The sequence below is a fragment of the Polypterus senegalus genome, chromosome 1 (assembly GCF_016835505.1).
Source record: "Polypterus senegalus isolate Bchr_013 chromosome 1, ASM1683550v1, whole genome shotgun sequence".
NCBI classification, from domain to species: Eukaryota; Metazoa; Chordata; class Cladistia; order Polypteriformes; family Polypteridae; genus Polypterus; species Polypterus senegalus.
This window is the reverse complement of record NC_053154.1, coordinates 75,435,008-75,548,043: the sequence shown is the minus strand read 5'-3', so window position 1 is coordinate 75,548,043 and position 113,036 is coordinate 75,435,008. Positions and strand designations below refer to the sequence as shown.

The window sequence follows — 113,036 nt, the reverse complement described above, 5'->3', positions numbered from 1 at the left end:
TAGGAGCAGATCTGATGGTAATGGGCAAAAAAACTACATATTCCCCACATAAAAATCTACCAGACTTAGTTTGTAATTTCTACATTGACTCCAAAACACGGGCGGCACGGTGGCGCAGTGGTAGCGCTGCTGCCTCACAGTAAGGAGACCCGGGTTCGCTTCCAAGGTCCTCCCTGTGTGGAGTTTGCATGTTCTCCCTGTGTCTGTGTGGGTTTCCTCCGGGCACTCTGGTTTCCTCCCACAGTCCAAAGACATGCAGGTTAGTTGGATTGGCGATTCTAAATTGGCCCTAGTGTGTGTTTGGTGTGTGAGTGTGTTTGTGTGTGTCCTGCGGTGGGTTGGCACCCTGCCCAGAATTGGTTCCTGCCTTGTTGGCTGGGATTGGCTCCAGCAGACCCCCTGACCCTGTGTTCCGATTCAGCGGGTTGGAAAATGGATGGATGGACTCCAAAACACAGAAACTGGGAAATAATGACTCACTTAATTAGGCTAAGGTTCCAATGAGAAACAGAAGTTGGTTGGAATAAAAACCTGCAGCCACAGTGTGTCCCCAGGATTGAGTCTGGGAACCACTGGTCTAATACATTTAGTTTTAATTGACCTAAAGTGTTTACCATCTCGCACAAGTGATGATATGGGTGAACTGGGTCCATGGGGATCATTTTGACGTGATTTATGATGCCAGATCCATACAGGTCCGCAACACATGGATGAGCACAGCCAATTATTTTCTCAGCAGACCTCACAACACACTGTAATTTATTTTTGGAGTGGACCGTTGCTGAACGAAACCAGACAACAATGGAGAATATGGTCGCACTTTCAACTAAGTCTTTGTGGAATTGTACTACAACGGGGTGGGAAATGTTTAATTTCTTTAGTTTGCAGATAGCCCAGAAATGTGAAGGATTCTACCATATTAACTTTAGAATCATTATCTAGAGTGGAAGGTAGTTGTCATTTCTATTGTTGGGGTGGCATTGAGTACGAGGTTATTTTTAGCACAGCAAAATAAGCAAGACACCTCCTTTCTGTATGCAGTTTCCATTACTAATTAGTCCAGTGATGGTCTATTATTATTGCCAAACTTTATGATTTTTACTGATCAGTATATTCTTGAAAAATGCAAGGAGAGCAGAAATCAAAGAGTCTAAACTCTATGAAAGTGCATCCATAAGGCAACATAATTCATATGAAACAATTCATGCCTCATTTTATGCAAGCTACATAACCCTGTTAAGGATAATGGTGAGCTGGAGCTTATCCCATCAGCTTTGTTCAGAAGGCAGGCACCATCCCTAGATGGGGTATCAGTTTACTCAGATTTTATGCAAATGAAGCAATCTCAGCATCACTTCAATTTTATGAGTAGCACCCCATATCTCAGGTTTTAGGCAACTTCTAGCTAATCATAATTGAGCAGACACGATATATTTGCTGTACCAGTGCTTCTTCATTTTCCTCAGAATAAGAAGCAATAATTTAATAACCACAGGAATAACAGCCAACAAAAACTAATATGAATTATTCTTACTCTCAACACCAGGTAAGCATTCATCTCCTCAATTTGTGGAGGACCATTGAGTAGCTCTGGACTAATATTGGTTAAAGCCAATAGGTTCTTGAATGATAAGGTCTTGTGTTACCTTATATATTAATAAGCACAAATATGTGAGTTTCCACTGAATAGCTTTATGGAAATAAAAACATTGAATAGGATCTTGAATAACATTAACGCAAAAATGAAGCCCATTATTGTACCATCTCCAGTTTCAGTTGCCAGTATACGGTTTTAAACACGTAGTTCTATGGTCTCATAATGGATTCCATTTCTATGACTCCCACACCTTCTTCATATGGCCTTCTCAAAACACCCGTGAGTCCTCATTTGAAATATTGCTTTAGTTTTGGTCTCCAGGTTAACTGTAGGAACACTCAAGAAAGTTGATAGAAGCGAAACTAGACTAGAATAACTGTGATATGAACTATGAATGAAGACTGAAGGAGCTGAATCTTGTCATTTGAAGCTAAGAGCTGGCATGAATTAAGTTTTGAAAAATATGAGGAAAGGATAGAAGCCATCTGTTACTTTGAAGTGAGGTCTTCAGTTACAACACAAGGGTACAATACTGAATTTGCATACATGTTATCAAGATTGTTCTCACACAAAAATCCCAGAACATGTGGATCTTACCAAGTACAGTAGTATGTTAAATGATTGGAATTTGGCTCCATCATATTTTCACTTGATAATATTTTACAAAATTGTGCTGAATGGAGACTGACAAGGTTGGACTGAATAGCCTGTTCCTGTCAAAACATTTGCTAATTTCTCTTCTAGAAAGACTCTCTTTCTGTCATGCATCTTAGAAAACCAAAAGTAATGTCCCCACAACACTCACATAAAATTGGTTTATGACCCTTCAGGAACCTTCAACATAATAATAATTTGCATCATTTTAAAGTTTTTAAGCATGTAAATTCTGTTATTAAAGGCTTTTTTGTAATCAGAATGGCTGTCTGAACAGTTCAAGATCATGCAGGTAGCTAGCTCTCCAGGACCCTGCAATTTGGGTCTCCTTACTGGTCAACACTCCGCACTCCACAATCTGCAGTCCCTCATCACCTATTTTTAAAAATATAAAGTACCTACATATTTCAATATTTTAATAAAGAGAAACACAAAACTTTTATGAAATAACAAAAAAGTGGGAGAGCAGATGCATTATTCAAACCTGGAGTCTTATCCGTTGTACACTAACTACTGTATATCATCCGTTTCAAGTTAAAAGTTATTCCAAAATGTGTCACAACTAAAGAAACTTTGAAAAAAAGTTAACAAGAGGAAAAATGGGGAGCACAAGTGGGGATAGAGACAAATTTTAACAGTAGGTGTGAGAAAAAAAATGGAAGCAGAAAAAGGATGATGCAAATGTGATTCTGAAAGGGTCTTTTGAAAGGTTTGTTGTGAAAACCATGAGCAAAGAAAAAAAGGACATTGGTAGTGACCACGGAGGATGCTGGTAAGACACCAGAAGGTACCAACAGCATTAGCAACAGCTGCACATGCTTCTTACCGCCACAACTCCACATGAGAGTTCTGCCACAGATGTCCCATGCCATCACCCCTAACCTGGGACACCAATCCTGGACTGGGCCCGGCTCATCCTTTGAGGCATCACTGGTCAGTTATGTTGGTGTAGTTCCTCCCAATGGCCTCAAGAGATCGAATTGTGGTGGAGGAGATGGTACATCCCCCTAGATAATACCTGAACAATCTGGAAGTTTAAAAAGGTTCTTGTTAATAAATATTTGCAAAAAATGCCTCATGGTCACTTATGAAGGCTAGATGGAAAATGAGAAGAAAAAAGATCCAAAATAGCATCAACTGTCAAAGAAGCTTTGGGCCTGCAGGCACAAACAGTTTTAAATGCATACCTCCTTTTTGCTTATCATAAAGCCACAACTTTTGATTTGAAAGGGCAATGAAGTGGGATGCCAACCCCTAGCTCCCCATTAACTTTTAATAAACTGTGCCCTGGTCTCACATTATGTAAAATCTACCTCAAATAAATCTGATGTTGTTGGAAGGAAATAACGGCGAAACTCTGCTGAAAAGCTTAAAATAATATGATAGTCTTGAAACCGTGAAAGAACGCATGATGTAATCTGTGCTGTGCCATGCCATATGCTGCTCTTTTAATCTCCGATTCCCTCAATCAAGCTTCCAGCTCTGACTTCAGAATGATATATAATTAATGGCATGGTGTAGAATTCTCAGCCGAGAAATTCTGCTGACTTTCCCCACTAAGATGCAGCAAAGTGCCAAGCGTCTAATAACAAAAGTACTGTGTGGAGAAGAGAAAAGAGGCTTCAGCACACAGACGCTATGCAACACCCCCCTGCCTTTAGGCTTTGCCAGTGCCGCGCGACAGACTGGATTACACAGTTCTCATGCTCATGCTTGCTTGCTTTCTCTCACTCGCTCTCACTGAATGCAAAGACATTGCTGACTGCAGTGCTGATTTACCACCAGGCCCCCCCACCCCCACCCCCACCAATCAATGCCTTAGAGTTTAAACTGTACTTGCATTGTTTGCTGGATCCTCTAAGGCAGCTATTAAAGCTACAGACACTTTTATTGTACAAACCAGACATGTGAGTCTAATTTAGCGTTGAGTATAAAGGTGTGACAGCACTCAGCTGTATTCAGAATCTTACTTGTGGATGGCTGCTTTTGGCAAAGTGAGTGTTTCTTCAGCACAGGAAATGTCCCAGCTAGTAAAGTGAAAAGAGATTACTTTAGAGTATTGTCTCTAGTAATAAACTCCCTGCAGATTTCATACACATCTCAGAGAAGAATGCAAGTTTATGTTTTTTTTATTATTCTGTCACAATGAAACTCAGATCAGATGAACAATATTCAAAAATGGCAGCACTAAAGTGAAAAAAATCATTAGATGATCTTATTTCCTCTATTACTTTCTGCTCTGTAAATTCAACATTAAACCTTCACCCATTCATTGTATTTCTTGAACTTAACTTTTCCATTAGAGGGTGAGGAGAAGCAAGAGGACCATTAATGACAAGGTCGTAGAATCCCTCACTGGACAGGACCCTAATAAGTCAAAAGGCAATTGTTATTATTATCTTCTTATATAATACGCTACCGTGGTTGTCTGTTTGTCTGTCCAGGATTTTAAATCACCTGTAGCTCGCAAACCGTTTCACCTATTGACCTGATATTTGGTACACATATACTAAGTGACGTCTACTATACGCTTTCAGGGTGATTATTTTTATTACTCTTTTTATTTTTATTTTATTTTATTGTAGAATCAACTCTCAGCAGTGCACAGCAGGGCGGGCGTGTGGCACATGCGTACGTGCATCGTTCTCATTCCCTACCACCTTTGCCATCACTTCCCCTACCTCTTCATATCTAATCATTCTTGAGGCAGATTGAAGACTTAAGTGCCAGCTTAAGTGAAAAATTAAGAAAAACGTACTAAGTAATTGCAACACAAAAACGAACTTAATCAGTTTTAATGCGAAAAGATGCCAACAAAAGAAGAGAAGCAGCAGGCCGCTAGGGTGGAGAAAAGAAGAACTGCTCAGGAAGCAGCAAGCGCAGGAACCTCTGAGCAAATGAATGATAAACATACAGAGAGAGAGTATGAAAACTAGGAATGCTCAAGTCAAGTGTATTCACTGCACGTTATCGTGCAGTACGCCGTTACTGGTCTTATATAATACGCTACCGTGGCTGTCCGTTTGTCTGTCCAGGATTTCAAATCACCTGTAGCTCGCAAACTGTTTGACTTATTGACCTGAAATTTGGCACGCATATACTAAGTAACCTCTAGTGTACGCTTTTGGGGTGATTATTTTTATTACTTTTTATTTTTATTTTATTTTATTAAAGAATCAACTCTCGAGACAGGCCATGCGGTGCATGCATACGGGCGCAATTCTCATCCCTAGCACCTTTGCCGCTACTTCCCCTACCTCTTCATATCTTAAATCATTCTTGAGGCAGATTGAAGACTTAAGTGCCAGCTTAAGTGAAAAATTAAAGAAATTTAAGTAATTTAAGTAATTGCAACACAAAAACTAACTTAATCAATTTTAATGCATAAAGATGCCAAAATGATGAAAGAAAAGAAGAAGCAGCGGGCCACTAGGGTGGAGAAAAGAAGAGCTACTCACGAAGCAGCAAGCGCATCAACCTCTGAGCAAACGAATGCTAAATGTACAGAGAAAGAGTATGAAAACTATGAATGCTCAAGTCAAGTGTATTTACTTGATGTGTATTTACTTTAGTGTGCCATTACTGGTATATGATAAATACAGATAGGCTAATGAAATAATAGAAACATCAGTTACGTATATTAATATCAGGCATGTGATCTGGTGTAGCACCACGCTTTGCCTTCAGAATAGCTTCAGTCCTAGAGTGGGGAAAAGAAGTATTGAACGTGTCAACGTTTTTCTCAGTAAATATATTTCTAATGGGGTTATTGACATGAAATTTTCACCAGATGTCGGTAACAACCCAAATGATCCACACATGCAAAAAAATCAAAACAAGTAAGTCCATAAATTAAGTTATGTGTAATAAAGTGGAATGACATAGGGAAAAAGTATTGAACACATGAAGAAAAGGAGGTGCAAAAAGAAATGGAAAGCCAAGACTGCTAGAGGTCAACTTTTAACTGGCCTTCAGAATAGAGAGAACTTCATTAATGCTGAGTTGATAGACCAGAGACCAGAGTGCTTAAATTTGTGTATTTAAGTGATGACAGTTTGTTTCCAATTTATATACATTTTTGGATGGAAGATATCTGTGTTTGTGGGTGTTAATTGTTTTTATTATGGTGTTTGTGCATCATTTTTCACTTTTTGTTGTTGATTATTCTTCTGACTACGTCTGCGAAACAAGGAGGAAGAAAAGTTTTTTTGCTTATCTTGGATTTTCTCATCACTTTTTGCTTTGAAAACAATGTAGTTATTGTATGTAGCATCTGCACCTGTTTTATTTGTTTTTGTTAATGTTCTTGCATTGAACTGTGTATATACTTGCAAGACATTACTGTAAAATAGTTATTGGTACCCCTGGAATAAAACAGAAATCTGTTTTTTTAACATTCATCATTGCCTGTGTCTCAATTGTACCATCCCCTCATCTTTTGGTTATGGTTCCAGGTGCTGGGAGTCTGAAATTGTGCAACGGTCGCCATTGCATGGGGCACCACACTCAGTGGCCTGGGTCAACCCATGATGTCATTTATTTTGAGGCAAAGTTGCCTTGGCTTGAGATAGATAGATAGATAGATAGATAGATAGATAGATAGATAGATAGATAGATAGATAGATAGATAGATAGATAGATAGATAGATGCACACACTTACACAGTTATGAAAACTAAAAAGAAAAAACTTCTGACTTGGCTTTTCCAAAGACAGTGAGGTATTATGCAGATGTATTTCTGTTGGCATAAAGGAGCCCAGTAGCCTTTCTTGATATATGTTGGCTGAAAGTCCACAGTGTTAGTGTTTCAAAGAGAGAGAATGCACAGTATTGTTCATAATGACACTTAGTTTTGTTTTAATTCTCTCTTTTGATATGACCTCCAAGGGGTCCTCAGTGTGTTTTATAACTGAACCTGCCCTTTTAATTAACTTGTTGATTCAGTGGACCTCTCTTGAAGTGATGTTACCAGCTCAGCATGCAACAGCGTAGAAAGTTGTTCAGGCCATCAAAGAGTTGTAGAAGATGTGAAGGATGTCACTACCCACATTAAAGGGATGCAGTCTCCTAAGGAAGAAGAGACTGCTTTGTCCTTTCTTGTGTAGTTCATCTGTGATCCAAAGCAAGTCCAACTTGTCATTGACATGGACCCCCAAGTTCTAGTAGGAGTGTACTACCTCTATAGTGACCTGACACAGAGGCTCTTTGGTGCGGTGAAAGTCAATAACCATTTGCTTGGTTTTGCTGATGTTAAGATGCAGACAATTAACTTTACACCAAGAAGCAAACTCATCCCCTTTATCAATACACTCCATAAAGGGCAGAGTCATCTGACAATTTCTGCAAGTGACATGACCTACTGTTATATTTATAATCTGAGGTGTACAAAGTAAAGAGAAAAGGAGACAGGACTGTTCCTTGTGTTGCTCCAGTGTTGCTCACATTTGTACCAGAAACACAGTCCTGGATGCCTGAAGTTTTCTTGACCCAAAAAAGCTGCCTTTTTATTTTTCATTGAGCATTACTAAGGTTTCCCCTTTTTACTTTCTTGTATACCAAGTACAGTATAGGGAAAGTATTGCAATCGTCCAAACATTTGATGTTGAGATTTTCATGAATGTCGACATTTTAGACCTCTCCCAGTCTGAAAATACCATTATTGGAATTACGTCTGTGTGTGTGTGTGTATGTAAACACGATAACTCAAATACGCTTTCACTTAGGTCAACCTGATTTTGCATACAAGTATTAGGTACAAAACACAGATTTCTATCAACTTTTGGGCTATTTCCACTAACAGGAAGTGATACTCTATCTGAACACATACTCGATTTTTTTTTTTTACTCATATGGCTGTAGAGTCCAATTTAACTTTACTTTTATAATAATTGTTCAATATACTATTAACTTGATTTGATTTGTTGCTGATGGTTCTTTAATGTACATAATATAAAAATATTATCATTGTCTTGCGGTTTTTCTCCTCAAATATCCATCCCCATATCTGAGTATACGAGAAAGTCTAGGATAGACCACTTCCGATTTTTAGGTAATAATAATAATAACAATAATACATTTTATTTATAGGCCTTTCAAACACTCAAGGACACCGTACATTATACACAGCAACCGACAAACAATACAGTACAATGTTTACATAGAGAAGGCATGATTAAAAAGATGAGTTTTAACTGAAGACTTAAACAGAGAAAGTGAATTAATGTTTCTAATCTCAGGAGGCAGTGCATTCCAAAGTCGGGGGGCAGAACGACTGAAAGCTCTGTTCCCCATTGTGGAAAGACGAGCAGAAGGAACAGTCAATTTAATTGAGGATGATGATCTAAGAGTACGGGAAGGGGTGACAATGTGGAGAAGGTCAGACAGATATGGAGGGGCTAAATCATGAATAGCTTTAAAGGTTAGCAGAAGGATTTTAAACTCAATGCAGAACTTGACAGGGAGCCAGTGAAGTTGATGCAGAACAGGAGTGATGTGGTGAGTGGAAGGAGATCGCGTAATAATACGGGCAGCTGAGTTCTGGACTAGTTGAAGTTTGTGAAGAGTTTTTTGAGGGAGACCAAAAGAAGAGAGTTACAATAGTCCAAGCGAGAGGTGACAAGGCTATGAACAAGAACTGCAGCAGAGTGTGGGGTGAGAGAGGAACGGAGACGGTTGATATTGCATAGGTGGAAGTAAGCAGATCGTGTAATAGTATTGATGTGTGAAAGAAAGGAGAGATTATTATCCAAGATGACACCAAGACTTTTGGCCTGAGAGGATGGAGATAGCGTACAGTTATCAATTATAAAGGGGAAGTTGTGGAATTTGGATAATGTGGATTTTGTACCAATGAGAAGGATCTCTGTTTTATCAGTGTTGAGTTTAAGAAAATTAAATGTAAACCAGTTTTTGATTTCGGCCAAACAGTCAGTAAGGGCGGTAGGTGGGAGGGTAATTGTAGATGAAGTTGAAAAGTAAAGCTGGATGTCATCTGCATAACAGTGAAAATGAATATTATATTTCCTGAAGATATTGCCCAGAGGAAGGAGATAGATAGTGAACAGAAGGGGGCCCAGGACAGAGCCTTGAGGCACGCCTGTAGTAACAGATACAGAGTGAGATGAAAATGATTTGAGCTGTATGAATTGAGAGCGGCCAGAAAAGTAGGATACGAACCAATTATAGACATTATGGGTGACACCAATGGAAGATAGTCTATTGAGAAGAATGGAATGAGAAATGGAGTCAAAAGCTGCACTCAAATCAAGTAAAATGAGAATAGAGAGTAAGCCGCAGTCTGCTGCCATTAGAAGATCATTAGTTATTTTGATTAATGCAGTTTCAGTACTATGGAGGGGGCGGAAACCAGACTGGAATTGTTCATACAGGTTGTTCAGAGATAAGTGAGAGTGGAGCTGTTTGGCTACCACTTTTTCTAGAATTTTGGATAAGAAAGGTAGGTTAGAGATCGGACGCAAGTTGTTAAAATTAGCAGGATCGGCGCCGATTTTTTTTTAAGATTGGGGTTATTATAGCAGTTTTGAGTGAAGTAGGAACAATTCCAGTTGAAAGAGAAGAATGGATAATAACAGATATAATATGGAGTAAAGATGGAAGACAGGCTTTAACAAGTGATGTAGGTAAGGGGTCAAGCAGACAGGTGGATGATTTAGAATGAAGAATTATATCTGATATTTCTAAGGTGGAGGGAAATTGAAAGAAAGAAAAAGGGTGAGTAGATGGGAAGAATTCAGAATGAATAGTGTCAGTGGATTGCAAAGCAAGGTAGTGGTGGATACTCTCAATTTTGTTCATAAAAAATGACATCAGGGAATTACAAAAGGTGTGTTTGCAGACAATGTGAGAAGTACTTACTGCGATAGCCATGTCACTCTGTCTACATGAAACAACTCAGCCCCCTGTGGATGATTTTGTCGGAAATTGGCACTTTTATTCTTTGTCAAGACAGTTCAATGTTCATTGAGAACTCTTAAACAGATCATGCAGTACAAATTTTTGAAATTTCAAAATCTCATATTGAAAAGCATTGGTGTATCTGTGCAAACATCTACCTTAAAACAGAAACATTCTGTGTGACTTCAACTACAAACTAGTTCACTGTTTCAATTTTACCTTCAGAGGGATTCATTGAACTTGTATATTTTAATTTTTTTTTCTCTATTACTTGTCCTCCTGCTTTTCAGATCCCCAATACAACAGCAGGAAAAAGGCAAAATGTGCTCAAGTAGCTCATCCAGTAGCACCCCTGTCCTGCTGCCTTTGGTAAGTTGTCTATAAAAATTACAAAAAAAGAAAAAAAAAATCACTTTTCAAGAAATGAATGGAAGAGAAAGGCAATTATGTAAGCATATATAAATTGACAAATCTAATACCTGCAGGTTACTATACAGAACCAGTGTTATCAACCTTCTGCTACACAGTGTTTTGAACTAACTAATTGGATGAGAAAGGTGCAGCTCTCCTAACTGATATAAACAATACAATGGGACATGTGTTCTGGAAGATGATTGGGAGCACAGGAATAGCTGTGGCTAGTTTTAGTATTTGTTATTTTACAAGGTGTTTTCCGTGGCCATAATAGCGGAAAGTTGATTTTTGTGAAAGAACATCTGTGAATCATTTACTGTTAAATAAACACGGTTTATCAGGCATAACTGTCATTTCCGTCCTGGAGGTCATTACAGTAAAACAGACTGAGCTAAGGTTACCGTTGGTCCATACCTGAAGAACTGCTTGTGCTTCATGTATCCTCAAACTTTAATTAAAATCTTTAACACAACTTTTACCTTTGGTATTCCCTTCATACAAAAAATCAGTTCCTTTTCAGGTTCTTTCTTATTTATACTGATTAGTCATAACATTAAAATCATCTTCCTGATATTGTGTAGGTTCCCCTTCTGCTGCCAAAACAGCCCTGACTCATTAAGGCATGGGACTTCTCAAGACCTCTGAAGGTACCCTGTGGTCCTTAAAGTCCTGTACTTTGTGAGATGGAGACTCCGTGGATCTGACTTTTTTTCCAGCACATCCCGCAGACGTTTGATTGGGTTGAGATCTAAGAAATTTGTAGGTCAAGTCAATGCGCTGAACTCTTTGTTCCTCAAACCATTCCAGAAATACCAGAAACATTTTTAAATGCTGAAAAAGGCATTTGCAATCAGGGAATACCATTGTCATAAAGGGGCATACATGGTCTGCAACAATTTTTAGTTTGGTGGAACTTGTCAAAGTAACATGAATACCAGGATCTAAGGTTCCCTAGCACAACATTGCCTAGACGCCTAGAGCTTCACACTGCCTCGTCTGACTTTCCTTCTTTCCAAAATGAATCCTGCTGCCACCTTCCCCAGGTAAGTGATTCACACATGGTCAGTCATCCTCATGAAATGAAAGAAAAGACTATTCATTTGACAAGGACATCTTCTTCTATTGCTTCATGGTCCAGTTCTGACACTGCTCCATGTAAGTGCTTTCTGGGTGGACAGGAGTCAGCATGGGCACCCTGACTAGCCTGCAACTATGCAGCCCCATACACAATAAGCAGCAATGAACTGTGTGTTCTGACACTTTCCTTTCATCGAAAGAACATGAGTTTTTCAGTAATTTGTGCTACAGTAGCTCTTGTTTGGGATTAGACCACACAGGCTAGCCTTTGCTCCCCACCTGCACCAAAGAACCGTGGGTGCCTGTGAACCTGTCCCCAGTTCACCAGAAGTCCTTCCTTGGACCACTTCTGATAGGGACTAACTACTACATACCAGGAACAGCACACAAGACCTGGCATTTTGGAGATGCTCTGACCCAGTCATCTAATCATCATAGTTCGGCGCTTGTCAAAGACGCTCAGATCCTTAACGCTTGTCTATTTTTCCTGCTCCCAACAAATTACCTTCAGGAAGTGACTGTTCACTTGCTGCAAAATATATCTCACCCCTTGACAGGTGCCACTGTAACGAGATAATCAGTGTTATTCACTTTACCTGACAGTGGATTTAATGCTGTGGTTGATTGGTGTATACAATTTAAATCAATTTACTGGGTTTTAACTACGAGGGGGAGTCAAGCTAAAGTTAGAAAATGGGAATTATTAGAAAATGGAACGAACCATAATAAAACTGATAATGTTATTTCTTAATGTAGTTTCCATCTTTCTCAATGCATTTGTGCCACCTGAATGGAAGTGTCTGGAGTCCAACAGAATAAAAGGTTTTGTCTTGCCCACAAAACCACAAGTATTTAGAGAGAGTGACACAATGTTCATAATTTTGGCTCTGTATGCCACAACAATGGATTTTAAATTAAGAAAGCATTATGTGATTGAAGTGTAGATTTTCACTTTAAGGGATTTACCAAAAACATTGTATGAGCTGTTTAGGAGTGACAGCCATCTTTCTGTGTAGTCCCCATATTCCCAGGGGTTCAAAAGTATTTGGACATATGACTGAAAAACTGTTCCATAGCCAGGTGGGAGCAGGTCCCTCATTATTATATTAATTATTAAGCAGGTAAAAGGGGTCTGGAATTGGTTCTAAGTGTGGAATTTGCACTTGGAAGCTATCATTGTGAGCTCTCAATATGAGGTCCACACATCATCACAATCACATAATGATTACTTTGTGGTGGTGTACAGAGCCCAAATTATGAAACCTGTGTCACTGTGCAAATATTTAGGGACCTGACTGTAAGTCTAAGAATGTTACAATTAGACTATATAATGCACTAGAGAGACTGCACCTGGAGTGTGCGTCTGGGTGCAGTTCTGGTTGCCACATTATGAAGACACAGCAGCACTTGAAGCTGCGCACAGGAAAGCAGTCAGGTGCAGCTTAGGTCTTAAGGACATGTCTTACCATGTCAGACTTAAGAGAATTAAACCTGTTTAGTCTCGAGCTGAGGAGACTGTGTGGGGACCTTATCCAGGTGTTCAGATCCTCAAAGGCATTGATGAAGTAGGTCCAGCAGAATTCTTTCAGCTTAAGGGTTGAATTGTGTAACCAATGTGTTATACTATTTGAAATTGGAAAAATCAAATACACAGAGGATCCGTACAACTTTTTTCAAAATGGCATGGCAGGATCTAATCAGTAATATTTTAAAGTAAGCTCATAAAGCACAGAGAATTTATTAATTTAGGTATGTTTACAAGCCTTAAATTTCACGCCGTTTGCCTTGCTCTCTCTCTCAGGGGTGGGGATCGAATTGTCCTTAACTCAATTTTTCTTTTTGTAAAAACTTGATTGATTTGTATGGATTGCAATAAAATTAATAAAAATAAAAAAAAGGGTTGAATTGTGTACTTGAGGACAGCAGTGGTGATTAAAGGGAGGTTCATTTAAGACTGGAGCCAGGAAGCACTTCTTTACATAAAGATTTGTGTGAACCTGAAACAAAATACCAATACATTAGTTGAAGCTGAAACCTTTAAGAAGAATCTGGATGAGATATTCGGGCAACTTAGCAATTAGCTTAGCTAACTTTTGCCATCATCATTAAGTTGCAGGTTTTTCCATACCCAGAGTTAACTTAGGAGCGATCTTTAAGTGAAGCAGATTATTGTCAGTATCTATGAAATGTTATAGTGAAGTAAAAGCTGTCAAAAGGGCGGTGCGGTGGCGCAGTGGGTAGTGCTGCTGCCGCACAGTTAGGAGACCCGGGTTCATTTCCCGGGTCCTCCCTGCATGGAGTTTGCATATTCTCCCCGTGTCTGCATGGGTTTCCTCTGGTTTCCTCCCACAGTCCAAAGACATGCAGGTTAGGTGCATTGGTTATTCTAAATTGTCCCGTGTGTGCGCGCCCTGTGGTGGGCTGGCGCCCTGCCCAGGGTTTGTTTCCTGCCTTGCTCCCTGTGTTGGCTCCAACAGACCCCCATAACCCTGTAATTAGGGTATAGCAGGTTAGATAATGGATGGATGGAAAAGCTGTCAAATGCTACATATTCTATTTATCGACAAATGAAAACAATGGAACAGGTGACAGTTTTAAGTAAATTAATACTTAATACCTGACATTCTCAAAACTTACAAAGAGTTGATTTAACTGATATGACAGTTGCCAGACTACTGATGAAATGAAGCAGTGGCAAAAGAGTAAAGTAACTGGTAACACCTGAAATTGTGGATTAGATGACCTCAAACACCACTCAAGGAGTTTGGATAGGGTTTCATATATTCAAATTAAAAGGTTTATGGGGACAAAGGTGAGGATTTTATGAGCAAGGATAACTGGTACAAGGTTGGACGTGTGCACAAAACCTAGGAAAACATCAGCACTTGAAGTGACTGAAGACAGGATTAAATACAACACACTAAAGGTCTGCAAATACCAATGCAGACATTGAGAAAATATTATTGCATTGTTGTGTTACTTTCATGGAGCTGGTTAAATAGCAGTGGAGACGAAGCTGCTTATGTGTATTGGTTCCAGATTTTGGATAGATGTAAAATGCCCCCATAATTTCATGATCTGAAATATGACAATAAACTTGAACTGGAATATGTGGTCTTCTTTCCTTTTTATTACATTATTTTTGTTTGATTGATAGCAGACATTTTATTATCTTGGAATTGTAACCAGCTTGTATTTTTTGTCCAGAGCTCTTCACTAGTGATGATCAACTATGTACCCTTGTCCTGTAGCATGTTATCAAGCAGTCCCCCAGGCAGAGGTTTACTTGATTATATTGACCACTTTTGTAAGTCACTAAGCACATAAATGTAAATGTACTTGAAAGAGTTCACCTCGTCCACAGCATTGCTGTGCACAAAGGAAAGAACTCAGTCCAATTATTTTATGCAACTTACTCTTGTTGCCCTTACAGTAACCATCTCCTTGCCACCAAAAATAAGTAATAAATGCCAGGTATGAGTGTCTGTATGCTATGTGTGTAACACATGTAGCTGTTCAGCAGGCTTCTGGGGGATGTTTATCATTGTTGCTTCTCAGTAAATGGCATTTTACGCTTTTGAGAGTGTGATTAAATAATTAGGAAACGCTCTGACTGATGTTTGCAATGTTCTTTATGAGAGTATAATTCTTAACCTTTTTGGCCTATAGACCTCAATTTATCAGTTTCTGGTCAATGGCAACCTCAAGCAACATTTAATATACAGAGATGCAGTTGTTAGATTGGGATGGGAGGAATCCCTCTCTGAGTTTTCAGCATGGTGATAATCTTAGAAAATATCAAAGCACTTCCAACTTGGTATAACTAGCGTGATGCAAAACACAATATAATAATAAAAAGTGAGCAGTCCTGAGTGCAATGCAAAATGAATACAATAGCAAAGAGAAGGATTGTGGCCCCCTTGGTGTAACACGTGCGATGATAAACATATTATGGTGGTTGGAATGTGCAGATACAAACAAAGGGTGGAATGTGTGAGCCACTCGGCCACTGAAACAGCTTTTTTTTTATATTTGAGCAGGAAACCCATCAACAGCAACTCGTCATATCCAGCAGTTTAGCATTCGGATATTGAAATCTCTTGCACCTAGAGACCTATTCCACAGTAACAGTTTCTACAGTAACGTGAAAAAAAAAAGCAGAACCAACACTGTTTTTCAACATTCGCTGAGTTTTCAGATATTCCAATTCACAAATTAATGTTACATGTCCCAAATGGTCCATTATATTTTGTACTAAAGTCCCAGTCATCTTTTTTAATGAGCTGGAATTAAGCAAAACAATCACGATTATGCAAAACAAAAGGATGAATGCAAAAATTAGCAAAAAAGATTACTATAATATGTAATACTACTAATACTAGTACTATAATATGTGGATTAAGTGAGCACAAAGCCATACAAAAAACAGCCATTTTTCATTCATTTTTAAAGTTGCAACTATGTGTCACCTTGGAACTTAGCAGTGATGTTGTTTTGTCAGATTATACGAAGTAAAAAAACATGCCATCACATATTATTTGTGTGCAAAATACTTCCTTTATAAGGCAAGTGTAAAGATGAATGTATGTAGAAAATGGAGATAATGAACTGTAATACCAACATTAAGAAGCACTTCATTTTCCACAAACTCTGGTGTATTACTTTATTTCCTTTTCTTTACTGTATGTTTTAAACACACCGAATCCGCTGAGATTTGTTTTTTTTTGGTTGAAAGGTGCAGCTGCAAACATGACTTCAATTACAAACAAAATATAATATTACTTTAAAAAGTTACCAGATAGTGGTGTCAACCATATTAGAAAAAAAATGTACTCTTTACCAATCTGTTTTAACTCGGCAATCAATCTGATACTAAAACAAAAACTAAAAACATTTCATTTACACGTAAATGTCTGTTAATCAGAATTGTTAGAAGATGACATATTCTAATAACTGCTTGTTAGCAGCCTACATTCAAAACATTTATCTAAAATAAGGTATTAGACAAAAACTGCAAAATAAAAAAAGAACAATTATTCATTATAAATAAGAATTTTAACTGCAATTATGGACAAAATATTTCTGAGGTAAATGAAAACAATGAATTAAGGCTACATAATTTAAAGCATTTCTGTAGACTTTTACAGATTTAACACAAATTACGGATAATACTTCTCTTTGTTGACATGCTTGGGCATATTTTTTATACTAAGCTAGAGATTAATCTGAAAAACAGCTTACAAACAGGATTTGCCTTTATTTCTTAGAACAAAAACTAATGCTATTTGTGGTGCTTCGTGAGCATGAGTTAACCTGTAGTTAAAAACACTTTAAAAACTGTTCTCGTCAAAATTGTTATTATGTTCCATTGGAGGAATTAGGTTGACAGGACTGGAGAGCTTTGTTGAATGACCTGTTCTTGTCAAAAATTTTCTAATGTTCTAATCTAAAGATCTCATATTATCTGTAATTTACATGCATCTATATGTCCATTGCACACTTTGCTTCAAAAGTGTTGCTGTTATATGGCATTTTCTATAAGATATTTTACTATTTTCAAATGTAATTTGAATTATTTAAAGCTACTGTAGACAACATAATTCTAAATAAAAACTCAGTAAATGGCATAAACAGATGAAAAACATGATTGAAGATATTCTAATGTTTCAAAGCGTGTAAAATAACAATCTATTACTCTTAACCCTTCCTTGAATGTAACAGTAAGATTCAACGAAATAGCTTGAGGTTTTGAATAATCTATTTGCCAGAGCAAATACAACAACTCTATGAAAGTAATGTTCAAAGAAAAGTCAGTTATTCATCTTGACTTATTTTGAACATTACAGAATAAGAACGTTTTAAAAATCATGTGAAAGGAATAATTTACTTAATATGCAAAATTTGATACTGTAATAGATATAGGGTTCACAATTTTTGCTTAGTAAATACAATTACTATAGAAACAGTACTTGTTAATCAGAATGTGCAATACTGTTAAACTGTTGCAGTATTTTAACGTTGCCTATTTTCACCTTGGAAACAAATTTTTGTTTAACCACAATTAAAATGCTTCTCAACACACACATCCTTTAAAAACATGTAATGCAATTTACAAAACCAAGAAAAAAAGAAAGAACAGGTTTCAATTTTTGCTGAATACTTTCCAAGATCACCAACATATTTTCATTGATATATCTGAAAAAAATAGAAATCAAGAAAGCAACACAAGAACAAAACCTTGAACAAATAATAACATGAACTTTAAAGGGAAAAATCACTAGAACATTAAATGCACTCTTCTTGATAAATATGGTTCTGAACATGTATAAAAGTTTTTCAGATGAATTGTAGAGTTAAACTGTATTTTAAAAATTAAACTTTTGAGATGAACACCAGCAGATAATCCTTTCTGAGAGTTGTACAAATCCTTCTTGGCAAATGATGCTAAATTCTAAACTGATACTGTACATTGAACAGCTGGGCTTGAAGCCAGAATTCGCTCCCATTCCAGCTCAACAATTTTATACAGATCCATAGTAGCCTTAGCATCTTCCACAGAACTGTGTCCACTTTCTCCAACCTGTAAATAAGAAAAATGCATTGTTTGGTTTCATAAAACTTTGATATTTTTAAGTAGCTGCTTCCCTTTAGCATTCTTTGTAATTTGCACCTGCATCTGCACTGTCCATCACTGTGAGTATATAAATATATTGAAAGAATCAAACTCCTTTTAAAAAGGTACATTTAGGAAAATATATTTTTAAAAAGTTAAGCATCTAAAGCTATGACAAAAAAAAATCTGAATTTCTTCTAAATATCAATATCATACTAGCACAATTTTTTCTACATGCAAAATAAAAGAATATCTAGGTAATTAAACAACAAGACTGCCCAATGATTTGTTGAACTAGTTGGAATGAAAACACGCAGTCACAATAGTACTCCAGGACACAATTCAAGAACTCCGGCTCTAAGCTAATATCACAGACTCTGAACTGGCAGCTAGGCCTTCCCTGTTAACAACAATATTAAATAAAGTTTACTTTTAAAAACAATGAATAACAAACTTTTTTGCAAACTCACTAAACAATATAAGTTGCCCTTATTTAACATTCACCTCTCAGGTAAATGTAAATATCTTCAGACATTGTCTTGTTTACATACTTGTGTATACAGTAATCCCTCGCTACTTTGCGGTTCACTTTTCGCGGATTCACGACTTCGTGGCTTTTTAAATATAGTAGTAGTATTTCCTAGTCTAAGAACAACAAAACAAGTTTGGTGACTAAGTGTGTTGTAACACGGGCTGTGATTGGTACATGGGAGGGAGACGACAAATCACAGCTTCCCATTTTCTAATCGGGCCCATGATTGGTGCTTTGACTGATGCCCAGATCCCACAGCACCTCCCCTTGTCTCTCTGTCGCGGCCATTACGCTTCAAGCTTTCTCGCTGAGCGGTTTACTTTACACTGTACTGTGTGTGATTTTTTTGTGGTTTCTTTGTGTTGAACTTCGCTTCAATTTTCACCCCCTGCAATGGCTCCCAAACGTGCTCCTTCTTCCAAGGATGATGCTGAGCCTAAACGCCAACGAAGAATGATGACGATCGCTGAGAAGGTGAAACTTCTGGATATGCTGAAGGAAGGGAGAACGTTCACGGCTGTGGCTGCAGACTGGCTAAGGATCTGCAAGAGCGGTCACAGGAATGGGACGGCAATATGGTTCGATTGGTCCAATTTTGCAACAAGGTCGACGACGCCATGACCGCCTACAAGCTGCTCTTCGACCGGAAAAAGAAGCAGCAGCAGCAGCTGCTGATCACAATGTTTTTGCAGCCTCGCAAAAAAGAGCCAGTTCCTACTACTACTATGGATACACCTTCAGAAACCGTGGAAGAGGTGCCCCAGGAAATGGCACCGCCGTCTGAAGAGACGTAAAATACAGTCATCGGCTGCGCAGTAAAAGTCATCATCACCTTCATCGTCATCATTTTTACTGCACAGCATATTTATCACCATCATCACGTCATATATAGGTATGTGTACTTTGCTATACAGTAACTGTAAACTTATCTACCGATTTCATATTGCTTAACAGTTATCCCTGTTATTAATAGAGTAAAGGGTGGGTTGTAAACAGTACAGGGAGGGTTTAAAAACGTCCAAATACACGTTAAATTATTAAATAAATATGGTGTCCCTACTTTGCGGAAATTCAGTTATTGCGGCTGGCGCTGAAACCTATCTCCCGCGATAAACGAGGGATTACTGTACCTTGTAATATTTTGCTGAAGAATTTTTACTTCTGATTACTGCAGCAAGTTTGTTTGGATATTTCTCATCTCATTGGCAGTCCCAGATCATAAAACTGCAACCCAGTCTTCTCTGCAGAAGAGATCAAGGACTCTCAAAATGTGAGATGTTCTGTACACAGCCCATTTTAGGTTTCGGCTATTACTTCCCTTTAGAAGACATTTATCTTTCTTTTTTAGGCTATGTTTGCTTGAGCTGGCTGTGCATTGCAGATTGTTGTGCTGAGAAATTAAATTCATAATTATCTTTAGCTTCTGGCAGTGAACAGAAGCTTTCATCATGCCACCCACAGCTGAGACATTTGTAGAATATGCAAAATGATTGTAATGTTACAGAATAGTTTTGCTAACCTGCAGATCATTTACAAGCTGTAGTTTGTGCTTTACGTTGGTTTGGAAAAAGCTGCTTAACAGCTTTCAGACTGAATCATCTTAAATAAAGACCTTCGTAAATAAAACCACACTGAAACAAATCCTACTTATTATGAGTAATACTATAAATGACACCTCATGGTATCAGAAGTGAATAAATATATCATTTTAGATTAATTTTCACTCCACTAATCCTAGTGAGAGCAGTGGTGGCAACATGTTGAGCTGGACAGCACAAGCCACCCTTTTACCAACTATTTCTGGTGGAAGTCACCAAAAGACAGGCAATATAATTCCTTCACTGATTCTGACTTTTCCCATGAATTTTTTCCCCAGTGTTCCATGCCTGGTGCACAACCTATGAGGGGAGTCTGGTTGCATCTTAACCACCAGTGGGACCTATGAAGCCAATCTGCAAATCCTGAATTATAGTCTCCATCTTCCTCATAGCAGAGAATTGGTGTATTAGCTACAATATCTGGAACTTCCTGCATTTCCTATCTCATCAAATCCTGCAGCCCTGTCATTAGAAAAAAAGCTTTTTTAATCACTGTAGCAACCTCAGCCACAGAGATGAACTCAATGTCAACTAATCTTACATGAAATGCCTCCTTTAAGGAGGGCATATCCACAAGGTTTAGGAATTTCTGAAAATGCTTATTATACGTTTTAATAATACCTCTGGATGAAGTCAAAATTTCCCCATCCTTGATACAAAGTGCCTACAGATGCCCTAAAAAAAACATTCCTGAGACATTAAACTGCTTGACAGAATTTTTTGATGTTGTTTGTCTGCAAGTCCCCTTGTATAATTGTAGTCTAGCTTCTGTGCTTCAGTACTCCATGTTTGAGCAATAAAATATGGAGATAAATGCTCCTGATTATACTCCACAGTTAAATCCAAGAGAACATTACAAAGGAAAAGGGAAATTGCGACAGAATCCTTGAAAAAGGCCGGATAAAGCTGTTATTGCTTGGTGTGTGAAGCTACAATGTGGAAAATCCACATCCACATCCAACTTCTATATTCCTTTAACTCAGTGGTTTTTCAGTATTAAGGGCCAGTGGGGCATCATGCATGGCACCATGTATAGAATTCATACTAAAACATGGCGTACAGAAAGTGGAAATGTGCATATGCACAAAACCATGGGAAAGCCAACTTCCACGCACTTCCACTACATAAATCCCAATCAGCATGAAAACTAACACTCGTGCACGCTCCTGCCGTCCCACCCCGACTCCTCCCAGAATTTAGCATATTTTAATATGCAAATCAATAAAAATGCACTATTTGTTGGCTTGAGCAGTGGTGTAAACAACAAAAGGAAGTCGATCAAGTGATACAGAGTGCAGAGAAACTAAAAAATTGGCACAGTGCCCAAAAAAAAAAAAAAAAGAAGTGGTCAGGTATCAAGTTTGCCATTAAAAGGCGAGTTCTTACCCACCATCTGAGTTTCATACGGAAGGGTGTTAGGGTGCACAGCAAAGAAAAAAAAATAGGGACACAGTGAAAAAAAGGTCAAAATGTCTACTTCAATCTTGGAGTTTATTTTGTCATTAAAGTAGAAAATTGTAAACTCAACCTTAGAATCAATGTTTAATTTACTAGAGTTTCTCACATCTGATTGTAACTAAAGTAGCATGTTAAATGCTTCGAATTCTATGTGTTCTTCTATGTGCTCTATGTGTGTGAATTGTTAAATGCTTCTTAAACAGGCTTTCTCCTACGCCGACATGACACAGAATACATTACATTCATGATAGTTCAGCTATCTGAACAATTTAAATACTAAGATGTATACTTGATATTTTAATGATGACAGGAATTAAAGCATGTATTAAACATGAGGACATGGTGGCACAGTGGTAGCGACAAGCTAGCGCTCTGTCCAGAAATTGTTCCTGCTTACTGCAAGATACTTGCTGCGCTGCGCGACCCTCGATTAAATAGTTTATTGCAGCAATACTGTCTCTATCAAAAGTACTATCCCCCATTCCTGTCATTCCTTTTCTTTCTCCAAGTAACCAATCACCACACAATCAGCTTTGTAATAAATGTCAAGCCATCTGTAAGCTTAGAACACCGGTTCCTCAAAATTTCTTCGTTGTACATGTTTAATTATTCCATCCATCTATCCATTCACGGTTGTGCCAATCCCAGCAAGCATATAGCGTGAGGCAGGAACAATTCCTGGATGGGTCGCCAGCTCATTGCTACCGCTTAGCCACCGCTCCCTCAAATGTTTAATTATTAACAATATATATTATTTAAATTAAGTTAAAAATGTATCTGTATAATGTAATATACATACTGCATTTCATCTTAAAAATTATATCAAGAGATCCAAGAAGATTTCACTTTGGAATCTATTTATTTTATTTTATTTTTATTAATTTTATTACAATCCATACATAGCAATCAAGTTTTTACAAAAAGAAGAATTATGTTAAGAACAGATCGATCCCCACCCCTGAAAGAGAGAGCAAGCCAAACTGCGTAAAATTTAAGGCTTGTAAACATACCTAAATTAATAAATTCTCTGTGCTTTATAAACTTATTTTAAAATATTACTGATTAGATCCTGCCATGTTTTGAAATAAGTCTGTACGGATCCTCTAATTGAGTATTTGATTTTTTCCAATTTCAAATAAAATAACACATCGGTTTCCCACTGACTTAAAAGAGGAGAGTTTGGGTTCTTCCAGTTTATCAGAATAAGTTTGCGTGCCAAAAGTGTAGTTTCACTTTGGAATTTAAATCGACTTAGAAGCGAGTTGTCATCATATGCAAATATGGACTTTCTTCTTTTGAATTCCTTTATTATTATTGTGTGGTACAATGAGATTCAATATGCAAATCCTGCATACTAATTTTCCCATAAAATGATAAACAGCAATAATAATAATACAATAAAGAAAAAATGAAAAATATACAATATGAAAGCATGTACATATAGTGCAGATAGTGAAATGGTTCATAAAATAGCTCCGGTTGTGCAATATTACAACTGTAGTTTTCAGTGAGGTAATTGCACTTATAAGAACAAACAATTCTACCAGGAGCACTTAATGGACTGATTCAGTGCGTTTAGAGCTCTTGGGATGAAACCGTTTTTAAGCCGTGATGTCCCTAAAGGAAAGGCTCTGAAGTGTTTGCCGAATCAAATAGACTATGCACATTGCTGAGGCAGTGTGTGCTACATGCTGTATCCCGATAATTCTCTTTCCGTTCAGCTGCTGTGGAGCTGTGATTCCACACTCAGATTGAGTGAGTTAAAATACTCTGAGTGGTGCACTGAGAGTAACAACGCTAAAGCAGCTATAGTATTTGAAATAGTTTGGCCATTCCATGGACCATTATATTGTTACAGGTTGATTACAATCAGATGCCTTAAACTAATAAATGATATGTGGTTAATTTCAGTGTATTTGATAAAGCCACGCCAGGGATCTAAAAAATAAAGGGAAACCAAAACTGACCCAAAAACTTGTGTACACAGTGGTTTGGGCAGGCATGAGAATGTGCGAGGTTTTATACATCACGATATGAGAGTGGAAACAGGTGTATGCAACATTTTAGTACGTATGCACTGTTTATACATGAGGCCCAAGATGTTGTGCAAAAAATAATATGCGTCACTTAGTAATCTTAGTTATTATTAAAATGTTTATAACACCCTTTTTTTTCTAATTTTCTATCATAGACTCAGTGTAATTACTTGACAAAAAAAAAGAAGCTTGAAGGTCATCTTTCATATTAAAATCAGGACAGTCCTTTAATTTTTTTGTTTTCAAATTGCATTTTTACACTTGTGGTTTGAACTTTTCTCAAATGTGGTACATGGCAGTGAAGAAAGAAAGAACACACAATAAATTTACACACACTAAATTTTAAAACGTCACCAAAGAAGCCCTGCTTGCTTCTTCCACCTTGAAGAAAAGAAGCCAGCAGTATAATGCTCCTGTGACCTGTCCACATTACTGTGATTTTTCGCAAGATATCTGATTCTAAACTTCAGGGGTTGAAGTTTCAATTTAGGTAGTTTATAGCCAATATATCCTCCTGAGCAGGGCATAGTTAATGATATTTTATTTAGTATTTCAATCTATATGGCTGTACTTTGTCACATATTGACAATGGCAAAGATTATTATAACAATCTTATGCCAATCAGGCCAGACGACCAGGCACCAGAATTCCATTGTTTGTTTGACATTTTTGTAAAGTAAAAGATACATTCATTCATGTGTTTTGTTAGTCATTAACAAAATAAAAACATATATTAATAGTTAGACGAGTTCATGTAAAAAAAGTTCAAGAAGTCTGCAGACCAGCTCCAGCAGAATTGTTGCTAAAAACACCATTCCTTTAGTTTAAGGAAAATAAAATAAGAAAGGGGCCATTCTACTGGAGTAGACACATTATGCAAATGGTTTTACCCAATCTAAAAAAAACTGCATAAAATGCCTTTATTTTGCCTAACTTTATTAACAGATTTGTTTGTAAAAACATTTATCTTATCTGGGAATAAAATCATGAATATGACTAAAGGGTTTTACAGGGTAATTTTCATGTCCATGATCTTTGAATAATCTTTTAATAACCAACCAAAAAACTGAAATACAATTTCCTATCCAAGGATTACAATTTTGAAAATAACAGATAAGCCACACCCTGTGGCATTTTCTAGTAACTGACCTGTCATTTGCCTTTTTATTGAGGAAAGCTTTTAAAGACAAATACCTCAGCTATTAACAAGGTCTAATAGGCATTTGCATGTCTGCAAACTGCAAGTAGTAAGTTGCAGAAATTAAGACTATATATGATCCAGCTATTGTGTACTTATTATTGTGAATCTTTCATACTTCTTTAAAGTCAAATATTGCTGACAATTACCTTATTTAATCAGAGCTACTATCTTCTAAAAAAATGCAATCACAATAGAAGCAAAATTTAAAATGACATATTAAAATTTTGACTTTGTCACAAGATAATGCTAGTCTCAAAACTGATAAAGTTAGCTTAATGTATTGAAATAACCAGGAAAATTGAAAGGATGGATGGATAAATGGAAGATATTCATGAACAAAGGGCAAATGCATGAGTTAAAAATGAAAGTATTTTGCTACAATAAAGGTTAGGATGCATTAGAGCTAAATATGTACTCTAAAATCATTGTAACATGAGGTGAAAGCAGAAATAAAACCACAACAAGGATGATTAAATATATTCCTCTACACCCTCACTTCTATCATGGTTATAGCAAAATACCAAATCCAGACAGGCTTCTCCCTGCATTGGTGCTTTAACATATTGTGTTAAAAAACAGTCACTGATTACATCTAAAAACCCAAGCTCTTGTGTTCTGCTATTTGCAAAGAATTTGTCGATCTAGCCTCCATGCTTTACTCTTTCATACACACATATCAACCTGTTATTTTCTCATAATGCAATATACTTTATTTATAACTGGAAGAGAAGACTTAAGGTCACTAAAATGTCCCTGCTCCCACACCTCAGTGCACCTTTAAAGACCAAGGGCCTCATATATAAACAGTGTGTACTCACAAAAATATTGCGTACGCCCATTTTCATGCTAACTTTGAGATGTATAAAAGCTAAACTTGGCATAAAGCCACGCACATTCTCACACCAGCCTTACCCTGTGCGTACACAAGTTTCCACTCAGTTTTGAAAACCAGCATCAAAGCAGTGCTACTGTTCCAGTGTGGTTTTCCCTTTCTTTTCTTTTTTTTTAGATTCACATCCCTGACATGGCTTTATCAAATACACTGAAATCATATGGTCCACAGAATGACTAAACTATTTTAAATACCATCGCTGCTTTAGCGTTCTTCCTCTCAATAAGAACCACTAAGAGGATTTTAGCCCACTGTATCCGAGTGTGGAATCACAGTTGCACAGCAGCTGATCAGAAAATCTACTGGGGGCTGTGTTGTGAGTGCAGAGGATTATCGGAATACAGCATTTAGCACACGCTGCCTCAGCCATGCATACAGTCTATGTGAACTTCTCCCATTCGGCAAATGCTTCAGAGCCTTTTCTGTACGGACCTTGCGATTCAGAAACAGTTTCATCCCAAGAATTGTAAACGCACTCAATCAGTCCATCAACTGCTCCTGGTAGAATTGTTTGTACTTAGAATTATAGTTACCTCACTGTAAACTTGCACCACAGTTGGAATATTGCACAACCTGAGCCACTTTATGAACCATTTGCGCTATCTGCACTATATGTACGTGTACTGTATATTGTACTTATTCTTTCATATGGTGTATTTTTCATTGTTTTTTTATTGTAAAATTATTATTTTAAGTTAATCGAGGATTTGCATACTGAATCTCATTGTACCATACAATAATAGAGGAATTGAAACGTGCGTGCACAGTGAAGCAGTGGTGTCAGTGAGTATGCTTGCTAAAACTGGCATGACCCTGGATGGATAGATGGATGGAATAATTAAACATGTATTATGAAGATTTTTCAACGTTCCTTAAAAGTTTTGAAGAATTGGCGTTCTAAGCTTACAGCTGGTTTAACATTTCAGAGCTTATTGTGGCGATTGGTTACATGGAGAAAGAAAAGGAAGGACAGGAATTGGGGGTTGGTACGTTTGACAGACACAGTACTGCTGCAATAAATTATTTCACTGAGGGTTGCGCAATTCCCAGCTAGCAGCTTGCAGAGAACAATCTCTGGACAGGGCACCAGCTCATCGCTACCACTGAAGCATCTTGTCCCAAGTTTAATACAAGCTTTATTGCATTTCATCATGAAAATCATCATGATATCAAGTAATCCATCTTAGTATTCTAAAATGTTCAGAGAGCTGTAATATCATGCATGTAATGTATTGTAAGTGGAGATCAGTGCCATAAGAGAAAGCTTGTTTAAGAAGCATGTAGTGATTCACACACATATAATATGAAACATTTAACTTTCTACTTTAGTTACGATGGGATCTGAGAAACTCTAGTAAATTAAACAAGATGAAGCTTACAACGTTCTACTTTAATGACAAAATAAACTACCAGAATAACATCAATAACATATCATATCAAGTTTACTCTTAACATAAGCGTTGAGATTAAAATGGAATTGTCAACAAAAAATCAGCATGTTGACTTTATTCCCCACATGCACTTTTTTTCTTCTCCATGACCCTAATACACTTCCGTATTTAACTAAACACTGAACAGGGAAGATGATATTTATATTGATTTGCATATTAAAATATGCAAAATTATGGGAGGAGTCAGGGTGGGACTGCAGGAGTGTGCACGTGAGTTACTTTTCACGTTGACTGGGATTTATGGAGCTGAAGTGCATGGAAGTTGGCTTACGCACGGTTTTATGCATCTGGTCCGTATGCCATGTTTTAGTGTGAGTTCTACGCACGCCGTTATGCATGAGGCCCCAGGTCCCCAGTGAAATTAACTGCATATTTTAAATGGGTCAGAAATTCCCATTTAACTTACAGGATGTGTTTTGGCAGGAGAGCACTCACTCTTAAAGAGGAAGCAGGACTTGAACATCCTTGGTTAGGGACAATGAATGGTCATTTCAGCTAGGAGATATTTAAAGCGATGCATTTTTACAAGTCACAAATTAACTAGAGAAAAACAAACAATTCCAGCAATAAATCATTTTTACTTACCTGAATGTCTTTATTTAAAAGCAGTTTGGTGAGTCTCTTAAGAGAGGCTGTTTCTACCACAGAGATACCAGCTCTCACATTGAGCAGTGGGATGCGTGAAGTGTCACGAGTCAGTGCTGGAGGATGGAAGTAGTTTAAAGCTTTGAAGTCATTGTGAACAGCATGTCCAATCACCACCTTCCCAGACAAGATCTTTAAAATCTCAATATATAAAAAATATGTATCTATATTAGTTAATAATGAAATAATCTGATTGCAATAACCATCATATAAAACTGTTGACTAAATGCACAAAAAAAGTATAATTCTACTGACTATATCACACTACAAAATAAGTTTTTTAATAGTGCCCATTACATACAAGTCAGTGACTTTATGTTCTTGAACCCTAAATGTAAAAATAAAGAACTACAATTTTTGTTTTTGACAATTCTCTGTATTGTTTATTGTACAATACATTTGGTTTTCAAAATAATAGAATTCAAATATTTTCTCTCAGAAATATTCTAAATATGCAATAATGGTATACAATTACCAAAAAAACATAACTATCCATTTTTACCTCCTTCTGGGCCTCTTTAAAGGGAATAGCATTACGTAGGTGGTGCTTTCTGATACCACTCCATCGTGTGCGGTAATCAGTCACAGGATTCACAGGCATAATGTACTTATCATACATTATATCACCATGGTAGCCCACAATGCTACATCGAGCCAGCTCACTATGTCGTCCTTTGGGACCTGTACCCACCATCTCACAGTCCATAGCTAAATACTTCAAAGGTTTCCCTGCTGAGGTTAGCCCACTCTGAAATTGTTTCAGCAATTCAGTATTTGGAAGCGGAAGACCAGAAGGTGAACAAAATGGTAGATGAAACGAGGCAGTACTCAGGCTCTGATGAACCGGAGTGCTGGAAAAAGCAACAGGTGTTGGGAGCAAAAAAGCAGGTTTTGACTGAATGGTGGAAGTGACGTGGTTTTCAATAATACTGCTACAAGATTTTGATGCAGGTCTAGACTCTTGTTGATGGCACTTCTGCACAAGTCCATTTGGCCATGACTTGCTGCTTCCTGGCAGCATCTTTGGAGGGTAACTGGGATCTTGCAATCTCTTCTGTCTGAGGAAACCCATTTTCTCTAAATATTTTCTCCTTTTCAGAAAGGCCAAATGCTTCTTATTTGACCCTTTGTCCTTTTCTTGATTCCTGCATGAACTACTATCTGTATAATCCACATTCAGCATGATGTCTGACATGTTGAAAAAAAATTAAGGGTCACTTCAGAGTTGCCTTTTAAAAAGGGTCTGTAGAAGACAAAAGGCTTAGTGTGAGAAAGAAACACAGAAAAAGTAAAAAAAAAAAACAGACAATGAAGAATACTCTACAGTATTTCAGTATTTCTCTGCATGCGATTGTTAAATAAATTACTCTGAAGAGTTTTAACTCTCACTTGCACTGGATGCAACTTGTTTGTTTATTTCTTCCTTGAATAACAATTTATGTTGTCATGTGTATCAATCTAATTGTCCAACTTTGCAGTTTTCAAGATGAATTTTGCTTAATGTCAAGGCAAGCCATAATTGCCAATAAAGGATAGTTAATTGCCCTCAAGTGTTCTTGTACTTAATCCTGAATTACAGTGCATTCAAGAAATATATCAAATGATTTATTACTCGTGAACTGTGAAGTTCTTCCCACTCTTGAAATTGTAGAGCAAAGTATCTATGAGTTAAATAAATAAAAAAAAATACACAAATACAAAAACACATCATTAGGAAAGCTATAGACTTGATTGTCTACACTTTATTAGAGTTTTATGCAAGAAGTAATTAAAACATGATTCCGGCATAATGCTAGTATGTATAAGAAATCATTTCCATTTAAAATTGGACTATGCTTCCACTCTGCTTTGAACTATTTTCAATTAAAAACCCCAGGTTCAAATATATGTAAAATAGATGTTTATGTAAAATACTAGCACTTTCCTTTCTGCAGGAATGCAAATACATATATACTTGGTGAAGTTTGATGTTGGATGCGCTAACTTATTAGCTATAGGGAATATGTATGTCTATTAACAGACAGAAACAATTTCAGAATAACTAAAAAGAAAGGAAATTAAAATGGTAAAGGCAGATTTATCCGTCAGAATATGGTTGACAATGGTATAGTGGACTAAGTAAGTTAAGTTTATTTTTAACTGTTTTAATACTATAGCATTTAAACAGAAAGATAAACATATATATTATAAATATAGAGAGAGAGCTTCACAAATGAAACATCAAAAATGAATGACAAAGAAATTGAATAGATGGAATATTAAATATTTGTTTAATACAAAGTGATTTACAAATAAAACAACATACAATTATAAAGAAACGTGATAGATCGAAAATGAAATACTTGTTTAAAACAGATTGGGTCACAAACAAAATAGAGCAGGAGAAAATGAGCAGGACAGTTACATTAATGTGCATATATATTATGATTGGGGCTGAAATAGGGTCCACTTCAAAATAAAAGCCACTGACCCAACCATTAAAAGGATGAATAGGAATTTCCAAAACAAAAGCCTCAGTTTCATTTAACTGTTGAGTCAGTAGAAGTGTTTTTGAAGATTGAACTTAACATGATGTTCATCACATTTCTATGTACTAACGCTCAACAGCGTGTAGCTTGGACGGAACCCAATCTACAATTTTTCGGAATCCGAGAGAATCTGATATCTACTGATTGCATGACAGACAAACGTTTAATTTTTCACTTGATAAAATACTAGTAAAACTGCCATCCTTTATGTTTTCATTAGTTATCCTCGTGATGTGAGCAATCTATGACATAATAATTAATGAAAGTGACAAATTATCAAGACAGAACTTGAGCTAGCTAGCTAGCACTACATACTGTTGGTGCAAGGATGCAGAGTTTACTTTTGCTTTCTCTTTCTGTCTATGAGGAGGCATGCACTTTCTACCAGGGTGTGTGCTCATTTTTTTTTTTTTTTTTTTAAGACACTCCTTCACGTTCATTCATTGATTGATTGATTTCAAAGATAAGCATGTTAGGATAACTGGCAACTTGACATTTTCCTAGAAAGGCTATTTTTATTAGTGGGCCCTTCCAGGGTTAGCCCCTGCTTTTGGCCAGGTCTTGGACCATGTAATCGAAGTATGAACTAAGAAAACTAAGCAAACCAACTGTTGATAGTTTAAAATATAACTTTATGCAGTTGCCCGAAATGTTTAAAAAAAATCAATAAAACCGTTAAAACTATAACAAGATTTAGAGGATTAGGCAAAACAAAGTATACGGGAGAAAAGCAATTAATCGCTTTATTCATGTATTCAACCCGGAAAGTGTTCAACTGTCGTGATTTCCGTCCAGAGAAGATTTTAAAAGGACATAATCCTCCAAAAATATAGCAAACTACTAATCGGGTACTTACAAAAAAAAACTAATATTACTATTAAATTTAAAACCACTTTTGCTTCTGACTATATGACTCGTCATCAAATAAAAGTATTTTAATAATAGCCTGTATAGTGCCTGTCAACATGGGTCGGGAAAAAACAAAACAAGATTAGAATCAATCGCAGTTTAACATTAACTCACCGTTGTCGAGTGTCCTCATTAAAATGACAGCAAAAAATACCAATATATAAAGAAAGAATTATATAAATAACTGTGCCTCGTACTAAAATGTACCAGACGAATACAACGTTGTTGTAACAATTCGCTGTAAAACAGGAAGTTGAAAGCAGGCGACTGCATGGCTTACTGGGCAGATCACTGCCGGGGCACACGAAGGCGAAGTCGTCGGCTGAGAACTGCTTCCTGTCAGGTAACTGTGTTTATACTAAATAAATGGGTTCATTTAGATGGTTTTGAATGGTGTTTACTGGAGAGGCTTGAAGAGAAAAGCATTACTGACTTCGAACTGAAAAAATCACTTTGATCCTCGTAGCATGAATGGACTTGAATCGGACTGTCCTACGTGTGCAACTTGCTGTATTGTTTTTACACGCGCTGTCGTTACTTTCATTCCATAGAAATGCTGCCGGTTTCATTGGCAAATCTAAAATACCGAGGCGTGCGGTCTAATGGATTTTATTCCAAAGCCAAGCTGCCAATTTGATATTTAAATGTTAAAATATATACTTGTTTTTGCGGCCATGGACGAATAGCAGTGACAAAGCAGAATTCTTATCTAACTGCCATTGGGTCACTCGAACCGCGACTGTTAAGTGCCTGCAACAGTAAGTAATACAAAACGAGAGCTTCCATTAACTAACAAAAGCGAAATATACCGGGGCAGTGACTTCTATCCCAAATATATCTGCTCTCAGTTCCTATTAGAAGAGTGTCTGTTGATTGCCTAACACGCAGGTTTTATGCTGGCACAATCCTTAGCTTTTGAGATATTTAAATGTGAAGGATGCCACTCTCAGTCCTCATGCCCATGGGCAGAATGGCCACATTTGAGTTAGTGTAGCTGGCGCAGTGACATCAATCTTAAATGACTGACCTCAGTTCCTGTTATGGAAGGTTCTGTAAATTATAGTCTGCCCTTGCTTTATGGAGACACAATCAAGCATTTGAGGATAGTCAAAGTAGAAGACTGCCAATGCAATCCATATGCCTGTGTGCTGGGAATGGGCATGTTTGGGTCAGCGTTGCTGGACCGCAACACCGATCTCAGATATCTGACCCTAGTTTCTATTAGAGGAGGGTCTGTTGATTTCACCCCATCCAGGTTTTATGCTATCTGGCCACAGTTCCTATTAAAGCAGGTCTGTTGATTGCACCCCACCCAGATATTATGTAGAGTGCTTTTCTTAGCTCTTATGTATAAGGGCTAAAGAGGCTTTTTTCCCTCTTTTTATTGTTACTCAAAAAACATACATTGAAGTCCATCAGCAACCAGACATATTCATGTAACAAATGAAATGCATATGCTTGATGATGAAGAGAAAGAAATAAACAAAAACACAAATAATCACCAGTTCCATAGGTGTCCTGGAGCTTGAGTGTACCCCCAACATTTAAAAATATAAACATGACACACTGCCTACTTATATTCATTATATTCTATTATTACATGACTTTTAAAACCATTATGTTGCTTTCCAGTTGGAAAAATCTTTCAACTCGCCTCACAGGAAGGACAGCACCGGTCTGCTAGTGTTTCTCATTTGTAAGTAATGGGTTTTGTCTTCTGTAAGAAGTGTGGGAAAAATCAGTTCTCAGATGCATCATAATTCGTTATCTTAAGTGATTCTGTATGATGCATACAACTCCATAATCAGACTTATGAATTAACTGGAAAATATGTATGGTACAATACATTTTCAGATAGTATGCTGATACAGTTGGACCAAAATGATAAGTAAGGCTTACAGTGTATCCTTCCTTCAAAAATGATACCAAAATTCCTTGCATTAGAAGAAGGTCTAATGAGATCATCATCAAGAGTGACTAAAAAAGGAACTCATTTTCTTAACTTGTGCTTTAGTGCCAACTTGCATGAGTTCAGATTTGTTGCAATTTAATTTTAAAAAGTTATGCTCCATCCAGATTTTAATACTGATTTTAAGTACGGATTCAGGTAAAAAAAATACAAGCAAAGAAGCAGTCCATCAGACCTGTACTCTGTTAGGTGAATCAATGAAATGTGTGTCCCCAATAAATGTGAAAAGTAAATTGAGGCCTGAATTAGTGCTGGGAGGTAACTCGGTTCATACCAAAACCCGTTTTTTATGTTTGTTATGATATGGATTTTTCTTATACCGCAACACCGGTTTAAATAGCCTAAACAACATTCGGAACATGGGCTAGCAGGAAAATGTTTAAGGGGGGACCTTTTTAACTGCTACACCTCTAAACACGCATGCAACAGAGTACATGCGTTAGTGGAGGTAAATTGAGCGATGAAAATGGACAGAGAACATTCCGAAACTGAAGCTGTAGCAGCTGATAAAGTTGAACATTATGACACAGAAGAACATTTGCTGAAAAAAGGAGCTGTATCTGTTGACAGGAGATACTTTGATTTTAAAAAGTCGGATGTGGACCAAACAACTATTTACTGCAAATGCTGTCGAGCTAAAGTTGTTGCCGGAGGTGGCAACAAGAGCAAATTGCTGCACCACCATACCCGCAACATGCTTTGGAGTACTATGAATGTATGGAACTAAGATTTGCACCCTCTACGCCCACAGGTAAAACTGAAAAAGCTAGAGGACACTCGAGTCAGACGTCACTTGTAGACGTGTTTGCTAGAGGTAGCGCTTACGACAAAAAAAGCAAGCGGTGGATCGAGATAACCAACACCATTACAATCCATATAGCTAACGTGTCAGTGGACAGAGATTGTTAACATTAACAGAAAGTTTAGTTGGTTTACAAAAAATATTTACTATTTATTCCTTTTCTAAGACCTGTTCAGTGCAATACAACTTTTGACAAGCATCTCTGGATATTTTACAAAGTCTAAATGCCTCTTTGGATGGTTGAAAATATGTTGTCAAAATTATAGTTTGTTGTTTTCAAAATTTGTTCAATAAAAAGGTTCTATATTTTGACTGCAACTGTCATGCAGTGTGATTCCTTCTCTTTATTAGTGCCACACCCTTTAAAACTATCACTTTATGGGGCCATGCAAACCTGTATTAATACTTGTGTGCTCATTAAAATTTTATTTTGTACAATGAACAATTCTCATGACAGTGGAATAGGTTATTCTTAGCCACTCTACTGCAGTAATTGCAGTGGAAAATGTGGATTACATCCACTCATGCATGGGAAAAAAATACCGTCGAATACCCTGAAACCAGTATAATTTTGAAAAATACTGTTGTACAGAATTTTGTTCATACCGCCCAGCACTAGCCTGACTAGATCTGTAAAGGTCAATGGAGGCGTGAAGCCACCCGCATACAAATCTGTATACCTATGCAGTTTGTTTACTTTGATTCAATTTCCTGTTCATTGTACTCCACATTTATTTGTGTACAAAGTGAATATTATACAAGTTTGTCTACTTGATTCTCTATTATTGCACTGTACAGTTGTGGCCAAACGTTTTGAGAATGACACAAGTATTGGTGTTCACAAAGTTTGTCGCTTCATTGTTTTTAGATAAAATTTTATCGGATGTATCTATAGCATACTAAAGTATAATAACAAGCATTTCATAAATTTAAAAATAAAAAGGCTTTTATTGACAATTACATTAAGTTTATACAAATAATCAATATTTGCAGTGTTGCTCCTTCTTTTCAAGACCTCTGCAATTTGCCCTGGCATGCTGACAATCCGCTTCTAGGCCAAATCCTGACTGATGGCAGCTTATTCTTGCATAATCAGCGCTTGGAGATTGTCAGAATTTGTTGGTTTTTGTTTGTCCACCCGCCTCTTGAGGATTGACCACAAGTTCTCAATGGGATTAAGGTCTGGGGAGTTTCCTAGCCATGGACCCAAAATTTCGATGTTTTGTTCCCTGAGCCACTTACTTATCACTTTTCCCATATAGCACGGTACTTGTTCATCACCAAACAGTTCTTGGGTGGTTGGGAGAAGTTGCTCTCAGAGAATGTTTTGGTACCATTCTTTATTCATGGCACAATTGTGAGTGAGCCCACTCCCATGCCTGAGAAGCAACCCCACACATGAATGGTCTCAGAATGCTTTACTGTTGGCATGACACAGGACTGATAGTAGGGCTCACTTTTTGTTCTCCAGACAATCTTTTTTTCAGATGCCACAAACAATCGGAAAGGGGATTAATCAGAGAAAATGGCTTTACCCCAGTCCTCCGCAGTCCAATCCCTGTAGCTTTTGCAGAATATCAGTCTGTCCCCAATGTTTTTCTTGGAGAGAAGTGGTTTCTTTGCTGCCCTTCTTGACACCATGTCATCCTCCAAAAGTCTTTGCCTTACCGTGCTTGCTGATGTACTCGCACCTGCCTATTGTCATTCTTGAGCAAGCTCTGCACTGGTGGTGCTCTGATCCCGCAGCTAAATCAACTTTAGGAGACGGTCCTAGTGCATGCTGGACTTTCTTGGGCACCCTGAAGCCTTCTTCACAACAACAGTGGAAATGTTTTTTATTTGGGACTTAGTTCATTTCCATGGCAAAGAGGGACGTTGCAGTTAATTGCAATTCATCAGATCACTCTTCGTAACATTCTGGAGTATATGCAAATTGACATCATAAAAACTGAGGCAGCCAACTTTGTGAAAATTAATATTTGTGTCATTCTCAAAGCTTTTGTCCACAACTGTACACTCGGTTGCATTGTATTGTAAACTTTTTTCATGAATAGTTTCATGTGGTGTGACTAAAGTGTAATTTGTATGGAAGCACTATATAGACCATATCAAACCAGTTTTGTTTTCTTTTTTAGCCATACAGTGGTGATATATTGCATTTTCAATTATTACATGCATGTTTAAGAGTTTCACTCTGTACTTGCAGTAGCCCTACTTTAGCGTCACTGAGATCCCTTCTTTAAGCTGTCATAGCCTTTTTAATGAGCACCTGATTCTACCCATTTTTTAATACATTACCTTAAGCATGGGTTGATGTAGTTACTTAAATATCATAATAAATACACCTTTGGAGAAAAGCCTACTTTCATCATGATTTGAATCCCTCATTCTGGTTCTAAGAGAACACTACAGCAGAATACAGTCTAACCATTTTTAAAACAATGTTTAAAATTTTTACATTCTTAAACTTGATCGGATAGAAATATTTAACTGTATAGTTTGCTCTGTAAGAAATTTCCAGAATTGTTTTTTACTTTTACTATTTATATTGCCCAGAAGTCAGCTTATTAATTAATTACTTTATTTGTAAACCTTAATTTAATTCACTGCTTGGGAGTGGAGCCAGTAGTGGGTACATGGCAAAAACCAACCTTCAACAGACCACCCGTCCGTTACAGTATTTACTTAACTTAATGTTTAAATTTATATAACAGTGTAAATATGCACAGGCACCTGTGCAAATATTAAGCAATTCCGTAACATTCATCCATTCTTCCAAAGCACCACAGCTTATCCTAACAGTGTTAGGAATAAGGTAAGGATTAACCCTTCTTGGGACATATTTAATCAAAGTACAGACTCCTTATTGCCCCAATTTAGGGCATAACTTAACAGAGTTAACACATGTACAGTAGATTTGAAGACAGTATACACTCTGATGTAGACAGACACTGGAGCAGTAGATGATCCCCTCATTCCTTTGAGAAGGTAAATTGTAATGTTAACTACTCTTATCACTATGCCACCTATCAATCACATGTCTTGTTTAAATTTCTTAAAGAGTAAAACTTAAACAGTTGAGCATTTTTGAATTAGAATACAAATAAATTAGATCATTAAATTTTAGTTAGATTCAGCATTCAAGTGAAAACTAGCAGGCACAGTGTTTCCCCAGGACCAGCAATGTGAACTGTATTATTAAGCTGAATAGAAGCCAAGGTGTTCTGATGACACAGTAAGAACTGCATCATATGTAAACCATGTACTATGTAGTCTAACCATAAATTTGAACTTGAAAAACAGGTGAAAAAAAGGAAACTTCGAATGGATTAGTTGGTCAAATGAAAACTATGTTAAAGCACTACAACTAAAATGTCACTCTGCGGGAAATGTAATTTAAGAAAAGCTAGATAAATACTGGGAACTGTAGCCTGTAGCAGGGAATTAAAAAACAAACAGTCCAAACAGTTAAGAGGTAGACAGAAACATTCAAGCGAAGACCTTGACAAAACACCAGCATTTTTCCAGAACTGTATCACTAAGAAGTGAAGCAAAATGACACGTTTTATTAGCTAACTGAACAGATTACAATATGCAAGCTTTTGAGGCAGCTCAGACCCCTTCTTCATACAAGTTGCTTAACTTCTCATTGCACCCCTACATTTTTCTGAGGTCTTCACAAGTGAAATTGTAGAGGGAGAAGTGCTGCTCAGATTAAATAAGCTGAAATCAAACAAATGACCACGACCAGATAATATTTGCCCTCGAGTTCTTAAGGAGGCTAGCGAGTACATAAATAAACCCTTGACACATATATTTTTAGGAAGTCACTGCGCACTGGAGAGATTCCGAAGGACTGGAAAATGGCAAATATCATCCCATTATATAAAAAGGGCGACAGGGAAGATCCAAGCAACTATAGGCCAGTAAGGTTAACACGCATTACAGGAAAATTAATGGAAGGAATTATTAAGGATAAGATTGACCAACACATGGCAAGGAGAGGAGTTTTTTTGAACAGTCAGCATGGGTTCAGAAGAGGGAAGCTGTGTTTTACTAATATGCTGGAATTCTATAAGGAGGCAACAAAGGGATATGATCAGTGGAAGTGGAGCATATGATATTATTTATCTTGACTTTCAGAAAGCATTTGATAAGGTGCCACATGAGAGGTTGGGCTTCAAACTAAATGAAGTGGGAGTTCAGGATGATGTTTTCAGATGGGTGCAGAATTGGCTCAAACACAGGAAGCAGAGGGTGATGGTTTGAGGAACCTCATCAGAATTGGCCGATGTTAAGAGTGATGTTTCACAGGGGTCAGTGCTAGGACCGCTGCTATTTTTAATATACTGTATATAAATAAATGATTTAGATAGGAATATAAGTAACAAGCTGGTTAAATTTGCAGATGATACCAAGATAGGTGGATTAGCAGATAGTTTGGAATCTGTTATTTCATTACAGAAGGACTTGGATAGCATACAGGATTGGGCAGATTTGTGGCAGATGACATTTAATGTCAGTAAATATAAAGTATTACACATAGAAAGCAAAAATATTAGGTTTGAATACATAATGGTCGGTCAGGAAAATCAAAAGTGCACCTTATGAGAAGGGTTTAGGAGTCATAATGGACTCTAAGCTATCCACTTCCCAGCAGTGATCAGAAGCCATTAAGAAGGCAAAGAGAATGTTGGGTTGTATAGCACAATGTGTGAAGTACAAGTCCAGTTAGGTTATGCTCAGGCTTTATAGCACACTGTTGAGGCCTCATCTGGATTACTGTGTGCAGTTTTGGTCTCCAGGCTAAAAAAGGACATAGCAGCACTAGAAAATGTCCCTAGAATACAGGGGTTGAATTGTGAGTAAGGATTAAGAGAGCTGAGCCTATACAGTTTAAGCAAAAGAAGATTAAGAGTTGACATGATTGAAGTGTTTAAAATAATGAAAGGAATTAGAACAGTGGATTGAGACTGTTATTTTAAAATTAATTCATTAAGAACAAGGGGACACAGTTGGAAACTTGTTAAGGGTACATTTTGCACAAACATTAGGAGGTTACTCTTTACACAAACAATAGACACTGTGTGTGCAGGAATAAGCTAGCAAGTAGTGTGGTAGACAGTAAGATTTTAGGTACTTTCAAAACTCGACTTGATGTTTTTTTAGAAGAAATAAGTGGATAGGACTGGTGAACTTTGTTGGTCTGAATGGCCTATTCTCGTCTAGAGTGTTCTAATGTCATAATGGCTAACATGGTACAACCCTGGTACTCCAAGATCAATAGAAAAGCAAACGTTTCTGGCAAGTAACTTTTTTCTCTATTTGAGAATGTGATATCAATACAATGTAATTCATTAATAATCTACTTGTATTTAGCACTCTATTAAAAAGACACACAGTTAAGTTGCCTACACATTTTTTTAGCTTTCAGTCATGAGTGGAATACATTTTATCTTTTTATCTTCATGAATGTTTAAATTCTTTGTCCTTGAGTAGTTTAAAAACACATGCCATTTTAATAGATACATTTTCAAATAAATGCTGTAATTCATACATGTCTGATTACATATGAGTGATAAATATATTGCAAAATAGTAAGTAGTGCTCACAGGGTAATTTAACTGAAAGATTCTGAGAAGGAAACACTTTGTTCACACCAACACAGTTCTTACATTGCTGGAAAAACATTGTATTTTGCTAAAACTTATATAGTTAGCAAAGTTGCCATTCCAAACAATGTGTAACATTAAATATAAAGCTAAACTTTCAAAATGAAAAAAGAAGCTACAGTATATTTTAATTGAAGTGTAGGAGAAAAATAGTTTTAATTGAATCGGTTTATGTGAAATTGGAAATTTTAACATATTATATTATAATTTACATTTAGTCCAAGTCGGATTTGGAGTTGGTACATTTTTTCCTCCAGCAACCAAGTAATTGCTTCCAACTCTGACTCTATAACCCTGCTCTGTAGGTAATTTTTGCTTTACTCCAACTGGATATCTGTTATGTTCTTAAGTCACCTTCATGGCTATACTTAAGTAGAAAATCAGTTTACTATTCTACCGATAATTTATTGTGGAATGGCTGAGAATATTGTTCAGAAGTTCAAATGTCACTATATATTTTAAAAATAGATATATTTTTTTTGTTTTTTCATTTAGGCAGGATCCTGAAATGGCTGAAATGCACTGTGCCATGAATTACCAAAGCTTCTCAGTGGATCAACAAAAGAGGTTAGCAGCTAGTCTCACCAAGTTTCTGTGTATGTATCGGCACCTCACAGATTCCTATATAATAGTAAGTTTCCTTTGGTGTTTTCTAAATTGTTCCAGGTATTATAAGTGGGTACTTAGTCATTTTGCCCCCAGCCAAATATATAGTGCTTTAAATGGCAGTGTGCATTCTGAAAAGGGTATACTTATGACAGGAGACTGCCATGGGAACTTGTACCACCAATAAAGTATAGGACAGAGCATGGAACCTCCAAGACAGAGATGCTAGAAATAAGAGAAAAGGTCTCATATACGCCGCTTAAGGAAAGAAGGGGGCCAACTAGGAGACAATATACTCTGTATGTGTGCTGCCTCTTCCTGGATGCCATACGAAATTGGCATCAGTACCAGCATGAATGAGTGAGAGATTGAGAAAAAATGTTGTAGCCTAGCGACCTCAAGATGTTAGTGGGCAGGACACCCAGCAGTGGGCAGACATTTGACCACACAGTAAGTGAGGTTGGTAGGATACACTAGTAGAAACAGCTTCTGGTTCCTAAGGTCCCTATTGCTTCTTCATACCAAGTAAATGGAGAATCTTCTCTCTGCATTAGGAGGAACCAGTTGAGGGGATTGGGGTGTATACTATAGTCAAGATGCTCCATTGGCACCTCTAGCTTGGTGTACCAAGTTGGGACAACATGGGGAAAACCAAGGGTAGACTTAGAACACTCTATATTATATCTGTTGAGTGCTGTGGGTGAGAGCACCTAGGAAATTTCCAGGAGGAAAGAATGGCGTGGTCAGTTCAGCTCAGTGTATTGTCACTGCAACCCTAAAAGCATAATGAAACTGATGATAAAATCACATTCCGTCATTTGTACTGGAATGGTTTTAAAATATATGGTACTACTGAATTTTATTTTTTAATTGCTTCTGAATGTTGTCTGAAGGATAACAATATATAGCTGATCAAGTCAGCACATTGTTTGGTTTTTAGTTAATATTATTGCTTACATCCTGAATGTTGTACTTTGCATTTATATAGATAGGTATTAAATGCTAGTTTTCAAAATATGTTTTTGAAATGTATTTACTTTGTAATAAAATATTTTTATTGTGTTTTGTACAGGAGTTTTTCAGTGAGAGACTATGGGAAAAGCTTCCACTAAGTTGGCAGGAAGCACTCGGTGACCTCTCCTCATCTCAGCTAGCTGATTTCTTGGATGGACTGTCTAGAGGTGGAGGAAGGTAATGCAGTCTGATATGTTTATTACCTATATGACAACCATTTTCTTGTATTAATATTAAAAGACAAAAACTGATTTTGTGATTAGTCAGCCTGTCATTTACAGTATGTCATGTAACTATGCACAAAATGAATACAGAAATTTACATTTTTAAGGTTGGTTCACCAAAAAAGTTACCCAACTTACTCTAGGGCCAGATACTTACAACATAAATTCTCAAATGTTTGTGCCTAAATTGTGTGGCCAGGTTAGCATGCACCTTGTGTTGAACTAGCTGAGTACAGAAATGTTTGGGTTAATCTCAGTGAGATTGCATTCTGAGAGTGTTTTGGGACCTAAACTGCATTGATTTCCTGAATGAAATGTTCCTTTAAAAGTTAAGAAGAGAACAGCAGAAAATTGTAAAAACTGCCAGATCTAAGTCAGACTTCTTAGTCCATTGTAATTTTGCCCTGTATTCTATAAGTACAAATGATGAGTTGGCTCATTTGCAGACAATGAGTCAGACATTAAAATACTTTAAGGCTTTTAGTTTTACTTTTATAGCAGGTTTACCCAAAAAACACAATACTAATCCAAATTGAACATTCTAATTATTTGAAAAGCAATTTAAATTATATTTTAAAAAACTTTACATAAAGTTGGTTTCCTATTTAGTTTTAAAGAGAGTTCTTCATTTTCAGAGAAAATGTATAAGAAACTCTTGCTATTGAAAATTCTGAGCAGAATAATTAAAAGTGAGAACAGAGATAAAAGATAACATAGAAATTAGTAAGAAAATGCTGTTTAAGAATTATGAAAATTATCAATACCAATGCCAAAGCCTCATAGTATGCAATTTTGAATATTTTTCTTAAATAGTATTACTCTGAAAATGAGTATTAAATTGGTTTAACTGAACTGAATAGGCATGTTTTTAAAAATGGGGGAAATCATCATCACCAATTTAAAATGCTTTTTCTGGGTGTTCTGTTTTTCCAACTAATTTTCTTCCCCTGCCTATGTTTCTAGGACTTCCTTTGGGTTGAGACCTATTCTGTCCATGTCATTTGACAGCACTCCAGCTACAAATCTTCACAACCAGCTAATTATACTGCTTTCCAACCATCTCCACATTCCCAAGTTACCTTGGTCTGATTCTCCTCAGTACATCATCTATCACCTCATCAAGTCTTTCTTTTAGCTCAGCATTCAACCTCCTTTTAGTCTGTGACATTCCAAATTTCTGCCCGATTATTCTCATCACTGCTCTTTCTATCTTTGCTTTATGTTACACTTTGATTAGCCATGCCTCACTTGCACAAAACATACCGCTCCTCACACAGATTTCATTCTCTTTCAGTGCTAGAGAGGCTCTGATAGAAGTCACAATGGGGGACACCCCCTGGCTTTCTTCTATGCACCTCTCACCCTTAGTACCAGTGCTGTCCCCAAAGTTCTGTCTGTACACATAATGTCACCTGAGTAGCAGAACCTCCGTACTTTCTCCAAAATTACTCCATTACTGCTGTCTAAATTTATTCTTACTGCATAAGCATTCTGCACCCCTCTTACATACACCACATACATACTGCCCTTCACACCACTACATATTTTATGCACCAGAGCCCTTGTATTTGATTATGTTCTCCCAGCACCTCTACAAACACACCACACAGCCATGAACCCAACTCCATCCCTCCTGGCCCTTCACCTCCAACCGTCACCATTTTCTTTCCTGTGTTTACCTTAAGGTCTTTTGCTTCCAAGCTAACTTTTCGTTCTACTGTCTCACCTTCAGTTTCTGCTCATTTTTTATTATCAGTAGTAGATCATCAGCATATAAAAGCTCCAATGACAATCCTCCACCCACTTATATGACCACCACCTTCATAACAATTGCAAATAGCAATAAACGCAGGACAGATAGCTTGTCCAGCCCCACCTTGTCCTCAAACCTTTTGCTATGCTCATTTGCTGTCCTGATTGATGTTCGTGCTTCCTCATACTTTAATATCACTTCAGTAACCAACTGTTTGTCCACACCCAATTTTCTCTCTGCCCACTGTGTGTCCCTCTTGCATGTTATAAAAGACAAATAAAGGAAATTGGTGTTAGGAAGGGTATTTGTTCTTAAAGCCTTCAGCTCCAGTACCGCTTCCCATGCTGTTGTACAATAATGAACATTAAAAAGCATGGAGGGCAAAATGGAAAAGACTAACTATAGCCATTGTGTTAAATTCCAGAGCAGATCACTCCTTCACTCTGGGAAATTGAAATTATTGCCAGTTAATATAATAGTCTTTTTATACTGTGGGACCAAAAGGGTGTATACAAGTATAATTAAATGTGAATACAGGTAGAATTATACAAACTTTACACAAAAGGAACTCTGATCAGGAATATCACTGGAGTGCAACCACTTTAAAGCAGCAATGCACCCATGCTGTACTACCACACAGTGTATTTTATAAAGTCACTAAGAGCAGTAAGTTAAATAAGAAGGAAGGCCATTCACCCACAGGAATTACTAGTGTTCACTTTTTTACTTTGCAGAGAATGCATATAAAATCGATCTGGTGTATAATTCAAAATAAATAAGAACTAGAAACATATTCTTTTTAAAGAGAATTGTTCCCCCAGATAGTCAAATGAAGCATAATTGACTTAAATGATTTGTGTTGTGTATAGCATAGGGTGAGAAATTTATATTAAAAAATGTATGTAGAATTTTATATATATTTTATTTATTAACTCTTTACAATCACATACTAAAATTTCAATACATTTTATTAATTCATTCAGCTAACTATATGAAAAAAACTAATTCTTGAGTTATTTTACATTTTGTAAGGTTAATTCTTTTTTATTATAGTAATTATTTTTAAAATGGAAGCTCCAAGTAAAATATTAATTATCTTTTTATAACTATAGGTCAGTTTGGCCACTGTCTCTTTTGGCTTTCCGAGCAACAGCACAAGCTCTGTCATTTCCCAGAATTCCACATATGGAAACAAACTTGAACATTCCCATGGACAAATCAGGAAAAGCAAAGCCAGCAGAATTTCTAAAGAATTGCAGCCAAAGCTCAATGCTGAGTCACATCTTCAGGAAACATGTTAAGCCTAAGAAACAGCATGAGATTCGCCATCTGGGAAGAGTAAGAATTTAATCTTTTTCATTTTATTATTTTTGTAACTCGTCATGCTTACACAATAACATACTTTGTAATTTTGTCTTCACGCCTAAGTATTATCAGCTTGTTTTCCTCTGAGCTGGATATTACATAGAGAATATATAACACAAATGAAATATAAATTAAAATAATGTGAAGTTGTATTTGTTTAAATATGATATACAAACCGGATTCCAAAAAAGTTGGGACACTATACAAATCGTGAATAAAAACTGAATGCAATGATGTGGAGGTGCCAACTTCTAATATTTTATTCAGAATAGAACATAAATCACGGAACAAAAGATTAAACTGAGAAAATGTATCATTTTAAGGGAAAAATATGTTGATTCAGAATTTCATGGTGTCAACAAATCCCAAAAAAGTTGGGACAAGGCCATTTTCACCACTGTGTGGCATCTCCCCTTCTTCTTACAACACTCAACAGACGTCTGGGGACCGAGGAGACCAGTTTCTCAAGTTTAGAAATAGGAATGCTCTCCCATTCTTGTCTAATACAGGCCTCTAACTGTTCAATCGTCTTGGGCCTTCTTTGTCGCACCTTCCTCTTTATGATGCGCCAAATGTTCTCTATAGGTGAAAGATCTGGACTGCAGACTGGCCATTTCAGTACCCGGATCCTTCTCCTACGCAGCCATGATGTTGTGATTGATGCAGAATGTGGTCTGGCATTATCTTGTTGAAAAATGCAGGGTCTTCCCTGAAAGAGATGACGTCTGGATGGGAGCATATGTTGTTCTAGAACCTGAATATATTTTTCTGCATTGATGGTGCCTTTCCAGACATGCAAGCTGCTCATGCCACACGCACTCATGCAACCCCATACCATCAGAGATGCAGGCTTCTGAACTGAGCGTTGATAACAACTTGGGTTGTCTTTGTCCTCTTTGGTCCGGATGACATGGCGTCCCAGATTTCCAAAAGAACTTGAATCGTGACTCGTCTGACCACAGAACAGTCTTCCATTTTGCCACACTCCATTTTAAATGATCCCTGGCCCAGTGACAACGCCTGAGCTTGTGGATCTTGCTTAGAAATGGCTTCTTCTTTGCACTGTAGAGTTTCAGCTGGCAACGGCGGATGGCACGGTGGATTGTGTTCACTGACAATGGTTTCTGGAAGTATTCCTGAGCCCATTCTGTGATTTCCTTTACAGTAGCATTCCTGTTTGTGGTGCAGTGTCGTTTAAGGGCCCGGAGATCACGGGTATCCAGTATGGTTTTACGGCCTTGACCCTTACGCACAGAGATTGTTCCAGATTCTCTGAATCTTCGGATAATGTTATGCACAGTTGATGATGATAGATGCAAAGTCTTTGCAATTTTTCGCTGGGTAACACCTTTCTGATATTGCTCCACTATCTTTCTGCGCAACATTGTGGGAATTGGTGATCCTCTACCCATCTTGGCTTCTGAGAGACACTGCCACTCTGAGAAGCTCTTTTTATACCCAATTATGTTGCCAATTGACCTAATTAGTGTTTATTGGTCTTCCAGCTCTTCGTTATGCTCAAATTTACTTTTTCCAGCCTCTTATTGCTACTTGTCCCAACTTTTTTGGGATTTGTTGACACTGTGAAATTTTGTATCAACATATTTTTCCTTTAAAATGCTACATTTACTCGGATTAAACATTTGATCTGTCATCTATGTCCTATTACAAATAAAATATTGACATTTGCCATCTCCACATCATTGCATTCTGTTTTTATTCACAATTTGTTTAGTGTCCCAACTTTTTTGGAATCCGGTTTGTAATAAAGAAACTGTATACCAGTAACCCTTAATTTTTTATATGCTGCTCATTAAATTTTAGTTTCCTGGGGAGCCAGAATCTTATCAGCAGTGGATTTAGGACAAAAGACAACCCTCAATATTGCATCAGACCATCACTTGCACAACCAAACTTATTCACAGCAGACCAGCATAGGTTATCAGAACATCTAATATGCATCTTTGAGATATGGGAGGAAACTAACACAATTGGGTGAAAAAAAACATACACTGACACTTGGGATAGCATGCTGACTATGCAGTACACATCAAAAGTGAGCTGGCCGAGTTTTAAAGCCATTATGATAAATGTCAAGGCCGCACTGTTAATCACTCTGCTACCCTTATGCAAATAATGAAAATAAAAATTAAGCTTCTAAATTTTGTAGACTCTTTCAGAGATTTAGCCGAGGCCCCCTGCAGGTTAAGATTTGTAATATTACTCACAGCAGCAGTTGGTATATTAAAGTTGTTTCATTTAATTTTAACCCTATGCAGCATGAATATCTGTGCATTACATTTTAACAGAAATGCCATTTTCGATTAACTGTAACATGGAAATATAATATCCTATTATTCTGAATGTTAGCAAGTATTGGACTAAATCCGACACTGTAGTGCTACAAGTCTCAGAAATGATCCTTTAAGGGCCCAACAGAGTAACTCTACTCCATCAGGTCCCTGAGCAAGAACCTGAACCTGCAATTGCTTCGTCCTGGGAATGACGTTAAACTTCATCCAGCCCTGCAAGCAGGTCCTCCAACTTACAGGGAAAACTTTTGGGATTGATGGCAGGAAACCCTCACACTGTTCCAATGTGGTACTGAGGTGTTACCCACTGCACTTGGGTCTCAATACAGGTGTTTTGTCGTTTTGTGGGTGCAGCAATGCGCTATCAGTGCATACTCCAAGCCTCTGAATGAGGGCTGTGCAGTAGCTAGCACTGCTATCTTATAGATCCACCATTCAGAATACATATCTAACAAATATGTGTAAAGTGTGCACATTCTTCCCATATTTGCAGGAATGTTTCACCCTAATTCTCAGATATCCATCTTGGGTTGATTAGTTACTCTAAACTGGTCAAGTGTTAATGTAGGCACGTGCGACAGTCTGAAACATCATCTGTGCTTAGTTCCTACCTTTCGATCTGTGCTGCCAGTTTAGACTCCACCTCTGCATGACCCTGTGATAGATCAAGTGGACTGGTGAATGTCATGTTATCTTATATTTAAAGTATTTCTTTAGGCCAAATGAAGACACTTTTTTTGTATTTAATTTCTCTACTTTTGAGATCTGTATCCTTTCACCCCCTTACACTTTCTACTTTTTCTTTGAGGTCAATTTTCATTTTTAGTATATTATTCTCTACTTTTGGAATCCTCTTTGGTATTTTACTGTTAATAAATTGCACTTTCTCAGTATGTTAATCACATTTGCAGCTTTCTGCCATTCTGTGGAGACACAGAGACTAAAGCCTCTGTTATATTTTGGGACACATGACTATTTAACCAGCAGAATTAGACGTTCAATTGCAATTGACACTGAATATATTTCTGAAATGCAGCAAGGCTAGTGTAATCATGATTACAAAAAACTGTTTAATATAATCCAAAAAGTTTATTGTGTCTGTCTTTCCTCTTGTTCAGGTAGCCAAAAGACTATGCGACTATTCAGGCTGCTGGAATGTGGTGGATATAGGATCTGGACAGGTAAAAGTTTTTTTAACTTGCTCTTTTGATAGTCAATATAATAAAATTTCATTTTCAAACTTGCTTAATCCATTCAGGATTGTGGGAGCACTATCCTGGCAGCTTTGAGTATAAGGTAGGAACTTGACCTGGATAGGACAACCACAGTCACATAGGGGCCAAATGAGAATTGCCAGTTAACCTAACCAGTATGCCTTTAGGGATATGGTAGGAGAAGCAGAGGGAAAACCCACACAGACTAAAGAAATCCACAACAACAATACCTGTGTACAAGTTTCATTCCCAGGACACTTAGTAGGTGAATTATTTGTAAAACACTGATAAAATTTATGCCCCTAAACTTAACCTGTATTGTGCATCCAATAACAACGTGCAGTTTTAAAAACTCACATCTAAAAAGCATCTAACCAGTAGCTTCATCTTGAGGATGAGTTGGTGTTGGTTTGTAAAGTTGCAGTAATATTGTCTACTTGCACTGGCTGAGCCTTGACTCAGCTGAAGGTTCTTCTACATGTTGGTTACCATACAAGATAAACAGTGCTGGTATATTAATGGATGGATCAAAGTCACCTGTCAGAAGTTATATTGAAGTTCTCGTAAATATTTATCTGGTGCACTGGACTAGCATGCTATCATAAGGTGGCTAATGCCACAGGCAGGCTTCTGCTCTGAAAGACATTAACCAACATAAACACACACTGATACACTAACAGACAATGTTTAGATGTTTTTGTTAACTATTCCAGGTATCCTGGCATCAAGTGCAGAAAGTTAAGAAAGTGTTAATTTGAGCATTACATCTAAGAGAGTCTCACAGAAACATCTAGTTGGATGAAATAAATTTTAGGAGAGACAAACTTGAACAAGACCTTGTAAAGTGTTTCTATATAATAAGGAAATAATATTTGTGATTATTAAGTACCAGTAATGGCACACTGCATGATAACGTGCAGTGAATACACTTGAGCATTCATAGTTTTCATACTCTTTCTCTGTATGTTTAGCATTCGTTTGCTCAGAAGTTGATGCATTTGCTGCTTCCTGAGCAGCTCTTCTTTCCTTCAACTAGCGGCCCGCTTCTTCTCTTCTTTTGTCGGCATCTTTTCACGTTAAAAGTAATTAAGTCAATGTTTGTGTTGTAATTAATTAGTATGTTTTCCTTTATTTTTCACTTAAGCTTGCACTTAAGTGTTAAATCTGCCTCAGAAGAATGATTTAAGATATGAAGAGGTAGGGGAAGTGATGGCGAAGGTGGTAGGGATGAGAACAGCGCCCGTACACAAGTGCCACATTACCGCCCTGCCAGCCGCTGCTGAGAGTTGATTCTACAATAAAATAGAATAAAAATAGGAATTACCTTGGAGGTCGATCATTACCCCAAAAGCGGATAGTAGATGTCACATAGTATATGTGTACCAAATTTCAGGTCAATAGTTCAAATGGTTTGCAAGCTACAGGTGATTTAAAATCCTGGACAGACAAACGGACAGCAACGGTAGCATGTTATATAAGAAGATTACCTTGATACTATACTGTTTTACAAACGCCAAGTGATCAGAAATTGACAGATTATGCTGTGCTAAAGTTAGGATTTATGTGGCTGACAGAACAACTGTTGGTTATTCTCTCCTCAAACAAAATACTGTTAATCAACTTGTTACATCTGCTGTAGCGTGCCAACTGCATAATAAAGCTGATTACACACCAAAAAAAACAAAACAAAACAATTTGACAATGAAGTGGTGGTTCTGTTCAGTAGACACATACCACAAATACACCCAGCTGGATTTGTCACACCGAACTCACAAATTCTGGCATTTAAAAGGTCCTCCTATCAGGTGAAACGGGATCTTTTCGGTGCATGTGGAAAAACATGTGTACCTTCAGGCTGCAGAAAATGTGTGTGTCCTTCTAGTAAGTCACATTAGTGTATAAATAGGGCAAGCAACTTTAAATAGATTTGCAGTGAGCAATTTGTAGAAGACAATAATTATTATTGTTTTTTTATTCTCACAATAAAGCTTGAAATAAAAATTTTGCAACTTTTCTATTCAGCAGTCAAAATGAGTCATTTGTAAGGCTGCAGGTTAGAAGTACACAGAAACGCTAGTTAACAGAGAATGACTATTGAGAAGTAAACCAACAAGTACTGTTTGTGAGATAACCTAAATAAATCTGGCTATCAATACAATGAGGCTTTTAAACCAAGTTTTGTAAGTTTTTTTTATATATAATAATAATGAGTCCCTGTCTGTACCCCAAAACACCAGGCTGCTTAGTACTTTAGCAAAAGCAGTTTTATTCAGCTTTATTGTAGCAGGATCTACCACTCTCCTATACACAGTCACAGCAATCGTGCAGGGTTGTGGCCAAGTAATACTGTTCCCTGCATTTATAATGTTGCTTGCATCACCCATCAATGACAGGCACTTATAGCGTGACCGCAGTCAGTTCAGATTTGCCCTGTGTTGCCCTGGCAACTGAGAAGCTGTCTCCCACAGATGCAGCGACTTCGCTTTGGGATGCTCTTTGGTGCGTCGTCCCATTGGGACGAGTCCCAAAAGAGTTTAGGAACCCTACAATACATATATATATATTCTTATCTCACCTGTAGCTCATAAACTGTTTCACTTATTGCCTTGAAATTTGGTACACATATACTACGTGACGTCTACTGTTCGCTTTCGGGGTAATGATTTTTATTACTCTTTTTATTTTTATTTGATTTTATTGTAGAATCAACTCTCGGCAGCATGCAGCTGGGCGGCAGTGCAGCGCGTGTGTATGGGCGCCATTCTCATTCCCTACCACCTTTGCGGTCACTTCCCCTACTTCTTCATATCTTTAATCATTCTTGAGGCAGATTGAAGACTTAAGCGCCAGCTTAAGTGAAAATTTAAAGAAAACGTACTAAGTAATTGCAACACAAAAACTAACTTAATCAGTTTTAACCCGAAAAGATACCAACGAAAGAAAAGAAGCAGCGGGCCGCTAGGGTGGAGAAAAGAAGAGCTGCTCAGGAAGTAGCAAGCACATCAACTTCTGAGCAAATGAATGCTAAACATACAGAGAAAGAGTATGAAAAGTATGAATGCTCAAGTCAAGTGTATTCAGTGAACATTATCGTGCAGTATGCCGTTACTGGTGTGTGTGTGTGTGTGTGTGTGTGTATGTATGTATATATATATATATATATATATATATATATATATATATATATATATATATATATATATATATATATATATATATATATATACACATACACTACACTAGCAAAATACCCGCGCTTCGCAGCGGAGAAGTAGTGTGTTAAAGAAGTAATGAAAAGGAATCATTTTGAAAATAACGTAACATGATTGTCAATGTAACTGTTTTGTCACAGTTATGAGTGTTGCTGTGATATATTATATATATATATATATATATATATATAATATATATATATCTATATATATATATATATATATATATACACTGCTCAAAAGAATTAAAGGAACACTTTTTAATCAGAGTATAGCATAAAGTCAATGAAACTTATGGGATATTAATCTGGTCAGTTAAGTAGCAGAGGGGGTGATACTGATATACTGATATAGACTGGGTAATGTGTTAGGAACGAAAGGATGCCACATCGTTTGATGGAAATGAAAATGATCAACCTACAGAGCCCTGAATTCAAAGACGCCCCAAAAATCAGAGTGAAAAAATTATGTGGCAGGCTAGTCCATTTTGCCAAAATTAAATTGCAGCAACTCAAAATTGTACGCAGCACTTTGTATGGCCCCTGTGTTCTTGTATACATGTCTGACAACATCGGTGCATGCTTCTAATGAGATGACAGATGTTGTTGTGGGGGATCTCCTCCCAGATCTGGACCAGGACATCACTGAGCTCCTGGACAGTCTGAGGTGCAACCTGGTGGCATTGGATGGACCAAAACATAATGTCCCAGAGGTGTTCTATTGGATTTAGGTCAGGAAAGTGTGGTGGCCAGTCCATGGTATCAATTCCTTCATCCTCCAGGAACTGCCTGCATACTCTAACCACATGAGGCCAGGAATTGTCGTGCACCCGGAGCCACTGTACCAGCATAGGGTCTGACAATGGGTCCAAGGATTTCATCCTGATACCTAATGGCAGCCAAGGTGCTTTTGTCAAGCCTGTAGCATTCTGTGTGACCCTCCATGGATATGTCTCCCCAGACAATCATTAACCCACCACCAAACTGCTCATGCTGAATGATGTTACAGGCAGCATAATGTTCTCCATGGCTTCTCCAGACCCTTTCACTTCTGTCACATGCTCAGGGTGAACCTGCTCTCATCTGTAAAAGCACAGGGCACCAGTGGTGCATCTGCCAATTCTGGTATTCTATGGCGAATGCCAATCGAGCTGCATGCTGCTGGGCAGTGAGCTCAGGGCCCATTAGAGGACATGGGGCCCTTGGGTCACCCTCATGAAGTCTTTCTGGTTGTTTGGTCAGAGACATTCACACCAGTGGCCTGCTGGAGGTCATTTTGTAGGGCTCTGGCAGTGCTCATCCTGTTCCTCCTTGCCCAAAGGAGCAGATACTGGTCCTGCTGATGGGTTATGGACCTTCTATGGCCCTCTCCAGCTCTCCTAGAGTAACTGCTTTTCTCCTAGAATCTCCTCCATGCCCTTGAGACTGTGCAGGGAGACACAGCAAACCTTCTGGCAATGACACGTATTGATGTGCCATCCTGGAGAAGTTGGACTACCTGTGCAACCTCTGTAGGGTCCAGGTATCGCCTCATGCTACCAGTAGTGACACTGACTGTAGCCAAATGCAAAACTAGTGAAGAAACAGTCAGAAAAGATGAGGAGGGAAAATGTCAGTGGCCTCCACCTGTTAAACCATTCCTGTTTTGGGGGTCATCTCATTGTTGCCCTCTAGTGCATCTGTTGTTAATTTCATTAACACCACAGCAGCTGAAACTGATTAACAACCCCCCACTGCTACTTAACTGACCAGATTAATATCCCATAAGTTTCATTGACTTTATGCTATACTCTGATTAAAAAGTGTTCCTTTAATTCTTTTGAGCAGTATATATATATATATATATATATATATATATATATATATATATATATATATATATATATATATATATATATATATATATATATATATATATATATATATATATATCACAGCAACACTCATAACTGTGACAAAACAGTTACATTGACAATCATGTTACGTTATTTTCAAAATGATTCCTTTTCATTACTTCTTTAACACACTACTTCTCCGCTGCGAAGCGCGGGTATTTTGTTAGTGTAGTGTGTGTATATATATATATATATATATACACACACATACATACGCACAGGTATATGTATTTGTCTTTATGTGTGTGTATAGCTTTGGTCACTGAGTGCAAGGGAAAAAAAATGTAGTCTATAAGTTATTAAATAGTAAAACATTAACGTTTTAAGAAGTAAAGCTACATTGAGCACTACTGGAATGGTTTCGGGTAAACTACATTTTAAAGACTGTGTAACACAACAGGTAAGTAGTACTAACAGCAGCTAAAATGTATATGGATCATCTCTCGGTAGTAGATCCCTTTTGAAAGGCGCTACACGACGGCTGTGGTATAGAAATTACATTTTCTTTGTGAACGTCCAAATTTCTTCCTCTGGTTAATGTGCCTTACCGGCTTTACCAGCAATTAAAGAAAATTAGTTTTGTGTCCTCTGCAATGTTGAGAGAAAGGCTTTGGTTTGGGATAAAAGGAAAAAAGGTGTAAAGAAAGGAAAGTTGCCTTTTTCTTTTATATAGTGTAGAGAGATGTCTTCACTAACGATATGAGTACCTTTTGGGGACCGTCGCGGTGGGTCTTGTGTAGGCTGGAGAGACGGCCCTGCCATTAACTGGCCGGGATGGCACTGTCGGTCCTCCACTCCTGTGCGTGTCTTCATAATCCGACCTGATGACCTCATAATCGTATACGTGTAAAAGAAAGTGCGAAGCGCCTTAATATTAGTTTGCCGCAGTCTAGAAATGGGATCCCGTGTTTACAGTTGTCTGGGCTATAGCTCATGGGAAGGAAGAAAAAAATTAAAAGTGTTTACTTTCACTTAAGGCAGAAGCGCAGTCAGCGTCTCAAAGGTCGGCACAGCTACGCACGCGTGTACGCGCCAGCCGCCCGACTTTTGTTGTATTTTTCAAGTGCAGGAAACGCCACTTTTTGCAGACACGTTCACGTGGTCAAAAGTCTCCACGCTCTTTAGAGGTCTTGCTTTCTCTGCATACTGCGTTCATAGTCAGTTCACATGAGCCGATCGGAGTACATGCATCGAAGCTTCTGAGCTGTGCCTGTGCTATCTCGTGCAATCTCGCGATGTCCACAGCAGTATTTAATGTTAGCTAAGACCTGGCACTTAAAAGTTTCTCGCTACAGCAAGTTTAACTCCGTTACAAAGTGATCCAAAGTCTCGTTTATACCTCGTGTCTTCTCACTAAACTTGTATCTCGCGTCAGCCCTCTTTGGGAGCTCTTCCTTCTTTTCTGTGTACCGCGGTCACAGTCAGTTCACGTGATTACGTGGGAGGCGTGATGATGTCACACGCAGCTCCGCCCCCCACGGCTGTCGAGCTAACGTCCATTACAGTATATGGAGAAAAATAGGTTCCAGTTATGACCATTAGGCGTAGAATTTCGAAATGAAACCTGCCCAACTTTTGTAAGTAAGCTGTAAGGAATGAGCCTGCCAAATTTCAGCCTTCTACCTACACGGGAAGTTGGAGAGTGTGAGTGAGTGAGTCAGTGAGTGAGGGCTTTGCCTTTTATTAGTGTATATATATATATATACACACACTTTTATTGTTCTGTACTTTTAATTTTAATTTAATACTTTTGCCATTTTTGCCTATCAATCTATTCTTAATAATCCAGAATGAAACATGTCCTCAGAATGTCTCCAGTGGCATAGACATACACTGTGATATTACAACGTAAGCAACACATGAGAAAACTAGAAATGTTTTGTCACAGTTTTTCATTTATAGATACTGTCAAATGCTTCGCTTATCAGTTTCAAACAGTAGTCTCCCAGCATAGATGGACTCCACTTTCACTAGTACTGTACTGTAGTATTTCTCCATGTTGGCATTGTCTTGGTGAAACCTTTCACCAAGTTCATCACTGATAGTGCTGAGGCTGGCTGAGAAGAATTAGTGGCTCTGAGGCTAGTTTAGAAAGAATAACACCTGTGTATTTAATGTCCCATAATTTATACTGCGTGGGGGGACAACAACCAAGCCATGAAGTCCAAGCAGGTGGCCAAACTGGATTACCAGACAAGAAGGTCCTTTGTGAGGGAGGTGATCAAGAATCCAGTTGTCACTCTTAACAGAGAATCCGAAGTCCTGGGGAAAAAAAAATGATCAAAGGATCACCATTTTATCAAAAGTCTTGAGTAAAAGGCATCTGAAAGCACACTTGGAGTTGGACGCATGACATTTAAAAGACTCACAGCATGAGGTCTGATGAGACAAAAATTTCACTTTCCAGGCAGAAGTCCAAGCCCAGTGTCTGGTGAAAACAAGGTACTGCTCATTCCCTGCCTAATACCATGCTTATGGTGAAGCATAGTGGTGATGGCAACAACAAAAAGATTAATGGGTGAAAATGGCACATGTATCTAGTTAAAATGAAATCTGCAACACAATAAAGATGCAGAAAGTAAAGTGTTTTGAATGGTTTCTAAATCCTCTGCGTGTATGTGTGTGCATCTGTGTTTACATTCAGATACCTATACGGTAAGCATAAATATATAGTGTGTGTATATGTGTATAGAACATATATAGGTGTTAAAAAAATGGAAAATACACAAAATAATTTATCTCTGAAGCAGTTAAATATCAATTACAAATGCTGCTGGAAATGTAAATCATTTCTTCTGGTTACTATTCATAAAGTAGGTCTGAAAATTGTCATTTGGATATATAAATTTTCAAAACAAAAAGTGGGCAACGAACAAAATTCAAAATAAGCCAAAATGTCTGTTCCCAAACTGCAGGTGCGTCACTCTCAAAAATGGGTAAATTAGTTCATGTCTAATTGAATCTTAAAAATAATGGCAACATATGCAGAACATGAACAAACTGAATCAACAATGAGAACTAGTAATTGCAAGCCTAACCACCAACTGAGAGAAGCCAGCACTTTATGGTATAGTTATTAGAAGTGACTAAAGAATAAAATGCATCATAAATTACAACATAATTGAGTCATCACTTCTGTAACCCAATCTTAACTTCACAGAGCTGGAATTTATGACAGGGTTGCTGTTTATATACTAGTTATAGCCAAGGCAAAGACACAAAGATGCATAACCTGGTGTAAGGAGCATAAAACTTGATTGTTGAGTAGTGGAAAAAAATATTATGGCGAGATGAGTCGTCTTTCACTCAGTTATCTGCATCCAGATTGGTTTTGGTTAATGCCACAAGAATCCTTCAAGCCACAGTATTTGCTGCCAACAGTTAAATGTGGAGGTTGGAATTGGTTGTGGGTAAGCAATGTTATGAGCAGCTGCATTATGAGAGTAATTAGAGCTGGTGATTACTTTGTATGGTCAAGTAATGACCAAGGAATATGTGGCCATTTTTCAGGATTAGATGTACTCGGTAGTACAAGCATTTATTCCCCAGTGGTGTTCCCCTATTCCAGGGTGATGGTGCCCCATTAGACTCTACTAAACTTGTTTCATGAACAACAGAATTAATTTAGACTCCTTTCATGGTTTCTCCTGTCACCAGATGTAAACGACATTAGATAATTATGGGATGTTCTTCAGCACATCATCCAAAGTAGATATTTACCTATTTCATACCTCAAAGAACTGAAGGTTTTTGTTTTTGAAGAATGGTGCAGTATCCTCAAATCCACAGTTCAGGGCTTGTATGCCACCATTCCGGGAAGGACTGAAACTATTCTGAAAAGGTCCTTATTATATTAATATACTGTATATTTGGGTGTTTCTGTTGTTTTATCCACCGCGTGTATATATATATTATGTCTCTGTTTAAGCATTTTGTTTTGTGTTTATGTTGCATTTCCGGTTTTTGCTATATCTCTCTATTATAAAAGAAAATCTTGAGACAACTCTGTTGCCAAGGGATTTTTTGAAATCCCGTCCTCCTCTCAACCACGCCAACGGTTCTCTCACCTCTCATTCGTGTGAATGCTTTTGTCAGACACAGTTCCTGCGCTCTTATAAATTTTTATGTTTTCCTCACTTCCCAATAAAATAATGACGTATTATGTCAAAATCTTATTGAAGAATTTCATCCTGAAGGTTTATCAACAGAAGAAATGAGTACAAGGGCAATCCTAGCACCGAGAAACAATGAAGTCAAACGAATTAACACAAAAATTGTTGATCGGTTACATGGCAAATTGGTCAAATGCGTATCAATAGACTATGCTGAAACAGTTGGTGCTGATGGTGCGGAAGATGAAAACATCAACTTACAATATCCCGTAGAATATCTACAACCGTTAACACTGTCTGGTCTTCCACCGGCCGAATTACTGTTGAAAGAAGGATGTATCGTAATGTTACTGCATAATTTATGTCTGAGTGAAAGGCTATGCAATAGGACAAGATTAGTTTTATTCAAAATTGGTCGAACAATTCTGACATGTAAAATTTTAACAGGTCCGTCGATAACATTAGACACCAAAGGAGATCTTGATATGCCATTCATATTAAAACGTTTACAGTTTCCCCTTAGAATAGGTTTTGCTAGGACAATTGACAAATCACAGGGACAAACATTTTAAAAAGCTGATTTATTTATAAGAGAGAAAGAAGCAACAGTCACTCACGGGCAGTTATACGTTGGGTTGTCACGATGTAAATCCAAACACAGAATCAAAATTCAATGCGATATTGAGGAAAAGTTGATTCAAAAAATTGTTACTTAAGTTTTACAGTAAAATTTTAAATTTAAAAAGTATTTGCATGTTAATTTCAAAGCCAAACAGAACCAAAACGTATAATGCAACAAATACCTCTAATGCAACATGAAAGATAATTTTCTTTCAATTTATTACTATGGTTAATTACTCACTGTAATGTAAAATAGTTAGTTCTATTATGCATGTGTAACAATTCCCATGAAAATAACAATCTGTTTAAATTGTACATCTGCTTCCCCATATGCGAGCGGCAGATCCGTAAAGTGGGTAGCACGTAATGCCCACCCGGGGGTTGGCGAGCAAAGCGAGCAGGGGGCAGAGACACCTAGTTTTTAAATATTGTATAGCGCATTGTACTCATAAGTGAAGTGTGCATAATAAGAATACAAATTCAATAAGAGATGAAGTTTTATAGCTCAGAATTAAAATGAGTACCTGCAGGATTTAAAATCATTTTAATAGTTATGACATAAGTAATTATTTGCTAAATATTTGTAGCTATTTTTAGTGCTGTAATATATAAATTTTACGGTATATGTGTTTAATTATGGAATTTAGATGTCGTTGTCTATTATAACATGCAATATTAGCAAAACACTGTAAGACTGTAGCTGTGCAATATAACATGGCATATGGGATCATGAAGGATACTGAGCACATTGGCTGTGTTGGCACATTCATGTGCGCCGACATCATTCTAAATATTTCTTGCTCAAAATATTTTCAATAAAGCCAAAGAGTGCGAGTAGTTATTTTTCCTTGGTTAGTTTAGACATTTGCCCATGTCTAAATTTTTTTCTGCATGTGCCTGGATTCCTTTTTTATCATAGAAAACCGGGAGTAGTCATTAGTTATGCATTTGAAGTGTTACTTTGTAGGATTCTAAGGACACTGATTTTTTTGGTTGTCCTAAAAGATCAAAATTGAAAAAAGAACTCTAAGGAACATCAGTAAACATGAGATCACTAATTACTAGCTTACAGTATATATGCATATTTGAAGGTTTTTATGTAAAGTCTTATTTTCCTCCCATTCTTACACAGAAGAAGCTCTTGTTTAAATGAAAACTTGTTTGAGAAAAAATTGGTTCCTAAGCTGAGAGGAATGCTCCTTTCATTTACATATATTCAAACATGTTTAAATTAATTTATACTGTATTTTAAAAATAATTACCAATAATATTGCATAAATTCAGACTATCAGTGAAGTGCTTTTATTAAAGAGTTGCTTTTTTATGCCTCTCTTATGCTAAACATAAGATCTGCTTTTTTCAGGGACATTTGTCACGTTACCTCTCTTTTGGGCTTGGGCTGTCTGTCACCGGCGTCGAGGCGGACCGTGTCCTCGTCTCCATGGCTACCAAGTTTGATGAACAGCTCCTCTACACATTGAAGAAAGAGAACTTAAGGAATGTGAAGGTTTGTAACTTATCAGAACTTTTAAGTTCACAAAATAGAAGATAGGGATGATGTTACTATTCATTATATGTAAAACTGAATTTAAATTCAGCCCTCCCACATACACTTTATGTACACATATGTAAGCATTTCACTGTAACTTTATCACTTTCTTCTTTCTAAATTCTATTTGTTGCTGCCCAAGCCTCTGTAGTCACAGCTGCACATCTGCAAAGAACTGAAAGAGTCAAAATTATTTTGTAAATTTATAGTTTGATCAGGTCAATTAATTCATAAAACAATTCACAGATTTTAAAAAGAATCCTGTTTGTTTATTTTTGAATTAATATTTGGCCATCCATCCATTTACTACTTTAACTGCATAACCTGACTTGGGTCATAGGGGACAGAGTGCCAGTCCATTGTGGGGTGAATACACACACACATACACACACACACACTAGGGTCTGTTTAGCAAAGTCAATTCACCTAACCTGCAAGTCTTTGGACTGTGGGAGGAAACAAACGAACCTGGAGGAAAACCACGCAGACACAGGGAGAACATGCAAACTTCATGCAGGGAGGAACCTAGGGGTGAACTGTGGTCTCTTTGTTATGAGTCAACAGCACTACCACTGTGACACCCAATAATATCTCTATTATATAAAAAAAATCTTGGGACGAGATGAGACTTTTTCAGAGAGATGCTTTAATGTCCCGCAAGACGAGACTTTGTGCCAAGAGATTTAATCACGCCTGGGGCCAGAAATAAAAGACAAATAGTGGATGACAAAGTAGAATGTTGTAAAGAATTCAAAAACATTGGCGCGATACACATGCAGAGCAGGTCAGAGATAATGGAAGTACAAAAATTTGAAAGTCTCAAAAAAATTATGGTAAAATTGCATTAGCGCAAACAAGCAGAAATTATTACTCGGTGATATAACGGAACAGCGAAAAGAGATTGAATATATTGTTCATATTTAAACTTTAAGTCTGAGACGCAGATTGTCTAATTCGGACTGCCATCGGGGAAAAGTACTGTTTCTTCCCAATGAAGAGATGTAATTAAAAGATTTGTTGTTTGGTGAAAGTGAAATCTGCATACGCTGTCACGCTTGGGTCACAGAGTTGCCCAGATACACAGGAGATGTTAGAGACAGAAACATTATTCAGACACTTCAAACAAACATAAGTCTCTTTCAGGAGAGAAACAAGCTTCGTGTGTAGTCGGATGGGACAGTTCAGTCTCTCAAAAGAATAGAAAATCTTCCTCTTCATAGGGGCGTGCCTCGGGAGCGGGACCCCAACAGGAGCAGAGGATGTCTGGGGGGAAGAGAGACAAGGCAGTAAGACAAAAGGACAACTGCTGTACAGGCTTTTAAATGTTCGAAGCACCACACAAGATGCAGATCACATGGCATGGCAACAGCTCTTCAAGCAAAAGAGGTGGTTAAAAAAAAAAAAAAATATTTGTTTCCCATTGTATCACCATCTAAGAGGGGGTTTCGGAGGAGCAACCACATCTCCTTGGGGTGCATTCAGCCCCACTCTTCACAAAAAGAGCGGCAGAGATGCGAAGTGGCTGGCGCATAGCGCAGGCCCAATAGGCGAGCGAAGCAAGCAGGGGGCAAAGCCCTCTAGTTTGTAATATGTATAAATAATGTTATAATTATATTATTTATAATTTATATAATAGTTTTAAATGAAACATTTAGACATTAGAATAGCATAGTGGCACAGTAGTAGGGCTGGTGTGGAATTTGCACATCTGCCTGGTAATTTCTTCATATATTCAGCTTTCCACAACAAGGCTGGTTGTCTTGTTTTGTGACTGGTGCTGTCTGGAAAGCTGCCCCTGCAGCTATGACCTGGATTAAGAGAGTTTGTAAATGGATAGAAGAATTTCTTAAAATTTTCCAATGATTAAAGAGGGCCATACTGCAATATTCTGCAGTGGGGCTTTACAGAATCAACCAACCCTCCATAACTCCAATGCTTCCCCTTTTATTTTCGTGCTGCTCAATTGCAGCAGTGACTTGGGGCAGTGCAGTAGCAGATGTTTGCAACATACACAGGCAGATACAGTGCATCCGGAAAGTATTCACAGCGCAACACTTTTTCCACATTTTGTTATGTTACAGCCTTATTCCAAAATGGATTAAATTATTTTTTTTTCTCAGAATTCTACACACAACACCCCATAATGACAACGTGAAAAAAGTTTACTTATTAAAAATAAAAAAAGCACATGTACATAAGTATTTACAGCCTTTGCCATGAAGCTCAAAATTGAGCTCAGGTGCATCCTGTTTCCCCTGATCGTCCTTGAGATGTTTCTGCAGCTTAATTGGAGTCCACCTGTGGTAAATTCAGTTGAGTAGAGATGATTTGGAAAGGCACACACCTGTCTATATAAGGTCCCACAGTTGACAGTTCATGTCAGAGCACAAACCAGGCATGAAGTCAAAGGAATTGTCTGTAGACCTCCGAGACGGGATTGTCTCGAGGCACAAATCTGGGGAAGGTTACAGAAAAATTTCTGCTGCTTTGAAGGTCCCAATGAGCACAGTGGCCTCCATCATCTGTAAGTGGAAGAAGTTCAAAACCACCAGGACTCTTCCTAGAGCTGGCCGGCCATCTAAACTGAGCGATCGGGGGAGAAGGGCCTTAGTCAGGGAGGTGCCCAAGAACCCATTGGTAACTCTGTTAGAGTTCCAGAGGTCCTCTGTGGAGAGAGGAGAACCTTCCAGAAGGACAGCCATCTCTGCAGCAATCCACCAATCAGGCCTGACGGAAGCCACTCCTTAGTAAAAGGCACATGGCAGCCTGCCTGGAGTTTGCCAAAAGACACCTGAAGGACTCTCAGACCATGAGAAACAAAATTCTCTGGTCTGATGAGACAAAGATTGAACTCTTTGGTGTGAATGCCAGGCGTCATGTTTGGAGGAAACCAGGCACTTCTCATCACCAGGCCAATACCATCCCTACAGTGAAGCATGGTGGTGGCAGCATCATGCTGTGGGGATGTTCTTCAGCGACAGGAACTGGGAGACTAGTCAGGAAAAAGGTAAGGATGACTGCAGCAAAGTACAGAGACATCCTGGATGAAAACCTGCTCCAGAGCGCTCTTGACCTCAGAGTGGGGCGACGGTTCATCTTTCAGCAGGAAAACGACCCTAAGCACACAGCCAAGATGTCAAAGGAGTGGCTTTAGGACAACTCTGTGAATGTCCTTGAGTGGCCCCGCCAGAGCCCAGACTTGAATCCGATTGAACATCTCTGGAGAGATCTTAAAATGGCTGTGCACCGACGCTTCCTATCCAACCTGATGGGGCTTGAGAGGTGCTGCAAAGAAGAATGGGCAAAACTGGCCAAGGATAGGCGTGCCAAGCTTGTGGTAACATATTCAAAAAGACTTGAGGCTGTAATTGCTGCCAAAGGTGCATCAACAAAGTATTGAGCAAAGGCTGTGAATACTTATGTACATGTGATTTCTCAGTTTTTTTATTTTTAAAAAATTTGCAAAAATCTCAAGTAAACTGTTTTCACGTTGTCATTAGGGGGTGTTGTGTGTAGAATTCTGAGGAATAAAATGAATTTAACCCATTTTGGAATAAGGCTGTGAGGTAACAAAATGTGGAAAAAGTGATATGCTGTGAATACTTTCCGGATGCACTGTAAATATCATACAGTAAGTGCAGAATGATAATTCTCATGTGTAATCATTTTAACTAGATAAACACCAATAGTCATTATTTAGAGGAGTTTATATCAAAACAAATGGGCAAAAACTATCACAATGCCATCTATATGATACACTGTACATTTAGCACCCCCTAGCAAACACGCATGCAACATCAAAATAAGCATAATTATTTTTTCAAAGCATGGCCATATCTTTCTTGACATCATGAAGTATTCATATGCATGATGAACGCTCCAGTTAACCTTCCCTACCACATATGTCATTCCAGACTTTTCAAAAAGGAGCCCAGAACTGAACAGTTGTGTTATAAGGTAATCATGGAAATGTTATACTGGAATAAGGGTGTAGAAAAAAAAAGGAAAATATTTGTTGAAATTATTGGTGCATATTAGGAAGCTTTTTATAATTTTATAACTATATAGCTGTGTTGAATTACTGGTCTGACATTATATTTGCCATGCTGTTGAGTCTGATATCAAATAGTATTTTTATTTTCTTCATTCTGTGTATTGTTCAGGAAGGGAGAGCTGCTTCATCTTTCCAGTTCCAACTTCCACAGTCCCTGCCAAGGCATGTTACAGGCTGGCTGAACCCCAGAGGATCATGGGAGGACTTATTGATGTTTCTGCAGCCCCAGATACACACTGATCAACACAAAAGTTCTAGTCCCCTCAAAGCAGTCCAGGATGCCTCACAGTCTTATGGCCAGCCTCACATCTGCCGTTTTTGTGATGTGGCAAAAGCTGAGAGGGACTTGAATACAAGTGGTGATGCCCAAGGCCACAGTAACAACCACTACAGCTGCATGAAGGAGAAAACCAATTCTTGGCAGGTCGATTCATCAGAGAGCACTACACTTACAGATTATTCACAACTTCCCTTTTGTTGTGACACAAACCAAAAACTTCTTTGTGCTGAAAACAAGTGTAATGAAGACTTTATTCTTACAGGGCTTCATGCTTGTGGAGACCTCAGTGCCACTCTCATTCGTCATTTTGTTCATTGTCCCCGAGCTGTGGGTATTACCTCTGTGGCCTGCTGCTATATGAAACTAACCACCCATGAAAACTTAACCCCACCTGGCATTTATGCTCCTTCTAACGTTAGAGAAGAGAAACTGGAAGATGCAGTGATGGACATCATGGTTGGTTATCCCATGAGCTGCTGGGTTAAGAATCTTCCAGGCCATGAGCTTTCCTACAAAGCAAGAGAGGCAGCATGTCATGCTAAAGAAGATTATATACAAAGACTACGACAAGATAGTACAATTCTAAAGGTACACTGCTATCGAGCAGTCCTGGAGACGTTTATTAGAAAGGTGGACCCCAGCCTAAAACGGGCAGGCATCCAGACTGTCAAGAAAGGCCATGAGCTTCCATTCACAGAGTAAGAGTCCGAGATAAGAGTCAAGGTTGCTTATTGTATAATGTTTTCATCTCACATTTCACAGTGTCATGAATCCCTCCCAAATCTGCAGGCAGGAGTCATGGTCCATGCTCATCTGTCATTGTTTTAGTAGATTTGAGAAGCTGCATGCAGCAGGGAGCGCTACCTCCTTGGATAGACTAGGGGCCTCATGTATAAACAGTGTGTACGCACAGAAATGTTGTGTACTCCCGTTTCCACGCTCAAATCGAGATATATATAACCTAACTTTGGTGTAAAGCCACGCACATTTTCACGCTAGCTCAAACCGTGGCGTACGCAAGTTCTTAGCTCGGTTTTGCAAACTGGCGGCACCCAGTGACGAAGCAATGCTTTTGTTCCATTGTGGTTTTTCTTTCTTTTTTAGATCCACATCCCTGACGCGGCTTTATAAATGCACTGAAATTAACCGCATACTGTTTATTAGTTTAAGGCATCTGATTGTAATTAACCTATAACAATATAATGGTCCACAGAATGGCCATAACCTGGCGTCATTGGATTGACTGAAACATAATGTACCAGAGATGTTCTATTTGATTTAGGCCAGGCGAGCGTGGGGGCCAGTTAATGGTATCAATTCTTTTATCCTCCAGAAACTGCCTGCATAAATTCACCACATGAGGCCAGGCATGGCTGTGCACCAGAAGGAACCCAGGACTTACTGCACCAGCATAGAGTCTGACAAAGGGTCCAAGAATTTCATCCCGATACCTAATGGCAGTTAAGGTGCCGTTGTCTAACCTGTAGAGGTCTGTGCAACCCTCCATGGATATGTCTCCCCAGACCATCACTGACTCTCCACCAAACCGGTCATGCTGAACGATGTTACAAGCAGAATAACATTCTCCACAGCTTCTCCAGACCCTTCCGCGTCTGTCACATGTGTTCAGGGTGAACCGGCTCTCATCTGTGAAAATCACAGGGTGCCAGTGGTGGACCTGCCAATTCTGGTATTCTATGGCAAATGCTAGTCAAGATCCATGGTGCCGGGCAGTGAGCAGAGGGCTCACTAGAGTACGTCGGGCCCTCAGGCCACCCTTATGAAGTCTGTTTCTGATTGTTTGGTCAGAGACATTCACACCAGTGGCCTGCTGGAGGTCATTTTGTAGGGCACTGGCAGTGCTCATCCTGTTCCTCCTTGCCCAAAGGAGCAGATGCCAGTCCTGCTGATGGGGTTAAGGACCTTCTACTGCCCTGTCCAGCTCTCCCAGAGTAACTGCCTGTCTCCTGCAATCTCCTCCATGCCCTTGAGACTATGGCGGGAGACACAGCAAACCACCTGGCAATGGCACGTATTGATGTGCTATCCTGGAGAAGTTGGACTACCTGTGCAACATCTGTGGGTTCCAGGCATTGCCTCATGCTACCAGTAGTGACACTGACTATAGCCAAATGCAAAACTAGTGAAGAAAACAGTCAGAAAAGATGAGGAGGGAATAATGTCAGTGGCCTCCACCTGTTAAACCATTCCTGTTTTGGGGGTCATCTCATTGTTGCCCCTCTAGTGCACCTGTTGTTAATTTCATTAACACTAAAGCAGCTGAAACTGATTAACAACCCCCTCTGCCAGATCAATATCCCAGAAGTTTCCTTTAATTTTTTCGAGCAATATATATCTCTCTCTCTCTCTCTTATATATATATATATATATATATATATATATATATATAGGTGCCGGTCATAAAATTAGAATATCATGACAAAGTTGATTTATTTCAGTAATTCCATTCAAAAAGTGAAACTTGTATATTAGATTCATTCATTACACACAGACTGATGCTTTTCAAATGTTTATTTCTTTTAATTTTGATGATTATAACTGACAACTAATGAAAGTCCCAAATTCAGTATCTCGTAAAATTTGAATATTGTGAAAAGGTTCAATATTGAAGACACCTGGTGCCACACTCTAATCAGCTAATTAACTCAAAACACCTGTAAAAGCCTTTCAATGGTCTCTCAGTCTAGTTCTGTAGGCTACACAATCATGGGGAAGACTGCTGACTTGACAGTTGTCCAAAAGACGACCATTGACACCTTGCACAAGGAGGGCAAGACACAAAAGGTCATTGCTAAAGAGGCTGGCTGTTCACAGAGCTCTGTGTCCAAGCACATTAATAGAGAGGCGAAGGGAAGGACAAGATGTGGTAGAAAAAAGGTGTACAAGCAATAGGGATAACCGCACCCTGGAGAGGATTGTGAAACAAAACCCATTCAAAACTGTGGGGGAGATTCCCAAAGTGTGGACTGCAGCTGGAGTCAGTGCTTCAAGAACCACCACGCACAGACGTATGTATAACATGGGTTTCAGCTGTCGCATTCCTTGTGTCAAGCCACTCTTGAGACAGCATCAGAAGTGTCTCGTCTGGGCTAAAGACAAAACTGCTGCTGGATCCAAAGTTATGTTCTCTGATGAAAGTAAATTTTGCATTTCCTTTGGAAATCAAGGTCCCATAGTCTGGAGGAAGAGAGGAGATGCACAGAATCCACGTTGCTTGAGGTCCAGTGTAAGGTTTCTACAGTCAGTGATGGTTTGGGGTGCCATGTCATCTGCTGGTGTTGGTCCATTGTGTTTTCTGAGGTCCAAGGTCAACACAGCAGTCTACCAAGAAGTTTTAGAGCACTTCATGCTTCCTGCTGCTGACATTATGGACTTTATGGAGATGCAGATTTCATTTTCCAACAGGACCTGGCACCTGCACACAGTGCCAAAGCTACCAGTACCTGGTTTAAGGACCATGGTATCCCTGTTCTTGATTGGCCAGCAAACACGCCTGATCTAAGAGGAAGATGCAATAAGCCAGACCCAACAATTCAGAAGAGCTGAAGGCCACTATCAGAGCAACATGGGCTCTCATAACACCTGAGCAGTGCAACAGACTGATCGACTCCATGCCACGCCGCATTGCTGCAGTAATCCAGGCCAAAGGAGCCCCAATTAAATATTGAGTGCTGTACATGCTCATACTTTTCATGTTCATACCTTTCAGTTGGCCAAAATTTCTAAAAATCCTTTTTTTGCATTGGTCTTAATTGATATTCTAATTTTCCGAGATACTGAAATTGGGACTTTCATTAGTTGTCAGTTATAATCATCAAAATTAAAAGAAATAAACATTTTAAATACATCAGTCTGTGTGTACTGAATGAATCTAATATACAAGTTTCAATTTTTGAATGGAATTACTGAAATAAATCAACTTTGTCATGATATTCTAATTTTATGACCGGCACCTGTATAAAATCCAATTTCTGTCTATCTGTCTGCTTTTCACAACAGAACTACCATTTTGGTTGATTTTTGCGACTTCTCTCATTGTGCTAAGAATCATAGTTTGCTTGCAGGAGCAATATATTCACACTAATCCGAGACAGAGGCTGCGGGCTGAGGTGAGGGGGGAAGTGTGACGTCAGGAGTAGGGAGCCAGGCAGGGCCCTCCTTACTCACACACCAGCCTCTGTTTGAGTCGGTCTACCTCGGTGTTTTTCAGTGTACCTTGCCTCTGCTTTGCTACTGATACCTGTTTGTTTATTGACTATTCACTATTAAGCGGGCGGAGTCAAGGGGGATAGCTAGTAAATATATATATATGTATGTGTATATATGTATGTATATGTGTGTATGTATATGCAGTGCATCTAGAAAGTATTCACAGCGCATCACTTTTTCCACATTTTGTTATGTTACAGCCTTATTCCAAAATGGATTAAATTCATTTTTTTCCTCAGAATTCTACACCCAACACCCCATAATGACAACGTGAAAAAAAAGTTTACTTGAGGTTTTTGTAAATTTATTAAAAATAAAAAAAACTGAGAAATCACAAGTATTCACAGCCTTTGCTCAATACTTTGTTGATGCACTTTTGGCAGCAATTACTGCCTCAAGTCTTTTTGAATATGATGCCACAAGCTTGGCACGCCTATCCTTGGCCAGTTTCACCCATTCCTCTTTGCAGCACCTCTCAAGCTCCATCAGGTTGGATGGGAAGTGTCGGTGCACAGCCATTCTAAGATCTCTCCAGAGATGTTCAATCAGATTCAAGTCTGGGCTCTGGCTGGGCCACTCAAGGACATTCACAGAGTTGTCCTGAAGCCACTCCTTTGATATCTTGGCTGTGTGCTTAGGGTCGTTGTCCTGCTGGAAGATGAACCGTCGCCCCAGTCTGAGGTCAAAAGCGCTCTGGAGCAGGTTTTCATCCAGGATGTCTCTGTACTTTGCTGCAGTCATCTTTCCCTTTATCCTGACTAATCTCCCAGTTCCTGCCGCTGAAAAACATCCCCACAGCATGATGCTGCCACCACCATACTTCACTGTAGGGATGGTATTGGCCTGGTGATGAGAAGTGCCTGGTTTCCTCCAAATGTGACACCTGGCATTCACACCAAAAAGTTCAATCTTTGTCTCATCAGACCAGAGAATTTTGTTTCTCATGGTCTGAGAGTCCTTCAGGTGTCTTTTGGCAAACTCCAGGTGGGCTGCCATGTGCCTTTTATTAAGGAGTGGCTTCCATCTGGCCACTCTACCATACAGGCCTGATTGGTGGATTGCTGCAGAGATGGTTGTCCTTCTGGAAGGTTCTCCTCTCTCCACAGAGGACCTCTGGAGCTCTGACAGAGTGACCATTGGGTTCTTGGTCACCTCCCTGACTAAGGCCCTTCTCCCCCGATCACTCAGTTTAGATGGCCGGCCAGCTCTAGGAAGAGTCCTGGTGGTTTCGAACTTTTTCCACTTACGGATGACGGAGGCCACTGTGCTCATTGGGACCTTCAAAGCAGCAGAAATTTTTCTGTAACCTTCCCCAGATTTGTGCCTCGAGACAATTCCTTTGACTTCATGCTTGGTTTGTGCTCTGACATGAATTGCCAACTGTGGGACCTTATATAGACAGGTGTGTGCCTTTCCAAATCATGTCCAATCAACTGAATTTACCACAGGTGGACTTCAATTAAACATCTCAAGGATGATCAGGGGAAACAGGACGCACCTGAGCTCAATTTTGAGCTTCATGGCAAAGGCTGTGAATACTTATGTACATGTGCTTTCTCAGTTTTTTTATTTTTAATAAATTTGCAAAAACCTCAAGTAAACTTTTTTCACGTTGTCATTATGGGGTGTTATGTGTAGAATTCTGAGGAAGAAAATCAATTTAATCCATTTTGGAATAAGGCTGTAATATAAAATGTGGAAAAAGTGATGCGCTGTGAATACTTTCCGGATGCACTGTATATAATATGTGTGTGTGTATATATACGTATATACACACATACATACACACACACACACACATACATATAAGTAGGCTAGTTATATACGAGCAAATTTTATTAATACACATACCACAGAGATGCACAGAAAGCCAGATTTAAGTTGGCCACTGGATGGTGTTAATCACCTAATTGATTGTATAGGCGACTATGTATTTTCTTTTCTTAGTGACATGAGGGCTCTGGTCTTGAAGTTTAGGATATAATCTCTATTAGTTTCCACCTTTTTACCAGTTTTTAAATGTTCCCTGTAAATGTATCCTAATCTGGCAGCATTGGGTGAAAGGCAGGAGCAAAGTCTAAACATGCTGCAATTCAGGCACAGGGCACGCTCCCGCACACCATTTGTTTTTTAACCTGCTTATACCATTTCAGGGTTGAAGGAGGCTGTGTCTGGTGGGGAGCAATTATTCAATGTATAGACAAAGTTTAATGCAGAGAACCACACAAAACCACAATGGCAACAAAACAACCACAACACAACTAAATATCTGGTACTTAGCTTCTATTAAAGAATCATTGAGTGTGCCATTCACTGCCAGTTCTGCCAGGAAAACCCGCATTTGATGTTCGTCAGGATGAATACTGCTGTTGTAGTGAGGACCCTCACCCCCACCCGGTCTTCTTTGTTGAGCTAAGGTGCTCTTGGTGGTTCCACCATTATCTTCTGCTTGTGCTGTTGGAGGCTGAGTGAGCTGATTGGCTGCTGTGGGAGTCCAGGGTGCGCTGTAATAACACATTATTATCTTTAAAATAATATATTTTTCTGATGCAGTAACTCACTGAGTGTCCAGCTAGAAGCTTTGCTCTCTTTTAGTTAGAAATCTCAGGAAACAAAGACCCTTTTCAGAAGTTTTTATGCCAGAGCCCAAGAAATACTTTGTTATAGTATAATAGTGAAAGCAGCAATAATGTGTAATATACAGTATAAAACATAAAAAGAAAAAACAAGCCGTGGCAAATAAGAAGAGGAAATAAAATGTATTATATGAGGAAGAATATTTCATAAGCAGAAACCAACACCTTACATGTCCTCAGTTAAATACCTTCGTCATTTTCAACAGAGAAGAGATGATTATGGGATGTTGGCCTTTGAGACAGAGTTTCAAAGAAAAGGCAAGATCTAAAACTGGCAAATAAAAACAGGATTAAAATGGACAAAAGAACACAGACATGGAAGATGAGTGGAAGGAAAAGCCTGTTATGGTCCACATCCCAGAGTTATCTTTTCCTTGTTGCAGACAACACTGGTATTTAGCATGTATATAATGAAGAAGCCAACTGAGGACCTGTAAGGGGTTTGTTTCTCAAACTACCCCCGTTTATGCAGTTGTGGATCTGGGCCTTTCCTTTTTCCTTTTATGGACTGGCTAGATACTGTTTGCCGTCTTCTCTCAAAACAGTAACAGAAACCTTTGTGTGAAATTCAGAATGAATAACCTTAATTCTGCCAGAAAACAGACTGACATGTTTCTTGAGAAAGCTGTTTCATTTTGGCCATTTTTCAAACCAGACATGAACTTTTAAGAATGCCAGGACTTTGCAATCAAAGTGAACAGAGTAACAGGTTACAGCGCTGCTAGTGTGGTTACAAAGGTTTCTCTAATAACCAATTTGCATGTAAACCTTACTGATTAAGGATAAGCTGAGGGAGTTGACCATTAGAACACTGAAGGAATGGCTGCTTAAAGTGGGCTTTATGTGAATAATAAATAAAAAAATCAGTAATTTCAGACAGTAATAGTTATATAAATCACTAGTTTTGTCTTGGCAATGCCTGTTCTGTTTACATCAGTTTAATTATAACTTGAGAAAACGGTGTCAATTTCTATCAAAAACCTTAACGTTTCTGGGTGTGCCCAGACTTTTGACTGATACTGTATGCACACAAGTTATTTAATGTTGACAGTCCCTGAGGGCCGCAGTGTTTTCTGATTTATCGTTAAGTGTATAAAATGACTCTAGGGAGGCATGGCGGCAAAGTGGATTAGCACCACTGCCTCCCAGGTCTTTGGTTTGATTTCTGTGCCAGTTTCTCCCAGTGTCTGTGTGGCTTTTCTCCCCGTATCCATGTCAGGTTAATTGCCAGTTCTAAGCTGGCCCTGTGTGAAGGAGTGCATACAAGGACACTGCAGTGGACTGGCATCCCGTCCAAGGATGATGAGTCTGACTTGCACACGCCACCCCAAGCTAGATTAATCAGGTTTCAGGGTCCTTTTGTTAAGTGAATTTTACACCTGGCCGGTTTGCCAATATTAGTCATTTTTTAGTGGCATTACCAGATCCTACAGTGCAATTACCAAGTGATACGTAGAGAACAAAGGAGAACAGCCCTTTTTGAACAATAAATACAAGACCTTTAAACGTGTTTTACAAGCTTTGAGATCTTTCCTTCTCTAATATGGCAACAGAAACAGGCTGGTGAATAGCTTTGTCTGCTGGGCCCTCATTTAATGCCAAAGCTCATCCTGTTCCCACTGTTATCTTCCTTTACAGTTACAAGGTCATTCAGTGAAGGTTTACTAATACTGTAGTGGTTTAAATAACATGGCATTGATTCTGGTAATCATTAAGCTGGTTTTACTAACACCATCTCCTTCTCCATGACAGCTATGCTCGTGTTGGTTTGAAGCGACTTGGACTTCCGGCTGATCTGCCTCTGGACTTATTAGCTGTAGAGGACATGCTGGCACAGCAAGGGAAAGTTGTGGCTTACTTCTGCCTGGTTATGCTCCTAGCGCCAGTAGTTGAGACACTGGTGTTGTTGGACAGAATTCTTTATCTTCAGCAGGAAGGTGAGAAATGGTCTGCCTTTTCAAACTATGACAAGAAATGAAAAAAAGTGACAGCCTGGAACTTACCGGAGCACGTTTTCATGATAAAACACTAAAATGTTCGTTTATGGTGGCACTGAGGCTGCTGTCATTCGATTTAGTTGCTCTTGACGTTCTAACTAGCTAAGCTGGCTAAGGGCACATTTAAGACGTGACAGTTTTTTTGTCATGCTGAGCCGTGGCACTTAGAGCCCTGGGTTCAGATCTCAACTTGGGCACTTAAGTGTACGTTTTTCCCTTTGGTAACTTTAATTCCCAATAAGAATGAGTCTCATGTGAGCGTCCCTACCGATGGGCTGGCTCTTTTGGATCCTGCTTCAGCTCTGACCCCACAATTTTAACTTTCGGTAAATGGGTTCATAAATGTAAGCAAATGAGGTTCAATAATAATAATTCTTTATATTTATAGAATTCTTTTCTCACGACTCACAGTGCTTCATTGGGTGGGGAGCCACTTCAGCCACCACTACTATGTAGTATCCACCTGGATGATGCAATGACAGCCATGTTTGTGCCAGCAGGCTTGCCACACATTAGCTACTAGGTGGTGAACGACAGATAGCCAATTAAATGCTGGGGATGATTAGGGGGGCCATAATGACTAGGCCATGGTGGGCAATTTAGTCTGGACATCAGGAAACACCCTACTCTTTTGTAAAAAGCCATATTTCCCCTTAGACACAAATAAAGGTCTATCCATCTTTCTTAGGGATCTTTTATGACCAGAGAGAGTCAGGACCTCGGTTTTACACCTCATCCGGAGGATGTCGCCATTTATACAGCACAGTGTGCCCACCACTGTACTGGTGCATTGGGATCCACATTCAGACCACAGGGTAAACACCCCTGTTGGCCCCACCAACACCTCTTCCAGCAGGTCTCCTATCCAAGTGCTGGCTGGGCCTGAACGAGTTTAGTTTCATGTCGATGACACACACAAACACACCAACAGCTATTATCAATTATTCATAACTTTCATTATTCTTTTTAAGACAAAGATCAAGGCAGCAACACACTGAGCTGAGCATCCCCCACAACTTCTTTCAGATTACCCAGATGCCCCCAGGACACCCGACAGATACAGTCCCTCCCTGTTTCCTGGGTAGTCTGGCAGTGGTCTATGGTTTACATATCTTCCAAGAGAGAAGCTCCAAGGTACATATTCAAACCACCTGCCTGAGCTTCTCTCAATCTGGACAATCAGTTCTTGTTGTAAGGAGTGATCTGAACCACCCTGGGCAAGAACTGCTGTACTGAATTGTTGCTTACTCTCCTGATCACGTCCATCCTCAGCTGTGAACAAATCCTGAGGTAAATGAACTCCTGCTCACCCCTTACCTGCAAGGAAATGGACACAATTTTCCAGAGGAGGACCATGATCTCTCCTTTGTACATGTCAACCCAAACACATCACACTCTGTTGCAAGCCATTCCACTACAAACCACGCAGACTGTGTCAGAAAATACAAACAAGTTATTATTTAGTTGACACCTTTATCCAAGGAGACTTACAACATTTCAGATACAAGTGATAACACTTTTTTTCCCTGTGACAGCACCGACAGATGGCGCGACTTGCTCATGATCACACAGTGGCAGTAGCAGAATTCAAACCCACAACCTACCAAGTATGAAGGCCAAAGTCTTAACACCATACTGCCTTACACTTACATCTTGCCTGAAGAAGGGGCCCGAGTTGCCTCAAAAGCATACATATTGTAATCTTTTAGTTAGCCAATAAAAGGTGTCATTTTGCTTGGCTTTTCTCTACTTACTAAACCGAAAGTCAAATTCAGGCCCTTGAAGCTGTAATGGTAGCAGCACTACCACTGCACCAGCTGCCAAGATCTGTCTGTCCAGCTTCTGAATGAGATTAATCCATGAAAAAAGTCACAGGGAGTCGCAGCACATCCCTAATGCAAGACAGCATATTCTGGAATTCATCAAGCTATTCGGAGACCCAGACAGATACATTACTGCCATCTAGTGGATACACATTGCTATCAGAAGTAATGTTTAAATAGCCAACTCAAATGGAGTAACCATGCGATCATACTTAAAAATCAAGGCTGTAAATATTGCAGCTCACTTTTATAGTAGTCATTATGACACTACAAATAAACTTGTTTGAATAAAAATTCTGATTAGTTTAACATTTTGATTTTATTCTAATTTTTTTTTTATTATTATTATTTTAATTAGGAATTGAATGCAGTCTGCTGCCGCTCTTTGATCCTCATTTTTCACCGAGAAATCTAGTTCTGGTGGCTTGCAAAACAAAGAATATCCCAGAAAGTTGAAAGAGGAAGAAAAATATGGGCATAATAAGGAACAGAAGCACCGTTATGGACTGAAATGTCACAGATGGCCAAGTATCTGGAAATGCAATTTGCCCTTCTCCTATCTTGATGTTCTCTAGATGGGAAATTGTGGATTTTACATTGGTCCTGTGTCATTAGTCAGAAATGGAGGCAACAACTGACAACCACAGCACAGCTTTCAAATTGAACACATTAGACATAAAATAATAGGTCTGTATTGTCTGGAGTAGATTCGAAAACCAAATAATCTCAATCTGCCTCATTTGAATGACTTTAATGATCAAAATGTTTGATTTTGCCAAAGTTCCAAACGCATCTGGAATGTCCACCTTATTACAAATCTTCTTTACTTTTAGATAAATAAAATTTGTTACTTTGTAAAGAACTCGCATTGTGTTTTCAAATAGCACTTTACAAAAAAAAAAGCAGGATTACAAGATATAATCCAATAACATTGTAACTCAATTGTGCGTAAGAATAAACCCGGGGAGTGCCAAAAAAGTCATCTTCACAGATGAAATTTAACTGATCAGGTTAAACACAACAATGGATATTAATTAAAAATAACTGAGGACAGAGAGTTCCTGTAAGTGGGTGTCATCTGCCAAGTAAACAGTAGGGACCTGCTTCATCTCACATGACTGGCAAGTACACCTTTACATGGCGTCTTTGTATTGGTTCTTCCCAGACTCCATCCCACAATGTAAACTAATAAGGCTCATACATTTACATTTATTTGCTTAGCACATCCCTTTATCCAAAGTGACTTACAGCAGATGTCAACATAATCGAGTAAACATTGTGTGGGAGACTGTTTGGGATTAAGTGTTACAAGACAAGGTTACAAAATTGACCACCACGAGTGAACAGCTTAGAACAAAATAAAAGCGAGTTACCATTCCTAGGTTACAAAACTTAACCAGTTAATTATCAGTTACACAGGAATTGAGGGTCTTCAAACACTTCTTAAACGCATTACACCAGCCATACACTGTGTGCACAATTATTAGGCAAGTGAGTATTTTGACCATATCATCATTTTTAATGCGTATATTCCAACTCCAAGCTGTATTAACTTGAATGCTTATTGGATTTAAGCACGTCAGGTGATGTGTATTTGTGTAATGAGGGAGGGTGTGGCCTAAGGAGATCAACACCCTATATCAAGGTGTGCAGAATTATTAGGCAGCTAGTTTTCCTCAGGCAAAATGGGCCAAAAAAGAGATTTAACTGACTCTGAAAAGTCAAAAATTGTAAAAAGTCTTTCAGAGGGATGCAGCACTTTTGGAATTGCTAAGATATTGGTGTGTGATCACAGAACCATCAAACATTTTGTTGCAAATAGTCAACAGGGTCGCAAGAAACGTGTTGAGAACAAAAGACGCAAATTAGCTGCCAAAGATTTGAGAAGAATCAAACGTGAAGCTACCAGGAACCCATTATCCTCCAGTACTTTCATATTCCAGAGCTGCAACCTACCTGGAGTGCCCAGAAGTACAAGGTGTTCAGTGCTCAAAGACATGGCCAAGGTAAGGAGGGCTGAAACCCAACCACCACTGAACAAGAAACATAAGTTGAAACGTCAAAACTGGGCCAAGAAATATCTGAAGACAGATTTTTTCAAAGGTTTTATGGACCGATGAGATGAGAGTGACTCTTGATGGACCAGATGGATGGACCTGTGGATCAGTAATGGGCACAGAGCTCCACTCCAACGTGGAGGTGGGGTACTGGTATGAGCTGGTATTTTTAAAGATGAGCTAGTTGGACCTTTTGCATTGAAGATGAACTCAAAATCAACTCCCAAACCTACTGCCAGTTTTTCAAGACACTTTCTTCAAACAGTGATACAGGAAAAGACCATGATTTTATGCAGGCCAATGCTCCATCACTTGCATCGAAGTTCTCACTGCGTGGCCAGCCAGTAAAGGCCTTAAAGATGAAGGAATAATGACATGGCCCCTTCCTCATCTGACCTAAACCCTATCGAGAACTTGTGGGCACTTCTAAACGCTAGATTTACGGGGGAGAAAAACAATACACCTCTCTGAAGAGTGTCTGGGAGGCTGTAGTCACTGCTCCACAAAAAGCTGATCATCAACAGATCAAGAAACTGACAGACTCCATGAATGGAAAGGCTTATGACTGTTATTGGAAAGAAGGGTGGCTATATTGGTCATTGATTGATTGATTGATTTTTTTTGAAATGTCAGAGATGTTTATTTGTAAATTTTTAGGTGTTTGTTTATTATTCTCACTATAACAGATGAAAATAAACAAGTGAGATGGGAAAATTTTCATTTTTCCTTTAGTTGCATAATAAATCTGCATACTAATAGTTGCCTAATAATTGTGCACACATATGTATTCCCCTGATGATGTTCACACTCACATTTCCGTTGTGAAACATTCAGGTTTATTAACATTTTGGATTGACTGATAGCACTGTGTTTGTTCCATATTCAAATTAATCCTCAAAAATACAACTTGCCTAATAATTGTGCACACAGTGTAAATGAGTGTAGAAATCCTTATTTCCATGATAAACAAACAGGTTGGAAACATGACATTGTTTTTACCTATTTTATTTCCTTCAATCTCTGTAGATGGACACTGAAACTGCCCTTCTCTAACTCATTTGAGTCATGACCGAAGTAAATAAAGCGACATCCAGTGACAATGAAAGATTCAACTCTTCTCCTCATTACTATGGACTGAAATCCTACTGTGTTCAGGTTTTTGTTCATGCACATTTGCAACAGGTTTTAATGATAATCATAAAATTCCTCGGCCCTCTTAATCCAATTCCAGAATGTGTCACTGGGGTTGGGGCATACCCTACAGCATCATGGCGTATGTACACGGATCAAGGCCCACTCCTGCACATACCCATAGCTCCATGGGGCAAAAATCAGCCTCACTAGTTAATGTGAGCAGCACGTCTCGGGATGTGGCACAGCAATCGTGTAACAGCAGCTGAAACACAACAAGGACATGCGTTTGGAAAACAAGAATATTTAATTATTCTTTTTTTCTCCCAGGTAGGAATGTTTTGTACACTCTAGTAATGATATGACAGAATGTTCACATTAATTATACAAAAAAGATGAACAACTGACAATCTCAGTCAGGCTCAGAATAATAAAGCAATTTCTCATTCTGTGTCTTAAGCCTGAGTAAAATGTACATCGCATGGAGGGGTCAGTACACAGTGAACGAAGACCAGTCTTAGGCTGCCAACTTACTTGCTAAAAGCAGCAGAAGTTCACTGTAAGATTGCCACTCTTCTTATATGCTTTTGATGCAAATGTATCCTCATGGCATCACAAGCTCATTATAGATGGATACCAAATCACAACAGTCTGAACTTTAATACCAGTAGCTTTTCCTAGGTCTTCTAGTCTCCACGATGCCCATCTTCTCCATGACTTCTTCCTCAAATGTTTTTAATGAGGCGATGTATGTTTTATCTAGTGCATCCGGTGTTGAAGTATCTTTAGGCCCATCTAGGACAATAAGGAAGACAGCAGTGCTTATCATATCTTAAAATACTGAAGTGCATATTTGCAACCTGAAATACATAAACCTTGTCAGCAACAAACAATACTTTAATAAGGCAGAAAATGATTTTTACATAAGCTTCTTGTTAGATATAACTAATACAAACTGCATTTGCTAACCTGTTTGATTACTGACAAGCAGACCATCATTTCAATATCACGGTGCACTAAGCATCTACTAACTTTATCAGATCTTTCAGTGACAGGCAGCATAATGGTTAGCACTGCATTCTGGGTTGGACTATCACCATATGTGTGGAGTCCGCCCTTTTCCTTCATGCACTTGGATTCTCCCAGCATTTTCAAAGGTGTGGGTCTTGATAAAGAGATGTCTTAAGCCCTGTGCTGGCTAGACAAGCTCTGGTCCCTCACAACTTTGAACTGGATTAAACAAGACTAAAATTATGATTTTTTTGTTATGTTCTATTAAAAGTAAAACAGTTACACAAAAGAAAGATTAGAAAACTATTTATGAAATGTTTTTAGGGATGAATGGTGTAAAATAATAGATCTAAAATTCCCAGTAAAAGCAAAGATCATGGGAAGCGAAGACTAGTGAAATTCAGGGAATTGTTAAAACCAAAGCAACTAATTAAAATATTCTAAAATATACAGTGGAATATCTAAAGAAAATGGGAATAACTTTCCAGACATTCCAAAAAAATGATTTTAACAAGGAATGCCTCCGAGTGCTGTTCCACTTGTTTTCCCCAAAGGCCTGCAGGTAAGGCCACCAGGAGACTGTAATGTAGTCCTGAATGTGCATGGACTGAAACCTCATTCTACTGTAGACTGGATTCTGCGTTAGGCTGCTGAGACTCTGGCCACCCGCTCCTCTCATATTGGAAAAAAAAAGCAAATGAATAAGTGATACCACACACGGTTACATGATTAAAAAGGACACTATTTTCATCTTTAACCTCTGTTTAAAACAACTACAGAAGATGCTGTCAAGCTCCTCTAATCTGACTACTGTGCAACTTAAATGTAACGTTTATCCCCATTAATTAAATTTTAACTTTGTTAAAACAGTAGTTCTTTTAAGTAGAAAAAATCAAATTTTTTTGGAACTTTATCAGCTAGGAAGTAAAAAATGTACCTTTCCATTGCTCTGGTATGATACCATCCCGCCGCTGTACGACAGGTTTAGGGATGATGCGACCAGTCCTCACTGAAACTCGCACTTTTTCACCCTCTTCAGTAAAACGCCACTCTACCTGTGTAGGCTTCCTGAAATCAACAACAGTATTGCAAACTGAATTAATTTTTCACATTAATTGTTAGTAATAACAGATATGGTGCCACAGAGTAGAACCAGTTTGGCTAGCTTTCCAATTTCACAAAAGAGGACCCTTTCAAACTCTAGTGCACATTAATAAAAAGATGAAGTAATTAAGATATGCATAGATAGATGAGATAATGGCTGACTTATTGAAGTGTCAAGAAACCATAAATAAGGAAGCAGCTGAACTCTGTGTTCTTGCTCAGAATGAACCGTTTCTTATTCTCTGGCCAGACGCCACAAACACTCAGTGGTTAATTTGTTAGGTCTTCTTGCAATAAAATATATACAACATGCAGACATGTTCACGAGGATTAGTTGTCTGTTGATCCAACATCAGAATGGGCAAGATGGGCAACTCTGAGCTTGGAATAATTGTTGGTGCCACACGTAGCAGTAACAGAATCTCAAAAACAGCTGCCCTTCGAGGACTTTCACATGCAACTCTCTGAGTTTACAGAGAATTGTATAATAAACTAAAAAGCAGTGAGCAGCACATCTGTTATCACAAACACTTTGTTACCGAGAGATGTTAAGGGAGAATGGCCCAACTCGTTCAATCTACCAATGGAAAATTAAATAACTTTTTTTTTTTTTCCCAAATGAGGTGGGCAGAAAAGCACCACTGAATACACAACAGGTCAGACTACAGCAACAGAATAAACCATGCCAAGTTCCAATCCTGACAGTTACGAGCAGAAAGATGAGGTTACAGGGCGCATTTACTCACCAAAATTGACAGCTGAAGATCAGAATAAGTGTTGCCTTGCCTGACAAACCTCAATTTCAGCTAGAACATGCAGACTGTTAGTTATAAACAGCAGTAATCAACTGATTCATCCTGCTGTGTGTCAATGGTGTTAATATATCACATCTCACCTGCACTATTTAACCCAGCGTATGTGCTTCCGGGTGAAGGGGGGGCGGAGGTTATGCGAGGGGCTGGTGGGAGGTTTTTTTTTGTGTGGGTGTTTGGGGGCGAGACGGAGCTAGGAAGCTGCTGAGCGCCTCTAATAAATGTTATCAACAATTAAACGTGTTTATTTCAGTTTAACAAATGGAACAGACTAATGGTGGTAGTGTAAAGATGTAAGGAAGGTTTTCTAGGAACACATTTGGATCTTAATACAAATACAGCACACAGGGCACATAAGCATTGTTTACTCTTTATGGCCCCAGCTGGCCCTCTTCAAATGAATACTTCCTGCAGGATATGTCATGTCACAAAGCAAGCGTCATCTTAAAATGGCTCCACGAACAAGACGACGATGTCAGTTTGCCTGTGTGGCCTGCATAACTCAAAAATCTAGGTCAAATGGTGCATTTTAGGGAAAATGTGGAATTGCAAGCAGAATGCATGAAGAATGAAACATTTGCAGGAACTAGATAATACATTCAAGTCTAACAATTCAGACTACTCCGGGGTTAAATTGAGAGCTACACACTGAACAGGTGTATCAATAAAGATTCCACTGAATTCACATTTACGTCTACTTATTCTGTAGACATATTTACTAACTCTAATTTTTATTTTAACAGAAACAAATTCTGATTTTCCCTTTTTTGTTTGAAGCACTGAGCCTCGTAACAGAAATCTTCCGGCACTCAATCCTTATGCAGCAAAAGCTTAGAGGAACATGTCAGTGCCCTGCTGACCACCGTGTTTCAGAATATAGCATGTCCACCATCAAGTCAAGTCAAGTTAAGTTGGGGAGCATGCACTGGTACAGTGCGTTGCCGCACCCACTACATGATGAAACAACTCGGGATCCCGGTTGGCAACTCCCCAGGCAGACACACAGTCCAGTTCCACCCTCCGGAAATGACCTTCGATCTGCTGGCCTGGTCCAGCCACTCGCATCGCCAACAATGAGGATCTTAAGAGCCGGATCACCCTCGGGGAATCATGCTACATGGCCATAGTGCCGTAACTGACAATCCCTCACAATGCAGGCAATGTGTCTTATTCAGGACTCCATGAGCAACTGCTTATTCCACATAAAGTCAACCAGCGGTACCCAAGGATTCTACCAAGAGACACAGTAACAAAAGAGCCCAGTCTTCGTCTCAGGTCACTAGATAGCGTACATGTCTCTCGACCTTATAGCAAGACAGGACTCTAAAGACTTGGACCTTCGTCCTTCTGCATAGGTATCAGGAGCGCCACACACCCCTTTCCAGCGACCTCATGACCTCCCATGCTCTCCCAATACATCTACAGACTTCATAGGAAGAGTCACCAGAGACATGAATGTCACTGCCAAGGTAAGTAAACCTCTCGACAAGGTAAGAGCATTTACAAGGCCCAGAGGCAGGCAGTCACACAAAAGTAACTTCTTCATAAGATGATTTGTTACACAAATGTTTAAATACATAAAGTTCAAATATAGCTCATCAAAGGGCTTACCAATCTGCTGGATCAATTAGAGCAACATCTTTAACCATGAGTGGAGCTTCACTGGCAATGTAAGTTCCACGGTAGTCTGCAGACTTGCCAATGTAACGGAAATGCTAGTGAAACAAAAAGAAACTTCATGGCAGAACCAAGTACATGTTCAAGAAAGTCTTCAGTTTCTTGCAGGGTATAATTTTATTAGCAACAGACTTATGACTTTATTATTGTGAATAATGCAATTTTGAAATGTTTACTATTTAAATTGATCACCTGGATAGCATGAGTTAAGAATGATTATTGCTTACTCATGCTCACAAACTAGAAATATTTACAAAAAAACTAGCCATCTAGACCAAATGTTCCTCCCAGGAGTGAAGTGGGAGGACTGGAGATGAAAAGACACCATGAGACAAAGGAAGAAAACTACAAGTAATTATTGAAAATTGAAAAGGATGCACTGAGTTTGTTAATATAAAAATCACTTGTAAATAAATACATGCTGGAAAGGGGCTTGTGAAATGATCTCAACAATGTAATTAATAACCAAATAATTAAAAACAAATGACCTATTTAAAACTACAATGTAAACTGTCTAAGTACAAAATGCTAAACTGTCATGGCTTCCAAGATACTTTCATAAAACGATGGATCTGAGTTCATAATGCATATGCAGCATATATCAGTTTACATCCCGGGCCCACTATTCATGTTACCGTGTTTAGTCCTTCTATGATCACCCAGTTGCGTGCTCTGATCACTTGGCCGACTTTTCCCTGTTTACCAGCGTCCTTCCCAGAGAGGATTGCCACCTGTGTAAGAACAACAATTTTATTACAATAAAACCCTATACAAAAATGAATAGGTTTTGCATGGTCCTGTGTGAGTGTGGATATGTGAATGTGTAAGTGTACCGCAATGGACCAATGTTTCCAAAACAGGCTCCAAGCCCCTCTTAATTTCAAATTGGTTTCAGAATACCATCCATCCATTTTCTCAACTGACTTATCCTATTATGTTCAAAATCAAAGCAGTGTGGCCTGGTGTCAAAGGCACTGCTCTGCATACCACAAGGTTGATTCTCTGTAAACCTCAGCTAGCTTCATCAGTATTCCTAATGTTTAAATTTACAAATAAATAAATCACTGTGGACAAGTGTGTTCCTTAAATAAATATACACTGTTAAAATGTTCAATATAGACTGCAATGAAAAGATCCTTTTACTTTCACACTCTCACTGGTATGTAACATTACCCAGTACATGCGAGTGTAAGAATATGGCCTGTGATATACTGGGGGTTGGTTTCGTCCATGCACCCTGTTCTGTCAGGACAGGCTCCAGGTCCATCAACAAAGTGATGGATGGAAAAAAAAAAAAAGAAGATTACTGGATGGATGCAGGATGTAATTAGTTTCATGTGTCCAGTTTTAATCATGGCCATAAAAATCATACATAATGTTAGAAAGACTAACTTGGACCACCAGAGGACTACACTGTAGTGCACGTTGCTGCATTATTTAAACGTCCTCTTGTATATTTCAGCTTCAATTATTTGATTGTCTGAAAAAAATCTGCTCAATTCAGTTCAAGGGCATGGACGCAAATATTAGTTTGGTTTATTTTATTAACTAAATAAAACCATGTATACTACAGTATAGTTCAACAACAAATAGCAAATATTGTACAATTTTAAAAAAAAATCTATTCAAGTTTTATCTAAAATGCATATTTTTTCCATAAAACTGTACTCACATGGAAGAGCATATAAATTCCATAGAGAACACTAAGCCCCCCCTTTTATAGTGTTTATAGTTTTGACTGCTATGACTTATTTCTTGCTTGGAATTTCAATGTTAAAAGAAGTAAACCAAGAAAATATAAATCACACACACATGCACACTGTACATCTGAAAAGCCTTAAGAATCTGGCACTCTATGCACTATCCATTAAAAAGGACGACTTACTGTGTCTCCCTTCAAAATTGTCCAGTCTTCTGGGGACATGGATTCCAAATGCACCTTGCGTCGTCTTTTACCTGATGGATTCATCTTCTGGGCAGCAACTGTCCAAGGACGATTGGTACCATAACGGTAACCATGCGGCACAACCACCCTGGCAGCCATGGCCAGGAATTGACTTAATCGCATCTCTCTATAGTTTCTTTAATTTAAAACCTGATGACAGATAAAAGAATAAAGGAGAAACTTGTGTATGTTTAGGTCTTCTTTTGATGTTTCAACAATTCATAAACTGAGTGCAAAACAACTCAATCCCACGAAAGGGATGCCAGCAAAGATAATATCAAACCTCAAAGTATTTTTAATCCTTATCTGGCTTGCAAACAAACGTACTGTAACAATGAATAAACACAAAGAATTAAAGAAAAGAAAAAAAAACAGCAACCCACACACTCTCTCTCTCTTTTCCTTTTCATGATAGTCTCTCAAAAATGAACCACAACAAACATACCCTCTTACTTCTGACACACCCTCTCCTGTCTTCTGTTTCCTGGCATCAGTGAGATTCAGGCGAATCCGGCCAAGATATGTAGCAAGTGGTGCCACGTAGCAGCACAGCCCTTTGAAAGGATACACCGGGCTCATGCAAAGTGATACTGCAGTAGTGGTCAAAATACTGCACAATCTTCCAATAATAATAAGTTTTAAACACTTAAAACTGATTTATATAGAATAACCTAGAAACTACAAAAATGTAATTCCATAAAATAAAAACGGTTTTTCCATTAATTAAAAATGCCTCTTTTAGCAACTAATTGAACAAATGAAATAAAATTGCAACTTCAATCATGAGCAAATATGAAGATATGGGAGGCTTACTCAATTTATATAAATATTTTTATTGTGGGAGGCTGAGTGGGCTTACAAAACGGTATTCTTATCTAAATTAACATACAGGTCACAAGTGCATACTGCTACAGGAAATAATGCGAGACTTGGAAATCCAAATCAAATTTGTACATTACAAAGGTCTAAAGCCTAGCAAATGGCCAACATCCCTGTGCCATTTACTACTATAAACATATGGGTATGGGTAGTGGGTACGGAAAGTATTCAGACCCCCTTCAATTTTTCACTCTTTGTTATATTGCAGCCATTTGCTAAAATCATTTAAATTATTTTTTTTCCTCATTAATGTACACACAGCTCCCCATATTGACAGACAAAAAAAAGATTTTTTGAAATTGTTGCAGATTTATTAAAAAAGAAAAACTGAAATATCACATGGTCCTAAGTATTCAGACCCTGGTTGTCTCCACACATACCGCTTAGAACTAAGGCCAAAAAGTTCTATCTTGGTCTCATCAGACCAGAGAATCTTATTTCTCACCATCTCAGAGTCCTTCAGGTGTCTTTTAGCAAACTCCATGCAGGCTGTCATGTGTCTTGCCTCTCCTCAGTGTGTGGAGACAACCAGGCACTGCTCATCACTTGTCCAATACAGTCCCCACAGTGAAGCATGGCGGTGGCAGCATCATGCTGTGGGGGTGTTTTCAGCTGCAGGGACAGGATGACTGGTTGCAATCGAGGGAAAGATGAATGTGGCCAAGAAGACTCATGGCTGTATTAGCTCAAAAGGGTGCTTCTAATAAATACTGAGCAAAGGGTCTGAATACTTAGGACCATGTGATATTTCAGTTTTTCTTTTTTAATAAATCTGCAGACTGGGCCGAAGGTTTACCTTCCAACAAGACAATGACCCTAAGCACACAGCTAAAATAACGAAGGAGTGGCTTCACAACAACTCTGTGACTGTTCTTGAATGGCCCAGCCAGAGCCCTGACTTAAACCCAATTGAGCATCTCTGGAAAGACCTAAAAATGGCTGTCCACCAACATTTACCATCTAACCTGACAGAACTGGAGAGGATCTGCAAGGAGGAATGGCAGAGGATCCCCAAATCCAGGTGTGAAAAACTTGTTGCATCTTTCCCAAGAAGACTCATGGCTGTATTAGCTCAAAAGGGTGCTTCTACTAAATACTGAGCAACGGGTCTGAATACTTAGGACCATGTGATATTTCAGTTTTTCTTTTTTAATAAATCTGCAACAATTTCACAAATTCTTTTATTTGTCTGTCAATATGGGGTGCTGTGTGTACATTAATGAGGAAAAATAATAATTTAAATGATTTTAGCAAATGGCTGCAATATAACAAAGAGTGAAAAATTGAAGGGGGTCTGAATACTTTCCGTGCTCACTGTATCTACATAATGTGATACAATAGTGCACAGAAATAAAAAAAACATACACACAGTATGAATTCAACATTTGAAATTCTGAAGTGTTTGAAGTAGCAGCATTTAGAAAAGTGAGTTTATGGCAGAACGCAAAACCAGTTATATAAACAGTACACCACTTCTTTCATTATTTCATTAGCTACTAATCAACAACCTCTCCTATTTTTCCATGCTTGTTATTCTTCTGTTGGTGAGAACAAGGCACTAGGACCTTCCTGCTTCTCCTCATTTGCATTCTGGGTCCTCTTCCTCTACAACAAATGTGTGACCACTTCAAATCAGCTCTGTCTACTTTCAAAGCACTGTTGCCATACTGAGCATATAAGAGCTGTAAAGTTCATTTCCTTTAAAACCTTCTGACCACAAAAAATGCATGACACATCTTGGTTTATTTTTGGTGCAAACTGCAGGGATGTCCACAACCTGATAAGCAATCTGCAAGTTGATATCAAGGTCAACAATAAGGACTACAATGGTGTAAAACCTCTGTGAGCTCTCGTACAAAAATGGCCTGAAAATAAAAAAAGAGCATAAACCTTTTCAAATAGTCTTGTATAAAAACGGGCTTTTTCCTTAATGAAAAAGTAAAATGAAACATGAGGCTAACAAAACAAAAATCACCTTGTTAACTAAAAGAAAAATGAAAATAATCTGAAAGCTAGAACTAAATAAAAACAATAAACATGAAAACAGGCAGTTTTTGTAATTTTAAATTTCACCACACTAGTTTTTGTGCAGGGGTGTAGCACAGACTTCTGGGTCCGATACTTAAGCAGTCTCTGTGGGCCCTGGGTAATCATTACCCTCCACCTACGATGACCATACTTTGTGCATAACATGCATGCAAGCCTGTGGTTGCCAATACATTTAAAACCACAAGGTAGTAATATTAGTTTAGAGAACACCACTAATGTGCAAGTATGTGAAAGTACCCATTACTGCTGCCATCAGAATCTTGCCATTATCTGCGGATTTCACTCCCAATCACTTGCCAATGACTTATTCTGTGGATTTCACTGGCCATAACTGACCGCTGGCAACCAATGTTTAACATTTACCGATGTTTACCTGTTTCTTATCAGCAAGTAGCTCTTAAAAAAACATGCAACACGTTCCTTTAGAAGGCAGGGGTAAGTAATTTGGTAGTTTGGTCCATGGAAGATTTGTCAAGCTCAAATAGTCACCTCAGCTTCAAATTCACTCAGTATTCAGACTGGAGAAGAACAATTTTGTTATGTTATTTTATAAAAGATCTAGTAACCCTGTTAGGATGAATGGCCTGCTACCATAAAAAAATGCACCATTCTGGACATTTCAACACTCTAGTCCACAATTTACTCTCTCATTCAAGGTCTGAAGTGGACTGGCACAGCATTCCGACTTTGGTTTTTTCGTTTCAGCTGCGGAGTACAGGCAGTAACTGGTAACGCACCGTCACCTTTCGCAATTACCCAATCAATTAGCACGTTCGAAACACCAAGAGTGCCACCCCCTTTGGTTGACAACAACGCGCTCAAATATTCGGGTGTAGGCCACCTACTGTCCCCTTTATGTATTAAGAAACTGTGTTAAATGTACAACGCTGCGCATCACTTACTACCGGGAATTATTTGATTCCACTTCAGGCACTGATTATCCTTTTGAATCGTCACTTAATATACGCGCTCTCAAAGTTACATTAACTTGTTAGTTCAACGCATCTTAACTGACAATCAACTTAGGTGTCACTCTATTCTTGAATCTGATTCAAATTCATGCAAAATGAAATAATGTATTGCAATTAAGTCAATATAAGTAATTGAACAGACGGCTCCTTGACGCGTGTGAATGAGCAAATGACTTCTCCGGACAAAAATGAATTCCCTTAAATTCCCTACAAAAAAATAAACAGATAACCCTGCTCAGCGTTTTTTTTAAGGGACTGTTTTCTCAGCTCCATTATGTTGTTCAGAGTTTGGGGTGGGGGGATCGGAATCCACTCCTATAGCACGCCCCGTATATAGCAAGGCATAAACCAACCATGGCCGCACAGACCGACACTCACTCATACAAGGTCGATTCAGGGGTCGCAAAGTAGTCATTGAGATCATATGAGTGCACCAACAGACACACCAAATGACGAATGCGTTTAAATTGTTTATAACTGACGTTACTTGACTGATTACTGAATCGACTAATACGCTGGACGCTGTGTTTTTTTTTTAACTCGTATTTACAACCCGACATCCAGAAATGCAAAAATGTTCAACTCGGCAAGGAAAATTCAAATCACAATAGCACATATGGAAAAAGGTAAGTAACACATAAGACTTTTCTAAGCTTACGGCTGCAGCAGAAACACATAAACAAAATAAAACCGTACCGGAGCCTTTAATGTCAAACAGTCAGAAACGCCATCACATGGCCGAGATAACCCTTGAACTTTCACCTTTAAACGATGTACATTTAACTAATATTCTAATCTCTAAATAGCTTCCATAAAAGCTTACAGTTTCACAGCTAGAAAAATATTTGTTTGTGGTAAATTGAATAGAATAAAATAAAACATTTCTTTAACTCGCTCAACTGTAACGAGATTTACAGTCTTCGTCGCGATGCTTTCTGGGAAGAGTAGTATTTAGAAAATTCAGTGTAGTCGCAGTTGGAGATTCCCTGCTTTACGTCCGCAAGTTCGAGTAGACTTGTGTTTCTGCATGCGTTATGTTATATTGAGTTAAATGAATTACAATATTTTTTTTTACTGGGACCAGAGTTCGATTCTCGACTTGAATACGGACAGTTTTCTCTTGCAACGCTGTGAATCCTGTCCATACACACACCAGTGTCATGCGCGACAGTGAAGACTATTCCGGGATGCTGGCCTTAGAGGCTGACTTTCAAAGACGAGGAAACTGGCAAATATAAAAGATTTAAAAAAAGAAATGATTAAAATAGGCGACATTTTAAAAAAAAAACCAAAAACACAGACATTGGACAGAAGGTGACTGGATGTGTATTACGGCCGGCATTCTGGAGTCATCTTGTTCTGTTGTGTATTTAAGGAAGAAGCCAACTCAGGAGCTCCAAGGAGTTCGTTTCTCAAACTACCCACTCTGATGTTCTTCTCCGCTTATGTAGTTGTGCATCTGGGTCCTACTTTCTTTTTCTATCCTTGTTAGATGCAGTTTGCCCTCTCCTCTCAGAACAGTAATAAAAACCTTTGAATGTGTTTTAAAGTGCCAAACCTTTTGTCTGTTTTAAATTTAAAATGCAGAAATTATGAGGCAGGGTAAATCCTCACTCCAGACTAAGAATGTGAGTCCATCAAAAATTTAAAAACAGAATTTATTCATTAACAACATAGTAAAAGCTTTGTAAGCATATATTTATTTTAGCTGCATTAATTACTATACTATATATTTTATATACTGTATATAGCAAGTCAAGTTGGGGAGCATGCATTGGTACAGTGCGTTGCCGCACCCACTACATGAAGAAACAACTCAGGATCCCGGTTGGCAACCCCCCCAGGCAGACACAAGGCCCAGTCCCATCCTCCGTAAATTACCCTCTATCTGCCGCAGCCAGGTGTTACGTGGTCTGGTCCAGCCACTCGGGTCCCTAACAATGAGGATCTTATGAGCTGGATCACCCTCGGGGAAACACACCACATGGCCATATTGCTGTAACTGACGCTCCCTCACAATGCAGGTAATGTGCCTCATTCGGGACTCCATGAACAACCGCTCATTCGACAGAAAGTCAAATCAACGGTACCCAAGGATTCTCCGGAGAGACACAGTACCAAAGGAGTCCAGTCTTCATCTCAGGTCACTGGATAGCGTCCATGTCTCACAACCATATAGCAAGATGGGAAGCACCAGGACTCTAAAAGACTTGGACCTTCATGTTTTTGTACAGATATCGGGAGCACCACACACTCCTTTCCAGTGACCTCATGACCTCCCATGCTCTCCCAATCTGTCTACTGACTTCATAGGAAGAGTCACCAGAGACATGAATGAGAATGAATGTCACTGCCAAGGTAAATAAACCTCTCGACAGGGTTGACACTCACTCTGCAAACAGACTCACTGCTGATGGCTGTGCCCAAGAGGTCATTTAAGGCCTGGATCTTGGTTTTTATCAGGACCCTCGCAAGCCCAGACACTGAGACTACTCACTCAGTCTCTCAAGCGCTCTGATCAGAGCCTCCATTGACTCTGCGAGGATCACAGCATTGTGATGTTATATATTTAAGGCCTGGAAATATTATACTTACTGTTAACTTAAAAAGAGGATACAAATTTGTTGAGTTATCCAAAATGTGTACAATTGTGACTCTTTTATGGGATAAATTTGATTGCATTTTGATTTACTTTATTAATCCCCAAGGGATTAGCTTTAGGGGTCAGAGTGCAGAGTCAGCCATTGTACAGCACCCCTGGAGGTGCTCAAGGACCCCACATAGTGGTGCAGCGGTAGTGCTACTGCCTTGCAGTAAGGAGATCATGGGTTTGTGTCACAGGACCTCCCTGTGTGGTAGTGCTCTGAGTACTGAGAAAAGTGCCATATACACGAAATGAATTATTATTATTAGGATCTCTTCTGGCAGCAACAGGATTTGAACTAGCAACTTTCCAGATACCAGCGTAGAGTTTGATGAGAATGAGAGAGGGCGCCACTCAAAGTTAGACTTAACATGTGAAGGCACACACAGGAAATTCCACTTGAATGCTCAAGCCTTTGTGGGCAGCTTAGTGGCACAGTGGTTTGCAGCACTAACTCTCAGAGCCAGTGATCCGGGTTCACATTCCACATCATTGTGTGAAGTTATCACAGTTTTCATTTCTGTAGATTTTGCTTTCTCCTTCCTACTAGAATGCATGTATTTACAAATCCTTGTGTTTAACTGCAACCTTGGACTATTACCTTTGCATTCATGGTATCTGTAGCATTTGTAGGTTTCAGATCTTGAATATAATCCATTTCCGTACATTTGTATATTATAGTTAAGCTCATAATCATTAAGTGTACCAAGTAAAAGCTTCTTTTGCAATTACAGGGGGAACAGTGGGAGCGCTACAGTAAGGAGATCATGGGTTCACGTCCTGACATCCTCCTTGTGTGACAGCACTTTGAGTAGTGAAGAAAGTGTTATATATATAAACTGCTCAAAAAAATTAAAGGAACACTTTGAAAACACATCAGATCTCAATGGGAAAAAAGAAATCTTCCTGGATATCTATACTGATATACACTGGGTAATGTGTTAGGAACGAAAGGATGCAACATCGTTTGATGGAAATGAAAATGATCAACCTACAGAGCCCTGAATTCAGACGCCCCAAAAATCAAACTGAAAAAATCATGTGCCAGGCTAGTCCATTTTGCCAAAATTTAATTGCAGCAACTCAAAATTGTACGCAGCACTTTGTATGGCCCCTGTGTTCTTGTATACATGCCTGACAACATCGGTGCATGCTTCTAATGAGATGACAGATGGTGTTGTGGGGGATCTCCTCCCAGATCTGGACCAGGGCATAGGGTCTGACAATGGGTCCAAGGATTTCATCCTGATACCTAATGGCAGCCAAGGTGCCTTTGTCAAGCCTGTAGCGGTCTGTGTGACCCTCCATGGATATGCCTCCCCAGATAATCATTAACCCACCACCAAACTGCTCATGCTGAATGATGTTACAGGCAGCATAATGTTCTCCATGGCTTCTCCAGACCCTTTCACTTCTGTCACGTGCTCAGGGTGAACCTGCTCTCACCTGTAAAAAGCACAGGGCACCAGTGGTGCATCTGCCAATTCTGGTATTTTATGGCGAATGCCAATCGAGCTGCATGCTGCTGGGCAGTGAGCTCAGGGCCCATTAGAGGACATGGGGCCCTTGGGTCACCCTCATGAAGTCTTTCTGGTTGTTTGGTCAGAGACATTCACACCAGTGGCCTGCTGGAGGTCATTTTGTAGGGCTCTGGCAGTGCTCATCCTGTTCCTCCTTGCCCAAAGGAGCAGATACTGGTCCTGCTGATGGGTTATGGACCTTCTATGGCCCTCTCCAGCTCTCCTAGAGTAACTGCTTGTCTCCTAGAATCTCCTCCATGCCCTTGAGACTGTGCAGGGAGACACAGCAAACCTTCTGGCAATGACACGTATTGATGTGCCATCCTGGAGAAGTTGGACTACCTGTGCAACCTCTGTAGGGTCCAGGTATCGCCTCATGCTACCAGTAGTGACACTGACTATAGCCAAATGCAAAACTAGTGAAGAAACAGTCAGAAAAGATGAGGAGGGAAAAATGTCAGTGGCCTCCACCTGTTAAACCATTCCTGTTTTGGGGGTCATCTCATTGTTGCCCCTCTAGTGCATCTGTTGTTAATTTCATTAACACCACAGCAGCTGAAACTGATTAACAACCCCCTCTGCTACTTAACTGACCAGATTAATATCCCATAAGTATCATTGACTTTATGCTATACTCTGATTAAAAAGTGTTCCTTTAATTCTATTGAGCAGTATATAATGAATTATTATCATGTTAGTAACTTTAAAGTTCAGTAGTAGGGAACACGTATCGCTGCAGTTTTTTATTCCAACTAGTTTCAGATCCAGTAAATCATTCTTACATTTAATTGCTGTCTTTGGTTATCTGACCTACAACAATGTCTAATAAATTAATAGAAATGTGTATTTTTGGTACAGTTTGAAAGGCAGATCCTAAACCATGTCCTGGTGAGGAGAGTTGTCAAAGGCACATCAGATATGTGCTAGTGTACCTCGAGGATCGGTGCTGGGTCTTCTACTTTTCTCTCTGTATGCAACTCAGTGGGCTCCATCATTCAATCCCATGGGTTCCCTTATCAGTGCTATGTCGACGACACACAACTGTTCCCGTCGTTCCCTCTGGTGGACAATATGGTATTAGATAAGAGTCTCTGCATGTCTTACTGAACTCTCAACTTAGATGAAGGACCACCATATACAGCTCAACCTGGCAAAAACAAAGCTTCCTGTGATTCCGACCAGCCAGTCTGTTCCACTCCCCATCTCTGTACAGCCTGGCTCACTGTCGCCAATACCTGCCAGGTCAGTTTGCAACCTTGGAGTGGTGATTGATGAGCAGCTATCTTTTTCTAACCACATTTGTACTGTTTCTCATTTATGCAAACTCACGCTGTACAACATCCGCAAGATCCAACCTTATCTGACAGAATATGCAGCACAACTTCTGGTCCAAGCTTTGGTTTTGTTGTATCCGGACTACTGCAGCTCACTTGTGGCAGAAGTATCCACATGTGCTCTCAAGCCGTTGCAGATGATCCAGAATGTAGCGGTCTGTCTTGTATTTAACCAGACAAGACAGGCACATATCACTCCTCTCTCTGGGTCGCTACATTGGCTCCCTGTAGTTGCACGCATTAAGTTCAACTCTCTGATGTTGGCAGCGAGTCAACACCTAAGTATATGGAGACACTGGTGAGGTGCTATGCTCCTTGTTGCCCACTCAGGTCTACCAGGGAACTTTTGCATGGTATCAAGTCTCACTCCAGGCTCTTTTCCTGTGTAGTTCCTACTTGTTGGAATAAGCGGCCCACCTCCATTCGTACTGCTGACTCCCTCAATGTATTTAAGAAGCAATTGAAGACCCATCTGTTTTGCAAATATCTGTCAAATTAATAATATAAAAAAAAAACCTTTGCACTTTATTGATTGTAATCGATGATTGTATATTTATTAGTTATTACACCTTTTTCACTTGTTGCAATCAACTTTTTGTTACCTGCCTTACTACACTTGACGAACAAACAGGCCCATCTTAATGTTACTCGAATATGTTTACCTCTTTTGTATGTCATTTTAGATGAAAGTGTCTGTTAAGCATCCATCCGTCCATCCATCCACTTCCGCTTATCCGAGGTCGGGTCGCGGGGGCAGCAGCTTAAGCAGAGAGGCCCAGACTTCCCTCTCCCCGGCCACTTCTTTCAGCTCTTCCAGGAGAATCCCAAGGCGTTCCCAGGCCAGCCGGGAGACATAGTCCCTCCAGCGTGTCCTGGGTCTTCCCCGGAGCCTCCTCCCGGTTGGACGTGCCCGGAACACCTCACCAGGGAGGCGTCCAGGAGGCATCCTGATCAGATGCCCGAGCCACCTCCTCTGACTCCTCTCGATGCGGAGGAGCAGCGGCTCTACTCTGAGCCCCTCCCGGATGACTGAGCTTCTCACCCTATCTTTAAGGGATAGCCCAGACAACCTGCGGAGGAAACTCATTTCAGCCGCTTGTATTCGCGATCTCGTTCTTTCGGTCACTACCCATAGCTCATGACCATAGGTGAGGGTAGGAGCGTAGATCGACTGGTAAATTGAGAGCTTTGCCTTACGGCTCAGCTCCTTTTTCACCACGAGAGACCGATGCAGAGCCCGCATCACTGAAGTGATGAAGTGAAGTCTGTTAAGCAAATAAATGTAAATGTACATTTGACATAGTCTACAGATTAGCAACTGGCAGTGCAGACATTGAAAATGAAATTGTACCAATTATTTTGCTGCCACTGTCACACGTCTGATCATTAAGAAGCATTTCTTACAGACAAGTAAATATGACACTGTGACGATGTGGGTTTGGCTCCACGCACCCATCGTTATTCAGGAGCCCTTCAACCCAACACCGTCGGTAATGTCACCAATGAGCTAGACAGTTGAGGCAATAACAATTGAGCAAGGAGATGGTAAAGATGTGCAAAGTGCTTTTATTAAAAGACAATCAAAAACAAAGTGCTCAATAAATAGTGATGTGCAGTTCCAAAGTTTAATAAAAAATCCAATAAGAAAACGTGGAGGTAAAAACACACAAAAAAACAATCCTTTAAAACGAGGTTAAAACGTTCAAACAGGAAGCAATCTTTAAAAACAACAAGCTCAGTGCTTCTCCCATACGGGCCCATGCAACAGGCAAGACGCTCCCTGCAGCTGCCCTTCTCCATTCACACACAGGTCTGGAGCCCTCTCGATCCTGGCTTCGGTCTGGCACTCATCCCAGGCCTGAGACTTGGACTCCTTAGTCTCCAGGACGCCCACACCAAGGACTGTAACACCAAGCCTCGCGACTCCCGCTGCCTTTCCCTGATCACTCCTGCTACCTGCTCGCTCAGCGGAAGCGCCTTCCAAATCCAACGCCTGGGTGTCGGCCTAACACCCAGCTTCCTCGCAGCTGCCCTCGAGCGCTTGTTCGTTCGCTCACCACACACTCTGTGTGTGTCTCTCTCGCACCAACCTGCTTCCTCTCTCGCTCCCTGTAACCTCCGTCCTTTTCATTTCATTTTTTCATCGATCATGTCTCTTTTCATCCCATCTTCTTCCCAACCGACTCGTGCTTCTTTTAAACAGCGAGGGGCCATAGAAGCTGCAGCACATTAGCCACGGGAACAATCACAGATGTGGGCAGTCCCTCACCTGTGCCCACACCGCAGATCGCCCCATGGCTTACTATGGCCACTATGCCCCCTCATGAAGCCGCCTCGAGTGCGGTGATTATTTATTTAAAAAGAAACGGCCTTTGCTCAGCGAGCTGTGGACCCATAACACCACAGACACTGAAGTAGTTGCACCCCTTCAGCATTCTAAATTGTCAGCCTTTGAATACAATTCAGGGAGTATATTACAGAAATTGTGAATACATAGAAAATGGCAAAAGAAACTCCAAGAGTAGTCTGTAGGTAGAAGCAAGTTTAGGTGTCAGTTGCTTACACTAATGACACAATGAAAGACATCTTAATAATCACAACCAACTGTAATGCCAACTGTCCCAAACTTTATGGTGCACTGAAATGGTTTGGGGGGTTGGAGGGAGGGACATGTAGAAAATGTGTTGTGATTGAAATGTATGCAAATACTCTTAAATGAAAGTCTGCATTGTGCACTTCAATCACCTCTCAATTGTTTGATTTCTATTTTTAAACTGTGGAGCAGAAGGGCAAATTAAGGAAAAATGTCTCTATCCTATACATTATGAAGGGCACTGTGTATATTGTATGTCCTGAAGAGAAGGGTGCCGTGTGCCTGTAATATTCTGTGCCAACTTTCACTACCCATTGCAGGGGCCATACCAGGATGTTACTCGGCTACTAAGAGTAGACTCGACTGTGCACTGGTAAATACTGAGGAACTTCCAGAAGATGGAGAAATTGGAGCTTCCTCAAATGTCTAAGGATGTAAAGCTGATATGTACCTCATGAAGTCATCAATGATGCTCACTTCAGAAAATTTAGGTAAATATAGACTTCTCTGCTATGTATTTAGCATGCTGTTATTTGCCTTCTGTCCATAATAATTATAAACGCACTACTAACCACTATTACATATTAAACTCTTCTGTAGCAATCATCCAAAGACACTCTACAAGTAAATATATATTGTTTAGTACAATTATTTTGTGTATTTTTGCAGTTGGAGTACTAGCAGGTGACATAGTAGGAGAAATACAGGAATTTAACTGGCAACCTTCTGGTTTTGAGTCCATTTCCTAAGCCACTACAAATGATGTGATTCCAGCAGTAATTTTTTGGTGTTTTCTGGACAAAAGCTTAAATTCAGTCTGAAGTGCAACTCATTTCTTCTAACCACTTTGAGATTAATAATCATGTGTGCTGCAGATCAAGGTTTAAAACATCATTCAGCTATAATACTCTGCTTGGGTGTTGCCTCTTTTTACACTTAGACCAAAATACTACTTAGGCTCAAGTTTGCATTCAAAATTTCAGAATAGGAATACTTCAAATCTCTGGAGCAGAACAGGTCTCAAATTAAAGAAAAGAGTTTATCTATGAGAACACAAAATTAACAATGTTAATGTTTGCCTATTAAGATGTCTTGGGTCTTTTGGAAAATGTACATGTAAATCACTTTGGATAAAGGACTCTGGCAATTAATTAAATTAATTAAAAAAAGTGGAATGCTACTGTCAATATCACAACAGGGGAAACAGCAGATTACAGTGTCTTCATGATATTATCAATAAATCAACTTCTAAGTAACTGTGATGTACTGGAGATTGAGACAGAAAGAGACCAAAGTACTGCCTTAAAGGTGGTGTTCGTCTAGTTGCAGTCAAATTGCAGGTAAAATGAATTACTTGTCCCTCTTTCACTCCTCATTTGGGAATTGTTTATTAGTGCTATTTTTAGAAGAAATCAAGATTAGTATATTATGTTTACTTCATAATTAAATCCTTCAACATTCCATTAGTTGAAGTTAAATGCATATTCTTATGGACTTTTTCATCCCTTTATTTGTGGGCTATTTTAAGGATATTTATTCCTCACCTAAACAGGAAAAAAATGAAGTGTATCATAAGAGCAAGTGTGACTAAAACCTAGGAATACTCAGTGCATCTGGAAAGTATTCACAGCACATCACATTTTCCACATTTTGTTATGTTACAGCCTTATTCCAAAATGGATTAAATTCATTTTTTTCCTCAGAATTCTACACACAACAACAAGTTTACTTGAGGTTTTTGCAAATTTATTAAAAATAAAAAAAACTGAGAAATCACATGTACATAAGTATTCACAGCCTTTGCTCAATACTCTGTCGATGTACCTTTGGCAGCAATTACAGCCTCAAGTCTTTTTGAATATGATGCCACAAGCTTGGCACACCTATACTTGGCCAGTTTCGCCCATTCCTCTTTGCAGCACCCCTCAAGCTCCATCAGGTTGGATGGGAAGCATTGGTGCACAGCCATTCTAAGATCTCTCCAGAGATGTTCAATCAGATTCAAGTCTGGGGTCTGGCTGGGCCACTCAAGGACATTCACAGAGTTGTCCTGAAGCCACTCCTTTGATATCTTGGCTGTGTCCTTAGGGTCGTTGTCCTGCTGAAAGATGAACTGTTGCCCCAGTTTAAGGTCAAGAGCGCTCTGGAGCAGGTTTTCATCCAGGATGTCTCTGTACATTGCTGCAGTCCTCTTTCCCTTTATTCTGACTAGTCTCCCAGTTCCTGCCACTGAAAAACATCCCCACAGCATGATGCTTCCACCACCACACTTCACTGTAGGGATGGTATTGGCCTGGTGATGAGCGGTGCCTGATTTCCTCCAAACATGACGCCTGGCATTCACAACAGAGTTCAATGTTTGTCTCATCAGACCTGAGAATTTTGTTTCACATGGTCTGAGAGTCCTTCAGGTGCCTTCTGGCAAACTCCAGGTGGGCTGCCATGTGCCTTTTACTAAGGAGTGGCTTCTACCACTCTACCTTACAGGCCTGATTGGTGGATTGCTGCAGAGATGGTTGTCCATCTGAAAGGTTCTCCTCTCTCCACAGAGGACCTCTGGAGCTCCGACACAGTGACCATCGGGTTGTTGGTCACCTCCCTGACTAAGGCCCTCCACCCCCGATCGCTTAGTTTAGATGGCCGGCCAGCTCTAGGAAGAGTCCTGGTGGTTTCCAACTTCTTCCACTTACGGATGATGGAGGCCACTGTGCCCATTGGGACCTTCAAAGCAGCAGAAATGTTTCCGTAACCTTCCCCAGATTTGTGCCTTGAGACAATCCTGTCTCAGAGGTCTACAGACAGTTCCTTTGACTTCATGCTTGGTTTGTGCTCTGACATGAACTGTCAACTGTGGGACCTTATATAGACAGGTGTGTGCCTTTCCAAATCACGTCCAATCAACTGAATTTACCACAAGTGGACTCCAATTAAGCTGCAGAAACATCTCAAGGATGATCAGGGGAAACAGGATGCACCTGAGCTCAATTTTGAGCTTCATGACAAAGGCTGTGAATACTTATGTACATGTGCTTTCTCAATTTTTTTATTTTTAATACATATGCAAAAATTTCAAGTAAACTTTTCTCACGTTGTCATTATGGGGTGTTGTGTGTAGAATTCTGAGGAAAAATATCAATTTCATCTATTTTGAAATAAGGCTGTAACATAATAAAATGTGGAAAAAGTGATGCGCTGTGAATACTTTCCAGATGCACTACAGTTTTCAATATGTCTACAGCACATCACACATTTTACTAAAAATGCGGAATTACTGATGTAGTGTTAACTTCTGTGGAACAGAGCCATATTCAATACATGAAATAAATAAAACAATTAAACTCAAACTACTAAATTGTATCTTTACGTAGTGTAATGGGCTAGAATTCAGTGTTTTAAAGAAAAGGCAAATTTCCTGGAAAATTCTGCTACAGGTTATTGTTGATGGCGATCCATAGGACATAAATATTTACTTATCTTGCAAAAGAGTCACCTGCTTTGAATAACATCTCATCCACATACAATGTGCTGATACAGAACTGCCTGCTTCCTTTGAAAATTAACAAGTTCTGGGGTTTCTAATCAGGTACTTCTTGATAGCTGACAACAATACTACTATTGTTGAACCAAAGTAAATGTGTTTACACTATTGTTTTCACAGAGGAATGGCATGCACCATTGTTTAAATGATCGTCATGTTTACCTATGCAGAGATTGAAGCATTTATATATTACTGGGTAAATGAGAATAAAGTAGAACAGAGAAGTAAAGTCTGAGACTCATGACTGCTGCCTGCTTCTTTAACTTTTCACACCATATCGATGTCACTGCACCCCCACAGCAGCAGTGGCTTGTACCTGGCCCAGGTTCCCCTAGGCTTGAGGCCAGTAACATAATCACAAAAATATTGTTAGGCATATATAATTTGTTTTTTCCATGTTCTATGAACCATTCAGATATTTCAAATGACAAACTCTATTTTAGAGATCACTTTGTGAAATGTGCTGTGTTTTATGATACAATGTAAATGGAATATGTGAATTAGGCTAATTAGTTATTGAATTCTTAACATCAAGGTAACATTATAATCATTTAGATTACAAAAGGCTACTTAAATGAACTCTTACTTAAAAGAAACAGCCAAGACAAAAATACATATTTTTTTCTTAATCAAGAGATTTATTGTTCTAGTCAGATAGACTGAAGCCTACAACATCAGAACTAGTTTCAAAAGCTAAAATGAACATCATTTGCAAGGACGCAAGATTGCTTTCTTGAGTCCATTTGTTATTATAAACTTTATATGATTACAACTTGATAGAAGGAATTTTGAAGAAGGATCTTTATGAAAGAGAGAGATTTAAGATTAAAAAGATGATCTGACTACAAAACTATATGAGTACAATTCTTTCTCAGAAAGTTTTTGTTGACTAAAAAAAATCGTTTTACAAAATTACTTTTCCCAATCAGAAAGAACATGCACCAACAATAAAATAGAGCCTTAGCAGAGAAGTGTCCACTAAAAGCCAGCCTCACTTCCATCACCCTCACATTCAGGAAGGACGACTCAGGTTTGCTTCTTGTTCAGTTTTATTTATACAAAACCACTGGCTGGTCCAGATTAAATCAGACTGGAAATGAGTGAATTCTGAATACAGGCAAACACCGGAAGGTCAATATTGCATCAAATTAAATCCTGTTGATAAATGTGTTTTATATATATTTTTAAATTTAGATTGTACATTAAAGTTTGCCTTTTCAAACCCATTTTGTTTGGACCTGTTTTAATCTGGATTTACATTCAGAATCATTAAAGCTACACATTTGGTCCAAACCTTAATAAATCAAAATCAACATGAAGTAAACCAGAGGCATCCAAAAATAAGTAACCTAAATGAAAAAGACACTATGACACTGTACACTCATTGCAACCATAATCAGAGTAAAGCAGGTTCAGGTTCATAAGATGGAAGGGTAGTCTGACAGCAGCCATTCAGAACTAATCTCCAACAAAATAGAAAAAAGAAAACACCACCACAAAAAAAGGGGCAGAGTAAACAAAAAAATGAAAGCAAAAATATTTAAACATCAAAATTAACACTCAGTTGTTGAAAAGAGTGCAACTTAGACAAAGGTTATACAAATGCAAATACATAAACAGGGGAGTAAGCTAGATCTTAAAAAACAAAATTATTATGATTTACTATTGAAAATGTAAAAAAAAAAAAAGATTACAAATATTTTTGTTAATTCTTGGTTCACAAAACATTACTTAAATATTACTTAAATTTAGCAGATTTTATTGCAAGTTATACAGTGTTCCACATTTTCTTTTTTAGATACAAATATAAATAAATTAAAAAAAAAGGAATTTGGCTCACAAACACAAACAACCTTTAAAACAAGCAGAGGCAGAGTTTACCTGTGTGATTGCCATATATCCTCGAGTCACTTGGGATCTCTTGGAAATTGAATTTACTGCTGCCTTCACTATTGGGCATCTATTATCTTGGCATTTGTCATATGTACATGTTAATTACAGCAGCATTTCTGCATTTGAAATAACAAATGTAATTAAATTTAGAGCTTCAAGCACATACTATAAAAATTATGTTAAAATTGCACATTACCATTACTTAAATTCATATTGGTAATCGAGAATTTATTCTGACAAACATCTATAGGGAAATCTGCACTAGTGAGAAATGTTGCTTCCAGACCTGTTACCACTAAACCAAGTTAAACAAAAATAGCTGACCAGAAAGAATGATACTGGAGTCAATCATGTACTTGCCTTGCTAAAATATTCAGTTTTTTTCAGTAATATAGTTTTGAAATGTTACTACTAAAATACAAATATTTATACATCTTGTTCCAATGTGTATTTTTATTGCAAAGTCACAACTTCAAGAAGGAAATGTATATTTTGCTTTAAATATAAAAGTCAAAAAGTGAAATATGCTACTTCTATAAGTATTCAGACCTCACCTAACATTGAAACATGTCTGAAGAGTCTGAATTCTTTTGCGAGGCACTCTCACTTCTGTTTAATTTAATTTTGGCTCTTGCTTTTTCTCTCTTGCTTGTCTGAGAGGCCAGAAAACTTCCCTTTCACTTTTCTTTTATGAAGACTTGTAAGCACTGAGTCATGAAAACAAATACAGAGATGCAAAATTTAAATCTACATTTCCCTTTTCATTCAACTCAAAATGATGGATCTATATCTGCTTAGGCAAATTAAGTACAGCTTCACCTTACTGGACCTTAACAACTATATGGATTTACTTAAAATAGGGAATTTACCAATTAAATCAAGTTAAAAAAGAAAATATAGAACACTAAAAATGCAAGAACAAAAAACCTAGCTCAAGCAGGTAAAACTGCAGCTGATTATCAGAAGTATAGAAAAGTAGACATTGGAAAGAGATGCATTTAATTAATTGGGCATAATTATCCATTTATTTCAAAAACAAGTTAATAAAAGTATCAGTGTTAAAAGCACTGTTTTAAATGGAATATAACCTGTTTTATTTTAGAGGAGACAACAATTGCTAGTCATGGTTCAACTCTTAAACAAAAGGCTTCCACTGTTACACATGTGTTTGCAAATAATGGTGCAAGAATTTCCCTAATGTTGGATTGTTTTCTTGCATAGCACCACATATGGCCACACAGATCAATAGCAATGAAAACAAAACGAAAAAGAGAAAGAAAAAATCCCTACAGAGAGCTCTCTTAAAAACTGCAATCTCAAATACTGGTATTAAAAGGATTTTCTTAGGAGGAGGGATTATTTTAAGATTTTACAATTTTCTCAATCAATCTACATACATTATTTAGAGTTTAAACAGGAATTCTATTGCGCTGAATTTTATTGAGCATGTAAAATACTCAGGAAGAGATGGCTGATTGGAGAAGTCTCCTTTAAGCGCTCTCTGTTACAGCCTAAAAGAAAAAAAGAGAAAGAAACAAGAAAAAATTAAAACAGGCCTTTGCACACTAAACATACTGACAGACATTAATAATAAGATAGCTACCAAGCTAATGGCAACAAAAGCATAAGCTAGTTTAAATTATTATTATGGAAGATAAACACACATACATCATTTTAACATTTACTGTTAGCTTGATATTAACTTCCACCCTTATAAAACTACTTTATTAGATACAGCAGCAATGAGTGTAACATGAAGTTTAAGTACATATCCACATTAGTTATTATTCAAGTAAATGCCAGTCAGTTATTTAGGAGTCTAATGGCCTTGGGAAAGAAAGAGTTCTTTAGCCTGGAAGTCCTGCATTTCATACTTCTATATCTCCTGGGTAGAAATGTGAACAGTTCGTGTTGGGGGTGGGTGGGGTCCCCGAGGATCTAGGCAGTTCTCCTGCAGACTCTGCAAGTTGTAGATGCTCTGTAGAGAGGGCAATGGGGTCCTGGTGATGATCTCAGCAGCCTTTACCACTCTCTGCAGGTGTTTGCGCTCCATAGCAGTAGTGTAGCTATACCACAAGGTGATGCAGCTGATCACAATGCTCTTGTCAAGATGCTCTCCACAATGCAGCTGTAAAAGTTTCCAAGGATCTCAGTCGACATACCAAACTTCCTTAGCCTCCTCAGCAAGTACAGCCACTGGTTGAGCCCTCTTGACAAGCTAGCTGTGTGGTGTTAAGTGTCCAAGTAAGGTCCTCACTGATGTAGACTCCAGGTATTTAATGCTGCTCACCCTCTCCACTTCAAGCCCTCAGATGAACAGTGGCCTGTGAGGTCTCCTCTCCTTCCTCTTGTCTGTGTTGAGGGTGAGGTGGTTGGACGCCGGACTGTCCAACTCCCTCCTGTAGGCCTCCTCGTCCCCAACAGTGATGCGTCCTATCACTGCAATGTTGTCTGTGAACTTTAGGATGATGTTATCTTTGTGGGAGGCAACACAGTCATAGGTGAACAGGGTGTAGAGGATGGGGCTGAGGACGCATCCCTGTGGGGTGCCTCTGTTTGTGATAATGGTGGCTGAAATCCTATTACCAATCCTGACAGACTGGGGCCTACCAGTCAGAAAGTCTAGGAGCCAGTCACAGAGGGTGGGGTGCAGGCCAAGTGCAGACAGTTTATAGGGGATAACCGTGTTAAAGGTGGAAATGTAGTCAACAAAGAGCATCCTGATGTAGGAGTCTTTGTTCTCCAGATGGAAGAGGGAATAATGCAGTGCGGTTGCGATGGCATCTGAGGTGGACCTGTTGGGCCAGTAGGCATACGGCAGGGGGTCCAGAGTGTCCAGTATGCTGCTCTGAATGTGGGCCAGCATCACTCTCTCAAAACACTTCATGATGATTGGAGTGAGTGCTACCAGCCTGTAATCATTCAGATCGTAGTCTTAAAGCAGGATGGAACGATGCGTTGACCGAGGTAAAGGTTGAAGATGGAGCAGAGAACATCAGCCAGCTCGTTGGCACAAGCTTTGAGAGCCCACTCAGGGATGTTGTTTGGTCTTGCTGCTTTACGGGGTTGATCTTCCTTAGTGCTTTGTGCACCTGACCTAAAGAGACCATTGGGGGAAGGGAGGGGGGTTGTGTGTGTGCGCGCCTCCACTCTATGCTGTTGCTGGATGTCTCAAAGCGGGTGTAGAAAGTGTTGAGATCATCCAGCAGACTGTCTGTGGAGCGGATTGTGCTGGTGGTGGTGCTGTTGTCTGTGATGTGCTGTAGGTCTTGCCACATACGTCCAGAGTCAGCAGTAGAATAGAAGCCCTCCAGCTTCTCTCAGTACTGCCTCTTGGCTGCTGTGATGGCTTTTCTTAGTCTGTACTTCGCAGCCTTGTACTCCATCTCAGTGTCTAATCTAAATTCAAGACAGCGGGCACACAGCATGTGGCGTAGCTGACTATTTATCCAGGGCTTCTGGTTGGGGAACTCCCTGACTGGTATTGTGGACACAATATTGTTAATATAGGTGCTAATGTACCCAGTCACATACTCAGCATAGTCCTGTATGCTGATATGCTGATGCTACTTCCTAAAGTAGTAAATAAAATTTAACTGGACTGTAACATGATCCCAGATTGATGCATCAGTAAGACTTTTTTTTTTTCCCTGATAAATTTTTAAAAGCATATTATCTCAGTTTGACTGAAGTGGTTCACTGAAGAAATGTACAGTTTACATATACATGGGTGTCCAAATATGAACTAAATAAATGATTTAGGTCCAAGTTTTTTCTAACAATTATTCTTTGCCTTCTGTTTATGATCAGTAAAGGTGATTTCCCCTTTTAAACGGATTTAAAACATTTCTAGTAGTTGAATAATCATGAATACTTTATCTTTACAAGAATGAATACATATTTCAATTTGGTGACATAATTCAATTACGAGATGAGATAAGTCATGTCTTAGTGATTCTGAAACAAATGTGCACATTCTGAACTGGAGACTAGATTTAAAAAGCTTCAGTAAATTGATACTTATTTGTGAGTAGGTACAATTACAGCTGTGGAGGTTGAAAGCAATATCTTTTGGTTTATTACAAGGTGTGAAACAATGATGTGTTACTGTATGGATTTTAAGTATTTTAGGCTTGAATAGTTCCTCACAAATGTTCTTAATGACCTAAATCAATAATTAGAGAACTGTTTTAAAAGTTGAGGCTGGCAACTGGATGAAATAATTAGAACTAAAGCTAACGGTATGTATGCCAGTATGCATAAACTGATGAGATCAGGTACTCTTATGTTCAGGATGCTCTAAACGGTTAATACACCCTACAAAAGCTTATACTGGGAAAACACATTTCATTTGGTATGCAAATGAACAGGCAAAGAAAAGAAATATTCACATTCATCCTGTGATGTGCTGACAGAAGTTGCACATCCATCAATACATGCATTTTCTAACCCAGTGGTTCCCAAACTCAGTCCTGGGGACCCACTGTGACTGCAGGTTTTTTGTTCCAACCAGTTTCACAATAAGTGAAAATATTTGACAATAATTGATCTCATTTAATTAGCTAGTCTGTTTTTCTCTTCACTTATTATAATTTTAGAAAAGCACATCAGTATGACTTTTACATTTTGAAGACCTTTAGAAATTTTCTATTTTTGCTATAGCTTTAAATGTATAACTCTCTTTTGTTGTTTTTCTATTATTTTTCACCCATTTACTGTGTAGTTTGCTCCCTTCATTCTATCTTAATAATGACAATTAAAAACAAGCAGAGTAAACCACCCAGGCAAACGACACTGAATGATGAAAGTCTGCAACTACATCACTGTCTGACCCACTAATAAGTAATAATGGATTAAATAACCAGGCAGAATAAAAATCATAATTAAATTATTGATAAAGAAAAATAACTGCTGCATCCCCAAATAACTGCCTCGTACATTTTAATAAAAAAATCACTTATTTTTGTAAATTCTACATTGCTCCCAAAACACAAAATTAGGGAAATAACAGCTTACTTAATTAGGCAAGAAGTCAGATTAAAAACAGAGGTTAATTGTAACAAATACTTGCATATATATTTGCTTATCCATTAATTAAAAAAAAAAAAAGTATAACCCATTTTGTGACACACACAGTCTACTCACGCCTAGTCTGTACTACATGGCCATGTGCAGCAGAAAAGAAAATTCCAATAGGCCAGTCTCACCGCAGCAAAACATGAGATTGAAAAATAAAAGGTCTGTTAGTCCCTTAGATGCCTGTGGCTGCACCCACACTATACTGAATGGATCAATGTGCTTCTACCCAGTATCGAGAGGAGTAAGTACGCCACTGAACCCCATTTGTGACGGGGATCAGGGCTTGCAATTGTTCCCCACAAACAAATTCCCAGTAACTGCAGATCATAACCTTGCACTGATTAAGTTCCTGCCCTGCTTTTTGCTACTATCAACTGGATGGTTCGGTAAGGTCCCCAGATTGCCAGTGCTGCAGTTGCTTGTAGCCTCTTGCAGAGCTTCTAGAAGACAACCAATCCTCACTATAGAGAAAGTAAATGTCATAACAAGGCTTCCACAGATGAACCTGCAGAGGCATCGGTCTTTCCATTGGGCCTTTGTCCCACCAGGACTTAACCGCAGTTTCCCCGACAGGACCAATACTTCAGCATCCACAGAGTTATTTTAACAACGTAACCTCCATGGATAACGATAATTGACTGTACATATTTTTGCATTGGTCTCAATTTAAAAGTTAAATAATAAATTATCCTATTTTAAAATTTGTGTTATTATTTTTGATATTTCCATGTGTCAGGTAAAATTTGGACTTGGAAATCAACACAAATTGCTCTTAAATTAGAAATGAACCCCAAATTATGAGGATCAATCTCTGTGATTATTTTCTTTGCTGGTAGTGCTTTGATCAATTAGCACAACTTGATCCATGCTTACTTTGACAGTACACAATATTACAACAATTTAAAGAAAATGAAATAACATAAGGATATAAAGTAAATCTACATAATAATTCATTAAATGTATACATAAAAATAACAAGGATACAAAGAAAGTAAATCTACATAATAATAATTCATCAAATTTATATAGCGGTTTTCAAGGTACTCAAAGTGTGTAGGGAGCCACTTCAACCACCACTAATGTGTAGCATCCACCTGAATAATGTGACGGTAGCCAACCTGCCAGTACGCTCACTACACATTAGTTATTAGGAGGTGAAGGGGTGAGAGATAGTTAGCCAATCAGAGATGGGGGATGATAAAGTGGTCAGAATGACCAGGCAGACAATTTAGCCAGGACATTAGGATACACCCTACTCTTTACAAAGGAAGCCTTGGGATGTTTAATGATCACAGAGAGTCAGGACCCCAGTTTTACATCTCATCCAATGGACGGTGCCATTTTTACAGCACAGTGTCCCCATCGCTGCACTGCAGCATTGGGATTCACACCACAGGGTATGTGGCCCCTGCTGGCCTCACCAACACCTCCTCCAGCAGCATCCCATCCAAGTACTTGCCGGCCTGAACATGCTTAGCTTCAGGTGGATGACCTGTTCTGAAGTGCATGAGGTATGGCTGCTTGCCTTTTCCAAATACAGTTTTGTCATGGCATTATGAAACCTGAAATGTTCACGTTTTATTTAGAATGATTTACGAATGCATACAATTTCACACTCACTTTTTCCGGCGTTGACTGAGCCTCAGCATCATTTGGTTGACCTTCTGGTTTCTCATCACTGGATACAGGTGGTACTACAGGAGCTACACCATCTTCTCCTGGGCCATTATTTGCCTTGGCCTCGGATTCCATATGATCAGACTCAGCCCCATCACTCTCAGACCCTTCATTTTCTACTTGTTTCTCTGCCTGAACTTCACTGTCTTCCACTTTAGGTCGTTTTGGAGAATCCTAGATGAGGCAATAGAATGTAAATAACGAACTGCATATCTTTCCAGGAAACATACTGTACATGCTTTAATTAATATACAGGGTGGGCCATTTATATGGATACACCTTAATAAAATGGGAATGGTTGGTGATATTAACTTCCTGTTTGTGGTACATTAGTATATGTGAGGGGAAAAACTTTTCAAGATGGGCGGTGACCATGGTGGCCATTTTGAAGTCGGCCATTTTGGATCCAACTTTTGTTTTTTCAATAGGAAGAAGGTCATGTGACACATCAAACTTATTGGGAATTTCACAAGAAAAACAATGGTGTTTTTCTCTTTGTTTACAGTCATTGACATGTCGCAGAGGTTAACACGTGAGGAGCGGATAGAAATTGTGTTGATGTCTGGTGAACGCAGTAACCGGGTCATTGCAGCAGATTTCAATGCAAGACACCCTACGAGACCACCCATCTCCCATGCTACAGTTAGCAAACTGCTTGCTAAGTTTCGTGAAACTGGTTCAGTGTTGGATTTGCCAAAATGTGGACGCATGAAAACTGTCACTAATGAAGAAACATCAGTGGCTGTCCTAGCTTCATTCAGCAAGAGCCCACAGTGTAGCACTCGCCGCATGTCACTGGAGAGTGGCATTAGTCGAACATCCCTTCGGCGGATATTAGCTACTCACAAATGGCACCCTTACAAACTCCAGCTACAGCAGCATCTCAACGAGGATGACCCAGATCGGCGCACTGAATTTGCAGAATGGGCAAATCAAAAATTGGAACAGGACCCTCAGTTTACGCAGAAGATTTTGTTCAGTGATGAGGCAAACTTTTATGTGAATGGTGAAGTTAACAAACAAAACCACCGCTATTGGTCTGACACTAACCCACATTGGATAGATCCCTCCAAGACTGTTGGAACAAAAAAATTGACGGTATGGTGTGGTATATGGGGTACAAAGATAGTGGGGCCATTCTTCATCAATGGAAACCTACATTGCTACATGATGATGCGTTTCCCTCTTTATGCACTGAAGCTGGCACGTTCCCCGAGTTTTTCCAGCAAGATGGTGCACCACCACATTATGGGTGTCAGGTCCGAGCATTCCTAGATGAACAGTTTCCTGGAAAGTGGATTGGTCGTCTGGGCCAGTTGAATGGCCCCCAAGGTCTCCCGATCTGACCCCCTTAGACTTTTATCTTTGGGGTCATCTGAAGGCAATTGTCTATGCTGTGAAGATACGAGATGTGCAGCAACTGAAACTACGGATACAGGAAGCCTGTGCTAGCATTTCTCCTGCGGTGTTGCTATCAGTGTGTGAAGAGTGGGAGAAGAGGGTTGCATTGACAATCCAACACAATGGGCAGCACATTGAACACATTTTATAAGTGGTCAGAAACTTGTAAATAACTCATGAAATAATAAAGTTATGTTAAAACCAAGCATGCCATTGTTTTTCTTGTGAAATTCCCAATAAGTTTGATGTGTCACATGACCCTCTTCCTATTGAAAAAACAAAAGTTGGATCCAAAATGGCCGACTTCAAAATGGCCACCATCCATCTTGAAAAGTTTTCCCCCTCACATATACTAATGTGCCACAAACAGGAAGTTAATATCACCAACCATTCCCATTTTATTAAGGTGTATCCATATAAATGCCCCACCCTGTACATTATATATCATTTATTTCATTAAATAATTGGCCAATTTGCTCCCAGAAGTCTGTGGGCACACAGTATTATAGTTACTAAAGCATGCTTGATAGCCTGGCTCTTTACCTTTTGGCCTACATAACTAAAAGTATGGAAGAGTGACTCGGAAGACTAAGTTTCACCAGCAGAAAGCTCCTCATCTCTACCAGCTCCAAAAGGATGCCACAGGGCAACTTAAGCCCCGCCTCTTCAAGGAGCTATTAATTAATGCACTAAAAGAAATGAAAATGTGTTTACTCTAGAGTGACTAAACTTGTAACTTCATCCAGGTAACTGGACATCCCAGTGGAGAAACACAAAAATGACTGGAAAATACTAGATTTCAGGACTGAACTGAGTGACTCATTGTATCTGTAATTGATGCTAAAAGTTGGGATTGTGTGTTACCTAATTGCGTTATGAATAAACATTACTACATTTAAATAAAACTGAACTTTGTTCTACATTCAAAAAGCTCCTACGTTGGTATTTTGTGTCTTGTACGGCAAACTATTATATCTATTAGCATCATAACTGGAGATGAACTTGTCAAAACAGCTAGAAACAAATATTAACTTTATTTGACTTCTCTCTCTGTGCCAATGTAATATTGCATATTAGCTTAAAAGACTGCTGTATTTAAACACAAATGTAACTCTCTACCTCCAGTGAATCTTCAGCCTTCCTCTTGCTTCCTCCTTTTTCATTTTTCTCATCAATTACCAGTGTTCCCTCATCATCATCATCATCATCACTGCTGCCTTCAGTGCCAGCCTTCTTAGAATCTGCACCCACTTCAGAGTCTCCTCCTCCCTCTGAACCACCTTCCTTTTGAGATGGCTGTTAAATAAATGTAAAGAAAGAAATTAATAATACAGGCAAACCCAAGACTCACATAATAAAATGTAGATTAAAAAAAACAAAAAAAAAAAATTTCAAATAAATGACTAAATAAAAAACAGCTAATTGAAATAATTTTATAGATATAAATCACGTTTAAGCTTCAGTGTGAGGTGAACATTTAGGAGCAGGGATGACAATACCAAAATTGTTGTAGTTGATTCAAATACCTGCGAATTTCACTATACTTACACATTCAGCCTGACCAAAAAAAAAAAAATCAAACAACTGCATACAGCCTTCAAGTAGCTTTTTCTTAAAAGTACCACCATTTATTATGTGACCAATATTGTGCTTTAATTTAAGACAGTATAACACACATACACATACATATATACATATACATACATATATACATACATACATACATACATACATACATACATATACATACATACATACATATACACACATACATACGCACATACATATATACACACACACACACATATATACCATACCAGATTTATTTGTTGAGCACTTAAAAACACAGCATTACAACTGACCGAAGCGCTGTACAGTTACAACAAGCAGGACTAAAAGCAAAACATTAAAAACAAACATTAACAGAGAATTAAAACAGAGATACTAAAACAGGTCAGGGACCAAATAAAATAGAGAAAATAGCAAAAGGCAAGTGGAAAATGAAACAGGTTAAGAATTAAAAGCCAATGTGAAGAAGTGCGTTTTAGGCGAGATTTGAATGTGGCGACTGAAGCGGCTTGCTTAACCACTAAGGGCAGGGAGTTCCAGAGCCTGGGTGCACAGACAGAGAAAGCCCTTTTACCACGAGCTTTAAAACGTGCCTTGGGAACGGTTAGGAGCAGCTGATCTGCGGATCGAAGAACACAAGGGGGATTGTGACAATGGAGCAAGACACTCAAATAGGCGGGGGCTAGACCGTTTAATGCCTTATAGGTGAGGAGGAGAATCTTAAAATCGATTCTGAATCTAACCAGCAGCCAGTATAGGGTTTTTAAAATCGGTGAAATGTGTTGGATTCTGCTACTTCCAGTTAGAAGCCTTGCAGCCGCATTTTGAGCCAGTTGGAGTCTAGAAACAGTGGCTTTACTGATACCAAAAAGACAGGAATTAGAGTAGTCAAGCCGGACGTAATGAATGCATGGATTACTGATTCCAGGAGGTGGTTAGACAGAATAGGCTTGAGTTTGGCGATTCGCCTTAGATGGAAAAAGCAGGATTTTACTGTGCTGTTGACTTGAGCATCCATTTTCAGGAACGTATCCATTTTGATTCCAAGATTGGAGACAGACGGTTACTGGAATGGGAAGAGAAACGAGGCCAAGGGGTGGAGCCTGTTTGCAGTCGGGACTAAAACAATGACCTCGGCTTTTGAATCGTTCAGGTGAAGGAAGTTTACAGCCAGCCAGTCCTTAATGTCAGATAGGCAGTCGAGGAGAGGTTTGGTGGAGTCAGTTGGCTTGAGGGAGAAATAAATTTGGCAGTCGCCAGCATATAGGTGATATGAAATTGCATGTTTTCTAAA

General features: G+C 38.8%; 4 protein-coding genes across 7 annotated transcripts in view; 1 reads left to right on the top strand and 3 right to left on the bottom strand.

The window, feature by feature from the left end:
- Positions 1-16,373: 16,373 nt before the first annotated feature.
- On the bottom strand, positions 16,374-31,767 carry isg20l2 (interferon stimulated exonuclease gene 20-like 2). The gene is made up of 4 exons (XM_039750994.1): positions 31,634-31,767; positions 28,585-29,325; positions 28,023-28,223; positions 16,374-18,236 (listed from the first exon to the last, which is right to left on the bottom strand). Exons 2-4 carry the CDS (start codon positions 29,275-29,277, stop codon positions 18,108-18,110), a joined length of 1,023 nt encoding a protein of 340 aa, XP_039606928.1. The 5' UTR covers positions 29,278-29,325; positions 31,634-31,767; the 3' UTR covers positions 16,374-18,107.
- Positions 31,768-31,792: 25 nt separating this feature from the next.
- Positions 31,793-75,659, top strand: rrnad1 (ribosomal RNA adenine dimethylase domain containing 1). 4 transcript variants are annotated; one of them, XM_039750957.1, is made up of 9 exons: positions 31,793-31,862; positions 40,458-40,593; positions 41,641-41,759; positions 44,672-44,897; positions 48,355-48,417; positions 59,653-59,796; positions 64,002-64,870; positions 72,791-72,975; positions 75,217-75,659. In XM_039750957.1, the coding sequence occupies exons 2-9, from the start codon at positions 40,471-40,473 to the stop codon at positions 75,312-75,314; spliced, it is 1,827 nt and encodes a 608-aa protein (XP_039606891.1). In that variant the 5' UTR covers positions 31,793-31,862; positions 40,458-40,470; the 3' UTR covers positions 75,315-75,659. The 4 variants fall into 4 exon arrangements, with proteins under 4 accessions (XP_039606891.1, XP_039606905.1, XP_039606897.1 ...); XM_039750963.1 differs by lacking the exon at positions 31,793-31,862 and adding an exon at positions 32,592-33,215; XM_039750971.1 differs by lacking the exon at positions 72,791-72,975 and having other exon boundaries at positions 75,217-75,302.
- Positions 75,660-78,330: 2,671 nt separating this feature from the next.
- On the bottom strand, positions 78,331-89,255 carry mrpl24 (mitochondrial ribosomal protein L24). The gene is made up of 6 exons (XM_039750948.1): positions 89,191-89,255; positions 84,536-84,745; positions 83,286-83,381; positions 82,585-82,688; positions 79,995-80,125; positions 78,331-78,841 (listed from the first exon to the last, which is right to left on the bottom strand). The coding sequence occupies exons 2-6, from the start codon at positions 84,716-84,718 to the stop codon at positions 78,705-78,707; spliced, it is 651 nt and encodes a 216-aa protein (XP_039606882.1). The 5' UTR covers positions 84,719-84,745; positions 89,191-89,255; the 3' UTR covers positions 78,331-78,704.
- Positions 89,256-101,346: 12,091 nt separating this feature from the next.
- The window catches only part of LOC120527479 (hepatoma-derived growth factor-like), a 49,440-nt gene continuing 37,750 nt past the window's right edge, over positions 101,347-113,036 (bottom strand). Inside the window, exons 4-6 of the mRNA XM_039750936.1 lie at positions 111,293-111,469; positions 108,716-108,946; positions 101,347-103,527 (exon numbers count right to left, since the gene is read on the bottom strand). Coding sequence (XP_039606870.1) covers positions 103,507-103,527; positions 108,716-108,946; positions 111,293-111,469 — 429 coding nt within the window. The 3' untranslated portion in view covers positions 101,347-103,506. The remainder of the gene's footprint in view (positions 103,528-108,715; positions 108,947-111,292; positions 111,470-113,036) is intronic.

Coding starts and splice junctions, on each gene's coding strand:
- isg20l2 (XM_039750994.1), bottom strand. CDS start 29,277: ATGTCAGACATCATGCTGAATGTGGATTATACAGATAGTAGTTCATGC. Junction 28,224..28,584: donor TTAAAGAGGCCCAGAAGGAG/GTAAAAATGGAT, acceptor TTATATATTGAG/ATTTTAAAGATCTTGTCTGG. Junction 18,237..28,022: donor TTTTAAATAAAGACATTCAG/GTAAGTAAAAAT, acceptor TCTTATTTACAG/GTTGGAGAAAGTGGACACAG.
- mrpl24 (XM_039750948.1), bottom strand. CDS start 84,718: ATGCGATTAAGTCAATTCCTGGCCATGGCTGCCAGGGTGGTTGTGCCG. Junction 83,382..84,535: donor CAATTTTGAAGGGAGACACA/GTAAGTCGTCCT, acceptor GTTCTTACACAG/GTGGCAATCCTCTCTGGGAA. Junction 82,689..83,285: donor TCATAGAAGGACTAAACACG/GTAACATGAATA, acceptor TTGTTTCACTAG/CATTTCCGTTACATTGGCAA.
- rrnad1 (XM_039750957.1), top strand. CDS start 40,471: ATGGCTGAAATGCACTGTGCCATGAATTACCAAAGCTTCTCAGTGGAT. Junction 40,594..41,640: donor TCACAGATTCCTATATAATA/GTAAGTTTCCTT, acceptor TGTTTTGTACAG/GAGTTTTTCAGTGAGAGACT. Junction 48,418..59,652: donor TGGATATAGGATCTGGACAG/GTAAAAGTTTTT, acceptor TGCTTTTTTCAG/GGACATTTGTCACGTTACCT.